Raw genomic sequence first — 102446 nt, forward strand, 5'->3', positions numbered from 1 at the left:
GGAGTGCAGTGATGCAGTCTTGGCTTACTGCAACCTCTGCCTCCTAGGTTCAAGCGATTCTCCTGCTTCAGTCCCTAAGTAGCTGGGATTACAGGCACGTGCCACCACACTTGGCTAATTTTTGTATTTTTAGTAGAGACGGGGTTCTGCCATGTTGGCCAGGCTGGTCTCGAACTCCTGACCTCAGGTGATCCACCCACCTGGGCCTCCCAAAATGCTGGGATTACAGGCATGAGCCACTGTGCTCGGTCTGTTATTTTTCTGTATAGATGGGGTTTTGCTATGTTGCCCATGCTGGTCTCGAACTCCTAGGCTCTAGTGATTCACCTGCCTCGGCCTCCCAAAGTGCTGGGATTACAAGTATGAGCCACTGTGCCCAGCCAACAAAATGGTTTTAAGTCTCCTTCCTTCTCTTTTATGGGTGTGGGGAGTCAGCATTTCTTTAAACTTTGCACATTATAGGTACTTAGTAAATTATTTACTAAGTGAATGATTTTCTTTTTTGCTTGACACAAGTAGCTTAGTAATAAAAGTGCCCAGGCAAAATGCCAGAGATACCTTGAAGAGCTCAGAGTGGTACTCCAGTAGAAACCAGACCAGTTGTTCTGCCCACACTTTTAATAATGATTTGGTCTGCGAAACTGATTTGGCAAGAGTTTTCAGGACCACTGTTTTATTATCATACTGTAAACAGAAACATTAACATTAGCATAAATGGTTTTTAAAGGAAAAAAATAGCAAAAAAATGGTAAAACTTAGCAAAATTTTTCACCTGTTTTTGCAACTTGTAGGCATTGGGCTTTGACGCCACGCCATAAAAGTAAGTAGCCGTCGTAATTCTTCTCTAATGTTCGGCAACAGCAATCTTAGATATAGTTGTATTGCTTCAAGTGCTTCTGCCCTTTTCTCATTTTCTGTTATATGGGTTACAAAGAAAACAAAGCATAGGATGAAAAATGGAGAGTATAGTAAGTATTTATTTAGTAGTCAATTAAAATGCTACAATGTTGTATTGGTTTGCAGGTTCTTTTCTACAATTAAAACTTTTTATTATGGAATATTTCAAACACAGGAAATTATATAATTCTATGTAATATGTGATGTAGCTATATCCAGCATTATCGAACATTATTTTGTTTTTAACATGAAATTATATGGCCACTTACATAGCTAAAAAATGACATGTCATTCACTTTTTATTTTGCTGAAAGTTTATCAAATTAATAACTCAGAAGTTAGTATTTCTAGGTACCTCAGTTCTTAAATCCTTATACTATATCATATGCTTTTTTCTTTCTTTTTTTTTTTTTTTGAGACGGAGTCTCGCTCTGTCACCCAGGCTGGAGTGCAGTGGCACGATCTCGGCTCACTACAAGCTCTGCCTCCCGGGTTCATGCCATTCTCCTGCCTCAGCCTCCAGAGTAGCTGCGACTACAGGCGCCTGCCATTACACCTGGCTAATTTTTGGTATTTTTAGTAGAGACGGGGTTTCACCATGTTGGCCAGGCTGATCTCGAACTCCTGACCTCAGGTGACTCACCCTGCGTCGGCCTCCCAAAATGCTGGGATTACAGGTGTGAGTCACCGCGCACGGCTATATCATGTTTCTTAGAATGTCCCTGCGATGCTCTGTGATGTATTCCTTAGATTTATGCACTATACTATATTAGTTACATTTGATAATAGAATCTACAAGGTAGGCAATAGTAGTGAAGTAAAACAAGACTTCCTGAAGTACCTTGACATCATAGAAGAAAAATATTAAAATGTAATACTCATAGAGTATACACAATTTTCTATTTCAACTTGTATATTTTAAAGTATTTTATTACACTAAAAATTAAAGTATAAACATCCTGTCTTACCTAAAAGTTCAATAAGTCCTGAATGAATATCAAAATACTCATCAGTTAATAGGCAATCTCTCTCTTGAGCATAGTATTTTGCTATGACATCAAAGAGTATCTTCTGACTGTTCAATCTTGTCTCTTCATTTCTGTTTTGCAGTAACTGCTAATTATAACTACTAACTGGTCAGGGAAATACTCCAAGCATTCAATTGCTGCATTAAGCTAGTTATTGATCCTAGAGGGAAAACGCAAACCAAAATAAAGCAACGGTTAACATTTCCATTTAACTAAAGCACTATTTGATAAAACATGATAAAAACTAGCTTATTAAAGCTAGATAAATCTAAAGAAGAAATTATTTTTTGGGAGAAGCATTTCAATACATTTCGCTGGATGAGTGAAGTACTGTATGAGAGGGAATGGCTGTATTCCTTACTGAATACCACCACACCTTTATGGACCTTTATTTTCAAGAAGTTAAAATAATTTTTAATGAACGCTTTATTATTTATTTCTAATTTTGTTAGTAGTTACCCTACCTTTTCCTGCTCCGATGAGATGCATATGGTTCTATTATTATTTGAAAATAAGATACCAAATATTTCCCTAACCTAGATGTACTGTTTACCCCACCATACATTGTTTCCACAGTAAGATAAGAAATTCAGGGTCCTGTCACCCCTGCCCTCCAGTGACTCCTTTAGAAGGCCTTTATTTCTCCCTTTTCCATATCTGCTGCCCTCCCAATCCCCAGGTTTTGCCAAGATAGGTTAGTATTTATTGTAATTTCCCTTAAGGGTATGTCCCTTTTTTTTGACTTTTTTTTTTTTTTTTTGGTGCAGGGTCTTACTCTGTTGCCAAGGCTGGAGTACAGTGGCATGATCTCGGCTCACTGCAACCTCTACCTCCTGGGCTCAAGCAATCGTCTCACTTCAGCCTCCCGAGTACCTGGGACTATAGGCGTGCACCATCACGCCCGACTAATTTTTGTATTTTTTATAGAGATGGGGTTTTGCTGTGGTTGCTCAGGCTCGTCTCAAACTTCTGGACTCAAGTGATCCATCTGCCTTGGGCTTCCAAAGTGCTAGGATTATAGGTGTGGGCAACTGTGCCTGGCCTGAATTCTTTATAATCCTCAAATATCTTTCTTTCCTTCCTCCCTCCCTCCCTCTCCCCTTTTGTTCCTTTCTTTCTCCCTCCCTCCTTCCCTCTCTTTCTTCTGTTTTAAATATGACACAGGGTCTCGCTATGTCACCCAGCTAGAGCGCAGTGACATAGTCATAGCTCGCTCTAACTTCCAACTCCTGGGCTCATGTGATCCTTTCACCTCAGCTTCTTGGGCAGCTGAGACTACAGACATGTGCTGTCATGCCTAGCTAATTAAAATTTTTTTTTTTTTTTTTTAGAGAGACAGGGTCTCGCTATGTTGTCTTCCTTGAATTCCTGGCCTCAAGCAATCGTCTCACCTTAGCCTCCCAAGTTGCTGGGATTACAGGCCCTTTGGCCCTTCTTTCCTTCTTTCTCTTTTTTTTCTCCTGACAGATGAATAGTACATCTTGCCTAATATGTGTGATTGTCTTCTAGATCCTAGTATTGCAGATGAAAAGACTAATGAAAGTTTGATTGCTTTTCTCTTACAGATAACCTGCCCCTTCTGCCTGGAAGCTTTTTAAGGCAGACTGGCTCCTGTGGGTTCCCTGCAGAGGCACCTGCAGAAATCCTGTTTCTTTTCTGGTGTCCCTATACTACCCCTGACTCAAGGGCAGGAAGACTCAGCCCTTTGTTTGGGTCTTTCTTGGCCTATTGCGAATAAGAGAAATCTGCCATGTACAAACAGGACCACAGTTGACTAAGAGGGTCCAGAGGTCTCTGATCACTAATCTCTTCACAAGATACGACGTTTTCTGGTCCTCAGCTTTGGTGTCTAATCTTCTTTCCTTGTTTGGCTCACATAGGAGGAAGCACTATATCAGTTCTCCCTGCTGGAATCCCAATAGTACTCAAGGTCTAATGCCTATAGTTTCCATCAGCTGCTTTATTCAGAAGTGAGAAATAGCTTGGAGTTGGGAGTAAACGGGAAAGGAGGCTCATTCAGGGTTCCCTTAATCTCTTATCTACAAATTAGGCTGATGTTATGATAGGGCTTATCTCGTCAGATTATAATTTTTTCTCTCATGTATGTCTCCCCTTCTAGACTATGGATTCTTCTAGGGCAGGGATAAATAAGCTGGTAGAAACTGGGATGGCTATATTATTTAGGATAATAAAATGGAAATGACAGAATTTTGGATGATGCAGGGAGAAGACGACTGACATATAAATGAATTCATATGAACCAAACCACTCTGATTTCCAGTGATCTTGTAGGTCATGACCGATGGCTTTGTTAGATCAAATGGGGATTCATAATGATAATTTATAAAAGAGAGATGGTATCAGCTTATAACATGAATATTTTCTCACATTTTAAAATAGCAAGGGCAAATATGTGAAAAAAACTGTTTATAAATTATTTGACAATAACAATGGTCACTTATTCAGTAGACATAAACTTGGAATAAGTTTTCTGTCTAGGCAAGTATTAGCGGTAACAAGATCTTCCTCTTTGTTTAATAGAAGATTTTGTGTTTTAACTGGAGGCTCCAAAATATTGTCCAAGAATGGAAGGTGAATCGATCAAAGAAGACATAATAATGTTTGTTCTTTCCAAACATCTTGTATAACTTGAAAAGGAAAGTAATGCAATGATCAAGATTGGCAAATAAAACATACACATTCAACCAATATTATAAAATAATTCTATTTCTAAATAATACAAAAGCAAAACTGGTTCAGTAGTAATATAATGGGTTAATTTAATGATTAGATAATTTACACTTGTTATATTACAATTTTTCAAGATTGATCTTAAACATCAGAGTTATGAGCCATATTAATTTTTTGTTATGCTGATCATAAAGACACATTCCAAATATAAAAAACTACTAGTCATGCTTATAACTTATACATCTGAAAGAATATAAGATTACTATTTATCTTTCTATTTATAGTAACACAGATAATTGTAGTTCGTTGTTTTTAAACTAAAATACAGTATTAGGCCAATTTTATCTTGGATTTCCAGTCATTCCTGTTAAGTTCCTGTTAAGTTTTTCATCACCCTAACCATCATCATAATTAATACTTTGTTTTTCCTTTATTTTTATTTTATTTTTATTTATTTACTTATTTTTTGAGACAGAGTGTCACTCTGCCTCAGCCACCAGAGTAGCATTCCCACTCAGGTTGGAATGCAGTGGTGCAGTCTCGGCTCACTGCAACCTCTACCTCCCCTGCCGAAGCGATTCTCCTGCCTCAGCCTCCAGAGTAGCTGGGACTACAGGTGTGCACCACCACGCCAGACTAATTTTTGTATTTTTAGTAGAGATGGGGTTTCACCATGCTGGCCAGGCTGGTCTCAAACTTCTGACCTCAAGTGATCCACCTGCCTTGGCCTCCCAAAGCGCTGGGATTACAGGTGTGAGCCACCGCACCCGGCCTGTTTTTATTTATTTATTTATTTTTGAGATGGAGTTTTGCTCTTATTGCTCAGGCTGGAGTGCAATGGCACACCACAGCCTCTTCCTCCTGGGTTCAGGTGATTTCTCCTGCCTCAGCCTACTGAGGAGCTGGGATTACAGGCATGCGCCACCACGCATGGCTAATTTTATGTTTTTAGTAAAGACAGGGTTCCTCCATGTTGGTCAGGCTGGTCTTGAACTCCCGACCTCAGGTGATCTGCCTGCCTTGGCCTCCCAAAGTGCTGAGATTACAGGCATGAGCCACTGTGCCCGACCTATTTTTTATTTTTTAAGGCTAGTCAAGTGAAGCAGTGGAAGTGGAGAAGGAACAAAGAAATCTGTAACTGGTTGTAATCAATTAGTTGTAAATACCATTGCACTTGGACCAGCCTGGTTTTCCTTTAATCTAACAAAATTACAAAAGCAATGTTATAGTAAGTTTCCTGCAGAGCTCCCAAGCCAGTGGCCTGTGGACTAAATTTGGCCCACAGCCACGATTTGCTTGGTTATAAAGTACTTTGAAGAAAATTAATGTATAAAAATGGGAGATTTCATGTGAAATTCTAAAATGTATAGATAGATAGATAGATAGATAGATAGATAGATAGATAGATAGATAGGGTCTTGCTCTGTCATCCAGGCTGGAGTGCCATAATATGATCATAGCTCACTGCAGTCTCAAACTCCTGTTCTAAGTGCCAGGGATATAAAGGTAAACAAAACAAGCAACCATAAAACAAAAACAGGATGCCACAAGAAAGGAAATTCTGAGAAGTTAAAAGTGCTTTTAGGAAAAGTAAAAAAAGAAAAAAATGAAAAGTGCTTTTAGGTATCAGTAAGAAAACTGGAGGATACATTTGAAGATACTTCCTAGTAGGTAAAACAAAAAAATCCCCAAAATATGAACAATAAGAGAGAAAAATATATACAAATTACTGCCTGGGCGAAAGAGTGAAACTGTGTCTCGATGGCCAGCCGAGGTGGCTCACGCCTGTAATACCAGCACTTTGGGAGGCTGAGGCAGGTGGATCACTTGAGGTCAGGAGTACGAGACCAGCCTGGCCAACATGGTGAAACCCCGTGTCTGCTAAAAATACAAAAATTAGCCGGGTGTGGTGGTGGGCACCTGTAGTCCCAGCTACTCTGGAGGTTGAGGCAGGAGAATCACTTGGAGGTTGGAGTGAGCCAAGATCACACCACTGCGCTCTAGCCTGGGCAATGTTGAGTGAGACTCCGTCTCAAAAAAAAAAAAAAAAAAAAAAAGAGAGTTATCTTTTAGTTCCTCTTCTCAATTCCACACCCTTTCTTTGGGCACCTTGTATTTCCTTTATCATGCCAATGTTAACTATTGTTGATAAATCATACTCCTCCAGCGTGCAAGTCATGACTAGTCTTGCTTCTGGTCATGGTTTGACCAAATGGAGTAAAGGGCCATTAATGAATTTTGTATATATCTCTCCTAACTGCCCTGGCTACGGTGCTCTTTTTTCTGCCATTAGTGGCATTTTAAGGAGAGAAACACTAGTAGATGAAGTACATAGTAAAGGGGAGTGGTGCAATAGGTAGTCTAGCTAGTTTGTTGTGAGAAAGGGAAAGAGTAGGAAGATGTTTGGGAGGAGTATATACAATGGACAAAGGATACACTCATAAGAAGATGGTCTTGCAGTACAAATACTAAGGACTGTGGTGAGTCCGTATGTTTTCTCTCGTAGTACAGACTATAGCACCTCCAGTTAATCTGGTCATGGTCATTGTAAAAAATGAATTAAGTGTTACTAGATGTATACTGTCTCACCTGTCTTACCTGATGTAATTGCTCTGTAGAAGAAAACTCCTACAGGGAAGAGGAGGGAGTCAACACACTAATACACTACTTAAATCACATTTAAAACGTCAGTTCTTGGAAACAGTGAAAGTATTAGCGATTGCCTAAGGTTAGAGAGAACGGAGGAATGAGTAGATGAAGCACAGAGAATTTTTAGGGCAGTGAAACTATTCTGTATGATACTATAATGACAGATATATGTCATCAAAAATTTATACAAACCCATAGAATGTACAATACCAAGACTGAGCCTTAATGTAAACTATGGGCTTTGGGTGATAATGATGTATCAATGTAGATTCATTGATTATAACAAAAGCACCACTTCGGTGCAGGATGTTGATAATGGGGAAGGTTGTGTGTGAGTGGAAGCAAGGGGTATGCGGGAACTGTACTTTCTGCTCTATTTTGCTGTGACCTTGAAACTGCTCATAAGAACCTGTTAAAAAGAAGTTAGTTCTTCCTTACCAAGTTCTGAAAACAATAATGAAAACAAATTACCTTCTTTTGAAAGCCGGAGAAAAGGTTTCTGAACTGTGATATTTGGACATAAAGCTGGATTCCCATTTATTGTATGAATAAGTTCCTCAATTCTTTCCTCACCAATCTCTTGTGCTAGAGGATTTGAAATCATTTCATATTCTGGTCTGTTAAAAAATAATATGTGGCTCTTTTCATTATACACAGAACCAAAATTTCAAATATACATTTAAATTAATGTATTAAAATTTATTCATACATTCTCTATTTCCAAAAAGGATTTCAGGCAGCTTATAATAAAATATGCAAATAATTCATTTAATAGACTATCACCAAAAGAGGACAAATTAGAATTCTAAATCAAGAAGAAAAGCATATATGCTAATTCTAAGGTTAACATAGTTGTTATGATGGAAGAGAAAGTTTTTGATCTGAGTTTCCAGAAAACCTTGGCTTTTAATACATTGGCTAAGTCATTTTTCAAAATTAGAAAGCATATCCATTCCTTAGAAGACATAGTTTTTCCTGGTATAAATTCTGAAAAATGTATGTGATAATGTCTTCAACAACTAAGCAAAACAGAAAACAAAAATGTATTTGCTCTAAGGAAAACAAAATGTTGTAAAGGAAAAGGAATAACATATATTTTTGGTTACAGCAACAGATGCTGCTATATTGGGAACAGTAAAAACTACCGAGATATAATTCACATCCCATACAATTCACTTTTTTTTTGAGACAGATTCTCACTGTGTCGCCCTGGCTGGAGTACAGTGGCACAATCTTGGCTAACAGCAACCTCCACCTCCCCAGCTCAAGCGATTCTTGTGCCTCACTCAGCCACTTGAATAGCTAGCATTACAGGCACCTGCCACCACACCCCGCTAATTTTTGCATTTTTAGTAGAAATTTTCTACTTTGCATTTTTAGTAGAAATTTTTAGTAGAAATTTTCTACTAAAAATGCAAAAATTGGCCAGGCTGGTTTCGAACTCCTGTCCATCTCGCCTCAGCGTGGGCCACCCTGCCTGGCCAAAAGTCACCCTTTTAAAGTGTATAACTCAATGTTTTCTAGTACATTCACAAAGTTGTGCAGTCATCACTATTATCTAATTCTAGTCTATTGCATCATTCCAGTTTTAGAGGAGATGCATAAGTGTATTAATTTTTACATGGATTTTTTTTTAATTGGCTTCTGAAAAAAAGTACACATTCGAGTTTAGCGCAATAAAGATAGTTCTTCTAGGGTCTAAATAAAATATATTACAGTATCTTAGGTAACACTAACTTCAAGGTTTCTTTTGGTTTTATTTCATCATTGAACTCATTCTCAGCATCCTTTTGTCTTTTGCAACAATTGTAAGATGATTTATTGCCTAGAAACGTGTAGAGACGTGTTGGAATCTTCAAATTCCAATTCCTTTTCTTTTTTGAAAAGCTTCTTCATTCCTACTGGTTCAAATACTTTGTGATTCATTAGAACTTGGCAAAGACGAACTCCTTTAAGACGAGAGATCTCATTGCTACTTAGGCATGTATTTTGCATACGACGACTTAAGACCACATTGACAGCATCAGAACCAGTAAAACAGTCTTCGTATGTTCGTAAACGATGCCTCCTTCTTTTTATTTTCACTTGGGCCTGAAGAGAGTGAATAATACCATCCCATAGCTGAGTAGCTTGAAAAGGACCAGAGCGTCCTGAAAAAAATTAAATATACATTTCTAACAAATCTAGATTATACAAAAATATGCAAACTTTTCAGTTTTGACAACCTTATGCCTGTTGAAGGCATATCTGCTGCTAACATCCTTCTTATGTGTCATTTCACATCTTACATAAACTATAGTATATTTATTCAGTTGCACCATGTGGGTCTGCCAATAAAAACAGAGCAAACCTAGGAACTTGCTTTACTGATGTGAAATATATTATTACCTAAATTTATATACCCTTATTACATGGTTAACTACTAGCTATACTTAATCTTCAAGAATGTTATTTTAGGGCACATTTAAAAGTAATGCAAATACATTTGAGTATTGATTATTACAGAGTTGTGGCTTCACCAAACTCTTTGCCTTTTCTTTTTGCCCTTTTGAACCATGGTAAGCTCTTCATTAGGGAGATCAAGGCAAGGAACTAAATAATCAATTTTTTAAAATTGTTTAAAACAGCTGTTTAAAAAGTTTGCTGAGGCCAGGCACAGTGGCTCATACCTGTAATCCCAGCACTTTGGGAGGCCAAGGCAGGCAGATCACCTGAGGTCAGGAGTTCGAGACCAGCCTGGCCAACATGGTGAGACTCTGCCTCTCCTAAAAATGCAAAAATTAGCTGAGTGTGGTGGCATGCACCTGTAATCCCACTTACTCGGGAGGCTGAGGCAGGAGAATCTCTTGAACCCAGGAGGTGGAGGTTGCGGTGAGCTGAAATTGCACCACTGCACTCCAGCCTTGGTGACAGAGCAAGACTCTGTCTCCAAAAAAAAAAAAAAGTTTGCTGAAAAACGAAACAGAGGGTCACATACCCACTTGAGTCGAATACTTGAATATAACCCAATTATCTAAATTATGAAATGAAACTACCAAACATTGCAGAGATACTGGGCTCTAGAAAGTGCTTCCACTGTTGCTCCCAATTAAGGGGTTTAGATAAAGATGTGCCTTATCTTACATGAACATATTGGGCAATGAAAAAAAAAAACAGTCCTTATCACATGCTGAACTTACTCTCCAAATAAAAGAAATCTCACTTCTCTGGGCAAAAAGAAAAAAAAATTGCTGAGAAATAATGAAAACCTAAAAACAATAAAAATGTCCATTACTGGCCAGGTTCAGTGGTGGCTCATGCCTGTAATCCCAGCACTTTGGGAGGCTGAAGCAGGAGGATCGCATGAGCTCAGGATTTCAAGACCAGCTTGGGCAACACAGGGAGACGCTATAAAAAATACAAAAAATTAGTGGGGCATGGTGGCATGCTCCTATAGTCCCAGCTGCTCAGGAGGCTGAGGTGGGAGGATCACTTGAGCCGGGGAGGTCAAGGCTGCAGTGAGCTATGACCTCCACACTGCACTCCAGTCTGGGCAACAGAGTGAGACCTTGTCTCAATTAGAAACAAAAACGGTTGGCCAGGCTCGGTAGCTCACGCCTGTAATTCCAACACTTTGGGAGGCTGAGACAGGTGGAGGTCAGGAGTTCAAGACCACGCTGGCCATCATGGTGAAATCCTATCTCTACTAAAAATACAACACAAAAAAATTTAGCTGGGCATGGTGTCGTGCACCTGTAATCCCAGCTACTTGGGAAGCTGAGGCAGGAGAATTGCTTGAACCCAGGAGGTGGAGGTTGCAGTGAGCCGAGATCACATCATTGCACTTCAGCCTGGGCAATGGAAAAAAAAAAAAACAACAACAGTCTATTACCTGAAAAAAACAGTTAAATTATGATATACCCTTACTATAGAATAGTAGCCAGCCATTAGAAAGAATGAAGTAGAGCTATGTTTATAGTGTGCAAGGATCTCATTAAGAAGGGAAAAATAAAAACCCAAAACAAAATTTTTTTTAAAATGAACTGAGCAGAACAACTTGTATATTATTATCCTACTTAGGTAAAAATGAATTCCCAACCTACATAAAAATGTATGTAAATAAATAGAAAGAACTGGAAGAATAAACTTCAAACGAGTAACCTTGGGGAAGAAGGATTGTAATGGTGGCTGATGAAAGAGGATGTTCATTTTTTAATATATGTTTTTCATTTGAGCCCAGTCAAGTTAACATCATTTTTTATTCTATGTTTCCGACTTGTTATAATGGGCACATATAAATTCATATTTTAATTAACTGGAGACAGTAAAAACTACTGAGATATAGTTCACATGCCATAAAAATTCACCCTTTTAAAGTGTACAATTCAGTGTTTTCTAGTACATTCACAAAGTTGTACAGCCATCACTATTGTCTAATTTCAGACCATTGCATCATTCCACAAAGAAACCTATAGTTCGTAGTCATTCTTCATTCTTCCCCACCCCAGTAAAATTTTAATTAAAACATTTAAAGAATGATAAGGGAATAACTTAGAACATCTAGAATGTTTTTCTAGATTTGCAGGGGGAAGTGGGTAGAATCCAAGAATTTAAGCTCTCTTCTCCGACTACGTATAACCGCAAAAGGTATGCCCAACTACACGTATGTTTACGATAAAATGACAAATAAAAATCCACCACCCTCAAATTCCTTCTGTAACAGAAGTCACCCGTCTAATCACTCCAGAAATCTTATCCCCAGACATTGTGGGCAGAGCGTAGACTGAGGAGGGGAGGCCAGAAAGTGATGGGCGGAGTTGGGCAGGAGGGTACTCGAAGGAGTTGGCGGAAGACAGAGCGGTGGAGCCTAGCTGTTTTCCATGGACAATCTACCTCTCTAACCTTCATTAAACAAGTAGGCTAGATTAAAGAAATCACTCCTCTAGCTCAAGGAACTTGCCCTCTAGTACTTTAACCCCTTGTTGCTCTAAGTGTAGCCTAGGGACCAGCAGCATTGGTGCCATCTGGACATGTATTAGAAACGCAGATTATCAGACCCTACTCCTCAATCAGAATCTGCATTTTCACAAGATCCTAGGGATTCGTATGTATATTAAAGTTTGGGAAAAAATGCTTTCCTGCATGCTCCAAGGGCACTTCACCAGAGTAACCCCTAAAAAGCCTCAGTCCTGGGTCCCCCAGTCCAGTGCCTGGGAGACCACGAAGGGGGCGGGCTAGGAAATGGGCGGGGCCCTGGCCCGATGAGGAGCAGAGTCCCAGCCGCCCGCTCCCCTCAGCTCCCCACTCCACCTTCACTACACCTTTGGCTAGGATATACAGGGCCGCATGTCCTCCTTTTCCGGCAGAAGCCACCTCTACGGTTCATGGAACTTGGCCCGTTCAGCCCTGGGCCCGGAAGCTCGTTCTGACTGCCAAGTCTACGGAACCGCGGAGTCAAAAGAACCGCCACAAGCTCGCGTGCTGGTTCCTCCTCTGGCACCATAGCCCCGCCCCCAACTGACACCAGGGGGCGGAGAGAAGTCCTGGCCCCGCCTCTTCCGAACCAGCAGGAAGTGACGTCATGCCCCCGGCCAGCAGGTCTTTTAGTCTTTTTCCCCCTCCCTTACTCTTCGTCCCCAGTCCCTCCCCTCCTCACCCCCTTCCCTCCTCCAGCTCCGACGTTTGCGACCGCGGGGGCGGCGGAGGATATGGAGTAAAGCCGGAGTCAGCGGCCAGGCACCAAGGCAAAGCAGGAATAGCCAGGCGGCGTTTGTTAGGGGGGCGGGGGGAAAGAGCCCCAGCACCGCCCCTCCTGGAAGGAGAAGGAAGAGGTAAGTGACCGGCCGCCGGCACCGAGCAACCTCCCTCACTGGCCGCGCTCTCGCCTGGGCTCCCGGGGCCGGCGAGGAGGGAATGGAGGACTCGCGCCCGGGGTAGGCCTCCCAGGGCCGCCTGGGCTGGTGAATGTTGCCTGGTGACGGGCCTGCCGGCGGCCGGCCGGGCGATCGGCGGTCGGCGCCCGCTCATAGCAGGGCTGGGCGACCAGCGAGCTCCGGGGAGCTGATCCGAGAGGGCCGAGTCCTCGGAAGAGGCCTTGAGGCGACGGGAGACCGGGGATCGGAGTCAGCTGCCGGAGGGAGAGCCCCCCATGCCGGCTGGGGAGCTCGGGTTTCGGTGGTGGAGAACGTGGTACCTTTCGGGGACATTGGACACTACTCTAGGACCGAGTGAGAGAGCTCCCCTCAGTTCTGAGATCTGGAATTCGGTAGCTTGGGTCACCAGCCGGGGCCCTGCCGCCCGCAGTCCTTCTCTGACAGTAGCTTTAGTTCTGGAATGGAAGGTTATTGTGTGTGAGGTGGGTGGGGCAGGTGTTTTGTTAAGACAAAAAACCCCACCGGTTACTCCTGCAGTCTTGTTTTTCTAAGCGGAAGAGAACCGATGGAGGAAGGTTTAGACCGATAAAGCTTGCAAAAACTTCTTGGACTCTGACTGAGCACATACCTGTGATCCGTAATTAAGGAGACCATATTATCAAATCCACCTTCTAAAGCACTCGAGGAGGCTCCAGACAAGCCGCTTAAAAGCGCTATATGCCTGTAGTGACTTCATTGGAAGGTGTCAACTGTTTTTTAGTACGTGAAACTCAGGAATTACTTGTGATGACACTTTTTAAAAACATTGGATTCTATGAGTGAGTTTTCTAAGTAGCATGTCTCCGTTCTGAAAAATAAATAGTTTGGCAAAAATGCTCCAAATCAGCCTGTCACTGTAAAACCCCGTCATGTTCTGGTGATGGCTTGAAAGTCAGATGCTTGAAGATTCCTTTTGGACTTTGCAGGTTTGTTGTTGTTGTTTGGTTTGCTGTCTTATTCTTTAGCACAAATATTTTTAAAATATTTAAAAATGAAATCAGCTGAGTATATAAATTACTTCTTGAGGCAACATTAAACTGTAATCTTAAAGAATGCTTTTGGGGGATTGTGTAAAGGAAGGGAACCTAATGGAAGGTGAGGGCCTTCATTCTTTTTAGGTTTACATTACTCACATGCAGAAACCTATTTGGTCTCTAAGATTCATAAATACCCAATAAAATATATACAGGCACATTGTACTTGTGTAGTATGGAATACTTCCTGTACAGATCAACCCTGTTACTGGGAATAACTACTCATACTCACATGTTTGAAATTCATGATATACCTCCCTTCCCTCACCCCAGGAAGAAAAATAGCTCCTCTTACTGTGTTTAACTCCGTGGGTAGCATCACTATCCATTCTTTTCTATAGAAGTTGAAGTTTGACAGTTCCTCTCTCATGCCTCATACTCAGTCTCTCATGAAGTCCTGTTGATTTTGCCTCTTGAATATCTCTTGACTCTTGTCTACTCTTAGTCTGTAACAGTAGTCCTCCTGTTCCAAGCCACTGCCATCTCTCATCTTGACCACTTCCCTAGCTTCCTGATTATGGTCTGCTTGCATCTACTGTTGTCTCCTGTAGTTTTCCACACCAGACTTAGTGACTTTTTCAAAATGTAGACCTAATAACATTGTCTTTGTGTTTAAAATCTTTCAGTGGCTTCTCACTATTTTTAAGTAAATCGAACACATTAACATGCCTTACAAGCCCTGCATAGTTGGTCCCCTTTCCAATCTCATCTCCACTGTGCTTTCTGACATTCCCTTTCTCCCCTAGTCACTCTGTCTTTTCTGTTCTCCTGCTTCAAGTGTGTGGCTTTGGTTATGCTACTTCCTCTGCTTGGAAATGCCCTTCCTTTCTTTTTTTAGCCAATTATGCCTATTCATCATTCAGCTCACTTCAGGGAAGACTTTCCTGATTAGAATAGATTCTCCTGATTATATGTTCTTACCACACCATTGAAGAGTTGCCATGTTTGTTAATACTTAATAAATTAATTAGACCTTCCTCATCTCCTGATGTGTAAGTGCTGAATGTTTGTTAAATGAATTCATTTTATGCTTACTGAATGTGCCAGTAATTGTACTTAACATTTACCTCATCATCACCGTTAATCCTTATAACAATCACTTGAGGTATAGCTAGCTTTTCCCCTTTTTATAGATTAGAAATAGTGTTAGGGTGGGTAGTTAGTTAGTCATGGCTGTAGTAAATATTAGAATTGGCATTTGAACTCAGATTTCCTTACCACTGAAGAGTGTGTACTTAACCATTTAACTTAATTTTAGCACTTTGCTGTTCATCAGAATCACTTGGGGAGCTTTCTCAGGATACAGATACACTTCATCTTTATAGGTTCCGATTCCAAAGGTTTGAGATACTACATAGGCATCTATATGGTTTAAGAAGTCATCCAGGTTATTTAGATGTTCATCAGAATTTGAAAACCACTATCTTAGACAGTACTTGTGTTTTATGAGTTTATTTTCATACATTGTATTTGAGATTTTATACTTTTTTTTTTTTTTTTGAGACAGAGTCTCGCTCTGTCGCCCAGGCTGGAGTGCAGTGGCATGATCTCGGCTCACTGCAACCTCTCTGCCTCCTGGGTTCACGGCATTCTCCTGCCTCAGCCTCCCGAGTAGCTGGGGCTACAGGTGCCCGCCACCATGCCCAGCTAATTTTTTTGTATTTTTAGTAGAGACTGAGTTTCACTGTATTAGCCAGGATGGTCTTGATCTCCTGACCTCGTGATCCACCCGCCTCGGCCTCCCAAAGTGCTGGGATTACAGGCGTGAGCCACCGTGCCTGGCCGAGATTTTATGCTTTCTTAAATTAAGGAAGAACTGTAGACTTTAAGGAAATAATCATTTAGTCTAATTTCCTACCCAGTTATTCCTTTTCCCTCTTCTCTAGCTGGAAGGCCTGCATAGAGATAAACTGTCATCCCTCTGCTACTGCTTTAAAAAAAATTACAATAATTTCAAGAATCTGATTAACTTCTTGTTGTAAAAACTATAGTTCACTAATTACATGGACTGGAAATAGCTTCAAAAAACTTGGATGTAATTTTTCCTCAGATCTTACTTATTGTTTAAATTACTAATTTGATATTTAAGCATATGTTGCCTAAAATTTCATGTTGCTTTTTTTTTTTTTGTATTTTTTTTTTTTTTTATTTACATAGAGACAGGGTTTCACTATGTTGCCCAGGCTGGTCTCAAACTCCTGAGCTCAAGTGATCCTCCTGCCTTGGCCTCCCAAAGTGCTAGGATTACAGGCGTGAGCCGTTGTACTTGGCCACATGTTGCTTTTTAAATCTTATTGTACAGTGGTCTTAAAATTTGTGACCAACGACGGAAACTGAATGTTTTACTTCTTGTTTCTCCCACTGCTTTCACCCATGGTGAAAAGCATAGTGCTTTTCACCTAGTAGGTACCTAATAATTCGTGTACTAACTTGGCTGTACATTGCTGAGTCTCTTCAGTTTTTTATGTTCATTTTTAAAATCAGGCTTGTCTTCTGTAATCTGTTCTGGCTCAACTGTGTCTGATAATTAGATACTTTTTATAATTGTAAAGAGAATGATTGTACTCAGCTGTTTTAATCTTTGTTCTGAATAAGATTAAACATGATTTCTGTGTAGAACAAAGAAGAGCATTATCCATTTTTTGAAAACTTTCTTTTTAAAAACTTCTAGTAATCTCTGAGTGCTCCCACAAACAGAAACGTATATTTCAAGAATACATCTTAAGGCCAACTCTGGCCTTAAGGTTAGCCCTGCTCCTTTCAGAGCAGCTAAAAAAAAAAGAGAGAGAAGGTATCTTAAGATCATCTTTCTTTAAATACAAGCAGCTAAGTACTGCATATGGGAGTATAAGCACACATTTTTTCCCCCAGATTTTGTGAAGCATTTAACCATATTTCATGTCTTCTGAATGTAATTTTTATTTAGAATTACAAAAATTCATTGAATAACTATAAGTGATTATATAAATGGTATTCTCTTATTTTCAGGCATTTACATACAAATCTCAGACCTTTGTGCCCCTTTAAGGGATAAAGCAAACTATTTTGAGTTTCTTTGTTTTATATTGCTGTTCTTTGTAGTCAGTGTCTATTATTTTGTGCTTTTTGAAAGTCTAGTCTCTGCTAGGTGCCATGAGACTGAAAGTTATTAAATGTAACTTCATTGCCAGATGTAATTACAATAAGCTTTTTATTTGCATTGCAGTGACTTCAACAAAAATGGAAGCTCATTCTGCTTTTTAATATTTTATTCTCGGGATTGTAAGCTTGGGAAGCTGGGGACAAAATTAAAAATATATTCCTGGGGAAGTATAGGACTGTATGTATTCATGTTATTTGAAAATTCAGGAAGTCTTTCTTAAGCATAAATATAATTTTACCTGTTGTATTTCTTGCTGTATCTAGAATTCATGAGCAGGCAGGACTGAAAGAATTGCCAGTTCCTTTCAGCCACCTGCTGTCAAATGCTGTAACACTCATCCGACTTTCTGCCAGGTGCACGCAAAATCTAGTATTACAACAGATTCACATTCTGGTTCTACTGAAAGCCAGGTGATGGCTGAGCTAGATGGTAGAGAGATACAATCTTGGAATCATACTGAAGCTACCCCAAATCCTATTTTGGCTGAGATTTAGGAAGGGAAGATGATTGAATTTCTAGTGAATTATAATAAATGGCATGCAATGAGAAATGCCTTACATGAATAAGAATTTTCATCATTTATAATTTTGTCATTGGAAAATATAGGCTTTTTTCTTCATTAACCAAAGGAAAAATGAAAAGCTATAATTTTAAGAAAAGATATTTGGACTCTAAGTTTCTTACATGTCAAATGGCTATGCTAATAATTCAAAATCTCAAATTTAAGTTCAGGTCTTATTTTACAGGCTCCTTGGAGATTACTCAGTCCTTGACCTTCTGTAATTTTCATGGTATTCTTCTTGGGTCTCCTTGGGTGATATTTTTCAAGGCCATAGTCTACCATACTGGCTCATGGTGCACCAATTTTTACGTTCAGTCTGGACGGCTTTTTCTAAGTTTTTGGACTGCATGTCTAAAAACCTACTAGATACCTCCATCTGAGTGTCATTCAGGCACTCAAATTCTACATGTCCAAAGTTGAGTTCTTCCCTCATAAAACAACTGGCTTCTATATGTCCTGTCTTGGTAAATGGCTTCACCTTCCAGCAAGACTCTGAAATTGGAGGTGGGGTAGACTTCTTAGTTTTGTCCTTTTCTTCTCTTGGTTTTAAATTGTTTCTTAATTTTTCCTTTCTTCTCCTTTCTCACTGCTATTTTTGTAATTCAGCAACCTTTCTCCCTTTAAAAATTTGTTTAAAATGTGAAATATAACGCATAAAAGTATATAATGTAGTTGAACATGTAAATACAAAATCTGTATAACTAGCACCTTTGAAATACCTCCTTTACCCACCATCTCTTCTCTATCTTCCTTGTCCATGTTTCCTTTATTTTCTTGCTTTGTATATATTCTGAATTATAAATATCCCTGAATTGCATATTGAAGTTCTCTTCAGTCTTGCCGTATTCTCAGCCTCCACTTTTAGTATATCTTCCACTCTGCTTGATAGAGTGATTGATCATCTTACTTATGCCTGAAACCCTTCTGTGGCTTCCATAGCTTGATTTCTTACTACTCAATGTCCTTGGTGATCTGGCTTTTTAGTCCCCTTAGCCATACTTTCTCCTTTTTCTTTAGCTTTTAACTGAACTTGGTTTTCACTTTGTGATTTTACTCCTACAGTTCTCCTATTCTCTATCCAGTTTACTCCTCTAGCATGACGGTTTTTGGGAAACATTCTATTCCTCTTCTTTTTGTTCCTATAACACTGTGCATGTATATTCTGTAGCATTTTATCACCTGTAGGCTAATGCTGTGGTGGTTTTGTCTGTCTTCCCCTTTGATGTAAGATGATTCATAGCTTTTCATTCACTTCCTTCCCAGTTTCTCATATGGTATCAGATACATAGTGGATGCTCAGTAAATATTAAACCACCAAATGAATTTCCATGCCTATTCTCTGCCATATGTACACCAGTGTTGACTCTGGATGACGGATAGCACCTCAAAATTGAATATCAATTCTGAAAATACGCTTTGTTTTCATATGGAACTCTGTAGTTTTCAGACCACACCATAGTCTTCCTCCCTTACGAATCTTGGCACATGGTATTATAATCCCTTCTGGAATACTTCTTCTGCCTTTTCTTACCTGAAAAATACTTTATAGTTTTGAGCCCATCTTAATATTTCCATAGCATGTACATTCTTACCACAGGTTATTTGCTGTAACTCTTTGCAGGACTGAGTCTGCTATTGGATGGAGTCCCTAAAAAGCAGAACCTCTGTATTCTCAGTGTATAACAAGGTGCAAGGCATTTAATATGTAGCTTATCAGGCAGCCTTAGAGGAATGGATATGTATGGTTTTAAATAGAATTTTGTATCCTTTCACCTTCCCATCAAAATCAATAGCAGATGTTCCTAGAGAACAACTTGGCATAGCCAGTAAATGTTTTCATAATGACAGTAGCTACATTTTCTAGCTGCTTACAAAAATGCAGCATTAAATTAGAAAGGGAAAGTGAGTCTCCATTTCCATTTATAGACAGTTCAAATCTTTAATAGAAGAAAGTGGGTTATACTTACGTAAGTAAAATTTTGTTGATAGAGAAAACGGGATACAAACTACCTGAGATCAGTGGTCTTCAAATATTTTTGCTTGTGTATCAAATAATTTTGAATAATGTGTGCTCCTTTTGCACATTTTTAAAGTTGATCACATCTGGAGTTTTTGTTAAGAGTTTAAATAGTTGCACAATATCTAATTTCTAAATTGTTGTATATTGTGATAGTGCTTTACTTCATCAAAACCTTGGATTTTATCAATTGAAATGTGTTCTTATATCTCTGTGACAACCATCTTCTTAACTGTAATTCTGTGATAGATAGCGTGTGTTCTTGTTGTGATTAACATCTGTCCTGAAAGAAGCAAGGTATAGCCTCCTTCAGTATTTCTTACCAAACTTCCTTGTGCTTTACTCTTAAGTGGCTTTCTCTTAGAATTAAATCTACAAGTTGCATCCCCCTCCTCCCACAAAATTTTTTACACCTAGGAAGATGGCCTACGGTAACACTGGGATGGCTGAGAGAAATACTTTGTTTTAGTCAAGTGGGAAAAAATTGTGAAGAAAGAAGCAGTTAAGGAAAATCTTCAGGACATAGACTTGGTCTCAGGCAAATCAATTTTAGGAAAGAGTACACATGGAAGTTGACAATTTGGAAAGTGATAGGACTTTAAAACTGTTTGTGCCATAGACCCTTTTGACAATTTAGTAAAGCCTGTGAATCCCTTCTCACAGTAATATTCTAGAATCAATTTGTCACTTTCTACAGAAAGCCTGCTGGGATTCTGGTTGAATTGCGTTGAGTTTGTAGATTATTAAGGATAATTGACACATTAACCATACTGAATCTTCCAATTCATGATCATAGTATATCATTCCGTTTATTTAGGTTTTCTTCAGTTTCTGTTAGCAGTTTTTTGTTTTCATTGTATAGATCTTGCATAGCTTGTTAAATTTATTCATAGATATTTCATACCCTTGAAACATTATTTTTAATTTTTAAATTTTCTAATAGAAATACCTAGAAATGCAATTTTTTTTTCAAGACAGGGTCTCACCCTGTCACCCAGGCTGGAGTGCATTAGTGTGATCACGCCTCACTGCATCCTCAACCTCCCAGGCTCAAGTGATCTTTCCGCCTCAGCCAACTGAGTAGCTAGGACTGCAGACATGTGCCACTGCTCCTGGCTAATTTTTAAAAACTTTTTGTTTTTAAAAATTATGTTTTTTTCCCAGGCTGATCTGGGAAATGTTTCCCAGGCTGATCTCAAACTCCTGTACTCAAGCAGTCCTTCCACCTCAGCCTCCCAAAGTTCTGGGATTACAGGCATGAATTACTATGCCCAGCCTAGAAATACAATCTTTTCAAATATGTTGTTCTTGTATTCTACTATCTTGCCAAACTTATATATTCGTTCTGGTAGCTTTTTTGTAGATTCATTCCTTCTGATGTTCTGTGTATGCAGTTGTGTCATTTGGGAATAAATTGTTTTCTTTCTTCACAGTCTGAAAGCCTTTTATTTCATTTTCTTGCTTTATTGCCTTGGCTAGGACCTCTATTGGAATGTTGAATAGAAGTGGTAAAAGTGAGTATACCTACCTTGTTCTGAAACTTAGGGAGAAAAGTGGTCAGTATTTATCTTTAAATATAATATTAGCTGTAAATATTCAAAGATGCTGTTTATCAGGTTGAGGAAGTTCCTTTCTGTTCTTAGTTTCCTGAGGGTTTTGATTATGAATTGGTATTGAATTTTGTCAATTTTTTTCTCTGCTTCTACTGAGATTATCTTGCTTTTTTTCATTATTCAGTTAATGTGAATTACATGGATTCATTTTTAAATGTTGAATTAACATTGCATTCCTGAAGTGAACCCCATTTGGTTATGGGGTTGGATGTGATGTTCTAATATCTTAAGGATTTTTACATATTAACGAGGAACATTGGTTTGCAGTTTTATTGCCATGGCATTATTTGGTGTTGATGTCAAGGTAATACTGACTCTATAACATGAAATGGAAAGTATCCTCTCCTCTTCTGTTTTCTGGGAGAGTTTGTGTGGACTTGGTATGACTTTTTTCCTTAAATGTTTGATGATATATGCTATTCATGTAGAAGCTTTAAGATTAGAATCTGTGGAATTTCTGTTGTTGGTCATTTGTGTCTTTTAAAATTTTTCTTTTCTTTTTTTATTTTTATTTTTGAAACAGGATCCCACTCTTTGTCACCCAGGCCAGAGGGGAGTGGCACAATCATGGCTCACTGCAGCTTTGACCTCCCAGGCTTAAGCAATACTTCCACCTCAGCCTCCCAAGTAGCTGGGACCATAGCACATACTACCATGCCCTGCAAATTTTATTTTTCTTTTTTTGTAGAAACAGGGTCTCCTTATGTTGCTTAGGCTGGTCTTGAACTCCTGGGCTCAAGTGATCCTCCTGCTTTAGCCTCCCAGAGTGTTGGGATTACAAGCATGAGCCACTACACCTTGCTACAATTTTCTTGATGAATGCAGCTAAAGTTTTACTGATTTCATTGATCTTCTCAAAACTTTTTTTTTACTTCATTGGATTTTTTTTCCTCTTTTTCATTTCTCCATTAAATAAAGTATTAAATTACATTAAATTCAAATTACATTAAACTCTTTCATTGATTCCTCCTCTTCTGTGTACTTATTTTAATTTTCTCTTTTTCTAACTTCCTAAGGTGGAAGCTTAGACCATTATTTCAGACTTTTAAACCCCCTAATATAAACATTTACAACTATAGATTTCTTTGTAAGTACTGCTTTAGTTACGACTCACAAATTTTCATTTTCATTCACTTCCAAATATTTTTAAAATTTCTTTGTGATTTCTTTTTTAGCCCTTGGATTATTTAAAAGTGTTGATTGGCCAGGCGTGGTGGCTCACACCTGTAATCCCAGCACTTTGGGAGGCCGAGGCAGGCGGATCACAAGGTCAGGAGATAGAGACTATCCTGGCTAACACAGTGAAACCCCATCTGTACTAAAGAATACAAAAAATTAGCCGGGCGTAGTGGCGAGCGCCTATAGTCCCAGCTACTTGGGAGGCTGAGGCAGGAGAATGGCGTGAACCCAGGAGGCGGAGGTTGTAGTGAGCCGAGGTTGTGCCACTGCACTCCGGCCTGGGCAACAGAGCAAGACTCCGTCTCAAAAAAAAAAAAAGTGTTGATTAATTTCCATATATCTGCAGTTTTTCTATGTATTTTAATCTATTATTGATTTCTAGTTTAATTTTATTGTAGTCAAAGAAAATAGTTTGTATTATTTCAGTAGTTATAAATATTTCGAGACTTGTTTCATAGCCAAACATATAGTTCATTTTAGTGAATGTTACATGTCTACATGAAAACAATTTGTCATTTGTAGAGTGACTGTTTTAGTTCAGGTTGTTTGGTAGTGCTGTTGAAGTCTCTGTCCTTACTGATTTTCTTCCTGCTTGCTCTGTGTTACTAAGTGAGAACTCGTCAAGTCTCCAACTATAATTATGAATTTGTCTATTTCTTCTGTCCGTTCTGCCACTTTCTGCTGCATTTATTTTGAAGTTCTCTTATTGGGTGTGTACATATTTAGTATTGTTATGTCTTTTTGGTGAATTGACAACTTTGTCATTACAAAATGACCTCTTTGTCTTCAAGCTTATTCTGTTATTAATATAGCCACTCCAACTTGGTATATTTTCACATTCTTTCACCTGTGTTTTTATACTTTTAAAGTGGGTTTTTGTAAGCAGCATATAGTTAGGTCTTGCTTTTTTATCCAATTTGACAATCTCTGCCTTGTAATTGAAATTTTAAATTGTTTACACTTAATGTAATTTATTGATATGGTTGGATTTAAGTCAACCATCTTGCTATTTATTTTGTATTTGCTGCATTTGTTTTTTTTTTTCCTTCCTCTTTTCTGCTTCTTTTTATATTTATTCAGTTTACTTTAGGGTTTATTTTTATCTTTATAATTTAGTTATATCACTTTATTATTTTGTAGTTATTTTTTATTCAAGGGTTTACAGTATATATCATTTAACTTACCACAACCTGCCTTCAAATGATACTGTACTGCCTCACATATAATGTAAGGATCTTTAAAAAATATACTTACATTTCCCCCTCCTATTCTTTCTCGTGCCAGTTCTTCTACATATGTTATAAGCACAATACATTTTTATTATTTTTGTTTTAAATGATCAGCTATCTTTTAAAGATATTATGACATGAAAAGTATTTTTTATATACCTACATCATTTTTATTTTTATTGTTCTGCTTTAAAAACTTTGTTTTTTTTTTCTTTTTCCTTTCTTTTCTTAGAGAGAGGGTCTTGTTCTGTCACCCAGGCTGGAGTACAGTGGCACAATCACAGCTCACTGCAGCCTCCACCTCCTGGTCTCAATTGATTCTTCTGCCTCAGCCTCCTGAGTAGATGAGACTATAGTCAGGTGACACCATACCTGGATAACTTTTCTATTTTTTGTAGAGATGGGGTCTTACTATGTTGCCTAGGCTCGTCTCGAACTGCTGGGCTCAAGTGGTCCTCCCAGCTCTACTAGTTTTTATAGTGATTATCTGTTGTTTTTCTGAAAATGTCTTTATTTTACATTGAGTTTTGAAAGTTTTTTCCCCAACCTATAGAATTCTAGGTTGACAGTTTCCTTTACCAGTTTTAAAGACCTCATTCACTTGTTCTCTGGCATGTGTTGTTTCTGCCAAATCTGGGGAAATTCTTTTTTTTTTGAGACAGAGTCTTGCTCCTCGCCAAGCTGGAGTGCCGTGGTGCGATCTCGGCTTACTGCAGCCTTCTCCTCCCGGGTTCAAGTGATTCTTCTGCCTCAGCCTCCTAAGTAGCTGGGACTACAGGTGTGCACCACCTTGCCCAGCTAAGTTTTGTATTTTTAGTAGAGATGGGGTTTCACCATGTTTGCCAGGATGGTCTCCATCTCTTGACCTCGTGATCTGCCTGCCTCAGCCTCCCAAAGTACTGGGATTACAGGCATGAGCCACCGCACCTGGCCAGTCTGGGGAAATTCTTATCTTTGTTCTTATGTGTAATTTACTTGTTTTCTGTGGCTGCTTCTAAGATTTTTCTTTTAATCACTGATTTTCAGCTATTTGGTATATCTATGTATGGGTTTCTTTGTGTTTATCCTGCGTGTGGTTTATTTAATTTCTTGGAGCTTTGTATAGCAGCAGTCCCCAACCTTTTTGGCACCAGGGACCAGTTTCCTGGAAGACAGTTTTTCCATGGATGGGGTGTGGGGGACTTGGTTTCAGGGTGAAACTCTTCTACCTCAGATCATCAGGCATTAGTTAGATTCTCACAAGGAGCACACAACCTAAATCCCTCGCATGTGCAGTTTGCAGTAGGGTTCACGCTTCTATGAGAATCCATTGCTGCCACGTATCTGACAGGAGGCGGAGCTTAGGCAGTAATGCTTGCTCGCCTACCGCTCCTCTGCTTTGCAGCCTGGTTCCTAAAAGGCCATGAACTGGTACTAATCTGCGGCCTGGGGGTTGGGATCTACTGTTGTGTAAGTCACATCATCTTGCTTCTTGGCATGTCAAATAGTTATTGATTGCCTGCTGAACATTGTGAATGTTACATTGTTTAGTATCTGAATTTTTTGTGCATGTTATATGTCTTCTTTTCATGACTATTGGGTTTTGTTCCGGTAGGCAGTTTAGTAATTTATTATTATTTCGGTTATTTGAGAATTGATTTTAGAGCAGATTTAGATTAGCTTTTACTCTAAGGGTGGTTTACCCCACTATTAAGGCATGGTTCTTACAAGATTTCTGCTAAATGTCTTAGTGGTCAGTGAAGACTCACTACTCCAGCTGATGAGATACCAAATGATTTGCAGCCTTGTGTGAACTTTGAAACTATTCAACTCGTAGCTCTCTAGTTTGGTTCTTGCCAGACCTGGTGGAGTGTCACACTATGTATGCATAAGCATGTGTGGGACCAGGGAACAGAGCATGAAGGGGACCTCTATGCATTTTCTTTAGCTTCATTCACTTTGAAATTGTGTCTCAGAACTTTCATCTACCTCTGCATTCTTGAATGCCAGTTTGTCCCTCCAGCTTCTCAATTCAGCTAGATAGCTACCTGGAATTCTGCTTTATGCTCTGTAGTTTGCAATGTGCCTCTGGGGCAATCCTGGTTCTCTTGTTAGTTCTCTTTCTTACTGGGATCAAAGGCTCTTGCTGCCTATTCAGTGTCTGAAAAATGTGTTTCATATATTTTGTTCAGTTTTCTAGTTGTTAAAAGCAAGAGGGCAGATTCACTCTTTGTTCCTCCCTTATGGCCAGAAGTTAGAGTAACTTATTCATTTATTTACTTAGAGTAATATTTTTAAATATATGAAATAAAAAGTATAGAATAAAAACATTATTTTGAAATAATTGTAATAACATTTCCATAACTACAAAATGGTTTTATGTATGTTGAATGCATTCAATATAACAAAGCCTAGTATGGGGTCCTAATAATACCTCTAATTATCTTTGAAGTCTTTACCTGACTCCAGATTAGGAACTGCTACCTTAAAACTGTCTATGCCCATGTATTCCCTGAGAAGTCTTCAGGCAACCCTAGAGATACAGACATTATAGTTTGAAGAAAGCTTCCTTTAGCTTTCTTCAACTAAAGATGTCAACAGACATCATCACAATTAGAGTCTATTTTAATTTACCAAAGGAGAAAAGTTAAGCCTGGCAATTACTAATTATTAATACGGGTTGAATATCCCTAATCCAAAAATCTGAAGTGCTCCAAAATCTGAAACTTTTTGAGCAGTGACATGGTGCTTAAAGGAAATGCTCATTGGAGCATTTCGGATTTTAGATTTTTGAATTAGGGTTGCTCAATCAGTAAGTATGTAATGCAAGCATTCCAACATCTGAAAAAAATTAAAAAATCCAAAATGCTTCTGGTCCCAAGCATTTAGGATAAATATTCAACCTGTAACAACTACTGATCATTATGCTTATTAAAAATTACCAAATAAATATTATTATTAATGACACATCATTCATAACAAAGCTATGTAAAATTTTAAAAATAATCTTCAGACTTTATGCTTATGCTTGTTTATGATGCCTGTATGTATTTTATTGCCCCTTTACCATCAGTGCTTTTTTTTTTTTTTTTTTTCTTTTGGAGATAGAGTCTGGCTGTCACCCAGTCGGGAGTGCAATGGTGCTATCCCAGCTCACTGCAGCTCCCCATCCCGGGCTCAAACGATCCTTCCACCTCAGCCTTCCAAGTAGCTGGGAGTATAGGCACATGCCGCCATTCCTGGCTAATTTTCATATTTTTTGTAGAGACAGGGTTTCTCCATGCTTCCCAGGCTGGTCTCGAACTAGTGAGCTCAAGTGATCCACCTCCATCAGCCTCCCAAAGTGCTGGGATTACAAGCATGAGCCACTGTGCCTGGCCAATGCTTCTCTTTTAGGAGATTTTCTTAAGTGATTTGATAGTTGAATGTAATTATTATTTAATAATGAGTAAAACTTTTTATAAAATACCAATTTGGGCTAGACATGGTGGCTTATTTATTCCTGTAATCTCAGCACTTTGGGAAACCAAGATGGGAGGATCACATGAGGCTAGGAGTTTGAGACCAGCCTGGGCAACATAGCAAGACCCTGTCTCTACAGAAAAATAATAATAAAGAAAATACAAATTTATTGCTTAGTAAAACATTAGCATCTTTTAAGTTTTATATTGTTGTTTTTGATGTGAAGTGATCGACACCTGTGAAAAGGGGTGGAAAAAGAAAAAATAAGAGTAAATTTTTAAATGTGAAGTGAGAGACAGACCTTCTATATTTGTTGTTGTTGTTGTTGTTGTTTTTGAGACAGAGTCTCGTGCTGTCACCCAGCCTGGAGTGCAGTAGTGCGATCTTAACTCTTGACTCACTGCAACTTCCGTCTCCCGGGTTCAAGCAATTCTTGTACCTCAGTCTCCCGAGTAACTGGGATTATAGGCGCGCGCCACCATGCCTGGCTAATTTTTGTATTTTTGTAGAGATGGAATTTTGCCATGTTGGCCCGACTGGTCTTGAACTCCTGGCCTCAAATGATCCTCCTGCTTTGGCCTCTCAAACCCCACAAACCCCACTTTAAGTCTTTTTTTTTTTTTTGAGATGCAGTCTCTCTCTGTCACCAAGGCTAGAGTGATCCCGGCTCACTGCAACCTCCACCTCCTGGGTTCAAGTGATTCTTGGGCCTCAGCCTCCCAAGTAGCTAGGACTACAGGCACCCACCACCATGCCTGGCTAATTTTTGTATTTTTAGTAGAGATGGCGTTTCACCATGTTGGCCAGCTGGTCTCAAACTTCTGGCCTCAGGTGATGCGCATGCCTTGGCCTCCCGAAGTGCTGGTATTACAGGCATGAGCCACCATGCCCATCCCCCACTATAAGTCTTACAGGATCCGTGTTATACAGTTGAGCAATATTCATTCTCTTTCTTAATGTCATTGTCAGGTGTGAATATATCTTTTCCTGGTCAGTGAGAACTGAGGTTGAAACAAACAGTTTGATTTCTGGACTTACATTTGTACTAAAGTGTATTGGGTTCTCTGAGGACAAAACCAACATACAACTTTTATCTATATAGGATTATTCTGTTTGCTGTTTGGGAGATCTTATGCTTTTCAAATTAAACTATGAATAAATGCTTATACAAATAAGAAATGATCAGTTCTCCACTATCCTTCTGTTTTTCTAGGTGACTGTAACTACCCAATATTGCAGCCATGGAGTCCATGCTTAATAAATTGAAGAGTACTGTTACAAAAGTAACAGCTGATGTCACTAGTGCTGTAATGGGAAATCCTGTCACTAGAGAATTTGATGTTGGTCGACATATTGCCAGTGGTGGCAATGGGCTAGCTTGGAAGATTTTTAATGGCACAAAAAAGTCAACAAAGCAGGTAAGTTTTAATTCAGCATCCAGTTGGAAAAAACACACATGCTAAGAACCATAAAATGCGTGTATGCATTTTTATGTTAAGAAATGCCAAAATTTCTTAAATGAGTTTTTTAGTTCTCATTTTATCTTACGATGTCATACAAAAAACAAATGCTTTTAAATATGCTCTGAATCCTCCTGGTTACAGATATACTGTTTGACATACCATATCATCTTGAAATCTAATTTTGCTTACTTCATAAACATGTCAGTTGAGCAAACTAGTATATTAAATTGTAATATTTAGTGAAGTATATGTTTTAGGATAGAAATTGCCATGTTTGTTAAATTTTCTTTTCATGTTTGTCAGTATGTTACTGGCAAAATACCCAGTTAAATTTTTCAATGTTAAGTGTGTCTTAGTGCAGTCTTAGTGCTGGGATTACAGCGTGAGCCACTGTGCCAGGCCAAAATCACTGTTTTCAAAAGTACTTTTACTTCCCTACAAGTGAAATATATGGGTTGTAAAATGTAAAGGATTTCTTATATATACCTCCCAATAACTACCACAGTCATACAATTGTGGGTATGCATTATTTGCTACTTTTCCGAAGTTAGCTTATTTTCCAGCTAAGTACATTGAAGACCAAATTGGCTTTGGTTATCCTTTTATGAAATAGGAATCTTAGTCCTGTGATAATTTGCTGGTATGTCATTTGTATCCAACCTGTTAAATCTTGTTTTTATTGCCATTTGGAAGTCTTTATTGAAATTCAGAGTTGATCTGCATCTGAAATGCTGATCGATTTGTTGCTTTTGAACATTGCTTTTTCTTCAATTCACCATAAGCTCATCCAAAAAAGTAAATGGTTTCTTGAGTATTGACTACCTAAAAACTATTAATGAGGTCATGAGTTGTGTAAATGAACAACCTCCTCTGATTCCAGGACACGTTGCTTTTACAATCAGTTATATAAGGGGAAAACAAAATAACATTTACAAAATTAGACATTTTTATTAAGGATGTGATAATATATAATAGCATCTCTGTGCCTAACCAGAAAGGTTCTAGGTAGTTGTGGTAATATCAGTATTTCATATGCTGAAATCTCCTGATGATGTTGGAGCTTCTAGAACATGAGAACCAGGCACAAATGATAGACCCCCTTCTCAACTGCTGACTGTCAGCACTGGATTTTTTAAGGAAACTTTACTGCATTCCACTTTTTTTCTATATATATTGCTTTGGAATGAAAGGTGGTACACCAGTGAGCTCAGTGGATATAGGTTCAAATTTTCTTTTTTTGCCTCCATCAACTTGCAGGGGTCAGAACTAAGTATCCTGTCTTTACTACTGGTTAATTTTTTAAAGAATAGCTAAGTCCTTAACCCCCTTGACATTGAAGCATCATTTAAATTTCCCCTTTAATTGAAAAGTTTTAATTCTTTCTCATTTGTCTCATTTTTACTCAGTGAATCATACCAAATATACAGTCTAGAGCTGTGCTACCCAATATGGTAGCCAAAGTTAAATTAATTTAAATTCCTTAGTTGTACTAGTCACATTTCAAATGTTCCATGGCCGCATGTGGCTCGTCTAGGACCACTGTACTGGACAATGTAGATATAGAACTTTCTATCTTTACAGAAAATTCTGTTGATAGGACAGTACTGATCTAGATAACCTGGAAGAAAAATAATGAAAAAAGATAACTGTTCTTGATCTCTTTTTTCTCCGTAAAGAGGCATTAAGACTCAGGGCGTCCTTTCTGCCCTCTCAGTCTTTCTTGTGCCGTGTTGCAGTTGTGTTATATGGCAGCATATATGATCTGAAATTTGACATTGAGTTTGAGGTAAACAATGGGTTAGGAGTTTGGGACGGGGGATTTTCACACATAGTTTTAATATTTGAAGATGGCCAGGTGCGGTGGCTCATGCCTGTAATTCCATCACTTTGGGAGGCTGAGGTGGGCAGATCACTTGAGGTCGGGAGTTTTAGACCAGTCTGGGCAACGTGGTGAAACCGCATCTTTACTAAAAATACAAAAATTAGCTGGGTGTGGTGGCACATGCCTATAGTACCAGCTACTCGAGAAGCTAAGGCAGGAGAATCTCTTGAACCTGGGAGATGGAGGTTGCGGTGAGCTGAGATGGCGCCACTGCACTCCAGCCTAGGTGACAGAGCAAGACTCCGTCTCAAAAAAAAGAAAGAATAAGACATTAAGATTTTTCAGTTATTATTTGGATAAATTTACCAAATTATAAGGTTCGTAAACATATTGAAATTGATAGCTCTTTACTGATAGCTTATTGGCTTTTTAAGCTACTATTTAAGTTTTATACTAATGGTATATGCTATTAGTGAACTTGTAGAGCTGTTTAGTTTCTTTTTCTTTTTTTTTTTTTTTTTTGAGACAGCGTCTCGCTCTTTCGCCCAGGCTGGAGTGCAATGGTGTGATCTGGGCTCCCTGCAACCACCACCTCCCGGGTTGAAGCAATTCTCCCACCTCAGTATCCCGAGTAGCTAGGACTACAGGCGCGCGCCACCATGGCTGGCTAATTTTTGTATTTTTGGTAGAGACGGGGTTTCACCACCTGGGCCAGACTGGTCTAAAACTCCCGATCTCAAGTGATCCGCCCGTCTCAGCCTCGCAAAGTGCTGGGATTCAGGCATGAGCCACCACGCCTGGCCTGGTTTCTTTTTTGAGTGTTCATTTAGAAGCGGCTCTTAGTTTCTCGTTATTATTTTTTTCTGGAATCTCAGCTGGGATGCTAAAGACATCTCCAGGTGATATTTAGAGAATAAAAATTATGGTATTGGCCGGGCATGGTGGCTCATGCCTGTAGTCTCAGCACTTTGGGAGGCCAACCTGGAAGGACCCCTTCGCTCAGGAGTTTGAGACCAACATGTGCAATGTAGGGAGACTCTGTCTAAAAAAAATTGTGTAGTCTGCTTAATTTTTAAAATATAAACTTATTTTTAATAACTTATGTTCAGCATATTATAGAATATTGCACAAATCCTGAGTGTACAGCTTATGTTCACAGTGAATACACCCATGTAACCAGCATCCAGACCAATTAAAAAAAACTACTAATACTGGTGTCCTTTCCTAGTCATTATTCCTAACCACTACCCTGTCCTTTAACACTAGAATAATTCTGCCTGTTTTTGAACTTGATTTAAATAGAATTGTATATACTCTTATATTTGACCCCTTTTCCTTAATAGTATATGGATAAGCTAATCTGTGTTGTTGAACAACGCAGTTTTTCTTTTCATTGATAAGAGTACAGCTGTAGACATTCTTGTTTGTGCCATTGGCACATATGAGGCATTACCTAGGTATGGAATTGCTAGGTTGTAGTGTATGTGTTCATTGCCAAATAATTTTTCCAGTGTGATGCCAGTGTACTAGAAACTTCCACCAGCAGTTACAGTTTCTTCACATCCCTGCCAATGTTGTTATATAGTCTTTTTAATTTTAGACATTCTGGGTGGAGGGTTTATTTAATTTTTGAAAATTCAGTGAAATATTCCCTGCTTCCCTGTCTTCTGAACTTTAAGAATGTCTGATAGGTAATTCAGACATAGAATTTATACCATTATATTTCTGTTATAGCTTTCTAACTGACTTAGTCTTTTTACACAATTTCATGTTTTCAGGCTTAAAATGGTCATTTGAATATAGGTATTATTTTCAAACATATTGTTATGTTCTTTGTTATAAATATTTATTTGAGAGGTATTTCTGAGGCAAATGCCCTTGGTTGAATTTCGTTGACTTTGCTAATTTTTAAGTTATACTTTATTTAAACTAGTCATTAAAGATGGAAATTTTTATTTTGGCCAAGCTATAGATATAATGAGAAATGTTTACCATATATACGTACATATGTGTATGTCCTTTAAAAATTGGAATACTATGTTATCTGTTAGGTAGGAATATTATGACTATCAAGGCTGCTAATTTGTTTAAATGATTTCTAATAAAACACCACATACGTTTAATTTCCATCTCAGCTATGTCCCTGATTTTTACCTCCTTTCAAGTAGAAGAATAATTCTATATTTTGAAATTTCTTTCAACTGTCAAATATCAAGCTAAGGGATTTATTTTGGAAGAAGATGTTTAAAAAAATGTGTATGTATGTGTATATGTTTATACATGTAATTTTGCCTGGTCTTGGGATATTTAAGCATTTATTTAGTAAGCATTTCTGTTGATCTTGACATAAGATTCTGTGTTGTCAAGGAATTACCCTTCAAAATTGATTAGTTTAACATTTATGAGTAGTCTTCTAGTATTCTACATTTATTATGACCTTTTATATTTGCTTTTGCAGTAGACCTTTTTTCTTTGAAAAAAAAAAAAAAAAAAGGTAGCTTTGTGTTAGTTTGCTTTAAAAGTTGTATTTGTTGACCTGATATTTTTGCCCTACTTCAGGGGCTTCATAACACCTCCCTGAAATGACTGTTTCTATGAGGATAGTGAAGATTGATTGATTTCTAATAATTATTATATAATAAATACTTAATTGTTGTTCATATCTTACCCACTCTACCAAACGTCAGGTTGGCCATAATCCCTTCCTTACTATAAAATGTACAGGACATAATCCTTCCTTACTACAAAATATACATTGTGTTATCCAGATGCCAGTATTCATGGATGAGGCTTGCTAATATTATATATACAAAAGCATAATTAAATTATAATAAGTAATTAAATTAGAATAATTAATAGTTTTAAAATAAAGGAAACTTTTGTGCAAAGCCAAATATGCTAGTCATGTCACCTAGACAAAATATAATCATAAACTAGGAATTTTAAGGGGTATGTTTTTACCTTTCATTCTTCTCAACAACTTATTTTTAACTTAATGTAAATAAAAGTTTATATTTTGGTTTACTGTTTTGAAGAAAGAACATCCCAAAATCAGATGAAAAATGGAGTGTGTGATGCTTGATAGTCACCACCAGCCAGTCATGAGGGTCCATAAAATAGAGATCTCAGGGAACATCTGTGTTCCAGAAACCACCTCTAGTGCCTTAGTGGAGGTCGTGATCGCTGTTGGAAAATTATGTAATTTAAATTTTATTACTTAAAACTATCTTGTTATCAACAGAGCTCAACTTTGTAGTAAGCAAACTAGCTTCTTTGTTGTTTTTTTCCCCCCCCAGAGATGGCAGTTTTAATATGTTGCTCAGGCTGGAGTGCAGTGGCTATTCACAGGCACAACAATAGCTTACTACAGCCTTGACCTCCTGGGCTCAAGCGATCCTCCCACCTCAGCCTCCCAAGTAGCTGGGATTACAGGCATGTGCCACCATGCGTGACTCACAAGTAGCTCTTAAAAATTATAAATTAGGTCTGTATCAAATGGGACGTATACTGTATTGTGACAGATACTACAGTTTTTTAGAATATTTTCATAGCCTTTTTTGTTTAAAGTTAGGCTATTGAGAATAAATACCTTTTAGTGAGTGTCTTTCTTTGCCAATGTTTTTAAAGAATAAGCAATGAATAAATAAAGAATAGTATGCCATATATTGCTTATATTTTGCTCTAATAATTTTTGTATTAAAAAACTCTCAAAATTTAACTACAGTTAACAGTTGTTGAATCTTAAGCAGAAGACATACTGGATGATTGTGCTATTTGATCTTTTCTGTATATTTGAAATTTTTGTTAATAAAAAGTTAAATATTTTAATTAAAAATGATAAAAAGCTTTAATTGCTTATCTTTATTTACTATCAGTAGGCAATAGATATCTGAGTATCTTCTAGGCATAACTGCTGGGTTCTGTGGTAGATACAGAGACATATAAGACATTGTTTCTTTCTTCAAGAAGATTGTAATACATATAAGGTGATTGAACTTTTGCATAAGTGATATGTGTTAGCAGAGTGGGTAGTATAGAAAAGTAGTAAAAGAAAAATGTAAGTTAGAAATTAGATTATGGTATATTCTGATGAGAGGCTTTGTACAGTGTAATAGTTTTCTTTTAGGAAGTCAGTATGAGGCCTGAGGATTAACAACACAACCTTGTTAACATTGGTTAATTTTAATCAACTGATTGAAACAAAGAGAAAATATTTTTAAAATAGTTGATAACCTATTCTGACTTATTTAGGAATCTATCGTCTTTGACCTAAAACAATGGACTGAGAGAATTCTGTGATTTTTTTTTTTCTTTTCTTTTTTTCTTTTAAGAGATGGGGCCTTACCGTGTTGCCCAGGTTGGTCTTGAGCCCCTGGTGTCAAACCATTCTCCTGCCTCATTTTCACAGTGTTGGGATTACAAGCATGAACCACCATGCCCAGCCAGTGTTTTCTTTTTCTTCATGAACTGTAGTGTTCCTCTTTACATGTGGTGAAACTGCAAGAGCTATTTCATGTGGTCCTTTTTTTATATATATATTTAGAACATCTTGAGCTGAGCATGGTGGCTCATACCTGTAATCTCAACACTTTGGGAGGTTGAGGTGGGAGGCTTGCTTGGGTCCAGGAGTTTGAGACCAGCCTGGGCAACATGGTGAGACCTTGTCTCTACAAAAAAATTAAAAAATTTGTCAGGCATAGTGGCACACGGCTGTGGTCCCAGCTACTCGGGAGACTGAGGTGAAGGGATCACTTCAGACCAGGAGGTGGAGGCTACAGTGAGCCCTGATTGTGCCACTGCACTCCAGCCTGGGTGATAGAGTGAGACCCTGTCTCAAAAAAAAGAAAAAACAAAAAAACAAAAAAAATCCTTGAAAAATAAAACATTTATTTATTTTTATTTATTTATTTTTTTTGAGATGGAATCTCGCTCTGCTGCCCAGGCTCCAAAGTGCTGGGATTACAGGCATGAGCTACCGCACCGGCCACAAAACATTTAAATTGGATGTATTTATAAAATGTGTTATAGCAGAAGACTTACTAAAATAAGATTGTGCACATGAATGGCAAGATGGGAACTTGAAGTTTTAGGTCATTTGTTTTTAGTTCAAATTAGTATTATGTAAAACTCTTACCTCCTGGTTGTCCTGTGCCTCGTAATGATCAGGAGTTAAGATGAGGTGTTTATATGAGTGCTATTTAAAGCTGTTACTCAGCCTAAATGACTGATTTCTTTCTTGAAGACATGCATCGTGTTTTACTTTGGTGTTCCGTATTTTCCCTGTGTTATTTCTGGGGCGACAGAATGATGTCTTGGCTAAAAATATAGTCCTGTGGACTGTGTTTGAAACTTGACTTTTTTTATCTTAGAAAACATTTTTCTTCTCCACAACATCCTCATTTGTAAAGTTAATATATTTGTCTCATAGGGTTTCTGTGAGGAATAGAATAATTCCTGAAAAGTACTTAGCACAGTGCTTGGCACATATAAATATACAAATGCTATCTATTGTTATTTCTATTATATAAATAGTTGACTTGGTAACCTCTTTATTTGTAAGATTTTCTAGTACACTAATGCCTGAAACTTTAGCTGTAGAGTGTATTATATTTTCATGTTTTATCTCATTCCGTTTTTGACTCTGGTTTGAAAATAACAATGACCAAGGTTTGAGTTCAGGGTCAACATAATAAATGGCAGGAGTTAAATTCCATTTTGGGTTTGTGTGACTCTGGAAACTGGGCTCTTGATCACTGTTGTATTCTTACATGCTGCATGTTTATTTCTGTGTGACATGGGAATGGTATTGGGTTTATATCACATCATTTTGTTTAGCTTAATATATTGATGTTCCTTATCAAGTTGACAGGATGTTGAATCTCTATCTTTCAAAGTTGATTCTTGACCATTGGTCTTGAATGTGTGTATCATTGATCATATATATGTGTCATTGATCAGATGGGTGTCAGCAGAAAACTCATCAGTAATAGAAAAGTAACAAAATACAGGTCTTGATGTTAGTGGTGTAACGACATTAGCTGACATTAATTGAATATGTCAAGTACTAGAGTAAGTTCTTTTTATGTTACTGTGTGATTTATTCTTCAGTGTTCCTTTGAGGTATTCATACTATTCTTTATTCTTTTTTTTTTTTTTTTCTGTTGAGAAAACTTGCCCAAAGGCAGCTGGTCAGTTGAAAGGAAGTTGACTCAAAGTCTCCTCTGATCTAATGCCAACGTCTGGAGTGCTGTATAAATACATTCTCTGTTGTTTTATTGTAGTAAATGCTGCCTTATTCACAAATGCTTGGGGGAATGTTGTGTTTTAATTGAGTTACAGTGCTAAATAATTCCTTTTTGTTGCCACTTTTCAGAGACTTACTCCTCTAATATCCTTAACTCATTTATATACATAAGGAACCCTCATTTTACAAGTTATGTTTGAGAAATTTATCAGATTGGATTTTTTGCGGTGAATCTCTATGAGATGATTGAGTTGCCAGGCTAACTTGTGTAAATAATAATGCTAATATAGCAAAAATGCAGAAGAAAATAATTAGAAGAGAAAAAAATGAGAATAGAAGAATAATGTCTTGGATATTGATATTGATAGTTGAGTAGCAGTAGGTTTAATTTGAGGCTTTCAAAGACATAGAAATTCTGAAAGAGTTTCTAAATCTTTCAAGGAATTTTGGAAGGCTAGCATTCTTTGCTAATTTTGCTTCCAGTTTATTTTGCATTATTACCGAGAACACACATCAGTGATTTAATACATCACCTATCGGTAGAGTTTTTTTTTATTGATTTGTTAAGAGGAGGTAACTAGATGAGAACTGTTTTTCCTTGGGTATCTGAGGGATAGTGAAAGGAAGAAGATGATAGGGAGGATGTGTGCTTTTAATAGTATAAAATAAGCTGTGAATGATTTCAAAGAGAGGTGGTGGGAGAGCAAGTCCCTGTACTAGTAACCATTTACATTTACTGCCCCTAACAAGATGGGGGATAGGAAGGTATGAGATAGAATATAGATTATTCATATCTAAAAGATACTGCAAATTTGTTTTTCTTACAAACAAGTGCTCCCTGACATACAACCTTTCTTTCAAAAAGCATTTCAAGATTTCGTAGTATACTTCAGGATTATCATTGTAAGTTACATTTTAAATTTTTAAACATTTTCTTTGAATTCTGTGTCCGTAAGAGTTTACTACACAGGAAACAACAGACTGTACACAGTTAATATGTATCTGTGATAGCAGAATTCAAAGGTAAGGTTTTTTTCCTGTGTTCTTTAGATGAGGACTCTAGGTTTTACACCTTTCAAAATGTTTAGATTTACTATCATAAGGAAACCAACTCTTTGATATCAGAAAAGTATTACAATGATGCTAAAATTTTTATGGTGTAGTTATTTCTATTTGTAGATTGTGACGTTCATATAATTTTATTACTTTTCTATATTTCTTGACTAAAATTACCCAATTCTTTTATTTAGGAAGTGGCAGTTTTTGTCTTTGATAAAAAACTGATTGACAAGTATCAAAAATTTGAAAAGGATCAAATCATTGATTCTCTAAAACGAGGAGTCCAACAGTTAACTCGGCTTCGACACCCTCGACTTCTTACTGTCCAGCATCCTTTAGAGGAATCCAGGTAAATTTTTATAAAAACTTACATAGTAGACTTCCTGAACAAATAGTTAAAAATAATTTTATATTTGAAATCTGTCCGTTTCAAGTATTGTCAGTGAAAAATTCTTATACTGTCAGTGTTGAGTTCTTATACATTTGTTTTCTCCCTAAAATTTATTTGCACTGTCTATGTATATGTCTCTCTTTGAAATATTAATACTTTCTTTACTTTTGCCATGATTCTGTACTTCAGTGCCTACCCTGTGCTCTTCACTACAGTAGTCAAAATAGAAGATGCAAGGGTATGGAATACAGTTCTTGCCTGAAAGTAGCTGTCCTTGCTAATTTGCTAGAATTTCTTGTCTCCTTTTCATTGGTACAGTATTTGGAAGCCAATTTTGTGTGTGTACCAACTACTGTTTCAGACATTTAACCTTCTACTGTGCCCAGCATGTCAGTCCATAGCTCTCAGTTACTTTACCATCTATTTTTCTCAAGGGTGCACTTGGGAAGTGTTACTGAGAATGACAAGAAAATGAAATTTATGTAATCTTAACTGGACCCTCAAGCCTGTGGCACTTTTAATACTCCTTTAGATAACCTTTTCGACATTACTTATAACCCCAAATGTATGCCTTTCTTCCTTCTTCCTCAGCAGACTGTATTCCCCTCTCTTAATTCAGAAAATCTTAACCAGATCGTTTGGTATTTGTGTCCTGTGGCCCTGTTGGCCCTTAGGATTTTTAAGTATAGGGGAAAAATGGGAAGATGGAGGACACAGAGCTGGCAGGGTTCCAGGCTGTGTGGAATGAAGGTCCCATCTCCCTTCAAGTGTACAGTTTTGCTTTTATCTTTTATTATATTTTGAGTTTCTGCAACTTGGAATCTTCAGTAACCCACCCTTCAAAGGCACAAGATCTGTTTTTTAAACATAAAAGGAAAAATACAAATATTTACTATGTGAAAAACTATGCTAAATGCTTTATATTGTTTAATTTATCTAATTCTCACAATTAACACAGAACAGAGGATCAAAGAAACAATGGTTTTAAGTGCCAGAGCTAGGATTCATTTTGTCATTTTGATTCCTGAGTCCATGTTTTTATTTTTTACTGCACCCTGCTGTATCTACTCAAAAATATGCTCATGTGTCAGTTGATTGATCGAGACAGTCTCACTCTGTTGCCCAAGCTGGATTACAGTAGTGCCATCATAGCTCACTGCAGCCTCGAACTCCTGGGCTCAAGTGATCCTCCTGCCTCAGCCTCCCAAGTAGACTACTACAAGTATGTGCTACCATGCCCAGCTAATTTTTTGATTTTTAATTTAAAACTTTTTTGTTTTGTAGAGATGGGGTCTTATATATTACCCAGGCTTATCTTGAACTCTTGGCCTCAAGTGATCCTCCCTGGGATTACAGGTGTGAGTGACTGTGCCTGGCCTCTTTTTCTTTTTTAATTTTTGGGATGGGGTTTCGCTATCGTTGCCCAGGCTTGTCTTGAACTCCCGAGCTTAAGTGATCCTCCTGCCTCAGCCTCTTAAGTAGTTGGAACTACAGATGCATGCCACTGTACCTGGCTTGCTCATATGTCTCTTGCCATAAAAATATTTTTCATTGCCTTTCTTTTCATTGATAAACCTAGAACACTATAGTTTCTGTCTCTTTAATACTGTTGTGAATCCTGTATCCCAACATAGACTGTATCCCAGCGTAGAAATCTATGTAATCTTAACTGGACCCTCAAGCTTGTGGCACTTTTAACACTCCTTTAGATAACCTTTTCGACATTACTTATAACCCCAAATGTATGCCTTTCTTCCTTCTTCCTCAGCAGACTGTATTCCCCTCTCTTAATTCAGAAAATCTTAATCAGATCGTTTAGTATTTGTGTCCTGTGGCCCTGTTGGCCCTTAGGAATTTTAAGTATGGGGAAAAATGGGAAGGTGGAGGACACAGAGCTTATCCCACACGTATCCTACTACTTTCCTGACTCTGTATTTCTTGGTGCTATTTCCTCTGGAGTGTTTTCTATCAGTATCTCTAATGTCACCTATTAGAATCCTACCTATCCTTGTTATTTTATGTTGTATTTACATGCCTTATATCTCGTAATTACGTTTCAGGTCTCTTGAGGGGAGAAGGACTATGAGTTATACTTTTCTGTGTCCCTGCAGCTTTTTGTATAGCGATTTAAATATTATAGAATTAGGAATTTATTGGCAATCATGAAGAGAGACAATTCAAAGATTACTTTAAGATATCCTAATTGTTAGGTTGTAAAAATTGTAGTAGTATTGATAGAAATAGGGACACTTTAGGGAAGAAAAAGAAAACTTCCAGTTTTTAATGAATTAATAATACTGAGATGACACTGGAATTACCCAAAGGAAATGCACTACAGAAAGAGTAATTCAGATGACAGTCCAGAGTTGGTGATGTATATGGGGATGAGTCACTTACAGGCAGTAATTAAAACCTAAAACAAAGTGAGTTTTTCAAGAGTATGAGTAAAAGGAGCAGAGTACTGAGGAAAGAACCTTGAAATGTAGGGAAAACGAGAGCCAAAGAAAAAATTAGGAGAAATATTGTCGTATGGCAGGAGAATTGGCAGCATGTCATGGAAGCAAAAGGAAGGAAGAAAACCCACTAACACTGGGGAACACAGAATAAAAAAGAAAATAAGAACAGAGAAGAATTCGTTACATTTGACCAGTGAGAGGTTGTTAGTCACATTCAGTAATTTTAGTAGAATGACAGTTTGGAAGCTAAAAAAGTAGATTCAAAGGGACTTAGCAGAGAAGACACTCTGTGAGTCTGTAAGACAGGTCTTTTTTTTTTTTTTTTTTGACCTTACAGTTCAACAAAAGCATGCCTTATGGTCCATTGTGTTAATGAGCTAAGTGTTGGGAGTACAGAATAAGGCAGCTTCCTTGATGATGGCTGAGCAGGTAGCAGGACAATGTGACCCTTTCTCTCCTTCAACCTAAGCTCTGTTTTTATTTCTTATATATTAAGCTTCTGCATATGCTCTCATTTGAAAAACAGATTTAAGGCAGAAGAAAAGTTATTCAGGTACTGGAACAGATGAGACATCTGTTAAAGGACATAACTGCCATTTAACAGTTACTACGCAGGCCCAGAAGCTTGTTATATAGCCACGTTACTGAACTACTCTGTAGTTCTTCATTGCCAGAGCCTAAAGCCCAAGGCCTAAAATGTTAGGGCTTGAGTGGCAAATGCTTGGTAATTATAATACCTGTGGTTAGCTTATTGAGCTTACATGCTTTATGTATTTTACATGATTTTCTGATTTGATCTTTATATTAACCCTTTAAGGCGGATCTATTATCACCATTTTACAAACGGGTGAAGTGAGGCTCAGAACAATAGTGTCCATTGTTACCAAGATAGCACATAAGGATGCTGGGACTTAAAGTCAGGTATCTGTCCTCAAAGCCTGAGCTCTTGATCATTACTCTGTAAGGCCATTGAATGTTAATATCTAACATTTTCTGAGTTTATAAATATTCTTGTACATGAAAGACTAGTAATTTAAAAAATTTAATAACTGATACCTTTCAAAATGACATATAAAATAGATAAAAGCAAAACTGCTTTGTGAAGTGGGAACTGGGCTGCTGGAGCTAGCTATGCCTTGTCTCTCTTCCTGACTACTCCTATTCCAGGGTCATCTGTGGGAAATCCGGAAGTTCCTTTGAGCGTATTCTGAAAATTAACAGCTTTATAAATAAAGATAATACCATAGGTATAATGTAACGGTATTTTTAATTAGTTTATTGGTTTTCTGTAAAGAATATCAATCATTTGAACAAGACTGTTGAAGTAGTGTTTTATTTTCTCACTTTTTAAGTTTTAAAAAATATCACAATTATCACAACACTTAGTTTAAAAGACCAAGTGATTTATCTAGTATAATTTGTATGCAGAGGCTCCTAACTTTGTTGGTTTAAGTGGATTATGTCTATGCTGAAATTACCAAATGTAAAATAGTCTACTTTCTTGATAGTTTAATAGAAGTACTAATATTTTATGTATATTTGATTTTGATAATGTGTAATAATATGATAGTAAACACCTTTTTCTTTTTTAAAACAGGGATTGCTTGGCATTTTGTACAGAACCAGTTTTTGCCAGTTTAGCCAATGTTCTTGGTAACTGGGAAAATCTACCTTCCCCTATATCTCCAGACATTAAGGATTATAAACTTTATGATGTAGAAACCAAATATGGTTTGCTTCAGGTATGTGTTTTTACTTAACATGTAAAAAAGAGTTGTTTCCTTTAAAATTGGTTTTAGCATTTCAAACTTATTAGCCATGTAAAACTACTTTATGTAAACTTTTGGTTCTTGTTAGTAATTTAATCATTATTCCTATGTTCTGGAAATTTTTTCTGCAGTTTGTTGTTAGGCTTAAATGATATTTTAAACATGTCAAACTGATAACATTGGTAACCTTTGGGGGATCACTTATTGGCTGGTGGATGGAGTCAATTCCTTTTGATTCTTTCGAATTTGAAACTGAACAAATTTTATAAAGCATTCAATTGAAATAAAAAAGTCTTTGATAAAAATAAAAATTTTATATTTAAGGAATTTACTTAGTAGATATCAAGCGGTATTGTTAGCCTTTTCTTTCTTTTCTTTTTTTTTTTTGAGATGGAGTTTCATTCTTGTTGCCCAGGCTGGAGTGCAATGGCGTGATCTCAGCTCACTGCACCCTCTGCCTCCCAGGTTCAAGCGATTCTCCTGCCTCAGCCTCCTGAGTAGCTGGGATTACAGGCATGCGCCACCACGCATGGCTAATTTTTGTATTATTGGTAGAGACGGGGTTTTACCATGTTGGCCAGGCTGGTCTCGAACTCCTGACCTTGTGATCCACCCACCTTGGCCTCCCAAAGAGCTGAGATTACAGGCATGAGCCTCTGCGCCTGGCTAGCCTTTTCACATATGCTCATTTTTTTCAGATTTCCTTTCCCTGCTTACCAAAGTAATATCTTCAAAGCTGACTTTGGCAGCTTATGCCTGTAGTCCCAGCACTCTGGGAAGCTGAGGAGGGAGGATCACTTGAGCTCAGGAGTTTGAGACAACCCTGGGCAAGACAACATAACAAGACCTTGTTTCTACAAAAAAATTTTTAAATATTAGCTGGGCATGGTGGCGTGCACCTGTAGTCCCAGCTACTCAGGAGGCTGAGGCAGGAGGATCGCTTGAGCTTGGGAGGTTGAGGATGCAGTGAGCTATGATAGTCCTACTGCACTCCAGCCTGGGTGACAGAGTGAGAACCTATCTTAAAAAAAAATAAAATAAAATAATATCTTCAGTGCCATAGAATAAATTTATATAGTAGATTCTAAGTTCCTTTTGGGCAGACATTATTTTTATTACGTTTGAACAGCTTTATTAAGATATAATTGGCATACAGTAAACTACACATATTCAAAATATATGGTTTTATAAGTTCGACATATACTTACCTGTGAAACCATCACCACAATCAAGATATTGCATCTATTCGTAACTCCCAAGAGCTTCCTCATACCCCTTGTAATCCCTCCTTCCTGTTCCTTGCAGTTTTTCTGTGCCTTATCTCAGAAAGTTACTGACCTGCTTTCTATCACTATGGATAGATTTGCATTTTCTAGAATTTTATAAGTGGAATCATATGGTACCTGTTCTTTTTCGGTCTGGCTTCTTTTTTTGTTTTTTGAGATGGAGTCTCACTCTCTTGCCCAGGCTGGAGTGCAGTAGCGCGATCTTGGCTCACTGCAGCCTCCACCTCCTGGGTTCACGCCATTCTCCTGCCTCAGTCACCTGAGTAGCTGGGACTACAGGTGCCTGCCACCACGCCTGGCTAATCTTTGGTATTGTTGGTAGAGATGGGGTTTCACTGTGTTAACCAGGATGGTCTCAATCAATCTCCTGATCTCGTGATCCGCCCGCCTCGGCCTCCCAAAGTGCTGGGATTACAGGCGTGAGCCACCGTGCCCGTGCTGGTCTGGCTTCTTTTAACCAGCATAATATTTGAGATTCACGTGTTGTGTGTATCAATAGTTGACTTTTTTTTTTTTTTAATGCCGAGTTGTTAATTTTATGAATATACCACAGTTAGTCAATTTGCCTGTTAATAATATTTAGGTTGTTTCTAGTTTTTGACTACTGTGCATAAAGCTGCTATGAACATTCATATACAAGTTTTCGTATGAACATACACATTCATTTCTCTTGATTAACCGAGTACTTGGGAGAGAAATGGCTAGATCGAATGGTATGTGTATGATTCACTTTTTAAGAAAATGATACTGTTTTCCATAGTGGTGGTGCCATTTTACATTTCTGTCAGCAGCATATAAGAATTCCATTTTTTTTCACATCTTTGCCAAAATCTGCTATGTTTGGTCTCTTTGGTATCAGTCATTCTAACAGGTGTGCAGTAGTATCTCATAGTGCTTTTAATTTGTATTTCTCTGATCAATAATGATAGCGAGCATCTTTTCATATGCTTCTTTGCCATCTGGATGTCTTTTTAGGTGAAATGCCTCTTCAGATATTTTGCCCATTTTTTTGAGTGGGTTGTTTTCTTATTATTGACTTATGTGTGGACACAGTACATAATTTACATAATTTACAAAGGTTTTCTCCCAGTTTGTGGCTTATCTTGTTATTCTCTTCACTGTATTTTTTAAATAATTGTGGCAAAATACCATCTTAACTTTTTAAAAATTATTTTTAACTTTTGTGGGTACATAGTAGGTATATATACTTATACATGAGATACTTTGATACAGGCATGCAATGTATAATTGCATCATGGGAAATGGGCATCCATCTCCTCAAGCATTTATCCTTTGTATTACAATCCATTATACTCTTTTAGCTATTTTTAAATGTACAATTAAATTATTATTGACTTTAGTCACCCTGTTGTGCTAGCAAATTCTAGGTCTTATTCATTTTTTCTAACTATTGTTTTTGTACCCATTAACCATCCCTACTTTCCCCCACCTCCTGCAATTGCCCTTCCTAGCCTCTGGTAACCATCTTTCTACTCTCCATCTCCATGAGTTCAATTGTTTTGATTTTTAGCTCCCACAAATAAGGGGGAACATTGGAAGTTTGTCTTTTTGTTCCTGAGTTATTTTGCTTAACATAAAGACCCCCGGTTCCCTCTGTGTTTTGTTGCAAGTGACAGGATCTCATCCTTTTTTATGACCGAATAGTACTCCATTGTGTATATGTACCATATTTTCTGTATCTGTTCATCTGTTGATGGACACTTAGTTTGCCTCTAAATCTTGATTATTGTGAAATATCAGCAAAGTGCAGATATCTCTTTGCTATACTGATTTCCTTTCTATTTTTGAGTATGCACCTAGGAGTGGGATTGCTGGATTGTATGGTAGCTCAAATTTTGGTTTTTTGAGGAACCTCCAAATTGTTCTTCATAGTTCTTGTACTAATTTACATCCCCCCGCAACAGTGTACGAGGGTTCTATTTTCTCCACATCCTCTCCAGCATTTGTTATTGCCTGTCTTTTGTATGAAGGCATTTTAACTAGAGTGAGATGATATCTCATTGTAGTTTTCATTTTTGTTTCTCTGATGATCATTGATGTTGGGTACCTTTTTTTATGCCTGTTTGCTATTTGTATGTCTTCTTTTGAGAAATGTCTATTCAAATCTTTTGTCCATTTTTGATCAGATTATTAGTTTTTTTTTTTTTTTGATTGAGTTTTTTGAGTTCCTTATATATTCTGGTTGTTAATCCCTTGTCAGATGGGTAGTTTGCAAACATTTTCTCCCGCTCCGTGGATTGTCTCTTCACTTTATTGTTTATTTCATTTGATGTACACAAGCTTTTTAACTCGATGTGATCCCATTTGTCCGTTTTTACTTCGGTTACCTGTGCTCGTAGGGCATTATTCAAGAGTTCTTTGAGAACAATGTGTATTCTGTAGCCATTGGTTGAAATGTTCTGTAACTGTCTATTAGGTCCATTTAGTCTGTGGTACAGATTAAGTCTGATGTTTCTTTGTTGATTTTCTGTCTGGAAGATTTGTCCAGAATTGCTGTCAAGAACCTAGACCTGGATTTGGGCACCTCAAGAACCCACTTGGGGCTCTTCCCTGCTGTGGCCAAGCTGGTACCTAAGGTGCAAGACAAAGTTCCCTTTGCTTTTCCTCTGGTTTCTCAAATAAAAGGAGTCTTTCACCATAGCCACCACAGCTGGGAATGTTCTGGGTCACCGCCCCAAAACCAGCACAGCCCAAGACCCATGGCGTACTACGTGGGTATCACTATTGGTTATTCACGGCCCGATGGCTCTTTAGTTAGCAGATGATGAATCCCGCCAGGACTGGGTCCTTCCCTTCAAGGCAGCGGGTCCCCTTTAGCCTAGGTATGTCTAGAAATGTCATCCATGAGCTGGGATCTAGATTGGGCCCTTAAGACTGCCTGGTGCTGTATTCTACTGTGGCTGAGCAGTTACCTAAATGCAAGACGAAGTCCTTTTTACACTTCACTCTCCTCTCTTCAGACAGAAGGAAGGAGACCCTTTTGTTGCTGCCAACTGCATTGCCTGGGGTTGGGGGAGGGATGGTGCAAGCACCCCCTTATCTGTCCCAGCTGTTGTCTCCCTAGATCTCCCTAGGACACTTGCCATCCTAGTCAGTTTACTCTAAGCCTAGCCCAGGACTAAGAGTTGCATAGAAATTGCAGTCCTTTACTATTTGGTATGTTTTTGCAGTGGCTGGTACTGGTTTTTCCTTTCCATATTTAGTGCTTCCTTCAGGAGCTCTTGTAAGGCAGGCCTTGTGGTGACAAAATCTCGCATCATTTGCTCGTCTGTGTAGGATTTTATTTCTCCTTCACTTATGAAGGTTAGTTTGGCTGGACATGAAATTCTGGGTTGAAAATTCTTTTCTTTAAGAGTATTGACTATTAGCCCCCACACTCTTCTGGCTTATAGGGTTTCTGCAGAGAGATCTGCTGTTAATCTGATGGGCTTCTCTTTATGGGTAACCCGACCTTTCTCTCTGGCTGCCCTTAACATTTTGTCCTTCATTTCAACCTTGATGAATCTGATGATTATGTGTCTTGAGGTTGCTCTTCTCGAGGAGTATCTTTGTGGTGGTCTCTGTATTTTCTGAATTTGAATGTTGGCCTGTCTCGCTAGGTCGGGGAAGTTCTCCTGGATAATATCCTGAAGAGGATTTTCCAACTTGGTTCCATTTTCCCCTTCACTTTCAGGTACACCAGTCAAACGGAGTTTTGGTCTTTTCACATAGTCGCATATTTCTTGGAGGCTTTGTTCATTCCTTTTCATTCTTTTTTCTCTAATCTTGTTTTGATACTTTATTTCATTAAGTTGATCTTCAGTCTCTGACATTCTTTCTTCTGCTTGATTGATTCGGCTATTAATAATTGTGTATGCTTCACAAAGTTCTCATGCTGTGTTTTTCAGCTCCATCAGGTCATTTATGTTATTCTCTAAACTGGTTATTCTAGTTAGCAATTCCTCTTTTTTCAAGGTTCTTAGCCTCCTTGCATTGGGTTAGAACATACTTCTTTAGCTCAGAGGAGTTTGTTATAACCCACCTTCTGAAGCCTACTTCTGTTAATTCATCAAACTAATTCTCTGTCCAGTTTTGTTCCCTTGCTGGTGAGGAGTTGTGATCCTTTGGAGGAGAAGAAGCGTTCTGGTTTTTGGAATTTTCAGCCTTTTTGTGCTGTTTTTTCCTCATCTTCGTGGATTTGTGTACCTTTGGTCTTTGATGTTGGTTACCTTCAAATGGGATTTTTGTGTAGACGTCCTTTTTGTTGATGTTGATGCTTTCTGTCGATTCCTTTCTGTTCGTTAATTTTCCTTCTAACAGTCAGGCCCCTCTGCTGCATGTCTGTTAGAGTTTGCTGGAGGTCCACTCCAGACCCTGTTTGCCCTGTTTGCGGAGGCTGTAGAACAGCCAAAGATTGCTGCCTATTCCATCCTCTGGAAGCTTCATCCCAGAGAGGCACCCACCAGATGCCAGCCGGAGCTGTCCTGTATGAGGTGTCTGTCTACTCCTGCTGGGAGGTGTCTCCCAGTCAGGAGGCACTGGGGTCAGGGACACACTTGATGAGGCAGTCTGTCCCTTAGCAGAGCTTGAGCGCTGTGCTGGGAGATCCGCTGCTCTCTTCAGAGCCAGTAGGCAGAAATGTTTAAGTCTTCTGAAGCTGTGCCACAGCTGCCTCTCCCTCCAATGCTCTGTCTCAGGGAAATGGGAGTTTTATCTATAAGCCCCTGACTGGGGCTGCTGCCTTTCTTTCAGAGATGCCCTGCCCAGAGAGGAGGAATCTAGAGAGGCAGACTGGTTATAGTGGCTTTGCAGCTACAGTGGGCTCTGCCCAGTGCAAACTTCTAGGTGACTTCGTTTACACTGTGAGGGAAAAACCGCCTACTCAAGCTTCAGTAATGGCAGACACCTCTCCCCCACCAAGCTCGAGTGTCCCAGGTCGATTTCAGACTGCTGTGCTGGCAGCAAGAATTTCAAGCCATTGGATCTTAGCTGGCTGGGCTCCTTGGGCATGGAATCTGTTGATGAAGACCACTTGGCTCCCTGACTTCAGCCTCCTTTCCAGGGGAGTGAACAGTTCTGTCTCGCTGGAGTTCCAGGCACCACTAGGGTTTGAAAAACAAACTCCTGCAGCCAGCTTGGTGTCTGCCCAAACGGCACTCAGTTTTGTGCTTCAAACCCAGGGCCCTGGTGGTTTAGGCACCCAAGGGAATCTCCTCATCTGTAGGTTGCGAAGACCATGGGAAAAGCATAGTATCTGGGCCAGAATGCACCATCCCTCATGGGACACACAGTCCTTCACGGCTTCCCCTGGCTACAGGAGGGAGTTTCCCAACCCCTTGAGCTTCCCAGGTGAGGCCAAGCAGACTCTACTTCAGCTTACCCTCTGTGGTCTGCAGCCACTGTCTACGGGCAAAATAACCAGCTAGCATCATAATGACAGGATCAAATTCACATATAGCAATATTAACCTTAAATGTAAACAGGCTAAACGCCCCAATTACACAGACTGGCAAATTGGATAAAGAGTCAAGGCCCATCAGTGTGCTGTATTCAGGAGACTCATCTCACATGCAAAGACACACATAGGCTCAAAATAAAAGGATGGAGGAATATTTACGAAGCAAATGGAAAAAAAAAAAAGTAGGGGTTGCAGTCCTAGTCTCTGATATAACAGCCTTTAACCAACAAAGATCAAAAAAGACAAAGAAGGGCACTACATAATGGTACAGGGATCAATGCAACAAGAGGAGCTAACTATCCTAAATATATATGCACCCAATACAGGAGCACCCAGATTTGTAAAGCAAGTTCTTAGAGACCTACAAAAAGACTTAGACTCCCACACAATAACAATGGGAGACTTTACACCCCACTGTCAATATTAGACAGATCAATGAGACAGAAAATTAACAAAGATATTCAGGACTTGGAACTCACCTCTGGACCAAGTGACCCAAATAGACATCTACAGAACTCTCCCCCCAAATCAAAAGAACATATATTCTTCTCAGCACCACATCGCACTTATTCTAAAATTGACCATATAATTGGAAGTAAAACACTCCTCAGCAAATGCAAAAGAACAGAAATCATAACAGTCTCTCAGACCATAGTGCAATCAAATTAGAACTCAGGATTAAGAAACTCACTTAAAACCACACAACTATATGGAAACTGAAGAACCTGCTCCTGAATGACTACTGGGTAAATAATGAAATTAAGGCAGAAATCAATAAGGTATTTGAAACCAATGAGAACAAAGACACAACATACCAGAATCTCTGGGACACAGCTAAAGCAGTGTGTAGAGGGAAATTTATAGCACTAAATGTCCACAGGAGAAAGCAGGAAAGATCTAAAATCAACACCCTAACGTCACAATTAAAAGAAAAGCAAGAGCAAACAAATTTGAAAGCTAGCAGAAGACAAGAAATAACTAAGAGCAGAACTAAAGGAGATAGAGACATGACAAACCCTTAAAAAAATCAGGGAATCCAGGAGCTGGGTTTTTAAAAAGATTAACAAAATACATAGACTGCTAGCCAGACTAATAAAGAAGAAAGGAGAGAAGAATCAGATAGATGCAATAAAAAATGATAAAGGGGATATTACCACCGATCCCACAGAAATACAAACTACCATCAGAGAATACTATAAGCCCCCCTATGCAAATAAACTAGAAAGTCTAGAAGAAATGGATAAATTCCTGGACACATACACCTTCCCAAGACTAAACCAGGAAGAAGTCGAGTCCTTAAATAGACCTATAACAAATTCTGAAATTGATATAGTAATTAACAGCCTGCCAACCAAAAAAAGCCCAGGAACAGATGGGTTCACAGCCAAATTCTACCAGAGGTATAAGGAGCTGGTACCATTCCTTCTGAAACTATTTCAAACAATAGAAAAAGAGGGACTCCTCCCTAACTCATTTTATGAGGCCACCATCATCCTGATACCAAAACCTGGCAGATATGCAACAAAAAAAGAAAATTTCAGGCCAATATCCCCGATGAACATCGATGCAAAAATCCTCAATAAATACTGGCAAACCGAATCCAGCAGCACTTCAAAAAGCTTATCCACCACGATCAAGTTGTCTTCATACCTGGGATGCAAGGCTGGTTCAATATTGCAAATCATTAAACATAATCCATCACATAAACAGAACCAATGACAAAAACCATATGATTATGTCAATAGATGCAGAAAAGGCCTTTGATAAAATTCAACAGCCCTTCATGCTAAAAACTCAATAAACTAGGTATTGACGGAACGTATCTCAAAATAACAAGAGCCATTTATGACAAACTCACAGCCAGTATCATACTGAATGGGTAAAAGCTGGAAGCATTCCCTTTGAAACCCGGCACAAATGCCCTCTCTTAGCACTCCTATTCAACATTGTATTGGAAGTTCTGGCCAGGGCAATCAGGCAAGAGAATGAAATAAAGGGTATTCAGATAGGAAGAGAGGAAGTCAAATTGTCTCTGTTTGCAGATGACATGATTGTGTATTTAGAAAACCCCATCGTCTCAGCCCCAAATCTCCTTAGCTGATAAGCAACTTCAGCAAAGTCTCAGGATACGAAATCAATAAAAAATAACAAGCATTGCTATGCAACAATAACGGACAAACAGAGAGCCAAAGAAGTGAACTCCCATTCACAATTGATACAAAGAGAATGAAATACCTAGGAATACAACTTACAAGGAATGTGAAGGACCTCTTCAAGGAGAGCTACAAACCACTGCTGAAGGAAATAAGAGAGGACACAAACAAATGGAAAAACATTCCATGCTCATGGGATAGGAAGAATTAATATCGTGAAAATGGCCATACTGCCTAAAGTAATTTATAGATTGAATGCTGTCCCCATCAAACTAGCATTGACTTTCTTCACAGAATTAGAAAAAAGTACTTTAAATTTCGTATGGAACCAAAAAAAGCCTATATAACCAAGGCAAACCTAAGCAAAAAAGAACAAAGCTGGAAGCGTCGTGCTACCTGACTTCAACCTATACTATAAGGCTGCAGTAACCAAAACAGCATGGTACTGGTACCAAAACAGATATATAGACCAAAGAAACAGAACAGAGGCCTCAGAAACAATGCCACACATCTACAACCATCTGATCTTTGACGAACCTGACGAAAACAAGCAATGGGGAAAGGATTTCCTATTTAATAAATGATGTTGGGAAAACTGGCTAGCCATATGCAGAAAACCGAAACTGGACCCTTATACAAAAACTAACTCAAGGTGGATTGAAGACTTAAACATAAGACCTAAAACCATAAAAACCCTAGAAAAAAAGCTAGGCAATACCATTCAGGACTTAGGCATGGGCAAAGACTTCATGACTAAAACACCAAAAACAATGGCAACAAAAGCCAAAATTGACAAACAGAATCTAATTAAACTAAAGAGCTTCTGCACAGCAAAAGAAACTATCATCAGAGTGAACAGGCATCCTACAGAATGGGAGAAAAATTTTGCAATCTATCCATCTGACAAAGGGCTGATATCCAGAATCTATAAGGAACTTAAACAAATTTATAAGGAAAAAAAACCCCATCAAAAAGTGGGCGAAGGATATGAACAGACACTTCTGAAAAGAACATTTATGTAGCCAACAAACATGAAAAAAAGCTCATCATTACTGGTCATTAGAGAAATGCAAATCAAAACCAGTAAGATACCATCTCATGCCAGTTAGAATGGCGATCATTAAAAGTCAGGAAACAACAGATGCTGGAGAGGATGTGGAGAAATAGGAATGCTTTTACACTGCTGGTGGGAGTGTAAATTAGTTCAACCATTGTTGAAGACAGTATGGCGATTCTTCAAGGATCTAGAACCAAAAATACCATTTGACCCAGCAATCCCATTACTGGGTATATACCCAAAGGATTATAAATGATTCTACTATAAAGACACATGCACACATATGTTTATTGCAGCACTATTCACAATAGGAAAGACTTGGAACCAGTCCAAATGCCCATCAGTGATAGACTGGATAAAGAAAATGTGGCACATATACACCATGGAATACTATGCAGCCATGATAAAGGATGAGTTCACGTCCTTTGCAGGGACGTGGATGAAGCTGGAAACTATCATTCTCAGCAAACTAACACAGAAACAGAAAACCAAACACCACATGTTCTCACTCGTAAGTGGGAGTTGAACAATGAGAACACATGGACACAGGGAAGGGAGCATCACACACCGGGGCCTGTCGAGGTGGGAAGCTAGGGAAGGGATAGCATTAGGAGAAATACCTAATGTAGGTGACGGGTTGATGGGTGCAGCAAACCACTATGGCACATGTATACCTATGTAAAAAAACTGCATGTTCTGCACATGGATCACAGAACTTAAAGTGTAATAATTAAACAAAAAAGAAAAGAAATTGCAGTCCTTGTGTAGTCCTAGACTGCCTTTCAAGTTTATCTAGGTCCCCAGAACACTTTGGTTCATGGTGGAGAGGCCTGTCAAGAAACTCAAGTTCTGACCTCTGTGATGGGTGATTCCCATCTGACTAGGTCTGGTTCAAGTGCTCCCTTAGAGCATGTATGCTAGTTGAGCCCAGCCTGGCTTTGCTTTCTGCTGTTACAGGGTAGCACTGATATCAGTATAAAGTCTCCTAGTCACTACACTCTCCTCCACGTGCACAGATTATGTCTCCATGCTGTACAGCCCCCATAAGGGACTGGGGAGAGATGGTGTTGGCAATTGAGGACTGACTGTGTAACCAGCCATGAAAGAGTACTTCTTCAGTGCCTCTTTCAGTGATACAAAGTTAAAATCAGGTACTGTGAGTGTTCACCTGATGTTTGGTTATTTTGATTTTTTATTTTATTTATTTATTTTTTGGTGCATAGCTAGTTTTTAAAATTTGGTGTTCCTGCGCAGGGAGGATATACGGTATAGGATTCTATTTAGCCATCTTATTCTTCCTTCTTCCATCTTAACCATTTTTAAGTGTACATTTGAGTCCATTCATTAAGTACATTCACATTGTCATGGAACCATCACCACCATATATCTCCACAGTTGTTTTCATCTTAGAAATCTGAAACCGTGCCCCTGAAACAATAGCTCCTTATTCCTCCAACTGCCCCTCCCTTCTTTCCCCTGGCAAGCACAATTATAGTTTCTGTCTCTATGAATTTGACTACTCTAGGTACTTCATGTAAGTGAAATCATACTACCGTATCATACTACTGTTTGTCATTTTGTGACTGGCCTGTGTTAGCATAATGTTCTCGAAGTTCATCCATGTTGTAGCATTTATTAGAATTTCCTTCCTTTTAAAGGCTAAATAATATTCCATTGTATGTATATGCATAGCAAATCTAGTGTCCATTGATAAATGATAGTTGCTTATACATGTTATAAGCAGCTTATGTGCCCAGTCATCTATCAGTGGACACTTGAATTGCTTCCACATTTTGGCTATTATGAATAATGCTATGAAAATGGGTATACAAACATCTGTGTAAGACCCTGCTTTCAATTCTTTGGAGTATCTACCCAGAAATGGAATTGCTGGATCATACACTGATTCTATTTTTAGTTTGGGGGGGAACAATTATACTGTTTTACATAGCACCTATATTCCCACCAACGGTGCATAAAGATTCTAATTTCTCCTTATCCTCACCAGCAGTTATTATTTTTTTCTCCGTATTTTAATTATCCCATGGTATGTAAAGATGTGGATTTTTTTTTCTTTTTTTTTTCTTTTTTGGAGATGGAGTCTCGCTCTGTTGCCCAGGCTGGAGTTCAGTGGCGCGATCTCAGCTCACTACAACCGCCACCTCCCAGGTTCAAGTGATTCTTCTGCTTCAGCCTACCGAGTAGTTGGGTCTAGAGGCACGCGCCACCACACCTGGCTAATTTTTGTATTTTTGGTAGAGATGGGGTTTCACCATGTTGGCTAGGCTGGTCTCGAACTCCGACCTCCTGTGATCCACCTGCCTTGACCTCCCAAAGGGTTGGAATTACAGGCGTGAGCCACTGTGCCCAGCCTGAATTTTCTCTTTTTTTAAATAGTAGCCATCCTCATGGGTGTGAGGTGAGAGCTCATTGTGGTTTTGATTTGCATTTCCCTAATGATTAGTGACTTTGAGCATCTTTTCATGTGTTTATTGGCCTTTTGTGTTTTCTTTGGAATGTATGTTCAAGTCCTGGAAATCAGTGTTCATTGGTTTGCCAAAAGCTACTCCTTGGAAACAGAAATCTAACCTTTAGTTTTGGTTGACACATTTGGTGGTGATGTCAGGGACAAATATAAAAATTACCACATATTAATCCAATGTGAGAATAAGTGAACTTCAGTTGAATATTTGAAAACTGAGTACAATACTATTCAGGAAAACTGAATTTCAATCTGAAGTGTAAGTATATAAAAATCTTAATATTCATCATCTGCAGCTCAAAAATCAAAGATTCCCTCACTTTTCAAACTCAGGAACTGAATAAATTTGGACATCAAAGGATTCTTTATCTTTTCTTCTGCTTACATGCATATAAGAAGGAACTTAATAGGTGTACTCTGGTTTTATAACTAGATTTTTCTCACTAATCCTCAGATTGTCCTGGCAATTGACTACATCTATGTATACTTTGGTATTTATGATGAAATTTGATTTTTAGCTGACATGCAAAACTTTTATTGTGAGGAGTAGCAGTAATTATTATTTTTATGAGACATTTTACTGTAATTGAAAGGAGTTTTATTTAGTGTAAAATGTGTTTTTTCCATTTACAGGTTTCTGAAGGATTGTCATTCTTGCATAGCAGTGTGAAAATGGTACATGGAAATATTACTCCTGAAAATATAATTTTGAATAAAAGTGGAGCCTGGAAAATAATGGGTTTTGATTTTTGTGTATCATCAACCAATCCTTCTGAACAAGAGGTAATGAAAGTTTTAGTCTTCTAATTTTTGAGGCCAGGGAAATTTTGATTGTATCTGGAATGGACTGGAAATAGGCTATGTGGTACAGTGGTATGTTTAGATGTACAGCTTTATAGAAAATTTCTGGTGTTCATTGCACTTAAGAGTATTCTTTGGCACATTACTACCACAGTAGTTAATGTTACTTGAGAAAAGGATGCAAGAGTTAAATAAATTTAGGAACTATTTAGTTAAATAGGGTTTTTTTTTCCCCCCTCAGAATGTCAAATGCAGTAACACATGTGACTCTGTAGCAGTGTTTCCCGTTTATTGGGTCATGGAATATTCTTTATATTCTTTAGGGAGCATAATCATAGCAATAGCAATAGCTAACATTCTTATTGAAGCACTTTTCCACACACTTTTTCTGTACTTGTTTAATCCTTACAACTCAATGGGGGGGTATAGGAATAATACAGATAAGTTAAGTAGGCTCAGGAATAAAAGAACCTGCCTAAATTTAGGTAGATGTAAGTGATAGAGCCAGAATTTGAACACAGCCATTCCGCTTCCAAAGCACCTTTTCTTAATGATTATTAAGAATCATTAATGCCTATTCATACTTAGAGAAACACTGCATTAAATCAGTTCTGCTTTGTGTTGATTGGGTCTGCATGGCATAGAAGATCCTTGGTGATATGGCACCTTATGATCCTTGGTGATAGGTTTTTATTATATGTAGTTGTTAGAGGGCCTGTGATTTGACCTAAGATTTGTAAGTTGAGCAGCCATTTTTAAGGTAATTAGAACTAACTAGTATTGGTTGAATATATAGCATGAGTGGGTCAGACACTGTGCTAGGTCAAACTTCTACACATTTGTTTAATCCTTACTACAGTCTTTTGAACTTTTTAACTAAATCACATAGCTAATTAGTGAAAGAACAAATTTCAAACAACGGTCTCTATCTGAGCTCATACAACTTTTGAAGCCTGTGTATCATAAAACATGAGCCAGACCTTCACATGTTCATATTACATATTACAGTGATAATTTGTCTTCTGGAAGAGACTCCAGTAATCTCAGTTGTAACCGTTCTTATTTCTCAGTTTGTTGCATAAACTTTTTTACATTTGGGGATTTGGGAATTTTGGGATTGAAGATGTGATGGCATTTTTACTTGTATGACCGAGTAGAAATTTAAAGATAGATTGCTACTGCTTGATAGTTGTTTGGTTGAATTTGAAGTAACCCATGTAATTCCTTTTCTTCCTACAGCCTAAATTTCCTTGTAAAGAATGGGACCCAAATTTACCTTCATTGTGTCTTCCAAATCCTGAATATTTGGCTCCTGAATACATACTTTCTGTGAGCTGTGAAACAGCCAGTGATATGTATTCTTTAGGAACTGTTATGTATGCTGTATTTAATAAAGGGAAACCTATATTTGAAGTCAACAAGCAAGATATTTACAAGAGTTTCAGTAGGCAGTTGGATCAGGTATTTGCCTATAAATAATTTGCTTGCATTAAAAAATTTATTAAATGTGTCTTTGATTTTTTTCCAAAATGTGTTCAGGAAATTCTCTAAATGACATGAGTATCTCATTTTAAGTTTGTGTAAGATCAGTTTAATAATTTAATATATTTTTATTTTAACAAATTTGTAAGTAACGCAGACTAGGCCAGGTGCGCTGGTTCACGCCTGTAATCCCAGCACTTGGGGACACCCAAGGTGGGTGGATCACTTGAGTCCGGGAGTTCGAGACCAGCCGTAACATGGCTAAACACCTTCTCTACCAAAAAAAAAAAAAATACAAAAAATTAGCCGGGCTTGGTGGCACATGCCTGTAGTCCCAGCTACTTGGAAGGCCGAGGTGGGAGGATCAGTTGAGCCTGGGAGTTTAAGGCTGCAGTGAGCTGTGATTGTGCCATTGTATGCCAGCCTGGGGTGACATAGTGAGACCCTGTCTCAAAAAATTTCTTGTTTCAAATAAATAAAGAGGACTAGTTGAAGTTTGTTACTAGAACTTTAATCATGGCATTTGAGTAAACATAAATACTGGAACATTTTACTATAGGAATAGAAACAATTTTGGGTATTAAAGATAAGGATTTTGTTTTACAACAATAGAATTAACAATTTGTTTAAAATGTAGTCAGTATATTTGTAGTAAAATATTGAGTAAATTTTTAAATGTTTTCTTAAATGTATATATCATTTAAAATATTTTATACTCATTTAATGTTATCACTCTTTTGAATAGTTGAGTCGTTTAGGATCTAGTTCACTTACAAATATACCTGAGGAAGTTCGTGAACATGTAAAGCTACTGTTAAATGTAACTCCAACTGTAAGACCAGATGCAGATCAAATGACAAAGGTGAGTACATGTGGATTTCTGCCTAAGACGGAGGGACAAAAAATGAGTTGAAGTAGATTAAGTTTTTGGATTTTCTTTAATTTTTTTTTCCCCCAGAGATCCCTGTTCTACGATTAAGTTCTTCTAAAGCAACAGTCAGATACAGCCCCAAGTAACCTCTGTATCCTTGAATGTATTAAATATTCAAGTTTGCTTAATCTTACACAGCTAAGTATGTACATAATTGCTCTGATAGAAAATTAAGATTTCAAATAAGCAGAGTGCTAACAGTCACAATTAAGTAAACAGATATTCTAGACTCCTGGACAATTCATATTCCTTTATTTCACTCATATAACCATGGAATTTTTTTTTTTTTTTTTTTTTTTTTTAAGACGGAGTTTCACTCTGTCATCCAGGCTGGAGTATAGTGGCACGATCTCGGCTCACTGCAACTTCCACCTCCCAGGTTCAAGTGATTCTCATGCCTCAGCCTCCCAAGTAGTTGGGATTACAGGCACCCACCACCACACCTGGCTAATTTTTGTATTTTTTGTAGAGACGGAGTTTCACCATGTTGGCCAGGCTGGTCTCAAACTCCTGACCTCAGGTGATCCACCGCCTCGGCCTCCCAAAGTGCTGGGTTTATAGGCGTGAGCCACCGTGCCCAGGCCAACCATGGATTTTAACTAATAACTGGTATTTTTATGCCTTCAAGTTATTTTATTTAATCTTTCAATATTTTAGACTTACGTAAAAAAGTTTTTACCCAGCCATTTTGCAGGTACAGATTCCAAAGATTTGAATTTTAAAAATAATTTATTTTCTTATTCAGAGTTTTATAATTAGAATATCTAAGGTGATCCTCAGCATTTTGCTAAATGTTTCTGATTATTTTTTTAACCATATTGTGACAGTTTCAGATGAGAGAAGTACTTTCAACTTAACATTTATCAAAATACTTTATTTCCTTTTTTTTTTTTTTAGATTCCCTTCTTTGATGATGTTGGTGCAGTAACACTGCAATATTTTGATACCTTATTCCAAAGAGATAATCTTCAGAAATCACAGTTTTTCAAAGGACTGCCAAAGGTTCTACCAAAACTGCCCAAGGTTTGTTGTTGATAGTTTCTTATTAATAACCAGGATTTTAGAAGTTTAATGTTTATTTTGACTTACTACCATAACTCTTCCAAGGAAATAGTGTAACTTTGCCTGAGGTACATAAATGACTATAAAACACTGCCGACTGAAGCCAAAAGTTCAATGGACCTTTTTTTGCATGGTCCAAAAATAAATAGAATAAAAAATTAAGAAGGATACTAACTAGGCAGAGACAGCAGTTGGATATTAAAGGTCAGAAGAAGAGTCCACAAGCTATCATGTGGAGTTCACTGTCTCACCAGCAATTAAAGGGGTACCTCTGTTGATGTAAGCCTTTCCAATTCCTTTACTCCTTTTCTGACTTATTGAATGATGAGTGTAATACAGTTTTTAAAATGTTGGTGAATGCTGAAGAGGAATACTGGTTGGAATACTAATAATTCCTGGTTGTAAAAACATTTCCAGTGTTTAATCTGTCAGATATTCATTGGTTACCTACTGTTTGTCTGACCCTTTACTTAGATGCTATGGAGAGTAAAGAGGAGGCATAAAATATTGTCCCTGCTTTCACGCCCTTATAGTAAGTGTAGCTAGGGTTAACATGTGAAACAGTTAACAGTACATGATAGTGTTTATGTTGTGTGGTATGAATCATAAGTAATGAAGGAATTAAGAGGGAAACAAACATAGCCGTGAATACTAATTAGGGAACGTTTCCTACAGGTAGGGTGACTGTGTGTCCCCTTTTACTCATGACCTTTCCAGTTTATGCTATTTATCCTTGCATAATTAGCAATAACATCCCATTGTACTCTCAAAATATACCAGTTTCCATCATAAATTGTACGGTCACCTTACCTAAAGAAATTAGAGGTTTCAGACTCTAGTGTTAATTAATACTAAAAACCTGAAATAAATTTTATTTTTTTATAAAAAAACATTTTTGCCTTTCAGCGTGTCATTGTGCAGAGAATTTTGCCTTGTTTGACTTCAGAATTTGTAAACCCTGACATGGTACCTTTTGTTTTGCCCAATGTTCTACTGATTGCTGAGGAATGCACCAAAGAAGAATATGTCAGATTAATTCTACCTGAACTTGGCCCTGTGTTTAAGCAGCAGGAGCCAATCCAGGTATGTTATAGATATTTTTGTGTATTTTATCTACTGTTACTTATGATGGTGACTATCACTGAAAACAAAAGGAATGAATATATGACTTAAAAAAAACTGAGGTAAGTGTACGAGACTTTCTTTTCCATTAGTACATGTTCAAGGCAAACTATTTTTAAAATTATGATTAAGCTTTGCAGTTAAATGTCTATAGCTCCCCGTAAGTTACCATCTCAGAAAATAAACTGCAATGAAATTTTGCATGTGTTACACTGTTCTTTGTGTACTATATATATACTTTGTAGAAAGTTACAGGTTTAGGAAAATAAATACTTGTTTTTTTCTTGCACTTTGAAGTATTAGAAGTATTTTTGATTATTTTGTTATTTAAGTCTTTAATATGTAGGTGCTTTTTGCCAGTTGTTTCTCTCCATTTTATTGCTAATAACTACTTCCAGTAGAATAGGAAAATGCTTACAGCACCGTGGAAATAATGTGTGTGTGTATTGTAAGTGAAAAAAGTAATCAGTCTCTCATGTACATGATGTATATTTGCTACATTCAAGGTAATGTTGGATTTAAGAGCAGTAGGGTCACATACCTGGGTTGAACTGTGGCTTTATCTCCTTACTTGAAGTATGACTTGCGTCATTACCATCTTAAAGCTTCTATTTCCTAATTTCTGCAATGAAAAGGATTGTTGAGATTAAATGAAATTTTCTGGCACATAGCAGATATTGTTACATGTTTGTACCACTGTATAATAATAGCTTATTAGTTATATATCAACTATCTGATTTAATGGTTTTATGATTCTTTGTAGTCCTTCCCTTGAAAGGAGGGGAACAGAAGCAAGTATATGGTGGTAAGGCGAGAGTTTCTGTGGATTAGGGAAAGAACAAGTGAGGGAGTGGTAGCCTTTGAAGCAGGATTCCCCCAAATGGTCAAGGTGTCATCTGGGAATGTTGGTGGAGCCACTGTTTCCTAAGCTATGCATCAGTCCAGATAGTACCCTAAGGAACTTATAATCTGAATTCTTATTTGTCTCCATTCTTTTTTCTCTTAGTTGTCCAGTTAAAAATACCTTTTGGGCCAGGTGCAGTGGCTCACGCCTGTAATCCCAGTTCTTTGGCATGCCAAAGCAGGCAGATTGCTTGAGCTCAGGAGTTCAAGACCATTCTGGGCAACACGGTGAAACCCTGTCTCTACAAACAAATACAGAAATAAGCCGGGTGCCTGCTTGTGGTCCCAGCTACTTAGGAGGCTGAGGTGGGAGGATCACCTGAGCCCTGAGAGGTCAAGGCTGTGGTAAGCTATGGTCGCGCCACTGCACTCCAGCCTGGGTGACAGAGTGAGTGAGACCCTGTCTCAAAAAATAAAAAAAATTTTTTTTCTTCTGAATATTCTTCCCTGAGTCTTGGCAGAACTAACTTCTGCATAAATAGAAGGGGCAGTATGTTCCTTATAATTTTGGTATGTGGAAGAATGACCAGGGACAACTTAAAAACATTTTTTTCTAAAATTTTTTTGTAAGAGATAGGGTCTTGCTATGTTGCCTTGGCTGGACTCAACTTCTGGGCTCAATCAATTCCCCTGTCTCAGCCTCCCAAATAGCTGGGACTGCAGGTATGTGCCACTGCACCTGGTGTCTGGAATTTTTTCTTACACTCCTTCTCAGTTCTATACTTTCTCTTTTTCTCTTGAGCTTCGTAGAAGCCAAGTGATGGAATTTACTTCTTTGGGATATCTCACTTTACTGGCTTTTTTCACCCTGTAGCTTTCCAGATAGTTGGTACATGTGGGCAAGTGATAGATTACTGTAGACATGTGAGAGGAGATTAGTCTTTATTTAATTAACATTTAAACTCAGAGCAGATGTTAAATATTGTGCCTCCAGAAATGTAAGAGACTTGATTTGTATGTTTTTGTCTTCCACGCCTTCAGGCTAGCAACATGGTGAGTGTCAAAATATATGAGTTATTCTTTTGAAGAAGCTTTACATTTGGCATATATTGAATCTCTTAAAGATTCCAGGTTTTAATACATTGTTTCTGTTTTCTAAACAGATTTTGTTAATTTTCCTACAAAAAATGGATTTGCTACTAACCAAAACCCCTCCTGATGAGATAAAGAACAGTGTTCTACCCATGGTTTACAGAGCACTAGAAGCTCCTTCCATTCAGATCCAGGTACAGTATTTGATTTGTTTTTCTTTAATGATGATTTTGATTCTTAAAGCAGAAGTGGTATAAAGTACATTTTGGAGTTAAATCATAAAATATGTAACTCAATAGTAAATATATTTATCTTTTGAATCACATTATCGATACACTGTAACTAAAATATATTTACTCCTAACTCATTTAAAGAATCAGTGTATTGTAAGTGAAAAAAGTAATCAGTCTGTGTACATAATACCGGTATTATGAGGTCGATTTGTTGCTTTTATATATCAGAAATGTACTATTATGGAAGAAGATTTGATATATTGTAGTTTGTATTCTTGTATACCTTCTTCTTTCTGCTTCTTTGTAAACTGATAATTATGAACAAAAATTCCAAAGATACATTTGCCTTTTTCTTTTCTTTCTTTTTTTTTTTTTTTTTTAGACAGAGTCTTGCTCTGTCACCCAGGCTGGAGTGCAGTGGCACAATCTCGGCTCACTGGATCCTCCGCCTTGTGGGTCCAAGCGATTATCCTGCCTCAGCCTCCCTAGTAGCTGGAACTACAGGCACCTGTCACCACACCCGGCTAATTTTTGTATTTTTAGTAGAGACAGGGTTTCGCCATTTTGGCCAGGCTGGTCTCAAACTCCTGACCTCAGGCAATCCTCCTGCCTCAGCCTCCCAAAGTACTGGGATTATAAGCCTGAGCCACCATGCCTGGCCACATGTGCCTTTTGCTCATGAAAACATTGAGTAGGTATTTTCCCATACTCATAATTTTCCTTCATGCTTGGTAACTTAGTTTTCTGTGTAGAGATGCTGTTTCTTCTGCAGTGAAGTTAATTTGTACAGCAGGTAGATGGAATAGCAAACAGTAATTTGGTGTGACCATTCTTAATGCATGTATAGTCATACTTTTGTTCCGCAAAGGCAATCTTAAAACACCATATACTTTACCAAACTGTTAGTTTTGCAGTCTTTGCGATTAAAATTTTGGTTCTATGAATTCTTTGTCTGAAAGAAATTCCAGATCACTATTAAAAGTGTAATTTAGTTTTTTCACTTTGAAAATACATACTTATGTTAAGAACATCTCACTGCACGATGGTTTCGTAGTAAAAGCTTATAGTCTCTGCCAGTATAGACATTTTAATAAAATAGGATTTTTTTAAAGTTATTTACTCTAAAGCTTTTTATTCTTAATATGAACCTAATACTACATATTTAAGGTCACTTTTTGGACTTAATTCAGTCTTTGTCTGCTAAGTTATTTCGTTTGTTCAAGGCTGTGAGGTTGATGTTAACATTTTTTTCCTTATAATTAGATTTGCCTTCTTAAAGGTGAGGGTATGCTGCCTTTGTCCAAATGACATGGATGAGTGGGGAAGGTGTGTCTACCTCTGTTTCTTAGTTCTTTCTAAAGAAATTGTGAATTATAGCCTCACAAAACATTACCACAGGCTCTGTGCAGCCAAGCTTGTTTTATATTTAGTGATATTAAAGAAGAGGGAGGGGAAGATTAAGTGATATGAAATTCATTTTTCATTATAATTAGTTTGGCCAGTAAGTGTCAACAAGTATTTTATTGAAGTAGTATATAATTCAGATTGACTTTTGTAACTTTGCTAAGTTTTGGAAACCAGCATTTCTTTCTTTTTTTGTTTTCCAGGCTGGAGTGCAGTGGCGCAATCTTGGCTCACTGCAACCTCCGCCTCCTGGGTTCAAGCAATTCTCGTGCTTCAGCTTCCCAGGTACCTGGGATTGCATGCATGGGCTACCATGCCTGGCTAATTTTTTTTTGTATTTTTAGTAGAGACAGGGTTTCACCATGTTGGCCAGGTTGGGGAAACCAGCATTTCTGGTACCATTCAGTGTAAGTCTTTAGTCACGAAATTAGCACTGTTTAGTTGATAAAGCATATCTAAACAATTAGGAGAATCCTAGAGAAAGCAAGAAATAAGAAATCTTTTCCTCAAGGTTCTTGCAAATAGTAGGCTAGAAAGTAACATCTGAAATTCATTTTTAAATTGAAGTTTTTAAAGTTAAGTTTGATTAGAAATATTTAAGAGGCTAGAGATGGTTCTGAAAACATTTGTACAGGTAGAAGATGGTTTGCAAAAGGTAGCGTTCTTAAAAAGAGGCATTATAAACATGTATATCAGACACAATTTTTGAAAATTAATTTACCTTTTAAATGGACATCAAAGTTACCTTCACCTCCACCCACCCATTATAAAGTGTAAAATAAGCAGAAGTTTCTGAGAATTTGCTTATTAGACTCCTTTGAGGTTCGATTTTGTGTTTTTCAGTCTCTTAAGTTCCTCATCCCGGGCTGGGTGCCATGGCTCATGCCTGTAATTCCAGTGTTTAGGAGGCCAAGGCAGGGGGATCACCTGAGGTCTGGAGTTCGAGGCCACCCTGGCCAACATGGCGAAACCCCGTCTCTACTAAAAAAAATACAAAAACTAGCTGGGTGTGGTGGCAGGCACCTATAATTCCAGCTACTCAGGAGGTTGAGGCAGGGAGAATCGCTTGAACCCGAGAGGCAGAGGTTGCAGTGAGCTGAGATCGTGCCACTGCACTCCAGCCTGGGCGACAGAGTGAGACTCCGTCTCATAAATAAATAAATAAATAAATAAATAAATAAATGTTCCTCATCCTGTCTCCTCTTTGGGAGAGAGCTCTCCCCTACGTTAGCTAAGTGATTTAGACAGAATTTAAGATTTGCCTCTTTGTAACGTCCTGCTCTGAGTTTGATTGGATAGCATGTCACTTTCCAGTCGCTTTTTAATAATACAGGTGTTAGGGGGTCCTTTCCTGTAAGTCTGCCTGTCTCTGTCTCTCTGTCTTAAAGTCTGATCTTCTGTAAGGAAGCTCCTTATGGGAATATAGGAACGTAGTGTCCCACTGACTGCTTACCCTTGCCTATTCTTTTCTCCCAAATGTGGTCCTTAATTAATTAATTAATTAATTAATTTTTGAGACACGCTTTCACTGTGTTGCCCAGGCTTGAGTGCAGTGGCCCAGACTTGAGTGCAGTGGCACAATCTTAGCTTGCTGCGGCCTTGACCTCCCATGCTCTCTCAGGCTCAAGTGATCCTCCCTCAGCCTTCCTAGTAGCAGGGACCACAGGAACACACACCACCATGCCTGGCTCGTTTTTAAATTTTATCAGTCACTTAATTATTAATAGTTGTGAGTGGATGCAAACAATTAACTCTCTTACATTTGCCTTTTGGAAGCCTAAGAATAAGTTAAAGCAAATAAAATATATCCAGTGTTCTGATAACAGATTTATAGTAGTTAATTTATTTCTACCATCTAACTATAAATGGATGTCTTGAAGTTTGCCTGGTATTTTCAGTAGTATCCTTCCTAATTCACGTTTGTGCTTCCATTTTCCTCAGTGATCCCTTCTCCTATGCTTTGCTACAAGGATCATCTCTCATATCGTAGCTGAGATGTGTGCACTTTAGCCAGTTAGTTCTCAAGCCATTTCTTCTTCTTTTCATTTTCTCATTTAGTTCGCTAGCCCCCAATCTTCCCTCCGTTTTCCTGTTACTCCCAGAATTACCAGTTATCATTTCTACTATGGTACCACATTAGTTAACAAAAATGTTTTAAATCTTTTTTTCCCCCATTTCTGAGTTATGCTTGCTTTAAGTTTCAGAATTTGGAAGTACTTACAAATACAAAAAAAAAAAAAAAATTAAAATTCGCTCTCACAGATGACTATGGTTAACATTTTCAGATATAGCTTTCTAGTCTTTTTCGTAAGCCTGTAGATAGACACAGGTACCTACACATTTTAGAACTTGGGTGCAGTAGCTCACACCTGTAATTTTGGCACTTTGGAAGACTGAAGCGGGAGGATCCCTTGAAGCCAGGAGTTTGAGACCTGCCTGGGCAACATAGTGAGACCCTGTCTGTACCAAAAATAAAAGATGATAAAATTAACCAGGCATGGTGGTGCGTGCCTGTAGTGCCAGCTACTTGGGAGGCTGAGTTGGGGAGGAGGATCACTTGAGCCTAGGAGGCTACAGTGAGCTATGAATTTGCCTCTGCACTCCACCCTGGGTGACAGAGCAAGACTCCCCCCACCCAAAAAAAAAACAAGAAAATTAAAAAAAATTTGGAATTATATAATACTGTGTCCTCAATTTTCTTCTCAAAATTATTAAACACTCTTTTAAGGCCAGACTCTGGTTCATGCCTGTAATCTTAGCATTTTGGGAGGCTGAGGTGAGAGGATCGCTTGAGCTCAGGAATTTGAGACCAGCCTGGGAAACATAGTGAGACCTTGTCTTTACAAAAAATTGAAAAATTATCTGGGTGTGGACCAAGGCAGGTGGATCACCTGAGGTCAGGAGTTCGAGACCAGCCTGGCCAAATGGTGAAACCCCATCTCTACTAAAAATACAAAATGTTAGCTGGGTGTGGTGGCATGTGCCTGTAATCCCAGATACTCGAAAGGCTGAGGCAGGAGAATCGCTTGAACCCAGGAGGTGGAGGATTCAGTGAGCCAAAGTCATGTCACTACACTCCAGCCTGGGCAACAAGAGCAAAACTCCATCTCAAAAAAAAAAAAATAATAATAATAATAATTAGCTGAGCGTGGCGGCATGTACCTGCAGTCGCAGCTACTCAGGAGGCTGAGGCCAGAGCATCGCACAATCCTGGGAGGCTGATGCTGCAGTGAGCTATGATTGCGTCACTGCACTCCAGCCTAGGTGACACAGCAAGGTCCTGTCTCAAGAAAAAAAAAATTTAAACACTCTTTTCAATGTATTTTTTTAAAAGTGTTTGTATTTTATCATATGGATATATATATAACAGCTAAGAGAATTACTTGAGAGGAGTATTTTTACATGATTTCATACTTGATTTTCTCTTGTTATGAAAGATAGCAAAACTTATGTGTTCTTGTTATTTAAACATAAATGAGAACTTGTGTTATCAAAGAAAGAGATTAGGAATGAGATCAGGGAGTTTGGGTATTATGCACTAGTTATTATGACCTAGTATGACTTTGAGTAATGTCTTCTGAGCTTTTTTTCTCAGCTGTAAAACTGAAAAGTGATTATAACTATACATCCATTTTTCAAAGAGTTATTGAAAGGACCAAATAATACATATGAAAATTTATTTCAAACTATATGACAGTTTTGCCATGCAAATGCAAAACTTTATAATATCTGAGAGAAAAGATGAGTCTTTCCCTAATATTGATTCAGTTCATTTTCTTGATAGGAGCTCTGTCTAAACATCATTCCAACCTTTGCAAATCTTATAGACTACCCATCCATGAAAAATGCTTTGATACCAAGAATTAAAAATGCCTGTCTACAAACGTCTTCCCTTGCTGTAAGTAATTGCATATTAATTTTTGTTTTTCTTTCACTTGTCAGTGCTTTAAATTATTTTCTTATTGCTTAATAACCCTTTTATAGAATTCTGATGTATTTCATCTTGGCTGTAGATAACCTGTATATAGTACTATAAAAATGAGCTGTTTTATTTGATACATAATTTATAATATTGCATTCCTAACCTTACTTGCTGTCCCTTTACTTTGAGTGCTTCAGTAAAAAAGTTGGGTGATTATTTTTTTCTTAATCCTTTTCTGCTTTAACTCACTTTATTTTGTTGTTAGTTTAAAAATATGAGAGTTTAACTTGGTATCTAAGCCTAAAAACTTGTTGAATAGTTTCCTTTTATAAATAACCTTTATTTTTAGTTATTGGTCTCTAAATTTCTTATTTCTCACTGACTTGCTTACTTTTTAAAAAAGTAGAGTACAATAAAGCAATAAGTTAATATGAATACAAGTAGGAGAAACAGTTGTACTAAAAAATGTAGACCAAGGGAATAGTTGCCTTCTTTGAATACAAAATTTTTTTTTTTTTGGGAGGGGGGACGGAGTCTCGCTCTGTCACCCAGACTGGAGTGCAGAGGCGCAATCTCGGTTCACTGCAAGCTCCGCCTCCTGGGTTCACGCCATTCTGCCACAGCCTCCCGAGTAGCTGGGACTACTGGCGCCCGCCAGCACACCCGGCTAATTTTTTGTATTTTTAGTAGAGATGGGGTTTCACCGTGTTCATTCAGTTACTTGTTAGTCAAGGAAGGTAGAATTGATAACGAAGTTTTCATTATCTCATATTGAAAGCAATAAATGTCCCCAACCTTTTCTCTAACACTAAATATAATAGTTTATCACATTGATATTTCTTTATAGAAGTAATTTTGAATGCTGTCTTCAAAATAGCAGCTTTAAAGAGGAGAAATGTTCTCTTTTGCCTAACCAGTTCTTTTTTTTTTTTTTTTTTTTTTTTTTTGTGAGACGGAGTCTCGCTCTGTCGCCCGGGCTGGAGTGCAGTGGCGGGATCTCGGCTCACTGCAAGCTCCGCCTCCCGGGTTCACGCCATTCTCCTGCCTCAGCCTCCCGTGTAGCTGGGACTACAGGCGCCCGCCACCTCGCCCGGCTAGTTTTTTGTATTTTTTAGTAGAGACGGGGTTTCACCGTGTTAGCCAGGATGGTCTTGATCTCCTGACCTCGTGATCCACCCGTCTCGGCCTCCCAAAGTGCTGGGATTACAGGCTTGAGCCACCGCGCCCGGCCCTATAACCAGTTCTTTATATTGATTTTTGATAATGGGCATATTATTAAATTTGCATTTTGTAAAGCTAGTTCTCTGGAGATCCTATCTTTATCTGATGGAATATGAATTTAAATAAAAATAAACAGCTTAATAAAATTATAGGCAAAAGCAATTTGAATGATATGATTTTATCTTATAGCCATTGAATCTATTTTAGTTCATGTTTCTTGGTCGAAAGGCTTTGAAATGGAAAATGTAACATCAAAGTAGAAAAACAAATCATTACTGAAACAAACAGGCGTGAAATGAAATAAAGTCAAGAAGCTTTAGTTCTCATTCTCACTTTGTTACTAACAACCCCTGTGACCTTGAAAAGTCACTGTGCCCCTCTGAGTCTTTTCACCATCATTAAAAACAGCTGTTTTCTTTGAAATTCTCAATTTTATGATTGAATTTTCAAAATAGATGGTAGTAATATACAGCTTAACATTTAGTTTTCAAAATGCCCTTTAGAAGATGTTATAATCATACTATATACCTTATTTTATGGCAGCATAAATTTATTTTAACATACATTTTCTCAAAGTACATGTTGTAGGCCAGACATGGTGGCTCATGCCTTTAATCCCAACACTTTGGGAGGCTGAGGCGGGGGAATCCCGAGCTCAGGAGTTCAAGACCAGCCTGAGCAACACAGCGAGACCTTGTCTCTACTAAAAATAAAGAAATTTAGCTAGGTGTGGTGGCATGGCGGGAGGATCACTTGAGACCAAGAGGTTGAGGCTGCAAGGAGCTGTGATTGTGCCGCTGCCTTCCAGTCTAGGTGTCAGAGCAAGCACCCCCACCCCCCAAAAAGCAAAAAAAAAATTCCAAAACCAAAACAAAACAAGAGTACCTGTTCTAGTTCAGTTCTGAGCATATGCAGGGGTATGTAGAAATGGGAAGAAGCATGGATACTTAAATGATGTGAATTGCTGCCCAGTGATATTTATGTTTCTTTTAAAGACGCCAGCTGGTCCTTAAGGCATGTTGTTTACCAGAAGTTGTAATGAATGTAATTATATTTAGAACAGTAACTAGGAATGGATTTATATTTTATATGTCACCTTTTAAGTGGATTTTGGATAGCACTTTCAGTGCTTCTGCCTACCTTCAGAGTGGCAAATAGGAATTCCTAAATTGTATTCATAGTCCTGTATCTCTAAAAGTTTAAAATTCTAATTAGGAAATTCCTGAATCATGAGTTCGAATTGTATCTTAATACTCTTCCCTGAAAATAAAATTTTTAAAAATTGTACAGAGTTAGGTAAAATGCTCCAAGAGCTATATTTATTCATTACTTACATGACTAATATTTTATATATCATAAAAGTAAATAAGTATTTTCAGTTTTGCTTAATATATATATATATATCTCAGTAGAATGCAGCTGTTCCTTTTATAAAACTGATTATGAGTACAAGTAGAGCATTCAGATACCTTTTTGAACTTATAATATCTCTTGTGTTTGAATTTCAGAAAACAATTGTATGCTATTTTTTAGAAATGGAAAATTTTCCCCATTTCTCCTGTAGAACTATGGTGCTTTTTTAGCCAACAAAATTATTTTCTGCCTTTCTTGTTTAACTTTTTTTTGAAAACTGGAGTTCTATTAATACTATGGTCCTGACTTAAAGATATTCTATCTTAAGAAATTCCAAATAGAAGTAGGGTATGATGTATTTATCAAATAGTCAAGTGAATATGGAATTTTGATAAAAGCTTCTAAATAAGAGGTCTTAATAACTGTATTTAGAAATAGAAAACAAATATATGAATACCTTCACATGTTAAAATATTTAGTTTAAGAATGAACTGAACCTAACTTAGAGTAAAATACTGGAATGTGGGTGAACTTGATCACTTGGTGCAAAGAATGTAGTCCTTTTTATTATTCAAATGTCCCCAAAGGAGTGTTCTTATGATAGTAACACATATGTAGTAAAAGTTTCTCAAATCCTGATCACTTTAAAATGTTACAAAATTATAGTCATTCCTTGTCTTTATCTCACTGGTGACCTGGTAAAGCAGTCATAAATTGTGAGACAAACCAGGAAAATTAGTAAATAAGTGAATTTCCTATGTTAATAAAGAATGAGAGCTTCTAAATCTACTTTTATTCTTGAGACTTTAACATTTTTATATGAAGATTAAGTTTGCACTTAAATATTTTGTTCTAGATTTTGAAAACTTTAAATGACTAATGCAATTTACCTTTTTTAATAGGTTCGTGTAAATTCATTAGTGTGCTTAGGAAAGATTTTGGAATACTTGGATAAGTGGTTTGTACTTGATGATATCCTACCCTTCTTACAACAAATTCCATCCAAGGAACCTGCGGTCCTCATGGGAATTTTAGGTAGCTGAAAATTTAATGTCATTTGATGCTGTTTTATCATGCAAATAAATTTTCCAATCTATAAAACCATTATACTCTCCTTTCGTGTATACAGCATTTCATAATTGAAGAATGATGAGATAAATGTCATAATACACCTTTTCTCTTTAAGTTTAGCAAAAGCAGTAGAATCTTGATATTTATAAAGAAATAAGATGTTTAAGAATTCTAGTTTTACAAATATCGTGATAGCGTGTCGTTTTCCCCGCAAAGTGGTGCAAAGTGAGAGAGGCAAACAAAGCTACTAGAAATGCTGATACTGATCTTAGTAGTAATACCTGAGGTTTATTTGATACTCAGTTTGTAAGAGGCAAAGTATTTTCTCTGCATTACCTTATTTTATTCTTCCCCAAATTCAATGAAATAGGTACTATTGTTTCTATTTTACAAGGAAACTGAGGCTCAGAGATGTGAAATAAGTGATTCAAGATCATGCAAGTGATAAGTGGTAGGAGCTGGTTTTCTAATATATTTTGTGGCTGACATGCTGATGAAGCATGTTAACCTTATAGGACATTCTGTGCTGTCAGCATAATTACAAATTACTAAGAAACTCTGAAATCATTTATATATAGTTAAAGTTATGAAAGTCCAATCTGGAAATGCCAGGGGTCTGCTGCACTATAACAGGCATAGCTATAGAGTCACTAAAACATTAACAAGTTCATTTTTATTTAATTAAAGGTTGTTAATTTTTTTTTTTTTTTTTTTGAGATGGAGTCTCGCTCTATCACCCAGGCTGGAGTGCATTGGTGCCATCTCGGCTCACTGCAACCTCCGCCTCCTGAGTTCAAGCAATTCTCTGCCTCAGCCTCCTGAGTAGCTGCGATTACAGACACCTGCCACCATACCTGGCTAATTTTTTTGTATTTTTTGTAGAGACAGGGTTTCATCATCTTGGCCAGGCTGGTCTTGAACTCCTGACCTTGTGATCTGCCTGCCTTGACCTCCCAAAGTGTTGGGATTACAGGCATGAGCCATCGTGCCCGGCCTGGTTCTTTGTTAATATTTAAGAAAAACTATATTATTCATCCATGTATTCTTAACACCTAATGTAGTGCTTGGCCTGTAGAAACTGCTCAGTAAGTATTTGTGAGAATGGTTAAGAGGTATTTATTGTGGACCTCTGTAGACATAGAAGGTACTCTAGGGATATTGCATGGTCTTGGCTGGGTGCAGTGGCTGACACCTGTATTCCCAGCACTTTGGGAGGCTGAGGTGGGCAGATCACTTGAGCCCAAGAGTTCAAGACTAGCCTGAGCAACATGGCAAAACCCCGTTTCTACTGGAAATACAATAATTAGCTGGGTGTGGTAGCATGTGCCTGTAGTCCCAGCTACTTGGGAGGCTGAGGTGGGAGAATCACACGAGCCAGGGAGGTTGAGGCTTCAGGGACCCATTATCGTGTCCCTGCATTCCAGCATGAGCAACAGGGCAAGACCCTGTCTCAAAAAAAAAAAAAAAAAAAGTCTTTTTGAGCAGGAGTTTGGCGTAGTAGAAATTCAAGCCCTGGCTCTAATCCTGGCTCTGTCAGTTCCTGAGATGACTTTGAAAAGTTTATCCAATGAGGATGAGACTAACGTCATTTTAGGATTCTTGTGAGGCTTCACTGAAACAAAGGGAAAGTAACAAACAGTGCTCAGCAAATAAGCATTTAGTCAGTGCCCAATAAAGTTACCCTTTGGGTATATAAGTCATGTGCACATTAACAGAATAATGGCGGATGGTATTTCACAAAGCTTTGGATTATGTACAAAACACTTAGAACTCAAAGGCATTCAGAGAATGAGGAGGAAATGTACTCAGTTTACCAAATGAAGACCTTGTGGATAGATGTAACAAGTGGAGTATTGAAGATTGAGTAAATAGGTGAGACAATAGGGAAGGAATTTGTGGAGTTGAATTCAGTTATTAAATTTCAGACATGTTGAGTTTGATTTGCTGAAGAAGTGGATAAAGGTGTAGGACTTATATTTTGACTGTACCTATACTTACACCCTTTAAAATAGATGCCTTGAGTATGATTTCTGCAGTATGTATTTAGATGTTTCAGAATAAAAGACCATTCTGTAACTTTACTGCTGCACAATAAGAATTGAACGTGGTTCTGATAAGCTTCTAATGTTATGCTGTCATTTATTGTGCTTCTAAACCAAAAGAACACAGGATAAATATGTCATGGTGTTTAAATCTGGCCTGATGATAAAGGCTGAAATCATTCTGATTCATATGTAAGAACATCATTATTCTAGGCATTGATTGGGAAAAATTTGTACTACACAGATTATCAAGGGATTTCATACACATATATTATTTTCATGATTTCTATGAATTGATGGTGTTAACTTAGGAAATTTGTCACATTCTTTTCTATCAGGTATTTACAAATGTACTTTTACTCATAAGAAGTTGGGAATCACCAAAGAGCAGCTGGCCGGAAAAGTATTGCCTCATCTTATTCCCCTGAGTATTGAAAACAACCTTAATCTTAATCAGGTAGGAGTATTTTTGTGCTTTATTCATTTTATTCAGCTTACTGTTTTCTTGGCATTAGATATATAAATATATTATAAAGTTTGGTTAAAAAAAAAGGTGGGGGTAAAATATGCCACAGAACTAAATGAAGAAAGTTTGTGGGGTGACTTCATTGGTAAATAGTAAATGAGCAGGATGTTGAAAAATATGTAGGATTTGGGACTACTTTAAATCTAGGGCTGGAAATTGACATAAATGAAGAATAAAGTTATAGAATGTGTTTGGGGAGTATATTCATTATTTATTGATTGCTACAGAACAAATCACCACAAACTTAGGGGTTTAAAGCAACACACATTTATTATCTCACAGCTTCTGTGGGTCAGGCCAGGACATGGCATAGTTGGATTCCCTGCTCAGGGTTTCTCACAGTGCTGTCTATAGTCAAGAACTTGGGGCTCATTCAAGGCCCAGCTACAGAGTAATCTGCTTCTAAGTGCACTTACATGGTTGTTGGCAAGCTTCGGTTCCTTTTGGGCTGTTGTGCTTAGGGCCTCCATTCTTAGCTATTAGCTGGATGCCACTGTCAGTTCCTAGCCACATGGGCCTTTCCAACATGGCAACTTGTTTCATCAAAGCCTGCAAGAGAGAGTCTGCTAGCAAGACTGAAATTACAGTCTCTTGTAATCAAGGAAGTGATATCCCATCACCTGTGCCATAGTCTGTTGCTTTAGAAGCAAGTCACAGGTTCAGCCCACACTCAAAGATAGGGGATTCCACAAGGGCATGAATGGCAGGAGGAAGAGATAATTGGGGACCATTTTAAGAGTCTATATACCACTTAGAAGAAATAATTCAATTTGGTTGGGAGATATATATAATACAGTAGGAGAATGAGAAAGGTACATTGAGACTAGAATAGGTAGACTTAAAATGTCTGTCTGGTTTAGGTATTTGAACTTTCAAGGTGTGGTAAATGTTTGAGCTAAGGAATAATGTGTCCAAAGAATATTGTGGAATTGTCTCTCTGCATACCTCTATCGCTGTTTGTCACAGTTGTGTTCTTATGTGACTGATTCTTCCTGAAGATTAGAAATTCCTCAAAGATTATTAGAGCTTATTCTTCATTATAGCCCCAGCACTTAGTGCAATGACAGAACCAAAAATATATATTGAATTGAGAGAAAATTGAAGTATAGAGTAGACGGGTCATTTTTATTCACAACAGAACTAGTATTTATTGAAATATAATGGAAAAGCCTGAGTTGGGTTACTGTTTAACTGAGAGCATCAGAGATGGATAGGCAGGGAGGATTTAGAACCGAAAGTGAATTACAGCAGTGAGGGAAGCAGAAAGCTGGAAGTTGAGAGCTTTTGGCATTGGGGAGAGTGCTGAGCGAGCAGAGTTTTGGGAGGCAGAGAAATTTATAAAACTAATCAGAACAAACATTTCTTTTGAAGTAATAGGGTAAGTCTCTGAAAATTAGTTCCTTGGTTTTAATTTTTTTTTTTTTTTTTGAGGTGGAGTCTCATCTTGTCACTCAGGCTGGAGTGCAGTGGTGCAGTCTCACCTCATTGCAACCTCCGCCTCCTGGGTTCAAGCAATTCTCATGCCTTACCCTCCCGAATAGCTGGGATTACAGGCGTGAGGCACAATCTCAGCTCACTGCATCCTTGACCTCCTGGGCTCAAGTGATCCTCCCACCTCCGCCTCCCGAATAGCTAGGACTACAGGCATGTACCACCACTCCTGGCTAATTGTTGTATTTTTTGTAGAGACGTGGTCTCTCCATGTTGCCCAGGCTGGTCTCAAACTCCTGGGCTCAAGTGATCTTCCTGCCTTGGATCCCCAAAGTGCTGGGACTACAGGTGTGAGCCATGTGCCTGGACCAATGTTGTTTCTTTATCTGGCTACTAGTTACATTGGATGTGTTCAATTTGTGTGAATTGTGATTTTTTTTTTGTGCACTTTAACATGTATACTTTTCTGTTAGTATATTATACTTCAATAAAAAGTTTTAGGAACCGTAATCAGTGGAAAGTCAGTCATAGTAAACTGCTTTGGAAACATGCCTTTTGACTTTCTCATAAGACGAAGAAGCTGCTGCCGATACAGCATGGTGAAAGGCAGTGTAATGTAGTAGAAAAGGGTGCAGACTTTGGAACCAGGCTTGGGATGAATTCTAACTCTGCCATATGAGCTCTTTAGCATCTCTGAGTTGCTTTACCTCTCATTGAGCCTGAGTTTCCTCATTTGTAGATTAGAAATATTAGTGAACCTACTTTGAAGAGTTGTGAGGATTAATAAAATAGTGTATGTATAAACACTCAACACAAAGATATAAGATTTGGGGAAAGGAGGAGAGCCATTTCTAGATTCTTCCTGTAACATATGGTGTTATTCAAATAAGTTGTTTATGATGATCCTGAAGTACCATAGGGATGAATGATCAGCAGTTGACCAAAGTTAGCCAAAGCTTAAACTGTATTAAGACATAGTGCTAGGTATGCTTTATGAAATTTAATTATTTGAAAGTTGGATTATGTACATTTAATATTTCGACTGTCAGAAAACAAGGTTTATTTTGGCCAGATATGTCATTGCAATCTGAATAAGCAGGAATTTTCTATGCATATTAAATAGATTATTTCTAGTTTGGCACAAATTCAGATGTTTAATTTTGAATTATCCCAGAAGATCAATATATAACTGCTACGGGTGAATTTATACAAGGCCCCTGAATAATAGCAATTAAACAACTCAGGATATAAAACTCATTATTGAGACATATTTTCTGGAACTTAAAAGCCTCATCAACTATCATATCATCACTATACAAAGATATTATAAAAGCTTGCTATGATATCCCAAATTTAAATGTATCATTCTTAGTGAATATCAGTGCGGTGACTGGATCCTATTCTACTGGTAAAAATTGAGAATATTATGATTAACTTAATGAATTATCTTAATTGATTACATTTGCTGCTAACTTGAAACATTGTAACCATATCAATTTCTCATTATACCAGTTCAATTCTTTCATTTCCGTCATAAAAGAGATGCTTAATAGATTGGAGTCTGAACATAAGACTAAACTGGAGCAACTTCATATAATGCAAGAACAGCAGAAGTAAGTAGGTTGCCCATGAATTATATGTGGTCCAGGAGTGAGATTATAGTTGTCTTATGATTGATTTTCTGGAATATGGAATAGAAAAATTGCTGGATTTAAATTTGACCGTATGTAAAACATTTCAAAATTTACCATAGTATTAATAAGTTGAACTGAATTAAAATACAATGTGGTTGAAAAATCTAGTGTCACTTCTGAGTACAGAAGTTTAATATGATATAATTTTAGCATTTTATCTACATAAAGTTCTGTTTCTGAGAAATCCCTTGTCAGCAATAGCCACTAGCATTGTAAACTCAGGTTGATGAAAACTAAAAGCACCACTTAGGAAAATTTTTTAAATTTATGAACTTCTAGTGTTTTGATTTTTTTTCATTCTCTTTTCTCTAGCCCCAGAAACATTTATAGAACATTCATTTCATATTTAGCATCACAACATTCACCTCTTTTTATTTTTAGGGAGGATTTTCTAAATTATTTGCAGAAAACTAGTATTCAAACAAGAAGGCAAAGATGGAAATCGTTGACTGTTGAATCCAGTTTATTAAAATCAAAGCCCCACTGTATTCTTTGCTCCAGAGTAAAACACATGAATTTAGGGTACTTATTAAAGTTTAATCCTGAACCAAAAAACATCTAGAAATCAGTAAAATTGATATAAATCATGAACAAGGTCCCCAAGTAGAAACTCTTTAGCTTCTGCCCACAAGATGAAGACTTAAAGTAAACACACATGGTATAGAAGTAGGTGAAATAGCCCTTTGTATGCTTGAAGTATTCTATAGTGTGTATGTATGTAGTCTTTGATGGAATTATTATGTTAACATAAAAATCTGGAGAAATAATTTTTAAAATGCATTATAGGTAGAGATCAATTTTTAATACCAAGTATTTATATTTGAGTTGGGAAATGAACCCTTCCTTTTTCTTCCTTCTATCTAAATCTTACCTGTTTCTCAGGACATAGATCTGGCTCACATAACAGTGATTATAGCATTCATGTTAGTACAGACTCAGAACTTAATCACATTAAATTCCCCATATCATATCTTGTCTTGCAGTGAGATGTTAAGCTCTTTGATAAGAGCCATGCTTGACTGGTTTTATGACACCTTGAATAAATTCTCCAGTAAATCCCAAATGTTGAGTTTAAGAAATGGACTTACATACAAATGTTATTTTGGGGGCAAGCAAACATTAACAGTAGAAAACAATGGAAAAGATGACTCTTCTTAAAGAAAGAAACCACAGTTTAATTGGGGTCTAATAAATTCCATGTGGATAAATAATTTTTAGCATGAGTATTTAAAACTATACATTTCTTTTTTGTTGTTTTGTCATAATTCAACTCTCCTACAGATCTTTGGACATAGGAAATCAAATGAATGTTTCTGAGGAGGCAAAAGTTACAAATACTGGGAATCAGGTAAGAAGATACTTAAGTTTTGTAGAAAGTGCTTCATTTGGAGGGCTTTTAATCTTTAAGCAACAAAATCACATTTTTATTGAACTTATTTAAATTGTTGACATTTTTCTATTTCAGCAAATTGACAAGGTTTTTAACAACATTGGAGCAGACCTTCTGACTGGCAGTGAGTCTGAAAATAAAGAGGACGGGTTACAGAATAAACATAAAAGAGTGAGTTTCCTTGTTGTTCTTTCAGCCCTCTTATTTATACTACAGGACTTCCTGTAAACCACAGATTTTTGTTGGGAAATGCTGTTCAGCAGCTTAACAAGAAACATTTGTAATTATCTTTCTGAAATTCCTTTATCAGTTAAACATAACCCTAACCCATTTTGAAAATAAATGTACTTAAGATTTTTAGCTTCCATTATTACTTGACTTGCTGCAAGGTAATATTTATAGACTCCTTGTCTCCTTTGTCCTTTCTCTTGTACTTTGCCAGTCACACTCCTTGGTGAATCTCACTATCTGTCTTCTCTGCTTCTCCTCCTGTGTTGATGGCTTCTACTATAGATTTGTGCTGTCCAGCTACCTTAGGCTGTCTCTGATTGTTGCTCATCAGTTTTTAATTTCTGTCCCACTCACTACATTCCCAACAGTTTGAGTTCCAAACTCTTTCCATTCTTTTTGAGCCTAGCAACCTCATCTTCTGTCATTTCATGGTGTCAAATTTTATAGTCCATCAGATTTTCACTTTGACACTTTCACAGAGTACTGGTCAGCTGTTTGGTAGCATGGCCATCAACTTGAGTTTGTCTCGTGTTTTCTCATAATTGGATTAAAGTTGTACATTTTTGACAGGCATACTACAGAAGTGATGATGTACCCTTCTTGGTTTATTCCAGCAGGGGTACATGATGTATACATTACTTACTAATGGCAGACCAACAATATTTTAAAGAGGATTTTCAAAATAGATCTGATTCCATCTCATAAGTAGATAAAAAATCTGAGCACATTTTTTTCTTCTCTATTTCTTGCTAAAATTTTGCTCCCCCTCTGATTTTGAATATTAAACTATAATAGGATACTTTCCTCTTGGTTAGCATCCAGTAAAAAAACTGTAAGTCAGTTTGTGACTTCTGCTGAGGGCGTTCTTCTATTCATTCATAAATGTGAATACCTGTATGTGTAAAGCCAAAGGACTACTGGACATAGTAGTTTACAAAATTATAAGAGAACATTGTGAGCTTTTAGTTTAGCAAAGTTGATAAAAGCCAAGACATTGAATTTGCTGTAGACATCAGGGCAGTGAAAGAACCGTATGTTGTTTCATTCTTTCTTCGCTTTTTGTGAGTTCCTAAAATATTCTTGGGGTGAGATAGATTAGAGTTTAAAAAGATTTCCCAATTTTCAAGAATGAAATCACTAAATCATATTGTTATTGTCTGGAAAAGGGTGATTCTAATGAATAGTTTAAAAATAATTATTATTTTCATACTGGAAATATTTTTGCACAGATCCTGTGAGTTTTTATCTAAAGTTAGATTATATAGTGATTTGAAATACAACTTACTGTGACAATCACCAAGACAAGAGTAGTTTGCTTTTCAGTGAAGTAGTAAGATGTCCTTTACCTGAAGAGATAACTTTTGTTTTACAAATGGACTTAAGAAATTGCCAGTTGATTTTTTGCTTTATTTTGTTTTAAGGCATCACTTACACTTGAAGAAAAACAAAAATTAGCAAAAGAACAAGAGCAGGCACAGAAGTTGAAAAGCCAGCAGCCTCTTAAACCCCAAGTGCACACACCTGTTGCTACTGTTAAACAGGTCAGAGTTCGTTTCTTTTGCATAATTTCAAGAATACTACTGTTAAGGAGTAAGGTGGTATAGAACTTAGTCTACTTGTATTTGTATAAAAATGTATCTCAAATAATACCTTAATATGTGGTTTCTAAGAAGTATGGGCATAAACGATTCTCCAACTCTGCTATAACCTGCCTAATGTACTGTGTTTTGTGACAATGCTTGTTACCAACAAAGAAGAAGCTAGAGGAATAGGATTAGGACTCACAGTGCTCATTCAACTCTGTTCACTCTGAAGTGATCAGAATATTATATTCATGCTCTTAACGTATTTTTGAGCTAAAGTTATTTTCTATGTTTGTCTTTTCAATTGTAGTTAGATGTGTAACTTGGTTTAAGATGTACCTACATGACCTGGCTAGTATTTGTTTTCTCCTGTGTTCCAGGCACTGTTCCAGGTATTGGTGCTATGGCAGTGAATAAGGGCCCTTCTTGTAGAGAGTTTACACTGTTACTGGTTTCAGAGATAGCTTTGTCTTAAAAGCTTTCTTTAAATTATTTTTTTGTTACCTCTTAGTCACCAACATTTTGTCTGAGAAAAACATCTTTGCAGGCCAAGAGGCAAAATTGAGAATATTTTGTAGGTACTTTTTTTAAGAATAGTGGAAACAAATTCCTATAAAATTTTGATGAAATTCAAACTATACAAATAATAGTAAAAAAATTACTGTGTTTTTTGTAATATAGAATAAGAAGAATGTGATTCTGTTTTTGATGAGATAACGTTTTGCTTAATTGGAGTTTAAAGTTAGTATTCCCCATCATCAAATCGATTGCAAATATTCCTCTGTAAAAACCATACAAAAACACGTGGCAGGCTGTATTTGACCTACAGGATATAGTTTGCTAATTTGGTATAGACCGTTGAGCTTAATTCTAACTTGTCCTTTATGATTTAATCTGTCAAATGTTTACTAATTATAAAGTATTTTATATTTCTTAGAGATAAAGTAATTCTCTCATATTTTTCAGACTAAGGACTTGACAGACACATTGATGGATAATATGTCATCTTTGACCAGCCTTTCTGTTAGTACCCCTAAATCTTCTGCTTCAAGTACTTTCACTTCCATTCCTTCCATGGGCATTGGCATGATGTTTTCTACACCAACTGATAATACAAAGAGAAATTTGACAAATGGCCTAAATGCCAATATGGGCTTTCAGACTTCAGGATTCAACATGCCCGTTAATACAAACCAGAACTTCTACAGTAGTCCAAGCACAGTTGGAGTGACCAAGATGACTCTGGGAACACCTCCCACTTTGCCAAACTTCAATGCTTTGAGTGTTCCTCCTGCTGGTGCGAAGCAGAGCCAACAAAGACCCACAGATATGTCTGCCCTTAATAATCTATTTGGCCCTCAGAAACCCAAAGTTAGCATGAACCAATTATCACAACAGAAACCAAATCAGTGGCTTAATCAGTTTGTACCTCCTCAAGGTTCTCCAGCTATGGGCAGTTCAGTAATGGGAACACAGATGAACGTGATAGGACAATCTGCCTTTGGTATGCAGGGTAATCCTTTCTTTAATCCACAGAACTTTGCACAGCCACCAACTACTATGACCAGTAGTAGTTCAGCTAGTAATGATTTAAAAGATCTTTTTGGGTGAGGTGTCTTACTTCTATTTTGAAGGATCATTTCAGTTTCAATCATGGGTGAGCTGATTTACATCTTTATATAGTTGGCTTGGAGGAAGTACTTCTATGGGAAAGTGAACATGTGACAGGAAACATCTGTGTCCATGCCAGCATAGTAGTTGTATGGACTTCTAACCAGTTGAGTTTTTTTAAAGCATTGAGGATTTTTTTCCTCTTACCAACTCCTCTTCAGGTTTTTAAAGACCCAGCCCTTCCCAATCTCAAAGAGAAAAAGGACAACTGAGTTATCTTGAATAGCAGAACTTTTTAATCAAATGTTTATTTTGGCTTGTGGATCTTGGTGTTATTTAAAAAATTGAGTTGATGGTCATTGCAAGCTCATCTGTTAAGTACTACATGGTACACAGTCTACCTTTACAAGTCATTAGTCTTCATTATAATATGTAAAAATCTTTATCCTGTATTGATTTGTTTGCATTTAAGATGACAGTGAGAAAATGATAAGCATAAAGAGAAGTATCAGGTTATTTGCTTTTTTCCAAACTTACTTTTCAGATGAACTAATGTTTAGTACAGAGACTGAGCAAATACTACAAAATTTAACCTAACCTTCATTTCATTGGTTTAAATGTGTTATTAACCTTCTTAAGTGCAAACTCATCATTGTAAATTATATTTTAGCATGGTCTGCCTCAAATAGTAATGTATTTTTCTGCATTCACTTGGATATATTTAGAATCACTTTTTTCCTCCTGTATCACAGAAGAGGTATGTGCTGATTTGTTTGGATATTTGACAAAGCACTCTGATGTGACTTCCCTGACTACTACCTTCATATTTAATTTCAAATTCAAACTTCTGAGGTTGCAACATATATGAACTGTGTTTTCAAAAGAAGATTTGTAAGAATTAAACTATATTTAATGAGTAAACTTTTGAGATTTATGCTGTATTGTTTCAAATGTAATAAACTTTACTTCTCTAAAAATTGAGCAGTTGTATCTTCTGACCACCAACAGATTAATATTCAGCTTGCCGTGATAGTCTGACCTCATTAGTTACTGCTACTGAAGTTCAATTTTTTTCTAGGAATTTTAGGAACCTTTTGTTTAAACATTTTAATTTCTATTAGACATTTTTAGGAAGGAAAGAATCAATTCTCTTAACAGGAAACGCGCTTTATTTTTCAAAACCTTTCTCTGATATTTTTCTTTAATTTGCTGATTATTCAACCACAGAGCCTTTTGCTATAAATGTCATTTGTATTTTAAAAAATAATATTCCACTCTTATAACTTTAAAACCATCTTTCAAAGAACTATATATGTATTATAGTTGCTGCCATAGAGTTGATGGTTTTTAATTATCTGGAACCAGCAATCATTTAAAATAAATCATATTAAATTTAGTATGCTGGTACTAAGTTTATTCATTTTATATGGATATTCATTGAAAATATATACACATACTATATGTAATATACAGCACTTGATTACAAAATGTAATTTGATTACATTATTGCTGGCAGCATTCAGTTAAGAGGGTACTTTAAAAAATAGAAGTCAGCTTTCAAATCTGATTTCTGTATGGGCTGTATTTGGTTAACTTGATTTTAGAAAAAGAACTAATAGAATTGCTAAAGAAATTTATCCAATAAATGAAAAACAGTAGGAAGATCAAATGTTTTTGTCAAATATATTCACAGCTTGACCAGATTAGCTGTCTTGTTTGTAATGCAATATTAATATACCTTTTGGGAAAAAGCTTATATATGGAATAAAATAAGTATTGAAGAATTTTTCTTTGTAACAATTTAGTAGTCACTGTTTATTGAGAAATTGTTTTTTATTTTGTAAAAAACATGGTGTTAGCATTGAACTCTTAAACAGAAAGAAAGCTTAATATAACAGCTTATGGAACTTGAACTACTAAATATGAAAATAGGTTATTTGAAAAAATACAGTATGTAAAATTTGCTCATTCGTTGAGGTAATGGTGCTATGTTTTTACAGAATTGTTCCTACATCTTTTTTCTACTTTCTCAAAGGTGTTTTATTTCAACCATTTCCATCAATTGAACTGTTACCATTGCCTTTTTCTGTTGAGAAATTGCCTCTGAAAAATAGTGCTATTTTTAAGCTTAAGTGTTCTTAAGTGAATGAAATTTTCAAAGTACTAGATCACCTTAAAATTATTTCACGTACTGAAAACAGTTAAGTCCCTTATGCTTAGAGCAGAAAATATTTAGGTTAAAGAGCATCTGTCAACAGAATCTACAAAAAAGATTCCCTTGCGTTTGAGTTGGTTCTCTATTCTCGTATTGCTAAAATGTGTGATATATATAGAGGATGTATAAAAGGAAATGGAAATAGACTACGTACTTGTCTGGTTTTTGTTTTTATTTTGGAATGCTTGTAAGCCTCCTTTACACTGAATAAGGAAGTAGTTTTGTTTTTTTTTTAACCTGTAAAATACCTCACATGGTTGTTTTTACACATGAAAGAAAAAGGTATATGCGAACATACCTGGTATCAATAGGAGTATGCACCAAATAAATTTTAGCTTTGATAAAACTTTCCATATTAAGTTGTGATTTCATACTTTGTGATTACTGGTCTTAAAATAATTTTGGAACAAATGAATCTATAAGAATTCAAACTATATAGGATTTTAAGTATCTACATCAGTAGCTTTTAAACCGTAACTGTGACACTCAATAAGACATTTTACCCTGCAACTGCTATATAAAATATATACCTGAAACAAAAGTTTCAGAAAATGTCTTTAATAGGTGTAATGTACTCTTTTTATTCTATTAATTTTTTAAAAAGTTGATTACAATTGCTAAAGGATTTCATGACTTAGTGTGAATATAACTAAAGTAGGCTGGGTGTGGTGGCTCACGCCTGTTATCCCAGCACTTTGGGAGGCTGAGGCGGGCGGATCACAAGGTCAAGAGATAGAGAGCATCCTGGCCAACATGGTGAAACTTCGTCTCTACTAAAAATACAAAAATTAGCCAGGCGTGGTGGCATGCGCCTGCAATCTCAGCTGCTCAGGAGACCGAGGCAGGAGAATCGCTTGAACCCGGGAGGCAGAGGTTGCAGTGAGCCGAGATCACACCACTGCACTACAGCCTGGGCAACAGAGCAAGACTCCGTTTCAAAAAAAAAAAAAAAAAAGAAGTAATTTAGCCCTCTCTCTCCCAGCAGAGATAGAAACAGAGGGCCTGAGGCTTGCATGGCTTAACCTGAAAAAATCAGAACCTGTAATAGAAGCTAGATTTTTTCCTAATCTGCTCTCTACCGCTTTGCATCTGTTATTGTATGAATTCCTGTGGAAGTGCTTTTGTTAAGACGGACATATGTAGCAAGTAGGTGTTCAGTACTTATTGGGTATCGTAAATATGTTTACATTGAGAAAAAATGGTTATGAAGAGAGGAGAGTTGAGATGACAGAAATGTACATAGTCAAAATCAGCCTCTGGGCTGCTGGTTTGAAATATGAGTGAGGGGAGTTGGGAGACCTGGGTTAGCAGTGTTTGTAGTACCCAGACATATAGCGAAATTAAAGCTTTTAGACTTGGGGAGAAGGGAGTGCAGTTGAAAAAGCCATTTCACCAAGATGGAACTTGTTGAAGGTTAGAAACTTTTTCTACCCAAAGAAGCGAAGTTGCTCCAGCCACTCAGAAAGGATATAACTACCAGGGGTAAAAACCACATGTGTAACTTAAAATTTTCTAGTAATCCCATTAAAAATAGGTGAAAGTGATTTTTTTTTTTTTTTTTTCCCTTTGAGACGAGTCTCCTGTCGCCCAGGCTGAAGTGCAGTGCTGTGGTCTCGGTTCACTGCAGCAATCTCAGCTCACTGCAGCCTCTACCTCCCAGGTTCAAGAGATTCTCCTGCCTCAGCCTCCTCACTGGGACTACAGGCACCCGCCACCACTCCCAGCTAACTTTGGTATTTTTAGTGCAGACGGGGTTTCACCATGTTGGCCAGGCTGGTCTCGAACTCATGACCTCAAATGCTCTGCCCACCTCAGTCTCCCAGAGTGCTGAGATTACAGGCATGAGCCACAGCGCCTGGCCCTGAAATTGATTTTATTGTATTTTAATATTGGCAGGTATGGTGGTTCATGCCTGTAATCCCAGCACCTTGGGAGGCCAAGGTGGGTGGATAGCTTGAGTTCAGGAGTTCAAGACCAGCCTGGGCAACATGGTGAAACCCCATCTCTACAAAAAATACACAAAAATTAGCTGAGTATGGTGGCTTATGCCAGTAGTTCTAGCTACTTGGGAGGCTGAGGTGGGAAGGTCACTTGAGTCCAGGAGCCAGAGGTTGCAGTGAGCTGATAACACACCACTGCATTCCAGCCTGGGTGACAGAGTGAGACCCTGTCTCAGGAAACAAACAAACAAAAAACTATTTCTGCATGGAATTGATATAAAAACCTCATATTTTACATCTTTTTTGGTACTTAGTCTTTGAGATGCAGTGTGTATTTTACACTTAGCACATTTAACTTCAGATTAGTCATATTTCAGGTACTTAGGAGCCATGTGGCTAGTAGCTGTTGTATTAGATAATATGGATATAGGCTGGGTGCAGTGGCTCACCCTGTAATCCCAGCACTTTGGGAAGCCGAGGCGGGTGGATCACCTGAGGTCAGTAGTTTGAGACCAGCCTGGCCAACGTGGGGAAACTCTGTCTCTACTAAAAATACCAAAAATTAGATGTGGGGCACCTGTAATCCCAGCTACTTGGGAGGCTGAGGCGGGAGAATCATTTGAACCCAGGAGGTGGAGGTTGCAGTGAGCCGAGATTGCACCGCTGCACTCCAGCCTGAGTGACAGAGTGAGACTCTGTCAAATAAATAAATAAATAAATAAATAAATAAGATAATGTAGATGTATATGGAAGCTCAGTGACCAAAGAAGTGAATGATGGCTATTATCAACCTATGGTCTCATTTCCAAACCCATCCTTTGTCTTGCCTTGTACTGTCTTTTTCCTTTGCCAGCTGGGAAGATGAGGGCCCACGAGTGGCACTGCAAAGCAAAAGCTGTAAGAAGATACTTTACTTATGGTTGTGAGTCTCCCATTTTTATACACCATAGAAGCCCAGCAGTCCCAACAGAGGAGCTCCAGCTGCACCTCAGGTTACCTTCTCCCAACCCTGAGCCACTGTGGAGCAGCTCCCATGGGCTGCTTCCGTGCCAGCTCTGCCACTCCATCAAGCAACTGTCTCTCTGTGGCCCATTCCCTGGGACAAGTTTCTTCACCATGGCAGGCTGAATGTTCCTGTAGAAACCACAGCCTCTCCAGGGAAGTCTGATCTCAGCTTGGGAGTGAGGTAGGGGAAGAGAGCCTCTCCTGGTCTTTAGTTCATTTTTTTCACTTTTCTTCACCCTAGGGACAGTATTTGCCTTTTACCTGCTACTTCTGTGCACTTTAGAGTCCTCTTTTGCCCCTACAAATAATTAACCAGCTTCTACTAGTTAGCAAATATTATATTAAAACTTCCCTGTTCACGTATCTGGTGTGGGGTTTCTGTTTCCTTACTGTATCCTCACTGATACAGCCTGAATCCAATAATAAGTCATTTTAAAATGGGGCCATATATATACCGCTATCAAAAGCCATATGGAATTGTGTATACGTATCCTGTATTAAAACTTCATGAATGTTCTTTTGAAAGTTTCCACGGTAGAAATGCAGTTTGGCTACTTTAATTATACCTACTGGATACTGTTCCAATTTTGTCTTTTTTGCTCCTATGTTTTCGATATGTTCCTTTGTGTGGGTGACCTTGGTTGCTAGTAAAGGCAGTGTTTGACTTTTATATAAAGGTAAATGAGATAGAGACTTTAATGTCTATAGTTTGAGTGTAGGAATAAACATAGGTTTGCCCCAAGTCTGTGTCCCTAAGCCTACCCATCTTTTTGAACACAATGATCAGAAAAAACTCAAATATGAGGCATATCCATGGAAACACGAGAAGCATATGGTGTATGAAGTTTGGAGCCAGATAAAGGTGCTTTTTTTTTTTTTTTTAAATTTCAGGCTAAAATTGTAGTATTCACACTTCATAGATGTGGGGCAGGGTACTTTACACATTTGTGTGTTGTAACAGATCCAGGTTTTTTTTGTTTTGTTTTTTTGTTTTTTGTTTTTTGTTTTGGTCTAAGACAGGGTCTGGCTCTGTCACCCAGGCTGGTGTGCAGTGGCATGATCTTGGCTCACTGCAACCTCCACCTCCCAGGCTCAAGCAATCCTCCCACCCCAAGCCTCCTGAGTAGCTGGGGCTACAGGCATGCACCACCACACCCGGCTAATTTCTGCTTTTTGTTTGTTTGTTTGTTTTGGTGAATACAAGGTTTCAACATGTTACCCAGGCTGGTCTTGAGCTCCTGAGCTCAACTGATCCACCCACTTTGACCTCACAAAGTGCTGGGATTACAGGAGTGAGACGCCGCGCCTGGCCCCAAAATTGTTTTTCAGAAAATCTTGTCTCTAACAATTGGCACTCTTAAGATCATTTCTGTAAAGAGATGGAAAGGCTTTTCACTTAGGTGGGTGTCCTCATTAGACTGCTCATGTTTCATAAGAGGTTGTCACGTCTGTCTCCAGCTACAGTGATTATGTGAATCCGCCCTCAAACAGCAATAGTACCTGTGCTCCAGCCACTTGTCAGAGAGCAACCTTTAACTCTCTATTGCCCAATTGGCAAAATCTTGTTTTTGAGAGATGTTTATGGAGGAAACCAAAAATTGAGTAATCCATTCATTTCTCTTAAAAATTCTGAATTAAACCCACTCTTGAGACCTTTGTGCCTGGGTTGCCGTGTTTTGGCCATGCATCAGGTTTCTTTTATCACTGGTAGCTTTTGACTATGCTTTAAACCGTATTTATGCCAGGGATGACATTGGTTCACTCCCACATAAATAGCTTCTTTGAGGACCCACTGGAGAGATTTCAGATTTCAATTCAGGAGTAAATGTGCTTCTAAGCAAATGGTTTGCCCTTACTTTTTTTTTTTTTTTTTTTTTTTTTTGAGACTGAGTCTCACTCTGTTGTCCAGGCTGAAGTGCAGTGGCACGATCTCGGCTCATTGCAAGCACCGCCTCCCGGGATCAAGCGATTCTTCTACCTCAGCCTCTGGAGTAACTGGGTTTACAGGTACCAGCCACCAAGCCTGGCTGATTTTCATTTATTTTTATTTTATTTTTTATTTTAAGTAGAGACAGGGTTTCACCATGTTGGCCAAGCTGGCCTCAAACTCCTGACCTCAGGTGATCCACTCGCCTCGGCCTCCCAAAGTGCTGGGTGGCGTGAGCCACCATGCCTGGCCTGCTCCTACCTTTTAAAGTCTGAAGAAAGTAACAGATTAGGTAATGACAGCTGAGAGATTCAGCCAAATTTGCCGTTTACCTGTAGCAAATGTATAGGACAATAATAGTATGCAATATTTAATGCTTACCTTCTGGCTTTATCTGATTTTTAAAAAATCCTTATTTCTCCTTTGCTCTGATTTCCTTCTAAAAAATCTTTTTTATCTATGTTCATGGAAATTCTCTCTGGGAATCAGATAGAGTATAAACAGTTACATGGACTGAATGAGAGTAAATCTTGTCTCTTTCACTTAACTGACCAGAGTAAGTTTTCTCTACCATGAAATAAGATCACACCTTACAGGCTTATTAGGATTAGATGAGGTAAAGGTGTGCAAAGCATCTAGCACAGCTCCTGGCACATAGTAGGTGCTCAACAGATTTTTCCACTCACTTTGTGATGGATATAGAGCTCTAAAATAAACTCTACTTTAATGAAAAACAAATACTTCACCTGGCTGGGCGCTATGGCTGATGCCTGTAATCCCAGCAGTTTAGGAGGCCAAGGTGGACGGATCACTTAAGGTCGGGAGATTGATACCAGCCTGGCCAACATGGTGAAACCCCATCTCTACTAAAAATACAAAAATTAGCTGGGCGTGGTGGTGCACTTCTGTAACCCCAGCTACTTGGAAGGCTGAGGCATGAGAACCGCTTGAACACGAGAGGCGGAGGTTGCAGTGAGCTGAGATCACACCACTGCACTCCCTCCAACCTGGGCAACAGAATGAGACTGTCGCAAAAAAAAAAAAAAAACACAAAAATCTTCACCTGGCACCATTTGAATGCACTTATTTTTCAATAAATATATAAATAACACTGAGCCATAAAATACTGTAGTCTTGGCACTGTGAGATTCTTGGGACACAAATAGGAATGGAGATATAGGCCTTGCCCTCAGGGGGTTTGTACTGTAGTTATAAAGGTAGTCGAGTAAGCAAACAGTTGCAGAGCAGTGTGATACATACTGTGAGCAAAATCCATGTAGGAGGGACACACAATCTAGATAGTCAGGAAGGCTTAAAGGAGACAGAGCCTGAGCTCAGCCGCACAGAGCTTTTGTAATTTTTTTTTTTTTTTTTTTTTTTTACTGTTTTTTGTTTGTTTGTTTGTTTTTTGATGCTACCAAATGATTACTTAGGTCACATTTTCCCAAATTAAGTTTGAACTACTGGGGAGTGGATTAGAGCAGATAACTCCCAAAGTCCTTTTGAATTCTTAGATGTTATGAAAACTTCTCAAATTAAGGGAAATCTGGTCAATTTTTGATGATCAAGAAAAGCAAAATTAATGCTAGCTGCCTAAATTAGAACATGTGGAGAAACACCAAACAGAGAAAAATGTTTGCTGCTTAAAACATTTTCTATTAGAGCCAGAGATGACAGCAAGACAAGGAAAAGAATAAGTGAGCTATAATGTTATTTTTAGCTGGTTTATGTTTTATTGAATATTTCATAAATTTAAGAATCCACACTTGGGGGCTTAATGTATATAGAATAAATCTTTTAAAACCGTGGCTGGATTTTGGGGTTGTGGGGGAAATGTCTGCCATAAATATATTTAGTCTGTAAACTACCAGAAGATGTCACTATCTTCCAAGTAATCATCCATTACAGTAGCCCTTTTACAGGTGCTTTTTTTGAACATGAATAGGCTAGGGAAGGTATTGGTAAGAATATACTGCCTTTTGGTGTAGCATCTACAAAAGTATGGGATCATGAGAAATACTTGTGAACGGTGTGTGGGTTTGTTCTGCCTTGACCCTTAATCCCGCCCCAAGATATCATCCTTTTTCACTGCTCTATATGTTAAAATTATCTGGACACTCAGGGTTCTATCTGCACCTTCAAGAAAAATGAGGGTGGTAAAAACAAATCCTTCCAAATATTTTCTCTGGTTTTGATCTTTCAACATTTCAGTTTGCATTTTTACAATACACTGTAACAGATTATCAGATTTTCTAGGATATTTTGGTCTTGGACACAACCTAAATATCCCTGAGTATTTTTTTCAAGTCACCATGCATAGTGCATAAAGCAAATCCAGTGTTTCCACATTGCAGTAATACCAAATGAAAGGAATCCATCTTTCCTCATTTCCTCACAAGGGGGGATTTTGGAGCAAACAGGTAGTATAACACATGTTTAAAAAAATAAGCCTGTAATTCCAGCACTTTGGGAGGCTGAGGCAGGCAGATCACTTAAGGTTAGGAGTTTAAGACCAGCCTGGCCAACATGCTGAAACCTCATCTCCACTAAAAATAAAAAAATTAGCTGGGCCTGGTGGCACACACCTGTAATCCCAGCTACCTGGGAAGCTGGGACAGGAGAATTGCTTGAACCCAGGAGGTGGAGATTGCAGTGAACTGAGATCATGCTCACTCCAGCCTGGGTGACAGAGCAAGACTCTGTTTTAAATAACAATAATAATAATAATAGTTTTATTGTCTTTACAGCCAGAAAACAGACTAGAAAATCAATAATTGAGTGTCTTATGTGGGGATACCCCAACATAAGATACCTAACCTTGGGGAGAGATACCCTCCAAGTTGAAATGAGAAATAATTTGTTATAGGTAACCAATGGCAGCAAGCAAATGAGCACATGAGTATGGCTTCTTGTCGCATCTCTGTCTGATACCTCAAAGCATCACTGGCCTTCTCCATGCCCTGGGCTTCAACAAGAAAGTGGAGTAGACGGCTCAACATAGTTCTCTCTATATGTAGTGATAAGACTCAAAGGAGCAGTGAAAATGAAGTTGAAAGTTCTTCATAAATATAAGGAATTCATGTTCAAAGCAAATTCTTGATGTTTATCATGCGTGAAATACTTAATGAATGATTCCATGCTGTGTAAAAACACTCTAAAGTTCTGTATTTTGGTTATCTGACCATTTCTTTTCAAATTTCGTTTAATATTTAGACAGTTACAGTGACAGATTGAAAATGGAAATTGATATGTTTCCAGGATCTCCATATATGCATCTTTATATTTGCAAACTATTATAGAGATGTCTTTTATATATAGTGTAAAAATCCTGTAATTTAGGAAATTAGAGTCAAATTAATTGAACTCCAAATTGACTGAGTGGCTGACTTACAGTGAGCTGAAATTAATGGGACTAACAGTGTTTTATTATGGACTGGAAGCAGCATATAAGAATAAAGTGACATTTGTAATCAAGTGGGATTAAATCTCAGCTCCACCAATAACTATGTAATTTTGGACAAGTTATTGAGTGAGCCTCAGTTTACTCACATGTAAAATGGGGATAATATCAATTGGGCCATTCTACTTTGTCATATACACTTTTTTATTCTACTCTGTGAGAATAAAATGTAATCATGAAACTCAAGTCAGAAAGACGATACGGAAGCATTTACAACAGAATGGGATAAAGGTTCCCATTAGCCTTCCCTTAGAAGGGGGGTCTTACCCAGAATGGGGTGGGTGGTAGCAGTCTTAATCCAGAGGCCAGTATATCAGTGTTTGATGTTAATTTCTCTTCACTCTGCTGTCAATTTGCCCTGATTTCCAGTGGAACATTTTAAAGAAAGATAGAAAATATGTAACCCTAGAAACCAGCACCCTATTTTATTATTTTGGAGATGAGGTCTTGCTATGTTGCCCAGACTGTGCTTGAACTCCTGGGCTCAAGTGATCTTCCCCTCTCAGCCTCCTGAGTAGTAGCTGGGACTACAGGTACACACCAGTGTGTCCCACTCATACTTTATTCTAAAAATGTCCATGGTAGCTAGGACAAGCGTACCTATAGTTAGGTGCTCAGTAATGTTTCTAAAAGCACAAGGATTCTGAGTATATCTTTCCTCAGTTACACTAAAGACACTCTACTACTCAGAGTAAGATTATATGATCATGATGTACCATGTACCATGGTGGTACAAGTTCAGGAAATGATCTTTAGGACCTAGTCCCAGCTCTCTGAATTCTGCTGGCCAGGTTACCTTGGGCAAAATTTGCATCTTTATTGCTTTATCTGCTTATTTGTTTCATAAGGTTGTAGTGAGAATCAAATGAGATATTTGAAAATGCTTTGTATATAAGCTTGACTATCAGTAGGAGAATTAATGTCGGCCGGGCGTGGTGGTTCAAGCCTGTAATCCCAGCACTTTGGGAGGCCAAGATGGGCGGATCACGAGGTCAGGAGATCGAAACCATCCTGGCTAACACAGTGAAACCCCATCTCTACTAAAAAATGCAAAAAACTAGCCGGGCGAGGTGGTGGGCGCCTGTAGTCCCAGCTACTCGGGTGGCTGAGGCAGGAGAATGGCATAAACTTGGGAGGCGGAGCTTGCAGTGAGCTGAGACCTGGCCACTGCACTCCAGCCTGGGCGACTAAGTGAGACTCCATCTCAAAAAAAAAAAAAAAAAAAAAAAAAGAGAAAAAAAAAAGAATGTCAAATATGGGAGTTCAATAAAAGAAATTGAGTTTATATATATAGGTTAATATTAATGATAGTCAACAATATACAAATTTTAAAGGATTGAGAGAAGTCCTGCATAAAAGAAATTTTTATGTTTGTTTCAGGATGTTATGAGGGTGAAAAGAAGGAGTATGGAGTTGGGATAAGGAATAGGGTTGGCTGGAGAAGCTGCCACAGAATTTAGGAGAGAAGGAACCCCAAGATGACCAGTTCTCTTCATTACTTTTGTTTCCTTATGAAGTCTCTTATGGAAAGGGTGAATCGTTTGGTCATTACCTCTGATCCTGGTTGAAATGTTCCATCTAACACTTTGGTTGAATTTGATGAAATACTTTTCTTGAGTCTTGAGTAACTATTTGAGTTGTTTGGGATTTGCTGGTTTCCTTTTTTTTTTTTGGTCTGGGTGGCAGATTAGAACAACCTGGCTCACGACCAGCCTATGCGCTCTCCTTGTCTTGCTGTTGCAGACTGGAGTCCTGCATGTCACCAAACTGGGTAGTCAGGCTCACCAATCTGGTGTTAGGTAAAGAAACACTTGGTATTACAGGTTTGGGTTTTAAATAATTGCAAGAGTCAAGACTATTTGTAAAGAGCAGAAACTATCTTGAGCAATTTGTTATAAGAATGTACTTTGTGAAACCCAAGGGTAAAAGGACAAGTGAGTCTAGGCAGATGAGGCCTGGAAGGCCATGAGAAACATCCTCACCCCATTCCCTCGCCCTGTTATAGTTTCATTGTTTTATTTCTCACTCTTTTCCAAGACCAGTGTTCTCTGCATCTCTACACCACAAAGTTAATGTAACCACCTTACAGTTATAATTCCAGAGTCCTGCAAGATTAACTAGCAGTCTTGTAATTCCAAATTTAAATTACTAGGAAGGTCAGGTGCGGTGGCTCACACCTGCAATCCCAACACTTCAGGAGGCTGAGCTGGGCAGATCACTTGAGGTCAGGAGCTCAAGACCAGCCTGGCCAACATGGCAAAATCCTGTGTCTACTGAAAAAAAAAAAAAAATTAGCTGGGCGTGAGGGCACACACCTGTAATCCCAGCTAGTCAGGAGGCTGAGATGAGAGAATTGCTTGAACTCAGGAGGCAGAGGTTGCGGTGAGCCAAGATTGTGCCACTGTACTCCAGCCTTAGTGACAGAGTGAGACTCTGTCTCAAATAAATAAATAAATAAATGAATAAATGAAATAACTAGGAGAATCTCACATCTGACTGGTTCAGCTTGGTGCAGGTGCCTACCCCGGTCCATTCAACAGTGCTCAGGGGGATGAGAAACATACTTAGCTACAGAACTTTTGGAGACCTGTCACTATGAGAGAGAGGGGGCAGGGGAGACTGGAAGTTCCCTGAGAATGAAGAATTGCTATGATCTGGGAAAGCACCCCTAAAGATGCCTTAGTTACTATTGTTTTCCCTAAGGGAAGAGGCATTTTTAGTACAGGATGATAGGACGTCATTAAATAGATATCAATGGCTGGGTTTTATTTTTCTACTGTATCTACAGTCTATGTATCCCCAGCACAGACCCAGGCTTTTGTTTCACACCCCCACAGAGAATTTCAAACTGCATGTAATTTCCTATCTTTGCTATATTCCATATTTTGAGATGGGGAGCACATGGTGTTTTTTTCTTTTTTAAAAGTTTTGTCTTTATTAAGATCCTTATTTGTTGAATTATTGTCATTGCTTTTTTCCTTTAATTTTTTTAACTTTTAACTTCAGGAGTACACGTGCAGGTGTGTTACTGTGCCATGGGGGTTGGTTGTACAGATTATTTCATCACCCAGGCATTAAACCTAGTATCCATTAGTTATTTTACCTGATCCTCTCCCTCCTCCGACCCTCCAGCCTCTTATAGGCCCTAGTGTGTGTTGTTCTTCTCTTTGTGTCCATGTGTTCTCATGGTTTAGCTCCCACTTGTGAGTGAGAACATGCAGTATTTGGTTTTCTGTTCCTGTGTTAGTTTGCTAAAGATAATGGCCTCATTCTCCATCCGGTCCCTGCAAAGAACATGATGTTTTTCTTTTTATGGCTGCATAGTATTCCATAATATATATGTACCACATTTTCTTTATCCAGTCTATTATTGATGGGCATGCAGGTTGATTCCATGTCTTTGCTGTTGTGACCAGGGAAGCACATGTTTCAGTGCTTTTCTGCAACAACTGAATTGCATAGTGTTCAAGATCATCATTCCAGTCGTGTTTTCTACCTCATGGGCATTCCTACCTGACTCTCTAACACTATGCAAGGTTCCCCAAATGCCATGCTGTCTCATGCATGTCTTTGTTCCCCCATTTTTTCCTTTTGTTTGCCTCAGTCTTTCTCCTTCCTGAAGGTTTATAGTATCCTCCCCTCATCTAGGAAGCCCTCTCCCACTCCCATCTGGAGGCTCAGGTAGGTGTCCTTGTTTGTGCTCCCCCAGCCCTCTCTTGTGGGACTCACTGCACTGTAATGGACTCATTCATTTTCTGGTTGATTTCTTTCTTCAAGGGGAATATCACAGTTCAACCTATATCACCAGTGCCTAAGAAGGGCCTGCTACCAGGTAGGTCCTCAAGAAAAGGAAGCAATGAATAAATGAATGAAATGAGCCTCATTTCTGTATAGTCTTGGTTTATATTTTCTAGTCCCTATTATCAACAGTTCTACTGTAGAAGGTAAGAGCACAACTCTGATGTCAAACTTTCTGGGTCCATATCCTCTCTCTGCTCAGTTTCCTAGCTGTGTGAACTTGAACAAGTTTACTTCACCTCTTTCAGTCTCCTCATCTGTGGATGGTATAATGACACTTCCTACCTCAGGGTCATTGTGGGGAATTTGAGTTAGTGCATGTTAAGTGCTTAAAGTCGGGCATCTAGAAAATTCTCTATAAATCTTAGTTGTTATTATTATCAAACATCTAAATCACCACAAGTAACTGCAGATCTGGGTATGCTTCCTAAGCAATACATTCTGCAGGAATGGTTAGTGCTCTCAGAAGTCATTGACCTTCAGGAGAGATGGATGTGGTCTTTGCCTAGTATTGCTTCCATTATGTGCTCTAAAAGATAAGGAATATAAAGGTATGTTGGGCTGGAGGAATGGGTTAGAAGCTCCACCAGTGGATGCTTTCGGTAAGAGAGTGTGTCTATCATGGTTTATTGTTACTGTATTTGCTTTTAATGAATGAGTAAGCTTTTTGAGGACAGGCAAATACTTGGTGGAATGATTAGACATGGGGATTCCTGGGGCCTTCCTATTCTCAGTCTTGAGGGGTTATGATGGGAAGGTTGGTGACCAGAAACTATGTTTTTAAAAGCCAGGGCTAGACAGAATTTTGTTGTTGTTGAAACTGAAGTGTTTAGGAACAAGCTGAGGGCCGGGCATGGTGGCTCATGCCTGTAATCCCAGCACTTTGGGAGGACAAAGTGGGAAGATCGCTTAGGCCCAGGAGTTCAAGACTAGCATAGGCACTATAGTGACACCCTGTCTCTACAAAAAAAAAAAAAAAAAAAAATTAATTAGCTGGGTGTGGTGGTGCACACCTGTAGTCCCAGCTACTTATGAGGCTGAGGCGGGAGCATCACTTGAGCCTGGGAGGTTGAGGCTGCAGTGAGCCATGATCGAGTCACTCACTGCTCTCCAGCCAGGGCAACAGAGTGAGACCCCATCTCTAAAAAGAAATAACATAATCCTGAGGCAGGAACAAGGTGTTCCTAAAATTTATAGGAAATGCAAAAGATCTAGAATAGCCAAAACAATTTTTTAAAAAGAGCAAAAGTGGAAAACTTTCATTTTTCAATTTAAAAACTTACTATAAAGCTACAGTCAGGCCAGGCACGGTGGCTCAAGCCTGTAATCCCAGCACTTTGGGAGGCCGAGACGGGCGGATCACGAGGTCAGGAGATCGAGACCATCCTGGCTAACACGGTGAAACCCCGTCTCTACTAAAAAATACAAAAAACTAGCCGGGCGCGGTGGCGGGCGCCTGTAGTCCCAACTACTCGGGAGGCTGAGGCAGGAGAATGGCGTGAACCCGGGAGGCGGAGCTTGCAGTGAGCTGAGATCCGGCCACTGCACTCCAGCCTGGGCGGCAGAGTGAGACTCCGTCTCAAAAAAAAAAAATAGCTACAGTCAAGGCAATGTGGTACTGGCATAAAAATACACACATTGGACTGGGTACAGTGGCTCACTGTTGTAATCCTAGCACTTTGGGAGGCCAAGGCAGGTGGATCGCTTGAGGCCAGGAGTTCATTTAAGACCAGCCTGGCAACATCTCTACAGAAAATACAAGAATTGGCCAGGCATGGTGGTACATACCTGTAGTCCCAGCTACTTGGAGACTGAGGTGGGAAGATGGTCTGAGCCTGGGAGGTGGAGGTTGCAGTGAATTGAGATAGCACAACTGTGCTCCAGCCTGGGAGACAGTGTCAGATCTTGTCTGAAGAAAAAAAAGAATAGATGTATAGATCAATAGAACAGAACCAATAGTCTGGAAATAAATCCTTATATTCAGTAGATTTTTGACAAAGTTGCCAAGGTAATTTATTAAAGAAAGGATAATACTTTTAACAAATAATGCTGGGACAAGTGAATATCTACATGATGAAGTTAGATATTTATTTCACATTATACATAAAAATAAACTTTTTTATTTTTGTATTTTTTTGAGACAAGGTCTTGTTCTGTTGCCGAGGCTGGAGTATAGTGGTACAGTCACAGTTCACTGCAGCCTCGACCTCCTGGGCTCAAGGGATCCTCCTGCCTCAGCCCCCTGAGAAGCTGGGACTACAGGCTCATGCCACTACACCTGGCTAATAATTTGTATTTTTTGTAGAGACAGGGTCTCACTATGTTGCCCAGGCTGGTCTCAAACTCCTGGGCTCAAGTGATCCTCCCACCTGAGCCTCCCAAAGTGCTGGGATTACAAGTGTGAGCCACTGCGCCCAGCCTAAAAATAAACAAAAAATAGATCATAGACTTAAGTGTAAGAGCTAAAACAATAAAACTTATAGAAGAAAACATTGGAAAACATCTTTGAGACTTCAGGTTATGCAAATATTTCTTAGATAGAACAACAAAGGCACAGTCTATAAAAGAAGAAAAAATGAATACTTTGGACCTAATCAAAATTCAAAATTTTTGCACTCCAAAATGAAGAACAAATAAAATGAAAAGACAAATAGGAGACTGGGAGAGAATATTTCTAAAACATGTATCTAATAAAGAAGTTGTATCCAGAATATATACTCATATACCTCAGTAATAAACAGATAAAAACCCACTTACAAAAATGGGCAAAAGGTTGGGTGCGGTGGTGGCTCACGCCTATAATCCCAGCACTTTGGGAGGCCGAGATGGGCAGATCACCTGAGGTCAGGAGTTTGAGACCAGCCTGGCCAACATGGTGAAACCCTGTCTCTACTAAAAATACAAAATTAGCTGGGTGTGGTGGCACACACCTGTAATCTCAGCTATTTGGGAGGCTGAGGCAGGAGAATCACCTGAACCTGGGAGGTGGAGGTTGCAGTGAGCTGAGATGGCACCATTGCACTCCAGACTGGGTGAAAAGAGTGCAACTCTGTCTCAAAAAAAAAAAAAAAAAAAAAAAAAGGCAAAAAGAGTGAATAAAAATTTTACCAAAAAGAATATGAATGACTACAAAGCACATGGAAAGATGGTCACTAGTCACCATGGAAACGCAAATTAAAACCACAATGAGATACCATGTTACACCTTTTAGAATGGTTACACCAAAAAGACAGAAAGCAAATATGGCAAGGATGTGGAGAAATGAGAACCCGCCTGCATGCTCCGGGGAATGTAAATTATCCACTTTGGAAAATAGTTTGGTCATTTCCTAAAAAGCTAAACCTACACTTACTTTATCATCCAGCAATTCTACTCCTAGGTATTTATCCAAGAGAAATGAAAACATATATTCACACAGACTTATATGCAAATATTCATAAGTCTTATTCATCATATCCAGAAATTGGATATTATGAATACTCAATATTTAAGACATGTAAATACTTAGTGAAATGATTAGACTGTGAATTCCTGAGGCCTCGTGTTCTCAGTCTTGAGGGGTTATAATGGGAAGATTGGTGACCAGAAATTTTCCTTTTAGAAGCAACTGTCTTTTTATAAACCATCCTAAATGTCCATCAACAGGTCAATGGAGATACAAAAAATGTGTTATATCCTTACAATGAAGCACTACTCAACAAAAAAGAGAAAAGGAACAAACTACTGATACATGCTGTGACATGAACAGACCTCAGAATTATTATAGTGAGTGGAAGAAACTAGACACAAGCAACCATAAACTGTATGATTCTATTTACATGAAATGTCAGAAAAGGCAAATCTATAGAGATAGAAGGTAGATTAGTGGTTGCAGGATATGGGATGGGAGATGAGGATTAACAGTGAAAATGAAGGATCTAATTGGGGTGGAAATACTCTAAAACTGCTTTCTGGTGATGGTTACACAACTCAGTAAATTTATAAGAATCTGAATTGTCCACTTGAAATGGGTGAATTATTTGAAATGCAAAATATGTCTCAGTAAAGTGTGTGGGGGGAGAAAGAGGGAGGAAGGGAGGTGGAGACAGACAGGGAGAGAGAGAAAGAAAGAAGGAAGGAAGGAAAGGAAAAAGAGAGAGAAAGAAAAAGAAGGAAGGAAGAAAGGAAAGAAAGAAAAAGAAAGGAAAGAAAGAAAGAAAGAAAGAAAGAAAGAAAGAAAGAAAGAAAGAAAGAAAGAAAGAAAGAGAAAGAAAGAAAGAGAAAAAGAAGGAAAGAAGGAAGGAAAGAAGGAAGGGAGGGAGGGCGGGAGGGAGGGAGAAAAGAAAAGAAAGAAAAGAAGAAAAGAAAAGGTTGGAGCCAGGCTGTTTGGATCTGAAACCTGGCTCTGCTACTTACTAGCTGTATGATCTCAAGTAAGTTAAACCTGTTTTTGTCTCAGTTTCCTGCCAATAAAATTGGGGAAAATAAGTTATTTACCACAAAGCCATGCTGGGAAGATTGTGGTGATACTTCAAGAGTGCTGAGCTGGGCGCAGTGGCTCACACCTGTAATCCCAGCACTTTGGGAGGCTGAGGTGGGCGGATCACGAGGTCAGGAGATCGAGACCATCCTGGCTAACACGGTGAAACCCCATCTCTACTAAAAATACAAAAAATTCGCCGTGCATGGTGGCGGGTGCCTGTAGTCCCAGCTACTCGGGATGCTGAGGCAGGAGAATGGTGTGAACCGGGGAGACAGAGCTTGCAGTGAACCGAGATTGCGCCACTGCACTCCAGCCTAGGCGACAGAGTGAGACTCGGTCTCAAAAAACAAACAAACAAACAAACAAACAAAAATGCTTAACACAGAGCCGGGACCCTAGAAAGAGCTCAAAAGATATTAGCAATATTTAGCCTACCAAGGATTCAGCACGGACTTAGTCAAACTTAAGTCAAATCTTGGAGAATATGGACAGTGGCTTGCAGAGGATATTGACTGGTCTTGTGAAAATGACTCCTGGGGAGCCTGAGAACCTACAGCCTATGATTTGTCAGTTGCATGCAGACTGGGGGATTGGAACACAGGAGCCTCAAAGATGAAGAGTTTTGTTTCCACCACAGTAGCAGTTACAGAGGCGTCATCCTGCTGCCCATAAATGTGGCTACAACGTGTAACATTTCAGCCCCAGTTCAACAAGTATTTAGGTAACGCCCACTCCCTGCCAGGTCCTGCTGGGGCAGAGGACAGGTGATTTGGAGGCACAGAGGAGGGACATCTCACCTTGCCTATGCAGTTTTCTAGAGGATTGATATCTTAGCATGACCTGAGAACCCCTAGAAGTTACCCAGATGAAGGGGTGCAGAGAGTTACCCAGGCAGAGGGCATAGCTTGAATAAAGCCCAGAGGCGATAGGGAGCTTGCTGAGTTCAGTGAAATGAGGATGTGGAAAGCAGAGTGACAAGAAGAAAGACTTGGGGTCCCAGGGAAAGGTCTTAGGTGCCATGGTAAAGAATTTTATTGTAAATAGTGCTGCAATAAACATACGTGTAGATGTCTTTAGAGTAGAATGATTAGAATACATGGACACAGGGAGGGGAACATCACACACCGGAGCCAGACGAAGGTTGGGGGGCAAGGAGAGGGAGAGCATTAGGACAAATACCTAATGCATGTGGGGCTTAAAACCTAGATGATGGGTTGATAGGTGCAGCAAACCACCATGGCACATGTATGCCTATGTAACAAACCTGCACATGACATTCTGCACGTGTATCGTGGAACTTAAGGTTAAAAAAAAAAAAAGGCCATCTGGAGGGAGAAAAGGGGAAAACACAACACAAAAATAATTTTATTTATCCTGAGGAGTCAGTGGAGAGTTCTAAGCAGGTTCTTGATATCTTTCGGCTCAGAAATCTTCAATTAGATGGTCCCAAATGGCATCTACTATCATACTTTAAGAGAGCCTGCTCTGTTGATTAGGAGCAAATAAATGTCCTCCTGTATGTATGTGGCCTGGGGTTGCATTTGGGCTACTCAAATGCAAGTTCCTCCTGGGACCACATCC

At 38.1% G+C, this 102446-nt stretch overlaps 2 protein-coding genes across 4 annotated transcripts; one reads left to right on the forward strand and one right to left on the reverse strand.

The window, feature by feature from the left end:
* Positions 1-378: 378 nt before the first annotated feature.
* Positions 379-12821, reverse strand: DEPDC4 (DEP domain containing 4). The gene is given in 10 exon segments (XM_015152558.3): positions 379-684; positions 773-810; positions 813-914; positions 1866-2015; positions 2018-2085; positions 4375-4564; positions 7737-7882; positions 9003-9110; positions 9112-9415; positions 12555-12821. Coding segments are annotated over 10 exon segments (1509 nt in total). The 5' UTR covers positions 12748-12821; the 3' UTR covers positions 379-474.
* Positions 12810-83035, forward strand: SCYL2 (SCY1 like pseudokinase 2). Of its 3 annotated transcripts, none has more exons than XM_015152527.3 (18): positions 12810-13075; positions 28587-28791; positions 38153-38310; positions 42406-42550; positions 55647-55796; positions 57054-57275; positions 58042-58158; positions 59125-59250; positions 60196-60372; positions 62418-62540; positions 67768-67881; positions 71382-71514; positions 73931-74049; positions 77062-77162; positions 78525-78591; positions 78709-78804; positions 80286-80405; positions 81414-83035. In XM_015152527.3, exons 2-18 carry the CDS (start codon positions 28615-28617, stop codon positions 82056-82058), a joined length of 2790 nt encoding a protein of 929 aa, XP_015008013.2. In that variant the 5' UTR covers positions 12810-13075; positions 28587-28614; the 3' UTR covers positions 82059-83035.
* The last annotated feature ends 19411 nt before the right edge of the window (positions 83036-102446 follow it).

Source organism: Macaca mulatta, chromosome 11 (genome assembly GCF_049350105.2).
Source record: "Macaca mulatta isolate MMU2019108-1 chromosome 11, T2T-MMU8v2.0, whole genome shotgun sequence".
Classification (NCBI taxonomy): domain Eukaryota; kingdom Metazoa; phylum Chordata; class Mammalia; order Primates; family Cercopithecidae; genus Macaca; species Macaca mulatta.

What these genes read in the sequence shown, in the direction of transcription:
- SCYL2 (XM_015152527.3), top strand. Translation starts at nt 28,615, where the DNA reads ATGGAGTCCATGCTTAATAAATTGAAGAGTACTGTTACAAAAGTAACA. An exon ending in CCAAATATGGTTTGCTTCAG is followed by an intron (nt 42,551 to 55,646) that starts GTATGTGTTTTT and finishes TTCCATTTACAG; the next exon opens with GTTTCTGAAGGATTGTCATT. An exon ending in TACAAACGTCTTCCCTTGCT is followed by an intron (nt 67,882 to 71,381) that starts GTAAGTAATTGC and finishes CTTTTTTAATAG; the next exon opens with GTTCGTGTAAATTCATTAGT.